Source organism: Balaenoptera ricei, chromosome 15 (genome assembly GCF_028023285.1).
Source record: "Balaenoptera ricei isolate mBalRic1 chromosome 15, mBalRic1.hap2, whole genome shotgun sequence".
In the NCBI taxonomy this organism is placed as follows: Eukaryota; Metazoa; Chordata; class Mammalia; order Artiodactyla; family Balaenopteridae; genus Balaenoptera; species Balaenoptera ricei.
Window position 1 is genome coordinate 73,227,140 of NC_082653.1, and position 139,468 is coordinate 73,366,607.

The window sequence follows — 139,468 nt, forward strand, 5'->3', positions numbered from 1 at the left end:
TTCTGAACACTAATTGTGGGCCAGACTATTCTGAACACTAACTGTGGGCCAGACACTGTTCCAGTGCTGGGATACAGAACATCCTCTGCCATCCTGGAGCTTACATACAAGCAGAAAGGGACAATTATAAAGTAAACTAAGAAAATTTCAAGATAATTACAGATTAGGATAAAAGCTATGAAGCCAATAAATACGGTGATGAGTTGGGAGAGTAGCTGGGTGTTGGCTGAGGTCAGAGAGGGCTTTTATGAAGAGGTTTTATTTGAGCTGAATTAGGACTAAGAGTGAGCCAGCTGCATAGAGGTGAGGTTCCAGACGGAGAACAAAGGATCTTGATTTGTTTGAAGCACCATGGAAAGGCTAATGGGCTAGAGTTTCGTGAGAGAGGTAGGGAGAGTGCCGTGAGATAAAGTGTCACAAGATGAAGCAGGGATTTTGTGGAAAGCTATTTGAGAGCTTTGAGCTCTGAGCAGGAGAAAACCTGATTGAATTTATCTATTTATTATTTATTTGTTGTTGTTGTTAGATTACATTTCGTTTATCTTTCAAGGTTTTATTTTTGGCTGGAGTTGATAACAGCCTCATTCTTTTTTTTTTTTTTTTTTGGCTAATTTTCTATGTAATTATCACTAATTCTATTTACATCTTCTGATAACCTTCCAATACAATTTATCACACAATTAAACATACCAATACTCTATCAGTTCCATTTTCCTTTTCCTGGAAGCCTTCCAGGCTTCTGCTCCAGCATGGGCTGGTTCTTCTCTATGCCTGCTGGACCGCTATTACCTTGAGAGCTCCCTTCACCTTCCACCTGTGCTGGGTTGGGTTTCCTGGACCCCATGTTTTTCTCTTTCTCCGTTTGTTCCCTTGTTTTGCTGGAGCACATCTTCCAGTAGTTTCTTGAGAGAGTGAATGGGATGAAACCACGTTGATACCTTCCATGTCTAAAAAATATCCTTATACTATTTGTTTGAAAAATGTAGCTAAACATAGAATTACAGAGAAGATCATTTACCCTCAAAATTTTGAAAGCATTGCTTTATTGTCTTTTAGCTTCCAATTCACTGTTGAGAAGTCTGATACCAAACCTTTGTTTGCGATCTTCCCCTCCCCCCAGAAGATTCAGGAGAGCACAATGATTAGAAGCATGGACTTTGGAACCAGGCTGTTTAGGAGACTGCCAGGGCAACCTTGGACTAATTTCTCAATCGCCCTGCACCTCAGCTTCCTCATTTGCGAAATGGGGTGGTTGGAAGTTTACAGGAGTTAATACATATAAAAGCACTTAGAACAGTGCCTGGCAAAGAGTATGTACCAGGTAAGAATTTGCTATTGTTATTATTAGGGTCTCTTTATCCCTGGCATTTTAAAATTTAACAATAAAATGAATGTAGGCCTTTTTCCACTCACAGTGCTGGGAATTCAAAAGGCATGTGACAGTCGCAATTTTAAACTTTAGAAAACTTTCTTGTATTATTTTTTGATCGTTTTCTTTCTTCCATCTGCTTCATTACATCTTTCTGGGACTTTTCTCAGGTGTTGAACCGCCTGGCTCATCTCTGATTTTCCTACTTTTTTTTCCGTCTATTGCGCATCTTTTTGTTTGTCTCCTTTCTGATAAATGTCAACTTTACCTTCTAAATCTTCTACTGAATTTTAAGATTTTAGCTATATTTTTATATTCTAAGTGCTTTGCTCTCTTATTATCTTTTAATGGATACTTTATCTTCTTTTATTTCTGCTCTATTTTTTCTTTTGCTCCCTGTATTGTCTCTTTCTTGAGTTTGCTTTGACTTCTTTCAAGTTGGAGGCTTGCCTCAAATATCTGGTGATCCTTGCCTGCTCATATTTGAGAATGAGGCATTAAAAAGAATGTGCTTGAGTGAAGCTTTTCAACTGGGAGGCTTCCCAGTACAGGGATTTTCACCGGGGACTCCCTAAATGTTTGTATTTATAGGTCTTTTTTCTGGACAGGTTTATATTCTCCAGAGGAGTATCTTCCACCTGCGCCAGGCAGGGGCGGTATAAGCTTCCTGGACAGTGTTTCTAATACCTAAGCTGAGGGAGGGGGCTGGGCAATCTCATTTTTGTCTTTATTCTTGTTTTTGGTGAGGCTCCCTGTCCTCTGCTCTGCCTGGTGCCCCTGACTTTACAGTATTTTTTTAATTCACATTTTCCAGAAAACAAACCTCCGTTTACCTACACAGGTGAGAGGCAGTCAGCTGGTTGTATGACACGGGGGAGAGGATTGAGAACTGCAAAGACCTAATTGCCCTGTGCATAAATTTTTAACCAGTATCTCCGTTTTCATCCCCACCCTTTGACCCCACCTTCCTTAGTACATTCGGAGCATATCTCTTTGCTTCCTGTTAGTGTTCCCCAACTCTGAAGGCATTTATGCTTCAGCTTCCTCTGTTCTTCTAAGTCAGTTACCCCTCTTCCACCCACTTTCCATGTTCCAAGATTTGTTGACACCTTTCTTTACCTATTTCCTCTCCCACCCTCTAGTCCTTGGGATTTATGCCTGTTCTTGAGTCCTTTACTGTCAACGCTAAATGTATCAGCTGGTTCATTTTATAAGACTGTAAAAGATTCAGAATTCCAAGGGTACAAACATTAGCCAGAAGAATTTTTCAACAAAATCCTCTTTATTTCACTAGAAATCACTTTATTGATTAAATCACCAGGAATTTTCAGCACAAGAATTTAACATCTTAATGTCCACCAAGGCCTGGGCTCTGGGGCTTGCTCTGCCTCTCCCAGTCCTTAAAGGGGTTTAGAGGGAGAGACGTCATTAACAGAGACCAAGTAAGGTGGTTGGAGGTCCTCCTTTCCCAGTCATTGGACAAGCTGCTCAATTCTTGTCCAGAGTAGGAAAGAGCCAGTATTTCAGAGTAATCTAATAAGAATTTGACATTGCATTTTAATCTCCCTTAACAATTTAGATTTATCAACAGTACTGGTCCAAACTTATTTGCTTCTGATCTAAATGTTTTTCTTTTTGCAACTTATTTTTGGTGTCTATGTAATTTTAAATAATCTCACTCCCTGGGCAGAAATCAATGAACCCTGTGCCCAGAAAAATCTCTCAAACCTGAGTAGCCTCATCTTGCTCTTGGAAAGAGGAAACAGAGGGTTTTCTGCTCTTTTTCCACTCAAGAGATTAATAAACCTACCCCCCGAAAGTCCAAAATGTTACTTCTGGCCTTGGAATGTGCAGCTTTTGATGGGCTGATTCAAATCACCTAGAAAGGACAGCTGGAACTATTATGCAGGCAGCCTTCTTTGGAAATTTCCTAAAATCAACTCTTGAGAATTGTCCATGATTCTGTACAAAGGCTCTACAGTCCAAACAACTTCCCCTATTCCATCTCACAAGCTAGGCTCAGAGGAGGTACTGGAATTCTCAGGAGCAAGAGCAGTAGCAGAGGCTCCACGGGGCAGGACCTCAATAACTCGAGGCTTGTCAATGATCCGGGCTGTCCGGTTTCCCTTTTCCACAATGCCGACGATCCAGGCTTGGTGGCCCTCTCCATACTTTGAAGATTTGATTTCCGAACAAAAGCGAGCTGCCTGTTCTCTTGGCAGACAAATCAGTAACCCCCCAGAAGTTTCTGCTGAGGTTCCTTGAAGGAGCCCGAAGCGCCCGCTGGCCTTGCTGATAGCAGCCATCTTGGCAATGATTGGCAGATTATGAATGACAAAGGACACCTCATTTCTTTGTTGTTTTGCAAGGTTCTGAGAGTGACCCAGAATGCCAAAGCCTGTGATATCTGTGGCTGCATGGGCATTAAACGTGTGCATTAATCCAGCAGCAATTCTGTTTAGGGTAGCCATGTTGAACATGGCTTCCTGATAGGCCAGCTCTACCTCTTCTCTGGAGACCACCATCTTTATTTTATTCCATCTTTCAGGATTATCCAGCCATTGGTGGGCATTGACAGCAACTTGGGTTCCTAAGGGTTTGGTTAACACAAGCACATCCCCAACAACGGCACTGTCAGGCATTATGAATTCATTTGGTTGACACACCACAGTGGCAACTCCGCCGACGATAATCCAAGGGTTTACCACCGTTTGCCCACCAGTCACTGCAGTCCCTCCTTCCTCTGCAGCATCCCGAAAGCCTTTGACCATGAGTGGTGTTATCTTTTCTCGTTCCTCCTCAGTCATACTCTGGCTGACGCTGAGTAGCATCAACATGTTGTCACATTCAGTAATGCCCATGGCGTAGAGATCACTCAGCACGTTGGCACAAGCTATGCGCCCCATCATGTAGGGATCTTCCACCAAGGGGTAAAAGAAGTCGGTGGTCTGCACCAGGGACAGGCCCCCGTGCCTCAGGGGTATGACGCAGGAGTCCATCCCAATGCCGAGGGTTGGTAAGGTTGGGCTGGGTTCCGCCCTAACCGGCAGGCCGGCTTCCTGGGCCGTCTCTTCACGGCCTCCGACCAGGCCCCGGCCCGGCGGAGGCCGCACCTCCGGCCGCGTCAGTCCCGCCAGGAGTTTGAGCAGCGTCTCCTGCGGGACCTTGCAGCCTCAGCCCTTCATGCCGGAGAAGCCGGTCAGCCGCCAGCTCGGGCTGAGGCCCAACGCCTGGGGCTCGAAAGGCCGGTAGCTCGAGAAGCCCCGGCCTAGAGGCAAGCCTGTCGGGCCCGAGGAGCCTTCCCCCGCCGCCACCGCCGCCATCGCCTCTCCGCCGGCGCCCGTCGCCGCGGCTTCCGCCATCACGCCTGCCCGGCAGGGAGGGGAAAAGAGGAGAGAGGAGCAGAGGTCCCTTTTACTTTCCACTCCAGTTATTAAGGAGTAACAGTCAGATATTACCGCAGAGCGCCTCCCCGGCACGACTCGCGCAGCCTGACTGCAGCCACCCCACGCGCTCCTGGCCGTCCGGGAGGAGGAGCCGCCGGCATCCCTTATTTATACCCCTGGTGATTGACAGCCGTACCAGCCAATGATGACTCGAGAGGCGGGCTTCCTTTGGTCTAAAAGATGTATTACTAATCAACCACCAGCTTGGGAAATTGACCTCGGAGAGATTACAGAACAAATACCTTGGTTCATTTCCCTTGATGTAATTTAAACGATCTCTTGGGAGTGGCTGGCGGAGCTCTGTTTCCCTAGAGGCAGTTTATCAAATCCAGCATTTTCGAAGACGGGGGCAGATGGGTCACTTGGCAAACCTCAAGCCGGTCAGAATTGTCCAAGATAGCGCGCATGATCAATCCAGGGTAGGAAAATAGCCCAGGGAAAAAATCGTAAAGAATAGTGAGAAATTAGTTATTAAGTTACTACCATTATATAAGCAAGCCGCAGCATCAAAATAATGAAATGTTAACATGGACTTCAAAGCATTTAAGACTCCAAGTCCAGACATCTGCATGGGTTCTGGTGCTGTTTCCACTACTAACTGCCTGTGCCAGTCATTTTCCCTCTCCCGTGCATCAGCTGACTCATCTGAACAAAAAGTAGCTTACCTAGGTTTATTCTATTCCAAAGTTTCTATCTCTTTAAGTTAATATATATGAGAATCTGTGATGTATTCATGAAGGGCAGTTTGCCAATATCCATTAAAATTAGAACTGTGCTAAATACCTTTGACCCAGCAGTTCCAGTTCCCGAACTTTATCCTTTAGATGTACTCACCTATGTGAGTGGGAAATAATAGTTATTTACTGCTGTGCTATAAACATACAGGAACAACTTAAATGTTTATCAATTATGATTAAAATAGTGATACATTTATGTAATAGACTATCAGGCAACTGTAAAAAAGAATGAGAAAACATCGATGTGATTATCCTGATAGTAGTTGCAGTTCTAATAGGCAGGATTCTAAATACTTTACATATATTAACTAATTTAATTCTCATAAAGACCTTATAATAATAATTATATGAGTAATAAGTAATAAGTAATTTTGATTGCCTCTGGGGAGAGAATGAGGTGGTTAGGGGACAGGAGACTTTTTCATTGTATTGTCTTTTTGTTCTTTTAACATTGGAACTTAAAATAATTTTTTTAAACATTTGAATGTAATGCATACTTGAAAAAAAAGTAATTGCCTATGGGAGTATAAATTGGTGCAAACGTTTTGGAAAAAAGTTTGGCCTTAACTGATAAAGTTGGACACATGCAAACCCATGGAATTCCACCCATAGGACATGTCCTGGAGAAAACTCCTGCACGTGTGCCCCAGGTGATATGTTCAAGAATGGCTGTAAGAGCTCTGGAGATGATTGCACAACAATGTGAATGTGCTTAACACTACTGAACTGTACACTTAAAAGTGGTTAAGATGGTCAATTTTATGTTATGTGTGTTTTACCACAATCACAAATATAAAAAATAGAGTAGATACTTATAGATAGTATAGTTCATCATTACATTTGGTTTTTATTACTGCACAATACGGTATTAAGTCCTGGAGTGAATTGGAAAGAACCGGAACGTTAGAATTAGACCGAGTTGCAATCTTGGCTCTCCTAATGACCTTAGGCTAATTGTCTAACCTCTAGGGACCTCAGTTTCATTGCCTAAAAAAGTAGTCCTTTCACCTGAAGATAATAATACATATCAAATAGGAATGTTAAGAGAATTAAATTTTTTAAATGTGTGTAAATCTCTAACACAGTTCCTGACTGATGGTAAACTCAAAATAAATGATAGAACCTACTATCATACAGTACTGATAATGTGGGTGTAGGGACTGGACTTTAAATTCACAAAACTTATAACATCTACAAAAGTTTTTTATAAAAACAAATTCATTTATCTCCCAAAGGAAAAAGAAGAGCTATAACAGTAAAACACTGGAAATGATCCAAATGTCTGTTAGCAGGGGAGTGCACAAATAAATTGTGGTGTAATCACACAATGGAATATTATTTATTTGTAAAAGTGAGATATAGGCATCATCAACATGAATAATCTCAAAAACAAAACGTTGGGAGTAAGAAGCGAGCTATAGAAAACATAAACTAAGATGCCATTTATAAATAAGCAATAATATATCACTGAGATGCATAAATGATAAAAACTCTTTTAAAAGGTAAGAGAATTAATGATTAACAATATTTAGCATAGGAGTTACTTCTGGGGAAGGGTATATAAGGGGACTTCTGAGCTATGTTAAATTCTGTTCCTTGGGCTGGGTGGTAGTTTCATAGGTATTCCTTAAACCATACACATATATTTCCCCATGCTTTTTGTAAGTAAACTATATTTCAACATTTTAAAAAGAAGAAAGTATGCTGTATTTCAGAATTTTAAAAAAATGATATACTGAAAAAACAATAGATGTGGAAGCAAAGGACTTCTGGGTTTTGTCTGATCTCTGGGTGTGCTATCAATGAGCTGTCTGGCCTTAAGGAAGTTATATAACCTCTCTACACCTTAGTTTCCACTTCTGTAAAACGAGGGTCATCATCTCTGCTTCGGATCATATGAAAATCTCATCTACGAAAAGTTCTTTGCAAAACGTTCAGCATATTGTACATGTGAAGGATTCTCTTATCATTAAGGGAAAAACAAAAACATTCTATTTCGTCTGTAGTCACCTCTTCTGGGTTAAAAAGTGGCTAGATCAGGTGCCCCTGGTTATATGCTCTCTTAGTTCTTTGGACTTTTCCTTCTCAGTATTTAGCGCAATTGTAATTCTTTATTCATGTGATCACACCATGACTATCTGTTCCACTAGTCTGTAAGCTCCACAGAGCAGGGGCTGCTCTGTTTCATCCACCCTAGCACTTTACATGGCAATAGCATTTGTTGAATGAATACATCATTTTATACAATACAGTTTGCTGAGCACATATGATGAGCCATATGATGGTGCTGAGCATTTTTTTTTAAATTAATTAATTAATTAATTATTTTAAATTTTTGACTGTGTTGGGTCTTTGTTTCTGTGCGAGGGCTTTTTTTTCTCTAGTTGTGGCAAGCGGGGGCCACTCTTCATCGCGGTGCGCAGGCCTCTCACCATCGCGGCCTCTCTTGTTGTGGAGCACAGGCTCCAGACGCGCAGGCTCAGTAAATGTGGCTCACGGGCCTAGTTGCTCCGTGGCATGTGGGATCTTCCCAGACCAGGGCTTGAACCTGTGTCCCCTGCATTGGCAGGTGGATTCCCAACCACTGCGCCACCAGGGAAGCCCCCCGGTACTGAGCATTTTGCATTTATTTATCTCCTCATTTCCTCCTCAGAGCAGCCCCGGGAAGTTGGTTTTCTTATCTCCATTTTACAGATGCAGAAACTGACGTCCCTGATAGCTTAGGAGTCTTGCACAGAGTCACCAACTGGGAATCAACCTAGTGGGAATTGCAAACCCAAGTCTGTCTGACCTGAAGGCTGGTGCTCTACCCCTCATTCCAGGGGTCACCTTGATAATACTAACAACCCTTACCACACCCCTCAAGGAAGCAGGACTCTTTTGGGGGAAGATTTGCATCCATATCCCTCCCTGTCACTTCTACCTGGGAGCAATGTTCACCCGGGCCAGTGCAAAAAAAGTCATGAATTTGCCTTGGCCAGTGACCAACCTACTGGGCCAGAACGACAAGTTCACGTGCCTTTGTGCAGGCCATCCACCTGGGTGGATCCTTGTGACCGCATCATGAGCTTTCGAAAGCATCCTTTTTATCTTTTTCTTATTTTTTCACTGAGAGATTCATTGAACTACATTTACCATTTGGGTCAAAGATTGCAAAGGTAAAAACCTGGAGGTGGGGTTGGGAGAGCAGGCAAAGGAGAAGAAAGAGGGGTTTTAAAGAATAAGAGAATCTGAGGTATAGTTGACTTACAATATGATATTAGTTTCAAGTGTACAGCACTGTGATTCAAAACTTTCATAGATTTACTCCATTTAAAGTTATTTTAGGGACTTCCTTAGTGGTGCAGTGGCTAAGACTCAGTGCTCCCAATGCAGGGGGCCCAGGTTCAATCCCTGGTCGAGGAACTAGATCCTTCATGCATGCTGCAACTAAAGATCCTGCACGCCGCTACAAATATCCAGTGTGCCACAACTAAGACCTGGTGCAGCCAAAATAAATAAATAAATAAATATTTTTAAAAATACAGTTATTATAAAATATTGGCTATATTCCCTGTGCTGTACAATACATCCTGTAGCTTACTTATTTTATACATAGTAGTTTGTACCTCTTAATCCCCTACTCCTATCTCACCCTTCACCCACCACCATTTGATTTCCACATACAACAAAAGCCTTGGGGTTTTTTTCCATTATGATAATCATTCAGAATTATAACACTACACTTTAGGGTTCAGTACACTTTTTTGGGGAGGGGGCCTGCCCCGCACCTTGAGGCATGTGGTATCTTAGTTCCCCGGCCAGGGACAGAACCTGCGCCCCCTGCAGTGGAAGCACGGAGTCCTAACAACTGGACCACCAGGGAATTCCTGAAAATATACATTTAGTACATTTTCAGTACACTGAAAATACTTCAGTAGGCTCAGTACACTCTCCATTAAAATTTTTTCTTGTTACAAAATCATTGTCTTGTCATTGTAGAAAAATCACAAAATGCAACTTAGTAAAAAGGAAAAAAGTTAAAATCACTTGAAATCCCTCCTCCCAGAGAGAATTGCTATTGACACCTTAGTGGAGCAGAGCTAAGTTTAGACATTTTTCTTGCCATGCTATATGGAGGGCCACCACCTCACAATGAGCCCCAGGGGGCGCCCAGCCATTCCCTCCAGGCTGTATGGAGCGACATAGTGTGTGCTCTGTGCATTATATACACCTTTTTTTTTTTTTTTTAAACAAAAATGGGATCATCCCATTTATTTCTAGTAAGAAATAAAATAATGGTTGAAAAATATCTGGCATGTAATAGATGCTGGAGACACTCCCTGGGTTCATTCACAAATATGTATAGAAGACCTCCTTTGTGCTAGCCACTGCACTGGATATTGGAGCTATATCAGTGGACGCAACAGACAGCAATCCCTGTCCTCATGGAGCTGACATGTTAATGGAGAGACAGATAGCACTAGATAAGAGCAATCCTTTGTTGGTTAGGGATAGATACTAAGGAGAAAAAATAAAGTCTGGAGAGAGGGAGGTAAGAATTCTTGTATGTGAGTGTATATTGTGTGATTGTGGTCAGGGAAAGCCTCACTGATAAGGTGACTTTGAAATAAAGGCCTGACTGAAGAGAGGAATAAGGATGCAGATATTTGGGAAAGAGTGTTTCAGGGAGAGAGACTGGCAAGTTTAAAGGTCCTGGGGCAGGAAGGAGTGTGCCTGGGGTGGTCTAGGAACAACAAGGAGGTCAGGGTGACTGCTGCACAGTGAGTAGGGAGTGTTAAAGGAAATGAAGTCAGACAGATGTGGCACAGGGTAGGGAGGAGGTAGCACAGGACATAGGGCTTCACAGGTCATTGTAGGATTGACATAATCTAACTTTGTTATGGTTTTTAGTCTGTAGTCAAACCCCAAAGGTCCAAAACTTTTCCCGTCGGCCTGAGCCCCCACCACTCTGGCCTGACACCCAGGTCAGTGTCCCTATTGGTGGTCCCTGCCTTGGACCTGACCCAGGCCAGGTTCAGCCCTAGTTCCCAGCTCCCACCTCTCCTGGACTTGCCTCATGGGGTTTCTAGCAACAGGCTCTGCCTCAGAAAACTTGAGAAATGACACTCATGGCCACAGCTCTCACACTCTTAACCACCTTCCACCATCCCAAATGCCAGGAAGTTTCATCTTTGTATCTGAGGCAAATGTGAGAAACCCTAGTGAGTGAACTCCTGCCATAAGACCCAGAGAGAGAAAGAGACTTGGGGTAAGGGCAGAACTCGGGGAATGGAGGATTCTGAGACAGAGATAGAGATCACCAGAGCGGCTTTGAAGATGAGGAGGGAGGGAGTCATGTGATCATCTGGGGGAACAGCATTCCAAACAGAGAAACACCCAGAGCAAAGGCCCCAAGACACAGCAAGGCTGATGCGATGGCGAAAGAATAAGGAGGCCAGTGGCTGGACGAGAGAAGGGCAGGAAGAGGTGATGTCAGAGGAGCAATGAAGGGCCTGATATGCAGGGCCTGTGGGCCACTATAAGGCCTTTAGCTTTGGCTCTGGGTGAGATAAGAGCCATTGGAGGGTTTAGACTGGAGGACTGACATGATGACTCTGCCTAAGGTGAGGGCAGATGGGCTCGGGAGGTGGAATCAGAGGAACAGTGAGAAGGCTCCTGCAAAACCCCAGGAGAGAGACAATGGTGGTTTGCACCAGTGGCTACAGTGAAGATGGTAAGAGGCAATCAGAGTCAGGGTATTTTTTGAAACCAACAGATTTCCTGATGGCTTGAGTGCAAGATCTGATGGGTCATGCGGAGGATTTTTGGACTTTTTCTCCTAATAGAAAGAGGAAGCCACAAGATTAGTTTTGAGCAGGAGGATGACATGGTTGCCTTTGTGTTTTTGAAAGATCACTCTGGCTGCTAGGTTGAAAATAGACTGGAGGGGAAGAATGCTGCAGAGGATGGTGAGGGATGGTGGTGGCTTGGACTAGAGGGAAGAAGGTGGAGGGGGTGGACGGAGGACAGCACAGCTCTCCCTGCCTCCAGGCCTTTGCCAGGCTGCTCTCAATCACCCAAAAGCCCTTTATGGCCCACAAACACTATTATCTTCAAGACTCCAGGAAGTCCCCCCACTGTGATCCCTCAGCTCTGTGATTTCCTCTGTTCTAGCATTTATCATGCTAGGTTTTCTCTGACATCTGTGAGCTTCTCACAGGTGGAATCACACTTCACTAGCCTCTAAGAGCCCAAGGCCCAGCACCAGGTCTGGCACAGAGAAGGCCTTAGAGAGCGTTGGCTGAATGAATAAATGAAAAGAATGTGAAGGAGGAAATAGATCAACACCCTGATATTCGGAGCTCACCAAAGCATTGCAAATCCTTTATTAGTGTTGTTGTTGTTTTCTGATTATGAAAGTAATATGTGCTCTTTACAAAAAACAAAAACAAAAACATTACAGACATAACAATCACAGCATGAAAGATTCCCCAAACCTTATCCTCTATATTCTAGAAATAACTCAAGACATCTCTAGAATTTAGAAATAACTATGCAAAATTCAGTCATTATCCTCCCCCCAACTGGTTTTATATAGACTAAAAAACAAAATGTTTAAGAAGCAGAGAGATGGGAGAGAGAGAAGCTGAGAAAGACAGACTTCCTGCCTAGCAGACAAATAAGATGTAACACACAGTGCCCTGTAACTTGCTTTTTTTCTACCATGACAATCTTTCTATGCTAGTATATGTAAATCTACCATATTTTGATAAAGGCTGAATAGTATTGTATAAAATCGATTTGTTTAATCGATATAACCAAATTCTTATTATGTTGGAGATTTAATTTATTTTCTTCCTTTTTTTTTTTAATTTAAAGATTTCCTTGAATATCCCTGTTGTATTTATTTTGAGGCACCAGATTTTAGGAGGGTAGTTGAAACGTGGTCCTCCTGGGATGGTCAGAGGACTTGAGACTGTTTTATGGGGAATATTAGACATAACTGAGGATGTTCAGCCTGGAAGAGAGAAGGCTAAGGGTTGACATGAGCCATATCCAAATTTCTGAGGAGTTTCCGGGTGGGAAGGTGGAATGATTAGTCCTAGGCATTTCCACAGGGCAGAACCAAGTCTAAAGCATGGAAGTCACAGGAAGGCAAATTGGTATGTAATACAAGAAAGCATTTTGCTACAGGCAGAGATGCCGGAGACACAATGGATCTCTTTGAGAAGTCGTGAGCATCCCAGCTCTGGAGGTGTGTGAGTGGGACCTGGCTGAAGATTTAGTGGGAGGTAATATATAAGGGACTTGTGTGAGGCGAGGGAGGGTTGAATTAGGTGATATTCAGGAGATCTTTCAAATCTGAAATTTTTCTTACTACACTTCTAGTGGAAACTATCATAAGGATGGCATGGAGAAGTTGGCATGAAGCCTTAGAGAAAGGCTTCCCTGGTGGTGCAGTGGTTAAGAATCTGCCTGCCAATGCAGGGGACATAGGTTTGAGCCCTGATCTGGGAAGATCCCACATGCCGCGGAGCAACTAAGCCCATCATGCGCCACAACTACTGAGCCTGCGCTCTAGAGACTGCGAGCCACAACTACTGAAGCCCACGCTCCTAGAGCCCGTGCTCCGCAACAAAGAGAAGCCACCACAATGAGAAGCCCGCGCACCGCAACGAAGAGTAGCCTCCACTCGCCACAACTAGAGAAAACCTGTGCGCAGCAACAAAGACCCAACGCAGCCAAAAATAAATAAATAAAATAAATAAATTTATATTTTTTTAAAGCCTTAGAGAAGATCTTGGGCAGATTTTGACACGTGGTGATGGGGAACGTACATTTCAGACAAGTGGGATAGGCTGATGAGAGATTGAGGAAGAAAAAGTGGGACGTGAGGCTAAAGAAAGTTTGAGCCAAGTTATGTTGTAAGACTGAAATTTACCCCAAGAAACAAAGAACTTTTGGGATTTCTGCCTCACCCTAGCCCCGCAACCTCTGCTTGAGGACTACTTCCCCACCCAGGGATTGAGGACGAGGTGGCCAGATGCTGGTTTATATTTAGGATGTGACTCTGTTCCCTTGGCCTCAGCTGGTTACTGTGGGGTGGACATTTGACTCTAGCTGGGTCAATCAGATTCTCCCTCCTAAGAGTGTGGAAATTCAGAGATCTTAGCCCCCGTGGTCTTTTTTTTTTTTTTTTTTTTTTTTCCCGTGGTCTTTTTGATTAAGTATATATAAAGTTGGGATGAGGTGGTCAATAAAGTGCAAACTTTTTTGAGCTTTGTTGAAGATGCGGAGAATGCTGGCCTGCAGAGAGGAAGGGAAGAATGGGGGAAGATGGGGTGCCCTCTCCAGCGACCCAGAAGACCCAGTTGTTTTGGGGTTCCCCTAAGAGTTTTGTGATATCCTTTAAACAAATTTATTCTTTTAATTTTAGCCAGTTCAAATGGGCTCCTATTACTTACCACAATGTGAGATTTGGCCGAGACCCTCCAAATTCATAGGGCGTCATCTGAGGCCTTGAAGGGAGTCGCCCATAGTTCCTGAAGGAGCTTCAGGAATATTCAGCTGGAGGAGGGGCAGCAGAAGGGGTTGAGGAGAGTCTGATTGGTCGTGAGACCTAGGAGGAGGCCTTCCTAATGATTTAGATATTCCCCCAAACACTTCAGACAGTGCAAACACATCCTACAATAACCAGTCTTCCAGGTTCTATTTTTCTGTTTTTCTTTTTTCTTTTTTTTTGGCCGTGCGGCAAGGCTTGTGGGATCTTAGTTCCCCAACCAGAGATCAAACCTGGACCCACAGGAGTGAAGGCGCGGAGTCCTAACCACTGTACCACCAGGGAATTCTCTTGACCTATTTTCTAGATGGACTCAAGCCACCCAGTGAGAAGATGGGAAATGTTTTCTTTTTTCCCACTGAGGTAGAGTGATGGCAGGGAGTCATTTTCCTTGTTTTAACAAATTTTTCCTTGTTGGAAAAAATTTTATCAGGCAGGCGTTACTGATATCTTCGTTGTACACAAAGCAGGCCAAACTTGGGTTCTGGCCACTTTGGAAGTTCAAGAATGACTGGGCATGCCCGGAAAACTTCCGAGGTGACCCTATAGAAGACCTTTTCAAGAGGGAGCAGAGGAGCTTCCTGAAGGTGGGGGAGACTCATACAACAATGAGCTTGACCCAGGAATGAAGTCTTAGCTGTCAGAGGAGAGTAGAGATCCTTCTTATACACAGTGGCTATCATCTAGGCTATAGCAGCCAAGGTATGAAGCCTGGAGCAGCTTACATGCCAAGGAATGGTATGTGAGACTTTCTGAAATAGCACAGAATATTTGCAGGAAGCTGGAGATCTTGTACTAGCAGGTGAGGGTCATAAAGCAACAAAATGGGGGTATGAAGACGAATATGATCCTATTTGAGCTCACAGATTGGTGAGTCCTATGGAAGTCTGGGTGATGTACAGAAGAAGGAACCAAGGCCCAGAGAGGTGAAGAGATTCACTGGCACAACATAGCAAGACAATATGGCCCAGAACTGATTCCCAGATTGCTGGCCCTGAACTGTATGCTCTGTTGGCCACAAAAATGAACCCCACACCCAGATGCTGGAAATGGAGCCCTCGAAGTGAGGTCAATCAGGGACAACAGGGGGCCCCATGGACTACAGGTGAATGCCCAAGGGGTGCCATCCTTAGAAGATCCCTACCTGTGGTGTGTTCAGCTCAACCCTCCCTCCAGGTAAAGGGAAAACCCAGGTAGAGTTTCTAGAACCATAGAATGCACGGTCCACCTAGCCATGAGATCATAAGGGCCTTGGAATAGGGTGGTAGCCTTAGTGACCTCCTCTCCCCGGAGGCTCCAACTCCTCTCCTGGGGAGTTTCTCCTTCTAACCTCCTGGCAGGTGGGAAGAAGGGGAAAGAGCCCTGTGGTGACCCAGATACTTGTGTCAGAACCATCCTGACCAAAACAGCTTGTGTTGATACACCCAAGAGGAAGTCGTGGGTGAGGAGCCTGGGCCGGGAGACAGCAGCTGATAGCAGCCAGCAGCATTTGCACCAGCGGATCTTCTGTGTGGATCTGAAAAGAGAACTTTGCCCTGATTTGTCTTGGGTTTCGAGGCAGTTGGGCCTGGTGGATTCGTGTGGGAGGCTGGGAGGTCCCAGCCTGTGTTTCCTGATGCCAACTACATCAGCCAGAGGCCCGCTGGTCCCTGCGCGCCCAGAAGCTTCCTGCTGCCACACCCTTGCCTAGTCAATATTTTATTCGTCCAAGAGCCACAGGAAGAAAAGTTGCAGCGTGAGAGTCCATGTGGACTGGGGCTAGAGAGGCCATTAGGAGTGGACGCCGCCCCCCAAGTTATCGCTGTTCCTCATTCGCGGAGCTCATATTTATATCTCTCATGACACCTATTTCTCTGCATGTCTGAACTGCCCTCCCCTCTCTTATAACTGGCCAATCCTCTCTCTGTTCTCCAGTTCACAGTCTGGAAGGAGCCAACAGATTGCTTACCTGCCCCCAGTGTATTATGTCATTTTATACAGTCATTAAATAAATTCCTGGCTCTGGGAACTCAGCCCTCTTCTTTCTTTTTTTAAAATAGATATTAACATCCTGAAATGAAAACAAATAGATTCTTTTAAACAAATTTATTTATTTTATTTATTTATTTTTGGCTGCGTTGGGTCTCCGTTGTTGTGCACGGGCTTTCTCTAGTTGTGGTGAGCGGGGGCTACTCTTGCTGCAGTGCACGGGCTTCTCATTGCGGTGGCTTCTCTTGTTGCAGAGCATGGGCTCTAGGCGTGTGGGCTCAGTAGTTGTGGCTCTTGGGCTCTAGAGCACAGGCTCAGTAGCTGTGGTGCACGGGCTTAGTTGCTCCGCGGCATGTGGGATCTTCCCGGACCAGGGCTCAAACCCGTGTCCCCTGCATTGGCAGGCAGATTCTTAACCACTGTGCCACCAGGGAAGCCCCCAGCCCTCTTCTTTCAACTCCTTCAACCTCTCCGTTTTGGATGATACAGCTTTTTGCTTCTGAGAGCCTAGACCTTGGAAAGCAAAAGCCTCTTAACTATCCTTAGGGACAAGGGCAGCCCCGAGCATTCATTCATTCAGTAAACATTTACTGATTCAATATTTATCCACTCTGCTCCAAGCACTGTTCTAGGTACTGGGCATACAGCAGTGAACAGCAACAGTCCAAGTGGAGTTTACATTCCAGTAGGGAAGATGGACAATAAACTCGATGAATAAGGAAATTAGATAATAGAAGCAGTTTATAAGTGCTAAGGAACAAAGAGCTCGAGGAGAAGAGGGAAGGAGCCTGCAGGAGAACAAGTGCCCTGAGGCAAAGGAGTGATGGATGATCAAAGGGCCGGGACAGTAGTGAGGCTGGAAAGGAGTAAGCTGGAGGGGGACGAGCTCAAACACATGATGAGATGTCTGATGAGTTAAGCCTTTGTGGGACATGGTGAGAACTTTGGCTGGTATTTTGGGTGACGTGAGGAAACACTGGAATGTTTTGAGCGAGAAAGTGACGTGATCTGACATATTTTTAAAGGACCCCTCTGACTGTAGCAGAGGCAAGGTTGGAAGCAGGACACATTAGTTAGGAAACTGTCACAAAATCTGGGCACAAGGAACTTCTGGGTTGGTGAGCATGTGGAGGTGCCTGGAGAGGGCAGGGAAACTCTCTCCTCACACCCTGCCCTGTGCATTTTTTCCATCTGACTGTTCCTGAACTATAGCTTTTTATAATAAGCCAGTGATCTAAATCTCCCACTTTATCATCTGTTATAACTTTGTAAAAGAAGGGAAATTTTTTTATACATCTTTATTGGAGTATAATTGCTTTACAATGTTGTGTTAGTTTCTGCTGTACAACAAAGTGAATCAGCTATACATATACATATATCCCCATATCCTCTCCTTCTTGAGCCTCCCTCCCACCCTCCCTATCCCACCCCTCTAGGTCGTCACAATGCATCGAGCTGATCTCTCTGTGCTTTGCAGCAGCTTCCCACTAGCTATCTATTTTACATTTGGTAGTGTATATATGTCAATGCCACTCTCTCACTTCGTCCCAGCCTCCCCTTCCCCCCCTTGTCCTCAAGTCCATTCTCTACATCTGCGTCTTTATTCCTGCCCTGCCACTAGGTCTATCAGAGAAGGGAAATTAAGTTAATAAGATATATATATTTACATATATGGCTTAATAGACAAAACTGGACATTACAAGGTAAACAAAGAATGTTGCCCCCCACCATTCCAGTTCTATAAGGATTAAGTTGCAACCCACTGCAGTTGCCCACCGACAGTACACCTGGAAGGGAACTCCGGAAGGAGAAAAGTAAGATGGAGCTTTCTGTGTTTTGGATGTAGATAATTAAGATGCATATCTAAGGGAGAATGTCAATGACCCCAGATTCTTGCATCTTCCCAGACATAGAAAATACTAAGATCATTGACTTGAGATATCTCGGTTTTATGATTAGATTAGTAATCTTTTACCACGATGTATGCTTGACTACATGTCTTTCCCAGCCAAAAAAATCACATATATACTGGCTCCTCCCCTACCTATTCAGAGCAATCTGAGAGGCTATCTCCCGGGCTATAGTTCTCAGTAAGGTCCCCCAATAAAACTGAAACTCACTGCTTTTATGGTGTGCAGTGTTTTTTCAGTCAACAACAACATCAAGGAAAAAAAATGAGATATTGACAAATAAAGAAAAGGAGAATTGGCAGAATTGCCATAACTACTCTGAAAGACAATTTATTATCAGGTATTATTACATATTGTCTTTGAAGATGTGTATGCCTTATGACTTAAAATTTATCCTTGGGGTTATACCATAAGGGAATTTATAAAGAATATACAAAAAGACATATACTAGGATTTTTACTGAAACATTGCAACTCAACATCTATCAGAAAAGGAAGACTGCATATGAGCATATCCAAACAATGGAATATTATACAGCTATCAAAATGAATAAACCAGAATTATATATATTCACTTTGATCTCATAGACATAATATTGAGTTACCAAAGTGCAGAACATTTTATACAGTTTTGAAATCATTTTATGTCAATTAAAAGTCATAAATATCACACATATATAGATATATATATTGTGATACTTATACATACTAAAATATAAAAGCATCATTACCCTCAAATGATTGTAATTATTGCTTCTAGGGCATGAGGAGAAGGGAACATGGATTACAGTATTATTTACATTGATACATTTATCAAAAAATATAAAATAATCTGATGCAAAAAAAAAAATCTGGGCACAAGATGGTGATGGCTTGGACCATGGAATGAGCAGTGATGAAGATACAAAAGAGCGTGATACAAAGTCCTCTTTGCTCTCTTGAGTGGAGCAAGAGAAAATTCTCTCTCATTGTTTTCAGATGAACCTACGGAAAAATAAGACATCATTAAGATCGTTTTACCCCACAGAGGACACACAGACTTGAGGCATCCAGCCCACTGGCTCAGTCTTAGTTGCATGGATTCTGTGTAACCTGGAACTTCCCAATCTGAGATCTCATTTGTCACTCCTCTGTGACGTGATATGTTTGAGTCCATTTTCATGACCTTGTGTGGAACAACCAAGCCATCCTGGAGAGAGCTGCATGTGTTGGGTCCAGTCTATCCGTGGCCATCTTTGCCCCAGGCATCACCTCAGGTCCAGTCAGCCATCACCACGCCAACAGAATCCGTTCCACACTGTTCATCTGATGCAGCCAATATGACATCATACAGAAACCACCTACTGAAGCTGCTTTCCTCAGAAAGGGGTGCGAGTATGGCCAACACTTTTTGTTTCATAAACTTTTTCTAGATGCTTGGTCTGTTTGTCCACTGAGGAGACATTCGGTAGGTTAGATCATGGGGCACAGAGAGGCAACAAGGCCCCTGAAAGCCATACCAAGGAGCTCGGACTCGATCTTGTGTGTGCAAAAGGGGAATCATCAGGGGTTTTAAAGCGTGAGAGACATGCTCAGGTTTCTCAAGGCTACTGTGGTAGTACCTGGGAGGTAGAACCTTCTCTAGGGGGAGGGGACTGAGGGAAAGAAGAGCTGCAGTGGCAATAAATTGTTCAGGTGAAAACTGATGGAGGTTCTAACACAAGGGATGGAATGGAGAGACAGTTCAGAGGATCTGGGCCCTCAGAGAACTGAGTCTCAGTTATGATGAAGGCAGCTGGCGAACATGACTAGGAAGAAGTTGTGTGTGTGTGTGTGTGTGTGTGTGTGTGTGTGTGTGTAAGGTGCATCCTGCCCCTCAGGCCTTCCCCGTGTGGTCCCAGCCTGAGATCTTTGCAGCCCAGCTCTTCAGGGGAATCACCTGCTCTCTCCTGCATTGGGCCCCTGACTTCCTAGAATCTTTGGGGCTTACTTGTACTTTGTAGTTCCTCAGCCTTATAAACCTTGAAAAGAAGTGGGGGGGGAAATATATATATATATATTATATATATGTATAATTCTTTTGTTTTTTTAAACTGAAAACCAGAACATGATAAATATACAAATGAGTATACCCACCTGCTGAAACATACACATAAACTAATACAATCCAAGCAGTGGAGACCCTGAGATTGTTTCCTGAATCCTTTCATCCCAGGTGTTCTATTCGTTGCTACTGATACACTTAAAGTTTCTATAAACTTAAGCCCTAACTCAAGCATCTAAAATTTAAAGCTGGTGTAAAGGAAAACCCTCACACTGGAGATGGCTAATTTGACTATTAATTCTGGATTAGATGTTCCGTGGTGAGAGGAGAATTATAATTTTTCCAAACAGATCAAACCTGTATGGTTAACTACTAGAACTAATAATTTTTTATCATGAAGAACGTATGGCTCCAAACTGGTAACCATGGTTATTCTAGAGTTTTTATCCTTTTACTTTATACACTTCTGTGATGTTTGAATTTTAAAATGTATGTTCTTTTTGTAATTTCAGAACAAAACGAAAGAATTTGGTTAGCTGTAAGTTGAAACTGCTGTACAGAGAATCAAAGAAATCAGTCTGACTTATCTGATTTTAACTGAATTTGAAAAAGACTGTTTAATATCATCTAATTATCAAGAGCCAGCTTGTCAAATTGTAACTGCCTGGCAGTAGATTATGGGTAATCTGACTGCAAAAGCCTTCTCCAGGGCAGTGACACTGGAAGTGGCCTTGCAGGTTGAGCAGGATTTCCTCACAACAGAGAGAATATGAAGTGTAATAGTATCGCTTTCCCATAAACAAATACACTTCCTCTATTCTGTTGTGTTTTTAATATTTTTATTTTTTTTAATTACCCAAGTTATACGCCCTCTTCCAGATAATGCAGAAATGTGTAATCCGTATTTTGCAGAGGTAATCACTGTTTGGAGTTTGGTTGTGTGTCCTTTCAGATTTTTTTTTTTTACAAACACACCCATAATTTCAACTTCCATTTTTCTTTCTTTTTTTTCCAGATATAAATCACATACCATTTAGTGTTTTTTAAAAATATATTCAGAAAGTTGTGCAACCATCACCACTATCTAATTCCAGAACATTTCATCACTCCAAAAAGAGTCTCTATACCCAAGAGCAGTCACTCCACATTCTCCACTCCCCCCGTCCTGACAACCACTCATTTATTTTCTGTCTCTATAGATTTGCCTATTCTGGACATTTCATGTAAATGCAATCATACAATATCTGACCTTTTGTGCCTGACTTGTTTCACTTAGCATGGTTTTCAAGGTTTGTCCATGGACAAACATTGTAGAATGTTTGTAGAATGTACAAACATTCTACATGGACAAACATTGTAGAATGTACCAATACTTCATTCTTTTTTTAATGACTGAATAATATTCCACTGTATGAATAGACCACATTTTGTTTATCCATTCATCAGTTGGTAGACATTTGCATTGTTTCCAGTTGTTGGCTAATATGAATAATTCTGTTATGAGCACTCGTGTATAAGTTTTTTGTGAACATATTTTCAATTCTTTTGGGTCTAGACCTAGGAATTGCTAGGTCACATGAAAACTATGTTTAACTTTTTTGAGGAACTGTCAAACTGTTTTCCACAGTAGCTACACCAGCTTGAATTCCCACTGGCAAAGTACAAGAGTTCCCATTTCTCCATATTCTCACGAACACTTAGTTTCTTTCTTCCTTTTTTATTCTAGCCATCCTCGTGGGTGTGAAGTGGTATCTTTTGGTTTTGATTTGTATTTCTCTAATGACTAATAATGTTGAACATTTTCGTGTACTGAGTGGCCATTTTATATACTGTCTTTGGAGAAATGTCTATTCAAATTCTTTGCTCACTTGAAAACTGGGTTGTCTTTTTACCATTGAGTTACAGGAGTTCTTTATATATTCTGTTTTGTTTTGTCATTGTTGTTTTTTTCCTTTTTTGACCATGCTGCACGGCATGTGGGATCTTAGTTCCCTGACCAGGGATGGAACCCGCGACCCCTATAGCGGATGCGCAAAGTCTTAACCACTGGACCACCAGGGAAGTCCCACAAGAGTTCTTTATATATTCTGGATACAAGTCCCGTATCAGATGACTTGCAAATCATATATCTCCCATTCTGTGGAAATTATTATTTTTTGTTTGTGTTTTAGACTCAAAATGAATTATTAAATATACTGTTCTGTAACTTGTTTTTTTCTTCGATGGTGAGTATTTCATGGGCATCTTTCAACATCAAGAGAAAGCTATATCATTCTTCCCCCCCACCCGATCTTATTTTTTTTCAATCCTCCTTCTTTTTTTGTGGCTACATAGCATTCCATTACGGTTGTACCACAGTTCATCTGACCAATCCTCCACTGAGCTTTAACGAATCTTAAATTTGTGTGCTGGTGAAGGACTGAGACACAGCAGCTCTCGGGCAGCACTACTGTGCTGCCTGCCCCTGGATGATAAGAAAATGCAAGCAGGCACAGGAAGTGTCTTTAACCTGCTTACACTTCCTCTCTGAACCCATGCGGTTTCACAACCCCTCCAGGCACAACCCTCTCTCCCCCAGTGCAGTGTCACCAGCTTGGCGCCTCTGTGAGAAAGTTCCACTGCAAGAGGCCCCGGGGCATTATCATTTCCCTCTTTCACCCTGTCTAGGTTGCCAGTAAATCCCAAGAGCCCTCTGAGACTGCACCTGGGTCGGGTCCCTCCAGCCCCTTGAAAGATGAATTCCTGCATCATGGTGATAAGGCTGCTGCTGTCTGGGCCTTTTCTCTTCGGTAGGCAAGAGGGGTGGGGAGGGGAGGGGACATGTGTCTGTGCCCAGGGAAACTGCAAGGCTTTGTGGAACCAGAGTAAATGAGCAGCTGTTTTAAGTGTGGGATTGGCCATAGGTAACGTGGGGCCCAGGAATCCTGGAGGGAGAAGGGGGAAAAGAAAGAAAGTCAAAGTATAGGCAAGGTCTGAAGGAAAAGACAGAAAAGGGAGACAAAGGTGGCAGCAGTGAGAGACGGGGCAGTGTGCCCTTAAAAAAGGGGGATGGTTAATGGGTATGGACAGCTGGTCTAGGGTCTGGTCCTACCCATGGTTCTACCTCTCTTTGCCATCTTAGGCAAGTCCCTTCCCCCTTTCTGGGCCTCAGTCTCTTCATCTGAACAAATGGCAGGGCCAGCATCTCTGACATCTTAAGGTGCTGTGAAATGAGCCTGAGGCCTGGAAGGAAAGCAAGGGCAAAAAGGACAGTTTGGGGCTTAGGCGGGGTATGTGATGGGGGAATTTGAGATCTAATGGTTATGGCAGAGACTGGTCCACGGTGGGGTGGGGAGGGAGAGAGCATTACATGAGTGAGGAGGCAGCTTCACAGGATCAGGGGATCTTGAACTTTCATGAGGAGGGAGCCTGAGGCTAATTATCTGAGTTTTCAGGGCTACGGGGCCCCAAGCCCAAGGGAGAAGTGGGTGTGTGTGGGGAGATGCACCCTGCCTTGGGGCATCCCCACCGCCTCGGGGGTTGGGGGGGGCCTTCTGACCTCTCTTAGGGGCCTCCGCCTTCTCATCCTTCCTTCTTTGCTGATGGGCCAATCGGGAAGTTGTGTGTCCTCCCCAGGCCATGGCGCTGCCAGAGCTCTCGGTAGTAGGGAATTGCTTCCACATTTCCTGGAGTCCAGGAGATGGGCTGCCAGCCCTGCCCCGGGTGTGGGCAGCCTCGGGAGAAGGAAGCGAGGTCTTTGGGGGTGAGGCCGCCCACTGGGGGCACGTGGGTTGCGGCCAATCAACGACCGCCGTTCCGGGGTGGTCGTGGGGGGGTCCCTGGCCGGAAGTGGCTGACCTGGTCCTGGTATCCCTCAGCCCCAGCCTGGAGCTACAACCTGGATGTGCGACACGTGCAAAACTTCTCCATTCCACACGCCGGGAGGCATTTTGGGTACCGCGTCTTGCAGGTTGGAAACGGGTGAGTTGTCGCCGCAGGTCCTCCCTGCCCTGGCCAGGACCCTCCTCTTTCGAGGAGTCCGTGGTGGGACCCAAGCAACAGATAGGATGAGGACCATCCATCATTAAAGCACCTTATAAGTGCCTAATAGAAGGGGATATGTATCACAACCCCTAAAACACTTTGCCACACTTCCTAGATTCCAGACTCGTTCCCAGACTAGACAGTGAGCTCCTTGATGGCAGAGATTTGGTTTTTCTCTCTAATCCCCACCCCTCCCTAGTACATACCACAGCCTAGCACATAGCAGGTAGGCCATAAATGACTTTTGAATTTTTGGCTGATTGAATGAACTCATAATGTGACATTCTAGCAGATCATTCTCTGGGCCTCTGTTTTTCTGGACTGTAAATGGAAAAGATCCTTAACTTTCTAGAATTCTGTCATATTGGATTATTTATCTGGGATTCAATAGGGACGAGATGGGGGCTGAGGAGTCACCCAGAAGAGGAGTGGCTGAATTGCTTTGAGATATCTTGTGGGGGGTCTGAACCCCCTTAATAGGTAGGAGTGGGTGGTTAAAGGCCTGGGCAACTCCATCTCACAGATGCGATTTCTCATCAGGGTTGTCGTGGGAGCTCCAGGTGAGGGGAACAACATGGGAAACCTCTATCAGTGCCAGCTGGGCACTGGACACTGCCTGCCAGTCAGACTGAGTAGTGAGTAACTGATTTGGGAGCTGGGAGGAACGGTACCAAGAAATCGAGGCTGGCCCCATCACACCTGGATTGCCTAAGTTCCTCCAGACCAATCTTCTGGTGCCTGCAGGTTCCAACTATACCTCCAAGTACTTGGGAATGACCTTGGCGACAGACCCCACAAGTGACAGCCTTTTGGTAAGAGTTCTGTACAGTGTGATATCAGCGCCTGTGAAGCTTGATGCTAGGAAAGGGAGACAAAGGAAAGAAAAAAATGGATTAAAGATCCTATAGAACAGCGGTCCCCAACCTTTTTGGCACCAGTGACTGGTTTCGTGGAAGACAATTTTTCCACTGACCGGGCTGGCGGGGGGATGGGGGATGGTACAGGCGGTATTGCGAGCTATGGGAGGATGGTTCAGGCGGTGAAGGGAAGCCATGGGGAGAGGCAGATGAAGGTTTGCTTGCTTGCTTGCCGCCGCTCGCCTCCGCCTGTGAGGCCCAGTTCCTAACAGGCCCCAGAAGGGTAGCGGTCCGCGGACCGAGGGGGTGGGGACCCGTGCTATAGAAGATTATAGGCATCAGAAAGATTCAGATTCAGTCAGTGTTTATTGAGGACCATCTATCAGTCAGCTATTTTTGAGACCTTAGTTATCTCAGTGTTTTTTCCAAATGTACAATATCTGTGACCGTTAATATACAAGATGATTTGTGGTGGTACACAACTTTTAATGTTTTAATAGTCATATATTTATTTAATGGCTTATTAGAAAAAATATTCAACAGGTACATTAAATTCATGATTTCTTGGCTCGCATTGCACAGGATGAGGCTAAAGTTTAAAAAAGTAAATTTTAAACAACAAGTTCCTCTTGGGTTTTTCTTTTGTTTTTTGTTTTTGTTTTTAATTTTATTGAAGTATAATTGATTTACAACGTTGTGTCAATTTCTGCTATACAGCATAGTGACTCAGTTATACATATGTTCTTTTTCACATTCTTTTCCATTATGATTTATCACAGGATATTGAATATAGTTTCCTGTGCTGTACAGTAGGACCTTGTTGTTTATACACCCTATATATAATAGTTTGCATCTGCTAATCCCAAACTCCCAATCCTTCCCTCCTCCATCCTCCCTCCCCCAATAAGGTCCTATAGTATAGCACAGGGAACTATATTTAATATCCTGTCGTAAACCATAATGGAAAAGAAAATATGAAAAAGAATGTGTATATATATATATCTGAATCACTTTGCTGTACTCCAAAAACTAACACAACATTGTAAATCAACCATACTTCAATTTTTTTAAAAAAGTAAATTTTGGGCTTCCCTGGTGGTGCAGTGGTTGAGAATCTGCCTGCCAATGCAGGGGACACGGGTTCGAGCCCTGGTCTGGGAAGATCCCCCATGTCGCGGAGCAGCTAGGCCCGTGAGCCACAATTACTGAGCCTGCGCGTCTGGAGCCTGTGCTCCATAAATAAATAAATAATTTTTTTTTTAAAAAGGTAAATTTTAGTTAAATAAAATATTAAGTAAATAATAGTGTGGATGATATGCCCATATGACAGAAATTGTGAACTGGTACACAAACGCCTAAAGTTTGGGAAACACTGCCTTATCTCTTTTAATTTTTTTTTTTTTTTAATGCTATTCTTGTCTGCTTACATTCTTTTTATGTATGTATGTATGTATGGCTGTGTTGGGTCTTCGTTTCTGTGCGAGGGCCTTCTCTAGTTGTGGCAAGTGGGGGCCACTCTTCATCGCGGTGCGCGGGCCTCTCACCATCACGGCCTCTCGTTGCCGAGCACAGGCTCCAGACGCGCAGGCTCAGCAATTGTGGCTCACGGGCCGAGTTGCTCCATGGCATGTGGGATCTTCCCAGACCAGGGCTCGAACCCGCGTCCCCTGCATTGGCAGGCAGATTCTCAACCACTGCGCCACCAGGGAAGCCCTGCCTTATCTCTTTTAATCCTCAAGACACTCAGGTAAGATAGGGATCAGTATACAGATTTTACACATGAGGAAACAGGACCAAAGGGGTTAAAAGACCTGGTCAAGATCACATGGTTTTAAAGAGGTAGAGCCAGAATTTGAATATAATTCCTATTTGATTACAAGTCCATTACTCTTTACAGTTCATCCCAACAGCATCCTTCTGACACAGGTATATGAGAAATAGAAAGCTAAACGAGTGAAATATTTATCCAGTATTTAATTGGAGCTTGATTACTTAGCTACTCTTACATGCCAGGCATTGTGCTGGGTTCTGATGGGGGAAGGGGAGTGAGATGCAAAGATGACCATGACATGAGCCCTGACTTTCAAGAAATTACAGTCTGGCAGGAAAGGTAGTCATAAATGAAAGAAACATCATTGTATATTCTGGGAATAGGGAGTCATTTGATTTGGCTTAAACACAGAATGTGTAATTGGAAGTAGAAGAGGATGGGTTTGGAAATGTAGGATAGTGCCCACTGTAAACTATATGAATGCCAAACTAAGGAGTTTAGACTTTGTCCTATAGGCAGCGAGCATCCGTTGGCATATAACATTGGTAGTGGGGATGGGGAGACTGATACCAGATACCTGGAGGCCGAATTACCTTGCCTTGGTAACCAGTTGGATGATGGGAATGAGGTCGGGGGATGATGACCCTGAAGGTTCTTGTTCTTGGTTGATGATGCCCAAAAGACACACAGCAAGAGGAAGCCCCAACCTTTTTAAAAATCTTTGATTCCTTCAGGCCTGTGACCCTGGACTGTCTCGGACATGTGACCAGAACATCTATCTAAGTGGCCTGTGTTACCTCTTCCGCCAGAATCTGAGGGGTCCAGTGCTGCAAGGGCACCCCGGTTATCAGGGTAAGGAACGGGGGATCCAGTGGGTAAAAATACCTCCAAGTGGTTGCCCATACATGGGAACTGGCATGGGCAGGCCAACCTTCAGAGACCCTTTACCAAGTCCCTCTGTGTCTGGCCTCTGTAGAATGTATAAAGGGCAACGTAGACTTGGTATTTCTGTTTGATGGCTCAAGGAGCTTGCAGCAAGATGAATTTCAGAAAATTCTGGACTTCATGAAGGATGTGATGAAGAAACTCAGCAACTCTTCCTACCAGGTAAATATATTAGTTAGGATTCCTGGTTGTAGGCAATAGATGCCTACCTGAGCTAGCTAAGGGCATAAAGGGAAAATTTAGTACAGAGTGTCTCTAGAACCTAAGGGCATGGCTATTACTGGACGTCTGCTTCCAGGATTCTACCTAATTCTCATTTCTGTTTCTTTTTGGCTCTTGCTTCCTTCTCTCTTTCTCTTTCTCTCTGTAGACTGGCTCTCAGCTTCTTTAGATCACATAGGCCTGTGGAAAGCTCCCAAGTTCACATGTTAAAGTTTCAGGAGGAGGTTTTTTTTTTTTCCCAATCTTCCTCTCAAGCAACCCCTCCCTCTGCAAATTCCAGTTTCTCAGAGAAGAGATTCTGACTGGCCTCACCTCAGTCCCAGCCAACTGTATCCTGTTTAGCAGGGTCACTCAGCAGAAATGTGGTTGCTGGGAGCCATCTCTATTGATGAGGTAGGCAGAACCCAGAGAACCGGAGCCCAGCAGACAGCGCTCCATAAGGGGCTCCAGGTTGATTTATTTCTGTGCTTGTTTATATACAGCCTCATTTTCAAAAGAATGATTCGAGGGACTTCCCTGGTGAATCCATGCTTCCACTGCAGGGGGCATGGGTTCCATCCTTGGGGAACCAAGATCCTGCATGCTGAGAGGTGTGGCCAAAAAAACAAAACAAAACAAAACAAAACAAAAGAATGATTCAAGGCAGGAATGTGGAGTTGGGTTGCCCAGGTCCTGGATAAGAAGTAGAGATGGGTGGGACTTCCCTGGTGGTGCAGTGGTTAAGAATCCGCCTGCCAATGCAGGGGCCATGGGTTCAAGCCCTGGTCCGGGAAGATCTCACATGCCACGGAGCAACTAAGCCCGTGCACCACAACTACTGAGTCTGCGCTCTAGAGCCCATGAGCCACAACTACTGAGCCCGCATGCCACAACTACTGAAGCCTGCGCGCCTAGAACCCGTGCTTTGCAACAGGAGAAGCCACCACAATGAGAAGCCCGCGCACCACAACGAAGAGTAGCCCCCGCTTGCCACAAGTAGAGAAAGCCTGAGCGCAGCAATGAAGACCCAACACAGCCAAAAATAAATAAATAAATTTATAAAATAAAACAAACTTATTAAAAAAAAACGTAGAGATTGGCGCAAACAAGTGGGAAGGACTATGTAACGACATTTTATGTCTTCCTTCCTTTTTCTAGTTTGCGGCTGTTCAGTTTTCCTCAGACTACAAAACAGAATTTACTTTCTTGGATTATGTTAAATGGAAGGACCCTGATATTCTGCTTGCCAAAGTCAAACACATGAGCCTGTTGACCAACACCTTTGGTGCCATCAACTATGTCGCGTGAGTTCCCTTTTGTGAGAGAGCCCATCCGTCGGTTGTTCTGTGTGTACTAGCTTCTTCAAGTTGCAAGGTGTAGGAACTCAACACATGGGTTCAGCAAGGGGCAGGTTATTGTAAGCATTCTAGTGGAGCAATTATATTCCAGGTTCTTTATTATTATTATTATTGAAGTATATAGTTGATTTACAATATTGTGTTATAGTCCAGGTTCTTTTGATTTTTTTAAATTTTTATTTATTTATTTATTTTTGGCCACGCCACGTGGCTTGTGGGATCTTAGTTCCCCGACCAGGTATTGAAGCCGGGCCCTGGGCAGTGAAAGCACAGACTCCTAACAACTGGACCGCTAGGGAATTCCAGGGTTCTTTTGATTATAACAGGACTCTACACCAACTAAATCCCAAAGGGGAATTCATGAGAGGATGCAGGGATAGCTCATGAACCTTTGGGACAGAGAATATTTCCAGGCCTCATGAGGGATTAGAACCAGAACTTGAAAAGAGATTGTGAATGATGGCAGCCACGGTAGAGTCACATCTTAGTTGGGGATCAGCTTTTGAAGTCAGTGTATGAATACAAATCTCAAAGAGTCAAATTATTTTTGAATTATTCTTTGAATTGTTCATCAGAGTCAATATATCCAAGTCCCATATTGGAAATTAGCATATCCTGATTTTCTAAACCTACTTACCCAGAGTTGGATCAGATTACTGTGTTTAAATTGAGGCCTAGATGAATGTAGTTGGACTGTGTTAAAGGGCCATATTGTGTATTTTTTAAATACCTGTATTTAAACATTAGAATGGCCATGGAAACCGAGATCACTTTGGGGAATAAGAGAATTACATCTCTTATCTCATGCTCCCCCGGGGCATACGCTCAGATTGAGTGAAATAGCAGAAAGGATCTCCCGTACTATTACACTTATATTTTTCATTTATATTTCTTTGCCAAGCATGTATAGTTGGATTTGCATAAGTTAAACATGCATGTGATGTATCTCAAGACTCTGCATGTGTTTCCAGCTCTTTTCTTCTGGGGCTTACTTGACTTGTCATGTCTACTTCATTCTTCTGTCTGTAGATGGCTCTGGTGGGTACATGATCAAACAATGTCCATTGAAAAAATGGCAGCCTCAGTTCCTCAGTTCAGGTGAACAACCTGAATTCTAGCTTCCAGGGGAGGAAATCTGATTGGCTGAGCCTAGATTGTGTGTCCATGGGTCAACCCAGCTAAGGCCTTGTTCTGCTTCATGGCGTAGAGTCACATGGATTCAGGGGTCCCACCTCCATTGGGAAGGGGACAGTTCTTAGAGAACTGGGTCCCCACAGGATGGGAAGATACCCCAAAAGGTGTCAGCTGTGGGAACAAAAAGAAGTGGTCATGGAAATGTATTTCATAAATAATTCTTGACCATCTGGCTGTGTGCCAGGTAGTGTTCCAGGTCAGAACTTGGCAGATTTTTTTCTATAAAGGGCCAGATAGTACTATTTTAGACTTTTGTGGCCACATAACAGTTATCTGTTGCATATTCTTCTTTGTTTTTGTAACTCTTCAAAAACAAAAATATAAAAACCATTTTTAGCCCAGAGACTGTACAAAAACAAGCTGTGGGCTGGCTCTGGTCTGCAGGTTTTTGTTTGCCATTTTCTAGGTGCTAGGAATTAACAGTGAACGAAACAAAGAAAAGTCTCTGCCCTCCTGGAGCTTAACATTCTAGTAGAGGAGAGAAATTTAAGAAATAGGATAAATAAGTAAATTGGATCATATAGTAGAAGATGTAAGTTTTACAAAGAAAAATAAAGCAATGTTCAATAGGAAGATCAGGGAAGGTTACATCTGAGCAAAGACTTGTTGGAGGTGAGGAAGCAGGCCATGTGGATACCTGAAGGAAGACCATTGCAGGCAGAGGGAACAGCAAAGGCCCTGATCCCATGCTTGGAATGTTCACAGAAAAACCAGGACACCAGTGTGGCTGGAAAGAAGTAAGTGATGAGTTCAAGTAGTAGGAGGTGAAGTCAGAGAGATCATCGAAGTCTGGATGAGGCCCTAGTGAGGACTTTGGCTTTTCCTCTGAGTGAGATGAGAATCATTGGTGGTTTTGATCAGAGGAGTGATAATCTGATTTATGTTTTTAAAAGGATCCCCCTGGCTGCAGGGTTGATATTAGACTGTGGAAGGGACAAGGGTGGAAACAGGATGCCAATTTGCAGACTATTGAAAAATCCAGACGAGAGATGATGGTGGTTTAAACCAGGGTGGAAATCCATGAATAGGATCCATGATAGGCCATGTCCAGGTGGATGGAAGTTGGGGAAACATTTGCATCCGAGATAGAACAAGACGTGGTTTTGACCCCGCCCATCAGGTTCCTCTGTCTTTGGCAGCTTCCAAGTAGCTCTCCCGCCCTCCTCTCTGTATCTCTTCACCTCCCACTGTGGCCTCTCCAGGTGAGTTTCAGCTTCTGTTCCCGGTACAGGTCATGCCATAAGTCAGGGGTTGCGGACTGGCTGCTCTTGGATTAATTGTCCATCTTTGGTTAGCTGTGGGGTGAGGAGGGGAGGATGGTTCAAATAGAGCGGCTGTCCCAGTGGAAGCTGTGGGCAGCCTGTCTTGCTTCAGAAGGAAGCTGTGGGCAGGGCAGGAATTTGGAGCCTCGGCCTGTCCAGAATTCAGTCCTTCCTTCTTTCTCTTCTGTCGCATGCACTGAACACCTACTCTGAGTCAGGAGCCAGAGATACAGCAGCAAATCTGGTTTGGGGGAAAACTGACACAGAAACAAGTCTCTTTGATTGCCTAGGAGATTTGCCGCAGCAGAGTTGTACAGGTAGCCTGGCAATGGTAGGGGAGACAGAGGGGGTGTTACCTGAGCTTTCTCTAGAAGAGTGGCCTTCCCGATTTCCTTCTGCCGTGGAGCCCATCCTTCCACTGGAGTCTCACCTAGATCACCAGCATATCTAACTGATTAAAGGGTAGTTGCCACGTGGTTGAAATGAAGAGTAGGAAGCCCAGAGTTTCCCCTCACTGCCCACAGACTCTGGGACAACCTCGTGGCTGCCCAGAATTCGGTTGAAGACCACTGGTCCAGAAGGAGGGATATGGCAACCAGGGTGAGGAAGGAAGTTCAGAAGAGAGCTTTGAAGGCCGGGAATAGCTGTCTGTGAATTGTGAGAAGGGATTTGGCATAATCAGCAGGACAGTGACTTAATGAGCAGGGTGAGGGGGAGACCTCAGGTGATTTGCGGGGAGTCTCTCACATCCCCCCCCTTCCGGGACACAGGACCAAGGTGTTCCGGCAAGAGCTGGGGGCCCGGCCAGATGCCACCAAAGTGCTTATCATCATCACTGACGGGGAAGCCACTGACAAAGCCAACATTGACGTGGCCAAAGACATCATCCGCTACATCATTGGGGTATGGGCTCCAGGTCCCTGCTTCTTCTTATGACCCATCTTCCCTCTCCTATTCCTGAACCCCTCTCCCTTTCTCCCTGGGGCCAGGGTCTTGTGAAAATAACAGAAAATTGGTCTGCCATTCTGGGGATGCTAGCTCTTCACTCTTCATTTCTTCCAGATTGGAAAGTATTTTAAGACCAAGGAAAGTCAGGAGACACTCCATGAATTTGCCTCAAAACCTGCGGAGGAGTTTGTAAAGATTCTGGACACATTTGAGAAGCTGAAAGATCTATTCACCGAGCTGCAAAAAAAGATCTATGTCATTGAAGGTGAGTGGCAGACCCTGGAAGAGAGGGTTCATGGGGATGTATACAGAACCTCACCTGGGACATTAGATTAAGGACACGCGGAATAATAATCACGGGAGCTTACAGAGCATCTGCCACTGTGTTAAGAGCTCTCCGGTTAAAAGACCTCAGGTAGGAACTTAGGGGAGGGTGGTTTAGGAGCAGCCTCTATTTCCCTCTGAAAGTCTGTCTTCCTCTTGAAGCTCAGCCTGGTCCAGGATGGGTCCCCAAGCTGACCTATATCTTGTAGGCATCAGCTGAGCCCTGTAGAATGACTATAATCCCTTCCTCTCCTCACTCACCTCCCTCATTGTCACTTGTCCTGGGCCTCAAGTTATTTAAGACGGGCAAGCAGGCAGGGGCCAAGTGCAAGGAGCCCACAGGCCCTCTTCTTTGGCCCAGAATAAGAGAAGGTTTGATTGTAGTCGCCAGATGGAGGACTGCCTATGGGAGAGTATTTCCCCAGGTAGCTTAGTCTGCTGAAAGGTACCTGATTCCCCCAGGAAGTCCATTCACTAGGACACAGCCTTGGTGTTCATTCACTTGAAGAGGCAATGTATTATATTTAATGGGACCAGGCAAACCTGCTCAAGAATTCACTCTGCCTGTGCTGTGTGACCTCAGCCAGGTCACTTTCCCTCTCCGAGCCTCATTGTTCTCTGTTAAAGGGGGATAGTGATACCAGTCTCAGAGGGTTGTAAGGTTTAACTGCTGTATTCATTAACTAGGGCTGTTGTAACAAAGTACCAAAAACTAGGTGGCTTAAAGCAAGAGAAATGAAAAAAAAAAAAAAAAAATAGCAAGAGAAATGTGTTGTCTTGCAGTTCTGGAGGCTAGAAGTCAGAAATCAAAGGTTTGACAGGGCCATGCTCCTTGTGATGGTTTCGGAGAGAATCCTTCCCTGCCTCTTCTAACTTCTGGTGTTTGCTAACAGTCTTTGGTGTTCCTTGACTTGTAGCTGCATCACTCTGGTCGCCTGGCCGTCTTCTCCCTGTGTGTTTACCCATCGTCTTGTCTCTGTGTCTGTCCCTCTGTGTCCAAATTGCCCCTTTTAATAAGGACACCAGTCAGATTGGATCAGGGCCCACCCTAATGACTTCATTTTAACTTGATTACCTCTGAAAAGACCCTATTTCCAAATAAGGTCACATTCTGAGGTACTAGGGGTTAGGACTTAGACATCTTTTCTTCAGGGAACACAATTCAAGCCCTAATAACTGCTTAGCAAAGTGCTTGGTACCTTGTAGACTCTTGATAAATCATAGCTCTTATCCTCTATCCTTCCCTGCCCTTACTCATCCTTCAGATTGTAGTTTAGATGTCATTCCCTCTGATAAGTTCTCGCTGATCCCAAGTCTGGGATCCCATGTGCTGCTTTAACCACAGTACATTCCCTGTCACAGCCCGTGACATACATTGTATTAAGAACTCTCTATTAGGGGACTTCCCTGGTGGTCCAGTGGTTAAGAATCCGCCTTCCAATGCAGGGGACGCGGTTTCGATCCCTGGTCAGGGAACTAAGATCCCACATGCCGCAGGGCAACTAAGCCCGAGCACCGCAACAAAAGATCCCACATGCCACAGCTAAAGACCTGACGCAGTCAAAAAAACAAATTAAAAAAAAAAAAAAAAAAAAAAAGAGCTCTCTATTAGATGTCTGTCTCCCACACTAAACTGAGAGGTTTAGTGACAAGTATTGTGCCTGCTTTCCCACCCCTGTATCCCTGGCACCAAATATTTAGTGACTCTAAATGTTTCTTCAGTGAATGAACAAATCTTCATAATAATTGCTACGGTTCTTGAAAGCTTACAGGGAACAGGCACTTTATCTATATCATTGAATCGGTTCTTCTCAGTATCCTTGCAAGGCTGGTGGTATTATTTTCATTTTATTTATTCATGCTGGCAACAACCATGGAGCAGGCACTGTGAATCAGACTCTCAGGGATATTGCCAACATAGAACTCATATTCAGGTTGGATAAAGAAAGACAGTAAACAAGCAGGATGATTCAAGATTGTGGTAAGTGCTATAAAGAAAATGAGTAAAGTGATAAGACAGCTTTAATTGGAAGAAGCCACTTTAAATAAGCTTTTCAAGGAAGGCCTTTCTGAGATGCAATTTTTTTTTGGCCACACCGCGCAGCTTGCGGGATCTCAGTTCCCTGACCAGGGATTGAACCTGAGCCAGCAGTAAAAGCCCAGAATCCTAACCACTAGACCACCAGGGAAATCCCGTGAGGTGTTTTTTTTTAAAGTGAGGTAAAATTCACTGAGATAACTTTTGAGCTGAGGCATGAAAGATGAGAATCAGGCAGCCATGGGAGAAGTGTGGGCAAAGGGCATTATAGTCAGAGAGAAGATCAAGTGCAAAGGCCAGGAGATGGGGCAGGGCTCGGTGTGCTGGAGGAACAGGAAAAAAGGTCAGTGTAATAGCAGTGTGGGGAGTAAGGGAGACAGAAGTTTGGAGAGGAAGGCAGGGGCCTCCCAGCTCCTCATGAGTTTGGATTTTAGTCTTCAGACAAATGAGAAGTTAGGAAGGGTTTTAAGAAAGGGAAAGATGAGGTCTGATGTACATTTTTTAAAAAGAATACACAACTTGCTCTGTGAAAAAAGGCATAGAAAGAGGAAGAATGAAGTCAAAGGGGCTTCCCTGGCGGTCCAGTGGTTAGGACTCTGCACTTCCACTGTAGCGGGCACAGGTTTGATCCCTGGTCAGGGAACTAATAACCCATGTGCTGTGCAGCACAGCCAAAAAAATAATAAATTTAATTTTAAAAGAAAAGAAAAGAATGAAGTCAAAGAGACCAAATTAGCAAGCTCCTGCCTTAGTCAGGTACAAGAGGAGGATGGCTTGGGCCAGTGTGGCGGTGATACAGACGATTCACAGAAGTGGGCAGATGTGTTTTGCAGGTAGAACTATCATGATTTGGTCATGTGTTGGAGATAGAATGGAGGGAAAAGGGAAGAATCAAGGTTGTTTCCGGGGCTTTTAACGTGAGTCACTAGGTGGGTGTGGGGTGCTATTCATTGAAGAGGGGAAGCCTGAGTAGGAGCAGAAATCAAGAGCTGCCTCTTAGACGTGCTGAGTCAGGGAATGGAATAGCCACACCCGGGGCGCGTGGAGAGTCACGGGAGGCTCAGGGCATAAGTCGCTTCCCCGTCTGACGCTAAAGTTCATGCTCTTGGGAATTCCCTGGCAGTCCAGTTGTTAGGACTTGGCACTCTCACTGCCAGGGCCCCGGGTTCGATCCCTGGTCAGGGAACTAAAATCCCATAAGCTGCACAGAGCTGCCAAAAAAAAAAAAAGTTCATGCTCTTTCTACCTTGCCTACGGGTAGATGCTGTGTTTTTTTCCTCAGTCCTTTCTTGAGCATCACAGTTTTCACTGCTCCTTGGGTCTCGGCCCATTCTCCCTACCTCGTCCCTCAGGCACAAGCAAACAGGACCTGACATCCTTCAACATGGAGCTGTCCTCCAGCGGGATCAGTGCGGACCTCAGCAGGGTGAGCGGCGAGCCTGACACTACTGGCTGAGGGATGTGGTGGGAACGCAGCTGACCGCACTCATCTCCCTCCCTGGGCAGGGCCATGGCATTGTAGGGGCCGCTGGAGCCAAAGACTGGGCTGGGGGCTTTCTCGATCTGAAGACAGACCTGCGGGGTGATACATTTGTTGGGAATGAACCATTGACACCAGAAGTGAGGACAGGATATTTGGGTGAGTACTTCTCTTTTCTGCTGGGTTCTTTCAGCTTTGAGGAACCAGGGAGTCACTCAGATTGACTTTCAAAATAATAATGAAAGCAATTAAGCAACAACATGAACAAACTCAGTTTAACTATGGTTATAATAGTCTTCATTTTTCCCTTACTAACCCCTCACCTGTGTATTAATCATGTTTTTATTTTCTGTACCTTATGATGCTTTGACATCTTGTGGCCTTGCTAATCCTGGACAGACTTCTCCTCCCAGGGCCAGCTAATTCCTACAGGTAGGAAACAACTTGCCTGGGAGCAGGCCTTCCATAAGCCAAATGGCCAATCCAGACACTGCATCCCAACCACCCTTTTATCTAACTTTCACACACCAGGCCAGTATCTACCCTGACATAAATCACCCCAGGCCCAGGTACTAGACAACTGAAGACCACCTCTATAGCCCAGAGCCTGCCAACATTATTCAAACCGTCCAGTCCTAAGCTTGCTCAAACTTGTCTTGCCTCCCTCATTCCTTCCCACCGAAACTGCAATAACGGCTCTGGGCCATTCTCCCCTTGCTCCTTCCACCCTGATGCTTCTCCCATGTGGCCCTGCATGGCCTGCTGTGGCGCCTGCTTTGGGGAGCTGTGAGTGATAAACTTTTTTCTATGGCAGTGACTTCTCTGTGTCGTTACTCAGTTATACCTATAAATTAAATCCCGAGTCCATTTTAAAACAACCTGCCTCATCGGTGGGAGGACCAGCCCCTCCTCCGTGAGGCTTTCTCCCCTTGAATTGTCCAGGAACTCCAGGGTTGATTCAGTCTCAAGGGTTCTCAGATGCCAAGCACAGAGGAAACGAGGCTGGTCAATCCACAACTGCTGTTGCTTCTCTCTGCCTCGTGGTGTCTTGTCCTGCACGGTCCTGGGGATGCTGTCCATCCAAGCCGACGCCAGTCTCAGGAGCAGAACGGCCTCACCCTTGTGCTTGGGGTTATAGCTCTTCTAGTTCACATTCAAAGAGTCACCTGTCTCAAGGCACGAACTGACTCCAAGAGCCCTGGGATAGGAGTGCTTCCAGGTTCTACCTCCTCATAGATCTAGAACCACCACCCTCCACCCTGCCTCACCCATGACCCTTGGCTGGGGATGGGCTCAGTACACAAAGATTATTATTAAACTTTCAAAACACAAGATCTTATTAAATACTTTCCTCGGGAAAATTGGTGCTATTCATCGTGCATCTACCCTTACCCTTCTAAGGGGGACTGCCCTCAGTGATTTTTTTCCTTGTTTTCCTTTTCTTTTTCTTTACTGAGCAAGTATTATGTGCCAGGTACTGTTCTAAGTGCATGGCACATATTAACTTATTTTTATCTCATTTTATCCTCCCAACAACCCTGTAAGTAGGTATTTTTATCATCTCTATTTTACAGATGAAGAAACTGAGCCCAGGAGACTTTAAATAACTTCCCCAGCGTCACAGACTAGTAGGTGGAACCCAGGTAGTCCAGCCCCAAAGTCTGTGCTTAGTAGCCACTGCACTTACGCTGCAGCACCTACACTACTGCCTTCAAGGTGGTTTTCTGTTCTTCAGTATCCAGTTGGCCCTCTGCAGCCGTGGTTTCCACGTTTATGATCCATGGTTGGTTGAATCCCCAGATTTGGAAGCCGGGGATACCACGGGCCAATTGTGGGACTTTGAGCGTCTGTGGTGGATTTTGGTGTCGGGGCAGGTCCTGGAACCAATCCCCTGCGGATACGTACAGATGACTGTACTGCAAAATAGCTGGCAAAGTTGCTCACTGAATAAGAAGAAATAACCCAAAGTTGAATCTCTAGTTAGGCACCCATACCACTATATACACACACACAGATGTATGTGTGTGTTGTGTATATGTAGAGGTAAATATAATCTTGATTGCCTACTATGCTACTATCCTTCAGATCTTAGTTTAGATCTCACTAACATGGTGCTAAGCATTTTACATCCACTGTCTTATTTAATCCTCAAAACCCCCCTATAAGGTTGGTATTGTCCCAGTTTTTTTTTTAGACTAGAAGACTGAAGCTCAGACACATGAAGTAATTTACTCAAGATTATACAGCCAAGAAGAAGTAATACTCGGATTAAAACCTTGTCTCTCTGATTTCAAAGGGCAAGTTCTTAACCCTTGTACTTCAGGAATATACATGAAGAAACAGGAGAGTGGTTCAGCCTCTTCACCCTTCCTCTCATGGGCTATAGAGTCTCGGACATCTGTTTTTCTCATTCACTTTCAACTGCTCTGAGCAAAGAAGGTCATGCGGAGGAGGGATAAATTGGGAGATTGGGACTGACATATACACACTACTATACATAAAATAGATAACTAATAAGAACCTATTGTATAACACAGGGAACTCTACTCAGTACTCTGTAATGACCTAGATGGGAAAAGAATCTAAAAAAGTGGATATATGTATATGTATAACTGATTCATTTTGCTATACAGTAGAAACTAACCTAACATTGCAAATCAACTGTACTCCAATAAAAATTAATTCAAAAAAAATAAACAAAGAAGGTCAAATTGGGTCAATGAGTCATCTTCAGAGCATTCCTGTGAGGTGGCTCCTGGCTCCCCCCCAATCCCTGGTCCAATTTCCTGCAGCATTTCCTCCAGCGTTTCATCAGTGTAGGAACAGAAGGCAGGGAACCTCAACCACAGGAGTTGTGAAGTATGTAGATAACCTCAGTGATATCTTGAAGCAGAAATGTTTTCAAGTCTCCTGCTTTTTTTTTTCTTGAGGTATAGTTGATTTACAATAACATATTAGTTTCAGGTGTACAAGATAGTGGTTCAAAAGTTTTATAGATTATGCTCCATTTGTAGTTATTATAAAATATTGGCTATATTCTCTGTGCTGTACAATCACCACTCCTTATGTTTTTTTTTAATTAATTAATTAACTAATTTTTGGCTGCATTGGGTCTTTGTTGCTGTGCACGGGCTTTCCCTAGTTGCGGTGAGTGGGGTCTACTCTTCGTTGTGGTGTGCAGGCTTCTCATTGCGGTGGCTTCCCTTGTTACAGAGCATGGGCTCTAGGTGCACGGGCTCAGTAGTTGTGGCACGCGGGCTCAGTAGTTGTGGTGCATGGGCTTAGTTGCTCCGCAGCATGTGGGATCTTCCTGGACCAGGGCTCGAACCCGTGTTCCCTACATTGGCAGGCGGATTCTTAACCACTGCGCCACCAGGGAAGTCCACCACTCTTTATGTTTAAATTTCAGTATTTTTATTAGGCTATGTCTCCATGCTGATTGAGTTGTACTACCTTACCAAACTTTTTCATTGAAACGCATCTTTAATCTTTTCTACCAAATTTTTCTGCAAAAATTTTCACACTTTGAGAAAAGTTAATAGTACAGTGAATATCCATATACCCTTCACCTAGATTTATCAGTTGTTAACATTTGCCACATTTGCTTTATCTCTCTTTATATATATATACACATATATATGTAAAGAATAACATACATATGTATATATTATTTTATCAGTCAGGATTCTCCAGAGAAACAAAGCCCATAGGATATATCTATAGGTATATCTGTATCTGTATCTCTATATAGATACATAATTCTTTTTCTCTCTTTTCCTATCTATCTATCTATCTATCATCTATAAAGAGATTGGTTTTAAGAAGTTGGGTCATGCAATGTAGGGGCTGCCAAGTCTGAAACAGGGCAGGCTGGCAGTCTTGAGGCATCTGCTGCTTTATTTTTAATCTTCGTGCAAACTTTGCCTTCTTCTTACTAATATATTCCATTTCATTTTACTCTTTAAAAAGAAGGTAGTCTCCTTCATAAACCCTTAGGTGAACTGAGCCTCAGGAAGATGTTTACCCTGCAGTACACGGCTGCTTCGTCCTGCGCATGCGTGTTGTCCACAGTGTGAGACATGCAGCCTTGGACCCTGACGGCAGGATCTGTACTCCTCGGAGCACGTGGCTGCTCTTCTCGGGAGAAGGCCTTCTGGCCGTCTCAGTGCATCTTTGCTGCTAACCCAGCTTCCCAGGGTCTCTGCCACCTTTCCCCCTGGGTTTTACCTTCGTTCAGCAGCCGTTGTGTTCCTAACTCCAAGCCCCGCGCTTGCTCTCTCCTCAGGCTACACGGTGACCTGGCTGCCCTCCCGACGGACCCCGTCGCTGCTGGCAGCTGGAGCCCCCCGATACCAGCACGTGGGGCGGGTGTTGCTGTTCCAAGAGCCAAAGGGCGGAGAACCCTGGAGCCAAATCCAGAAAATAGATGGGATCCAGGTGAGCGTGATTGCAGGGGCGTCCGCCCAAGACGGGGCTGGAGTGACACTAGTTATGCTTCCTGCTGTCTTCCGAACACGCATCCACTTGCTGAGCGCACGCCCTGTGCCGAGCACTGTCACATTTGTTCCCCTGCAAAGCCTCTGAGGTTAGCTTTGTCATCCCCGCTTGCCAACTTAAGATCCCAACTTGTCTGAATTCATACGGGCTCTAAGTGGGATCCAGGACTTGGACCTTCATTTGAGGGCTTAGAGTAGGGTGGATAGGCTGCACTTGATGGGGAGGGAGGTGTCCTGCTCTAGGTTTCTTCCTCAAACGTCTTCCTCTCCCTGCAGATTGGCTCTTATTTTGGTGGCGAGCTGTGTGGCGTTGACATGGACCAAGATGGGGAGACAGAGCTGCTGCTGGTTGGAGCCCCCCTCTTCTATGGCGAGCAGAGAGGAGGCCGGGTGTTTATCTACCAGAGAAAAAAGGTGGGGACCAGGACACTGAGCGGAGAATGTGGGAGAAGGAGACTCCCATGCCTTCTCAGGTCTCAGTTATTCTGAAAGCCTTTCCCTGCCTGATCCTGTGTTAATCAGACCTTTAGAACAACTACAAACAATAGCAAATATGCGGAGGTGGGTAAAATGTGTGCAAGGCCCAGTGCCAAACTTTTTATATATAGGATACCTCGTTTGATTCTCATAATCACCTTCTGGGATACTATGAGCTTTATTTTACAAATGGGAACGTCGCAGCTCAACAAGGCTGGGCAACTTTCCAAAGGCACAAAATCACGCAGATAACAAAGGTGGGGAATTCCCTGGTGGTCCAGTGGTTAGTGCTGAGTGACTGAGGTGGGACCTGTTGCCTTGCTCCTTCCCAGCTGGAGTTCGAAATGGTCTCAGAGCTGCAGGGGGATCCCGGCTACCCCCTTGGGCGATTTGGAGCAGTCATCGCTGCCCTGACGGACATCAATGGGGATGAGCTGACGGACGTGGCCGTGGGAGCCCCTCTGGAAGAGCAGGGGGCTGTGTACATCTTCAATGGGCAGCAAGCGGGGCTGAGCCCCTGGCCCAGTCAGGTGAGGTACCCCGCCTGCCAATCAGAACCCATGCCCAGGCACCTGGCAGCCACCAAGCCCCAACCCCACTCCTCAGACCGACTCTTCCCGCCCTTCCGCCCGTCCTCTCCCCAGCTTAGCATGAATTTCTCTCTTGGTCTCAGCGGATAGAAGGGACCCGGATGCTCCCAGGAATTCGATGGTTTGGACGTTCCATCCACGGTGTGAAGGACCTTGGCGGGGACGGCCTGGTAGATGTGGCTGTAGGGGCTGAGAGCCAGGTGATCGTGCTGAGGTAAGGTGGGACTCCTGAGTCCTACCTGGGGATGACTGCAGTCCTCATCCTTTCAGCAGTTGCGATGTACTGGGCATCGTGCTAAATGCTTATCAACATCGGCGCACTTGGTCCTTGACTCAACCCTGTGAGTTTGGTTCTCCTTTTATACCGGCTTTGTGTCTGGCTCCAGGTTAAACAGCTGCTATTCAGTGACAGACTGGGATTTGAACCCAGGCCTATCTAACACTAAAACCTCCTAGAGAGACGTGGGATGGCTTTAGAACCTGGTGACCTGGATTCAAGTTGAAGCTCTGCCGTTGACTTCTTGGGTGATCTTACCCCAGTCACTTCGCTTCTCAAGACCTCAGTTTCTTCATCTTTGAAATGGTGATGGCATTTCCTGCCTGACCCAGATCTTACAGTCACTGGAAGCCTCATGTAATGTCATCTAGTGACTAGATACTGTCTTCAATACGGAACAAGGCATTGGCTACAGTGTATGGGTGGGGGAACATATAATAAAAAAGTAAAACAAATAAATAGATCATTACAATTGTGATAAGTGCCATTAGGGACATGAACAGGGTTCTGTGAGAGAGAATAGCAGGGGAGACCTACTATAGACTGGGTGGCCAAGAAAGGCCTTTCTGAGGAACTGGGACTTGAAAGATAAGCAAGAGCCAGGCTTGCAGAAATCTGGGGTAAGAGCTTTCTATGTCGAAAGCCCAGGAGGTGCCAAGGCTGTAAGGCAGGCAAAAGTGTGACGTGTTCAAGGCACGGAAATAGGATCAGTGTGGTAGGAGGTGAGACTGGAGAGGAGGGTCTTCCCTGGTGGTCCAGTGGGTAAGACTCCGTGCTCCCAATGCAAAGGGCCCAGGTTCAATCCCAGGCGGGGAACTAGATCCCACATGCCGCAACTAAAGATCCCCCCGCATGCAGCACCGAAGATCCCACGTGCCACAACTAAGAACCAGCGCAGCCAAAAAAAAAAAAAGACTGGAGAGGCAGGTGGTGTGGCACAGACAGTGAAAAGTTTAGATTTTATTCTGAATACCATGGGGCATCCTTGAAAGGTTACTGGCATGGAAGCTCAATATCTTTGTTCCCTGACCAGGGATCGAACCTGGGCCCTCGGCAGTGAAAACTCGGAGTCCTAACCACTAGACCACCAGGGAATTCCCTGATTTTTCTTTTTATAAATTCATTCATTCATTCATTCATTCATTTTTATTTTTAGCTGCGTTGTGTCTTCGTTGCTGCGTGCCGGCTTTCTTTAGTTGTGATGAGTGGGGGCTACTCTTCGTTGAGGCGTGCGGGCTTCTCATTGCGGTGGCTTCTCTTGTTGCGGAGCACGGGCTCTAGGCATGCGGGCTCAGTAGTTGTGGCGCGCGGGGTCAGTAGTTGTGGCGCACGGGCTTAGTTGCTCCACAGCATGTGGGATCTTCCCGGACCAGGGCTCGAACCCGTGTCCGCTGCATTGGCAGGCGGATTCTTAACCACTGCACCACCAGGGAAGTCCCGACTTTTCTTTTTAAAAGCTCATTCTTCTGTGTGAGAAATGGGTCAGAAGGCTGCTAGAAGAATTATCATTATGGGGAGCCCTAAGGAATTATCATTATTATTTTTGTTGCAAAGAGACAGTGACATTGAAGTTTGCTTTAGGGAAGGGGAGTCCTCTGGACTCTGCTAGCTGGAGCCCCAGGTCTGGCTGGGGATGGCAGTTGAGGCCGAGGGAGAGCGTTGGTTGTTGCCTTCCCTGCAGCTCCCGGCCTGTGGTGGATATCATCACAGCCATGTCCTTCTCCCCGGCCGAGATCCCAGTGCATGAAGTCGAGTGCTCGTATTCCACCAGCGACAAGAAGAAGGAGGGCGTTAACATCACAGTCTGTTTCCAGGTCAAGTCTCTCATCTCCCAGTTCAAAGGTCAGTGCTGTCTTCCTGCTTCCCAGCTCAGCTGCCTGCCCCAAATCCAGGCTCACGGCCCCAGGATCCGCCGTCATTCAACTCTTGCCTTTCCACCCTGCCCAGGGCACCTGGTTGCCAACCTCACTTACACTCTGCAGCTGGATGGCCATCGGAGCAGAAGCCGGGGGTTGTTCCCAGATGGGAAACATGAGCTCAGCAGGAACACAGATGTCACCTCAGTCAAGTCCTGCACTGGGTTCTGGTTCCACTTCCCGGTAAGGAGCCAGCAAGGCTGCTCAGGGCAGGGAAGGGGCGGACGAGCTGACCGCAGCAGGAGGCAGCCCCAGTGCCAGGCTCGGCTCCATCGCTGTCCAGCACAGATCACAGGTCACCTTGATCTCCTGGTCCTACCGTTTCCTCTTCTGTACCACAGTAGTAACAATACCTTCAGCATATTTTCTTCTAGTCCTTAATCCACATCCCTAGGCATTTTAAACATGACTACAATTGTAAAGTACTTACCATTTTTTCCCTACTCTTTTCACACATCATATATTAATGCTGCAGCCCAGCTTTCAGATTATTTTTAATGGCCACAGAATATTCGGGCCTATGGAATATTCAGGCGCGGTGGTGTGTCACTATTTGCCAGGTACACGTGGTCATTTATTATTATTATTATTTACATATTTATTTATTTATTTATTTGGCTGTACCAGGTCTTAGTTGCGGCACTCGGGATCTTCGTTTGCCGTGTGGGTCTTTTATTATTAACATCTATCCCAGGGCTTCCCTGGTGGCGCAGTGGTTAAGAATCCGCCTGCCCATGCAGGCGACATGGGTTCGAGCCCTGGTCCAGGAAGATCCCACATGCCGCGGAGCAACTAAGCCCGTGCGCCACAACTACTGAGCCCGAGTGCCTAGAGCCCATGCTCCGGCAACAAGAGAAGCCACCGCAATGAGAAGCCCACGCACCGCACAAAGAGTAGCCCCCCGTTCGCCACAGCTAGAGAAAGCCTGCACGCAGCCATGAGGACCCAACACAGCCAGAAATAAATAAATAAATTTATTTTTTAAAAAAATCCATCCCAGAAAGAATTTTTTTAAGTTCTTGTTAGTTTAGATAACTGCCAAAATACCCAAATTCCGTTTGCTTATACCTGTTCTGTCTGAAATAAGATTGATATTAAATTTTATTCTGGCCTCAAATATTTCATAAGAGACTGAATATGTGATTGGTATATTCAGTATAAGATTTTGAAGTTTGTGTTCAAGTTTTTATTATGGGACATTTCAGACATACAAAAGTAGAAAAATAGTTTAATGAACCGCCAAATAGCCATCACCCATTTTCAACAATTATCAGCTCCTGATCTCATTTCATGCAGAACCCCTCTGCCTCCTCACACTCCTAACCCGCATTACAAGACCTGGAAATTTTAAACATAAATTTGCCAGAGAAGAGGCCCTGTGACATGATGGAAAGACTTTAGACTTGGGAGTTGGACAGGCCTGGGTTCACTTCCTAGTTCTCGTCCTTAGGAAAGTTGTGTTCCCTTTTTACACCTCACTTTCCTCGTCTCCAATGTGGGGATAATAATGCCTACCTCTTCGAGTTGGGGGAAACTTTAGGTGAGGACAAAAAGTCCTCCAAAGTGAGCGTCTCCAAAGTGTCAGGCACTGGTAATAATGTAAAAGACTGACACCCACCCCTGTTCTCAAGGAACTGGGATATTCTGCTTATTCTAGAGTATTCTTTTCCTGTGCAAACTTTGATAATGGTTGCCTAGAGGAGTTTGACAGAGATTCAGGGACTTCTGTTAGGACTCAGTGGGGAAAAGTGCCGTGGTTGATGACTGATGTCTGCCTTGGGATTGGAGCTGAGGGATGAACAATCGTACTGAGAAGCAAGCTGGGCATATTATAAACACCTGATGTATAGTAAACATATTTCCACTCCTGGTAAGGTCTCAGACAGCTAGCTACTGGAATGTCATCATTTATAAAGTATGGACAAGGTGTGCCTTTAACTGGAAGTGTGGTAAAGGTTAAACTCATGACATAGGGTGTATTCTTATTGCCCTCAGGTGTGCACTCAAGACCTCATCTCTCCTATCAATGTCTCCCTAAATTACTCTCTCTGGGAGGAAGAAGGGACACCGAGGGACCAAAGGGCGGTAAGAAGAGATCAGCTGGAGAAACTGATAGGAAATAAGGGAGAATAGAAATTCAATGTAGCAGGACTGTTACATTGGCTTCAAGCAATAGAAACGAAATATGCTTACTTAAGCAGAAAGGAGTCTATGGGAGTTTGTATTTAAGAGAAATTTGGAAAACTGGGATTGGGAAGATGGAGGACCAGGGTGGGTGGAGGCTCTGGGGGCTCTCAAGAGGAAGAAATAATGGATGGACTTCCCAGGGCACGGCCCCTTCCGTGAATCTGCTCCCCGTCCCTCTGTGCATCTGCTTCAGACCTCATTAGGGTTCTAACATGGGGCGAATTCTAACATATGCAAATTACAGGGAGAGAACACCAGAAAGCCTAGGACCATCCCTTATCTGTGGAAGGACAGGGTATCCTAATTAGCCTTCTCGCCCAAGGGTATTCCGTTGAGGGCAGGTAGTTCCCTCAAAGCCTAATTGGGGTGCCCTTGTTATGTAAAAGAGGAGGAAAACACTCTCTATCCTAGTCTCCTGGATCACACGCTCCCTACCCAGTGCCAAAAGCCTAATTTCCTCTTCTGAAATCCTTGACACTCAGCTGGTGGTTTGGCTTCTGTTGGAAGGCAGCAGGGTCTGATGGAAGGAACCTGGGCCTGGAAGCCTGAAGATGTAGATTTTTTTTTTTTTCTGGCCCTGAAGATGTAGATTTTTTTTTTTTCTGGCACAAGCACGTCTGTCTTTCTTCGGGACTGTTTCTGCATCTCTGAAATGAGTCGCAACATTCTGAGGCCCCTTTCAGAGCCGGAGCACAGTGACTGATAAGCACACTCTTTCTTGTGGCTTTTGGCAGCTTGCACTGAGTGCCCCGCCCCCCAACCTGCCACCCACTCAGGATGTATAGGGACAACCAGCAGTTTCTCCCATCGGCACTAATTAAAAAAAAAAAAAAAAAAAGTCAAACTGTGTGGTGCAGCAACTCAGGCTTAAAAAGAGACCTGGGAATTCCCTGATGGTACAGTGGTTAGGACTCCAAGCTTCCACTACAAAGGGCACGAATTCGATCCCTGGTTGGGGAGCTAAGATCCCGCAAGGTGTGTCGCCCGGCCAAAAGAAATAATAATAATAAACAAATTAAAGGGTAATTTTTAAAAAAAGAGAGAGAGACCTGAGGTCACAGTTGTCAAAAAGTCTTCCTGGGGGAAGTGTCATTGGTTCCGGATCTCGCAGAATGAGTAGATTTTGGGTAGGTTGAGAGAGAAGAGGCACGATTTTAAGTTCAGGGGAAATGGGGAGGTGGGCTTAGCTTCTGGCAGCACAACTGAGCAAGACAGAGGCCCTGGATGGCCCTTTGGGGACGGGCTGTGGTCTGGTGGGTGGTGGGAATGTTGGGGTGGCTGCGAGCCGTCAGCAGAAGCTGCCAGGAGCCCCGCCCTTAGGGGAGAGTCTGGAGGCTGCTTGGCAGACGGCCTGGAAGTGGAGGAGGCTGGAGTCTCTCGAGAACATACAGTTGATCACCCATAAAACAATCCTGTGTCGCCATTACCCTCAACTGCCTAATATGGCTTGCAAGGCGGGGGGCCGAATCTGGACCCTGCTTCTCTCTCCTGCCCCTCCTGACACGTGGCGCTCCAGCCAGTCTGAGCATCTTCCTGCTCCTTACACGGGCGCAATCCCTCTTGCCTCAGCCTTCACATAAACTGTTCTTTCCTCGTCTCTTGCCATTCTCTTCACCTGGCTCCCTCCTCCTCACCCTGTGGATTTCAGTTGAGATGCCGTCCCATCAGGAAGCTTCCCTGATCTCCAAGCTTAGGATAGGATCCCCTTCTATATCCTCTAAACATACCCTGTACTTGTCCCATCCTCACACTTGAGGATGCCGGGCCATTTCTCCCACCACCCTGGGAGGACGGGCAGTGTGTCTGTTTTGATCTCTGGTGGGGGGGTCTGGCCCAGAGCAGAAATTCTGGAAACGTTGAAAAAACTGGCCTTGATCTGATAAGAGATGGAGAGCTGGGGTTCACAGAGGAGAACCACAGGAGGAGCTAGTCCCAAACAGGCGAGTCTAGAGGCTGCACGGCCAGGAGTTGCTCCCAGCAGAGGCTGGGAGAACCTGGGGGAGCTGCTCGGTCAAGGCCCAGATCTCGTGGCCAGGACAGGAAGTGGACACCCTGAGCCTCCCTCAAGGAACTGCCACCAGAGGAGTGTGGCACAGACAGCCTTGGGCTGAGTCGGGAGGTTGGGGCCTGACCCGGGAAGGCATTGGCTCCTGAGAGGGCCCCGACCACAGCCAACCCAGCTGAGCACCAAGCTCTGAGCCCCTCCAGCTCTCCTCCATCAGTTCTGCTGCCTCAACTATTCTCTCCTGTCTCCCCCTCCTCCGTGCTCAGCAGGGCAAGGACATCCAGCCCATCCTGAGACCCTCACCACACTCGGAGACCAAGGAGGTAAGAGGGGAAGAGGGGCAGACAGAGAGGCCAGGGTCCAGTCCTCCTGGGTGTGGGGATCTGAGCCTCCTGGTCCTTTCTTCTTGGCCTTTCAGATCCCTTTTGAGAAGAACTGCGGAGAGGACAAGAAATGTGAGGCTGACCTGGGGCTGACCTCCGCTGCAAGGTCTGTAAGGCCTCCTATTTCACTCAATGTTTTCCCGAGGCAGCTCCTGTGTATAGAAAGAACACGGGACTTCAGGTCGGAAGACCCCCACGGTCACTGACTCCGTTTGTCATCTGGGCCTTAGTTTCCCCCTCTGAGAAATGCTGGTGCCTTGCAGCTCTCCTATCAGGAATAGATGAGATCGCCAAACTTAAAGCCTGTGCATAGGAGCTTATTTTTGTGTATTTCTTTTTTCTGGCCTACTGGATCCCTCAGTTCTGAAAGTCCCCACCTCTGATCCTGCTTCCTTTGTTGGCCCCCATAACTTTGCCCTGATCCTCCCCCCAGATCCAGAGTCCTGCGTCTGACCCCCTCCGCCAGCCTCTCTGTGGGGCTGACACTGAGTAACTTGGGAGAAGATGCTTACTGGGTCCACCTCAGCCTGAGCTTCCCTCAGGGACTCTCTTTCCGCAAAGTGGAGACACTCAAGGTGAGCGAGAGGGTGGGGTCTGCCCGCAGACCACGTGCCAGGCTTGTCCTGCCTCTTGGAGCCCCAGGTGGTCAGGACAGCCTGAGGATGTGGGCGGAGGTCTTCGGACCACCTCTGGGTTCTCAGCCTGATGGCCACCCTCGAGCTGTGTGACCTGAGATACAAGGTTCATCCTCTGTGAGCCTCGGATCCGCGACCAAGAAATGAGGCTGGGGACATCACAGGGTTAGAGGGTCGCATGAAATGGAGAGTGTGACAGAGGCTCATGGACCTGATGACCAAGAAGGTGTGCACAGGTTCAGGGAGATCGAGCTACCTTCCTCTTAAAGGTGACCAACTTGTCTTTGAGGGATGGCCTGGGTTGTTTTATTATTTTGTTTTATTTTTTCTTCTAATTTTATTGAGATATAATTGACATACAGCACTGTATAAGTGGAAGGTGTACAGCATAATGATTTGACTTACGTATATCATGAAATGATCATCACAATAAGTTTAACGCATATGCATCATCTCGTATGGATACAAAATTAAAGAAACAGAAAAAACATTTTTGTGTGTGATGAGAACTCCTAGGATTTACTCTCTTGAGCTGGGTTATTTTAAGTACAACTTTTATTTTTTAAATTATTGTTACAAAAGTAATACATGATCACCACAGAAACTTGGAAATTACAGAGAAGTTGAAAGAAGACAAACACCCGTACTTATACAACCCACAATTATGACTTTTAATATTTTGGTGTTTATCCTTCTGTTTATCTATACACATAGGTATAAATTATTGATACATTGTATATTTATTCTGTATTTTAACTAATTGGCATTTTGCTCTCCATATGGTTATTTTTCCTCCATGTTTTTTTAAAAATTTTGAATTTTGAAATTTAAAAAAAAAATGTTGAGCCATACAATATTTGTCTTTTTGTGTCTGTCTTACATCACTTAGCATGACGTTCTTCACCTTAGCATTATGTTTTTGAGGTTCATCCCTGTGATAGCAGGTATGAATTTCATTCCTTTTTTTTTTTTTAATTTATTTATTTATGGCTGTGTTGGGTCTTCATTTCTGTGTGAGGGCTTTCTCTAGTTGCGGCAAGCGGGGGCCACTCTTCATCGCGGTGCGCGGGCCTCTCACTATCGCGGCCTCTCTTGTTGCGGAGGACAGGATCCAGACGCGCAGGCTCAGTAATTGTGGCTCACAGGCCCAGTTGCTCCGCGGCATGTGGGATCTTCCCAGACCAGGGCTCGAACCCGTGTCCCCTGCATTGGCAGGCGGATTCTCAACCACTGCGCCACCAGGGAAGCCCGCATTCCTTTTTAAGGCTAATATTCCATCACATGGATATACCACATTTTGCTTATCCATTCATCTGTTGATGAATCCTTGAATTATTCTTATACAGCAATATTAAATGCTTTCTTAAGGGGCATCTAGTAGAGTGATTGAGAACTTGAGATCAGGGGTCAAACAGACCTGTATTCAAGTTCCTACCAGATCCCTGTTGTGAGACTCGGGGGAAAGTCTCTCGACTGCTCTGAGCCTCTATTTCCTTATCTAATTTTCTTCCCAATCCGAACTGAAATCTGTCGCTCCCAGACAGTGATGAAGATGAAGAGTTTTGTCCTCCTTAGCCCAGGATCAAGTTCATTTTGTAAATGGTTGCTGAATGTGTGGATGTAGCAGCATTTTAACTCTCTCCTGTGATTGTACCATGATTCACTGAACAATTCCCACCTCTTTGGATTGTTGGATCACTTCCAGTTTTTCCCTGTGACAAACAGGATTGCAGTGAACATCTTTGTACTGAACCCCTGGCTGTACCCCTGATTCTTAGGCCCCACCTTTCTGCAAATGTGCCCTGGCGGGGGGCGGGGGCCTGAGGGTTGGTGGCCTCTGGGGAACCTTTAGCCTCGCCCACTAAAAAGCTCCTTCTCTCTCTTCTCACCCCCAGCCCCACAGCCAGATACCTGTGAGCTGCGAGGAGCTTCCCGAGGAGACCAAGCTTCAGAGCAGGGCCCTCTCTTGCAACGTGAGCTCTCCCATCTTCAAAGCGGACAGCTTGGTGAGTGCTTCCAGCCCCCAGGAGTCAAGCAGCCAAGGGGCTGTAAGCTCAGGAGGGGAGGGAGCTCCTGGCTCTGGGAAAGGTGAAGGTGATTGGAAAGGCAGGGCTTATCCCTACCCCCAAGAGAATGTGTGCAGAGGTGTCCTGTGTCGTGTTTGAGAGCCTGGACTTCGGAATCAGAGAAACCCAGGGTTGGGTCATTCATTTTGTGACCTTACACACATGACTTAACCACTCAGAGCCTCGGTATCCTCATCTCTACAATGGGGATAAAACACCCAGCCCAGAGCTTGAGATAAGGTGTCACTGTGACTATGGCAGTGGGGGGCATGGGGGCTGTGAGGGGCTAAGGTGGCCCCCTGAGGGCCAGGCGCCTTCCTTCTTCATTCCCCTCTCCTCCCCTGACAGGTTGATATCCAGGTGATGTTTCATACGCTGCTGAACGGCTCCTGGGGGGACTTTGTCGAGGTGCACGCCAATGTGAGCTGGTGAGCAGGCCCCAGGCAGGCCCCTGCCAGCATCCCCTCCCGCCCTGGCCTCAGACTGTCACACAGTCCTGGCCAAGCCGTCTCCTAACACTGCCCTCTACCTTGCCCCCTGCAGCAACAATGAGGACTCAGGCCTCCTGGAGGACAACTCGGCCACCACCAGCATACCAGTCATGTACCCCATCAACATCCTCACCAAGGAGTGAGTCCTGAGCAGCCGTCCCCCCTCTCCTCCCACCTCAGCCCCCCCACCCAGGGCCCCAGCCTTCCTCCCAGGGCTACCCCTCAAAGCCCCCCTCACCTCTTTCCTAGAGCCCCAGGGTGATTAGAACTGATTCTAGCTACAATCTCAGCAGTTTTCAACACTCAGTAGAGTGAAGGCCCTTGAAGAGCTCTGAGTCAGATCGATACTTACTGACGGAAGAAAAAGTGCACTGAATGCTGACCTGATGTGAGCTTCTGCTCCAACTGCACTGCGCAGCTGAGGGCTTTCCCTGGAGCTTCCGACACCTAGCGAGGCACCTTGCCTCTCTCTGATTTACTGATGAACAATGAGGCTCAGAGAAGGGAGGAATCTGCCCAGAGTAGTACAGCTAGGAAGTACTGACACCAGGGTCTGAACTTAAGTCTGTCTGACTCCAAACCCTAGCCAAGCGCTTGAACATTTCCAGCCATGCTAGATTCCCTCTTCCCCGGGGCCAAGAGTGCTAGAAGAGATAGAAAAGTTTTCACAATGGCCCTTGCCCACAGAGAGTTTACGGTCAGGTTGGAGAACCCAAACACACGGAGTGAGTGAGTCTCAGAATGCTGTGGCAGGAAGGACCCATGGGGATCACTAGTTGGGTTTTCTCATTTACAGAGAAGAGGATGAAGCCGGAAAAGGGAAGTGGCGTTTTTAGGTCGGCTCAGTGACATAAGGGCGGGACCGTGTCTGAGCTGGGGTCCCCGGTGCTTTTGAACATAAATGCCAAACACAATATTGTCTGAGGTGTGATATGAAATTAGAGCCAGGAGAGATGATGTGAGCTGGAGGAGACTTGAAAGGAGTCGTGCAGAACAGGGGCTTGAACTGGGGTCTGGAGGGTGAGGAGGTTCAGATAAGGGCTAGGAAGGAAGGCAGCCGTTCTCATCAGAGAGACTAGCAAAGGGGAAGGCACGGAGGCGGCAAACAGTGGGGCAGATCTGGGGAGCAGGGAGTGGGCGGGCCCAGAAGATGGTAGGTATTTGTGGGGAGCAGTGGGCAGGCAGACTAGGAAGCAGGCAGGTCTGGATATGGGGGAGCTTTGGACCTGACCCTTGTGGGCAGCAGGGAGCCATTGATGGATTCGGAGGAGGTGCGTGGCAGGATCAGAGAGTGATATTAGGAAGGTCATTAGACGGATGGGGTGGGAGAGCGAGCCAGAGGCTGGTGCACTTCTCGAGGAGATGAGCAGTGGGGCCCAAGGACAGTGGAGGCCCCGGCGAGGTGGCGTCTAGTGGGGAGAACACAGCTCCAAAAGCCATCCACTTGTGTTCCAGTCCTTGTCCCCCACTGCAGGACTTTGGGCAAGACTGACCCCTTCAGTGAGCCCTAGCTTCCAAAGGGCAAGAGCAGAGCGATGTCAGGATGACACGAGATCGTGCCTGCGCCGTCTCTAGCACAGTGGCTGGCAACTCCGAGGCTCCCCCTGGCCCAGGGCCCCCTGGGTGACTGGGTTGCCGTCTTCTCCAGCTTCTTCAGCTGCTCCTCTCTCTCCACAGCCAGGAAAACTCCACGCTCTATATCAGTTTCACCCCCAAGGGTCCCAAGATCCACGATGTCAAGCACATCTACCAGGTATGAACCTCAATGTGAAAGGGTCCTTAGAGGTTTCACGTTCAGCCCCATCCTGAGGACCAAGGATGCAGAGACCAACTAGACCCAGTCCCATCCTCAACGAGCCCAGCCCTCCACCTCGTTCTGTGATCCTTTCCCTGAAATGCTGCCAGTGGCGCATACTCACCAGCTCCTTTCCAACTCTGGATAAATTATTTCTGGAATCACAGAACTTGAGAGCCAGAAGGGCTCTGAGAGAGAACCTAGCTTTGGGGTTGTTGTTGTTTGAATTTATTTTATTGAAGTATAGTTGATTTACAGTGTCGTGGGGTGTTTTTGTTTTTTGAAGTAGAAAGTTCCCATTTATTTTAGGATTCAATTATATAGACATTTGATCTCCTAATTGTGTTCTCAGTTAGGTACAGAATCAGATTCATGTTTTCTGGAGAGAACCTAGTTTGGTTTCTTTTGCTGCACTGTGAGGCTTTTGGGATCTTAAGTTCCCCAACCAGGGATTGAACCCGGGCCAGCAGTGAAAGTGCCAAGTCCTAACCACTGGACTGCCAGGGCATTTCCGAGAACCTAGTTTTTATTCAAACATTTAATGAGCTACTATTCTAGTTCAGGTACTTTCCTAGGTGGTGGGGCAGCAATAAATAAAACAGGGTCTGCGACCACTCACCAAACCCAAGTTCTGAGCCTGGACCTCTATACATGCTAGCCCTGTAATTCACACCCAACTGTGAGAGCCTGTAAGACAGGCAGTGTCGTTTCCATTTTACAGATGAGAAATCTGAGGCAGAGACAGGTCAAGTAACTTGCCCTGGTTACCCAGCTAGTAAGGGGAACAGGTCAGATTCAAGCACTTGTATACAAAATCCATGTGTTTAAGTTAGTGGTCCTCATTTCTCCTGCAATGCTTGGTGCTGTAGTAGAGTCTTCATTATGGGAACTCAGAAGAGGGAGGCCGCCCCCTGAATCTAAACCTTGAGGCGTCTAGGGCTTTCTTGAGGTAACCTCAGAGAGGAGCAGGTGCTGAACAAGCCAAGAGCATTTTCATTTTACCGTGGGGGAAACAGAGGCCCCAAAGAGGCGCCATCTTCCCCAAGGCCACACTGAAGTCAGGGCCAACTGGGCAGTAGCCAGAGGGGAAGGACCCCGGGCAGTTCAAGCCCCTTCGGAACAAAGGTGGAAGCCATCTCACCTTGACACCTCAATGAGGGAGAGGGGCCTTTGGGAAGGTCAGATGCCCATTTGCATTGAGATAGAACGTTCTGAGTGACCAGTGGAGTTGGCTTCCAGTGTCTTTCACTGGGATGGCTCTGGGCTCCCTACGGGGGTCGACCAGGCCAGTCCTTTTACCACCAGAATAGTGGGAAAGAGTTCGACAAACCCCAACTCTGTCGCTTGCGCTCTGTATGACCTTGGGCCAAGGATTCACCTGTCCGTGCCTCAGTTCCCCACTGTGACAAGTGAGGTTTGGGATAAGAACTTCACAGGTGGTCATGAGGTTTAAATGGGTCACCTGCTTCCTCTAGAGTGCTTGGCACAGTGCCTGGGGACGTGGAGGTCGTTACAGGGGTGAGGTGGGTGTCGTGCTGCAGCCCTGACCCTCCCAGCTACTTTGGAAACCTTACATTCTTGCCTCACTCAGCCTGGAACCAGCTCAACCCCTTGAGCACGCTCTCTCTCTCTCTCCGCCTCTGAATAGTCACCAGGGCTAGATGCCTGCACCACCTCACCAGCCTCCAGCATCTTCAGCCATGCATTTGCCTCGCTACTGCCTGGCTTGGCAAGCAGCCACTCTTGCTAAAGGCCCTAATGGTCTCCGTTTTAGCTAAACCCAACACGGCATGAGTGATCCTGTCCCTCCTTCCTGAAGCTGTCCCATTAGTCAGGCCCTGTTTGCCTCAAGGAGGTCAGCTCTAATAACTAAGGTTTACTGTGGGCTAAACAGGCATGGAAACCCAGTGAGAGCTGGCCAGCTGGGCCACCGGATCTCCTTCCTCGTGGTCTCCTGCTCTCCTGGCTGGTTAGGAACATAGGCTTCAGCCAGACCCGAGATCTTTTTGAAGCTCTGCCACTTAAAGCTGTGTGACCTTAGGCAGCTTACTTAACCTCTCTGAGCCTCGGTAAAACAGGGATAATAGCACCTACCTTATGGGGTTTTCAGGAGGCACAAATGAGAAAATGCAATTTAATTTTTTTTTTTTTTTGGCCATGCACCCGCGCCCTCGACAGTGAAAGCGCAGAGTCCTAACCACTGGACCACCAGGGAATTCCCAGAAAATGCAGTTTAAGAGCTTAGCACAGTGCTGACACAAACGGTATCAGTCAACGTTGGCTGTTTTTAACATTATTATTTTCCCCATCATCCAAGGAAGGTGATAGAACACAGTGGTTCCAGTCTCTGGAGTCACAGCCTGGGTTAAAATGCCAGCTCTACTACTTGATAGCTTCAGACAAATTAGTGAATCTCTCTGAGCCTCAGTTCTCTCATCTGTAAAATGGGGATGATAGTACTGCCCACCACATAGGAATATTGAAAGAACTAAATGAGATCATGCATTTAGTGAGACTCAGACGAGGCCTAGCATGCTAAGTGTTCATCAGGTGGGGATAGTTACCACCTGCGTGTTCTAATCCTCCGTCCTCTGCTTTGTCACCATTGCCATTGCCTCCTAGCAGATTCGGGGCTCTGGGCTTGCGCTACTGATTGTTCTGTTGTGTCTGTTTCCACTAGGTGTGTCTCACTTCCAGGGTCAGTGTCCCCCTTCCAAATGACAACTCTGAATTGTGTCCCTCTTGTGCCTCCAATGCACCTGTGCCTGCAGCTGGTCACTGATCTCCCCTGGGGTGTCTTCCTAGCATCTTTTTTTGTTGTTGTTGTCTTTTAATGGCTTTATTGAGATAGAATTCACATACCCATTTACCCATTTAAAGTGTACAATTCAATGGCTTTTAGTATATTCACAAAGCTGTGCAACCATCACCATAATCTAATTTTAGAACATTTTTATTACTCCAAAAAGAAATCCGGTACCTAGTTGCAGTCACACCCCCTTCCTCCCTCCCCCAGCACCTGGCAGCCACTACTTTTGTCTCTATAGATTTGCCTATCCCGGACGTTACATATAAAAAGAATCATACAACATGTGGTCTTTTGTTACTGGATTCTTTCACTTAGCATAGTATTTTCAAGGTTCATCCATGTTGTAGCATGGGTCAGTATTTCATTCTTTTTTTTTGGGGGGGGGCAATAATATTCCTTTGTAAGACAGGCCACACTTGATTTATCCATTCTTCAGTCTATGGACATTTGGGTTATTTCCATTTGGGGCTATTATGGATAATGCTGCTAGAACATTCCTGTACAGGTTTTTGTGTGGACATATGTTTTGTTTCTCCTGGATATATAACTAGGAGTACAATTGCTCCTCTTGAAGCTTTGGTCTCAGGATGTTCGAAACCAAATTTATCATCTTCCTGTAAGCCAGCATCTCCTTTGGTTTGCTTAGAATCCTTTAAAAGCACCACCTTTTCCTCAAGCAAAACTTCCAAGTCTGGGTGAACGTCTCCTTCCTCTGTACTTGGTTCCACTGCCTTCTCAGGTGCTGTTGTCTATATCCTCTTCTCTCTTCTGACCTCACTACTGCTCAGACTGAGTTCCTCATCTTCTTGCAGCTGGACTATGGCACAGGCTCCCAACTTCTTTCCATTCCGTGCCTGCAGTGGGTGCAACCCCCTGGAGCCATCTTCCCCTTGGCTGCCTTCCAGGACTGCCCATTGCTTAGTCATTGGTCCCCTGACTTCTGGCCCTCCAGCCTCTGGACACCAGAATCTCATCCCAAGTCTCCTTTCCAGACTTATCTCCTATCTCTCCTTCCCAGGCACCCTACCGTCTGGCCACATCACACTCACCTGGTGCTCTCCTAATTGCCTGCATTTTCTCTTCCCGCTGGCTTCCCCCATCTTTATCTGTTAATCTCCTCTCTACCTTTCACAGCTAAATTCAAATGCTGCCTTTAACATTAGGCCATTTAAATTTAACTTAACTGATGCTTTTAAAGTGTCCACAGATGTTTGTTGAATGAATAAATGGTAGAACCCCACAAACTGGATATGTATTTCCCTGCTTGACCTCCCTGCGATTCATTGGTGCTACTCCTGTGTCACTTTCTTCTACATTTCTGGGTCTTCCAGCCCTAGCACAGACAGATCTTTTTTATAAAAGGCACTTAGGAAATGCTTTTTAAAAAAAAAATCTTGGCTGCGCCGCACAGCTTGTGTGATTTCAGTTCCCCGACCAGGGATTGAACCCAGGCCACAGCAGTGAAAGCCCGGAATCCTAACCAGTAAGCTACCAGGGAACCCCCAGGAAATGTTTCTTAAATAAATTCAGTGCACTTGCCAAAATGTTTTTCCCAAATAATTTTTGCCTCTATCCTTGTTAAATGTCCTTCCTTCTTTCACTCATTCATAAAACTACTTTTTGCGAGGCTGGTTTTGTGCTGGGTAGTGTGTCAAAGCCGTAGGGAATTGCAGGTGAAATGAGCCCCAGCTCCTGCCCTCTCACAGCTCACAGTCTAGGGGGGATAAACACACACAAGCAGATGCTTTGCCATCTTGCTGGTGAACGAGGGTGCTGTGGGAGAGTCAGCCAAACTTTCAGGGATGATGTTTGAGCAGTACCTTGCAGGATGGGCAAGGGTTAGCCACATGGAGGAAGCAGAGAAGCACGTGGAACCCATGCGGTAAGGGTATGGTTGACCACTGCCCGCTGCCTAATGAAGAGTGGGCCCTTGGGTCCCAGCCAAGGAGGATTGGATCTGGGGTGGCCGTTGGGGTGGCATTCAGGGCTCTGCAGCCCCTTGTCCTCTGTACCAGGTGAGGATCCAGCCTTCTGTCTATGACCACAATGTGCCCACCCTGGAGGCCTTGGTTAGGGTACCACAGCCTCACAGCGAGGGGCCCATCATGCACAAGTGGAGCGTGCAGATGGTGAGTGTGGCCCACGGAGGGAAGGGCGCCCAGGTCTCTGGGGGTGAGCTCATGACGTGGGGTTTGGGGGGAGATGTGTGGGGACAGGAGTGAGGATGATTGAATCTGCCAGGGGCCAGTGGGGGAGAACTGGGATGCACGGTGGTATCTGAGAGTGGGGAAGAATGCCAGGTCTGGCCGCAAGGGGCTGGCGTCCCCTCTCAGCTCTGGACTAACTGAAGACCTCGCCTCATCCTTCCCAGGAGCCTCCTGTCACCTGCCACCGTGAGGATCTGGAGAGTCCATCTGATGTGGCTGAGGTGTGGGCCCGTGACCTCAGAAACTGGGGTGGGGGCTGGCCAGAGGGCAGGTGGGAAGAGACCTCCCTGACCCCCTGCTTTCCTTCTTCCCGCAGCCTTGCTCACTTGGAGCCGAGTTCCGCTGCCCAGTGGTCTTCAAGCAGGAGATCCTCGTCCAAGTGATCGGGACAGTGGAGCTGGTTGGGGAAATCAAGGTAGCTGGCAACAGACTCCAAGTGGTTCTGGGGGGCCCTCGAGGGGTGGAGGGTGGGCTTCCCCCCCAGAGAGCCTCCCTGCATTGTCTTGTTCTGTCTTGAGGAAATAGCCCCAGCGTTTACACAGTTGCAGATGAAAGAGGACCATGATTTGTTTAAAATTTGCAGGACTGTTTTCAGGGGCCTACAGATAATTCCTAGGTGTTCTTTATAGGAAAAATGTCCTCCCAATAATGGCAAACGGCACGTTAGAACGCTCCAGGAGAGAATGGGGTAGAGATGGCGCACCCACTAGGACCCATTTTCCTCTGCCTCTGCCCCTTGAGTTGCACTGGGGGGCAGAAGTCAGTGGGTTCTGGGTCCTTGTTCCCTCTGGCCTGATGCCCCACCCCCACCCCTCCCTCCCACAGGCCTCCTCCATGTTCAGCCTCTGCAGCTCCCTCTCCATCTCCTTCAACAGCAGCAAGCACTTTCACCTCTATGGCAGCAATGCCTCCCTGGCCCAGGTATCTCTCTACCTCCTCAGAAGACCCGGGAACAGAGGGCAGCAGAGGAACGGGAGGAACCCAGGACAGAGCTAGGAGAGCTGGAGCTGGGAGTGTGGGCAGCCACAGAGGAGAAGGTTTGGGCTTTAGTGCAGTAAGAACCTCCCCACAGGGCTTCCCTGGTGGCTCAGTGGTTAAGAATCCGCCTGCCAATGCAGGGGACACGGGTTCGAGCCCTGGTCCGGGAAGATCCCACATGCTGCAGAGCAACTAAGCCCGTGCGCCACAACTACTGAGCCTGCGCTCTAGAGCCCGCGAGCCACAACTACTGAGCCCGCGTGCCACAACTACTGAAGCCCGCGTACCTAGAGCCCATGCTCCGCAACAAGAGAAGCCACAGCAATGAGAAGCCCGCACACCACAATGAAGAGTAGCCCCCGCTCGCCGCAACTAGAGAAAGCCCGCACGCAGCCACGAAGACACAGTGCAGCCAAAAATAAATAAATTAAAAAAAAAAAAAAAAAAAAAAAGAACCTCCCCACAGCCAGAGCCATCAGCCTTGGCACAAGCAGACCACAAGGTCAAGATGGGTTTGATGGCAACTCAGCCAAGGGGTCCCCACCCCACACGCAGGGCATGACAGGAGGGGCCCAGCACATGCAGAGCCCGGCGTTGAGAGAGTGGGCGAGATGGGTTTAAGAGCAGGAAGCTCAGAGCAGGAGAAGGGAAGGGGCAGCTGAAAAAGTAAGCAGAAGCCAGATTCTGGAAGGCATTGCGTGCTGAGCTGCGGTTCTGGCATTTCATCCTGGGGCTAAGGGAAGCCTCTTAAGGGTTTAAGGGGGCCGTGGTGCATATTTGCCTGTTCATTCTGGTGGCTGCAGTGCAAGGTGTACTGGAGAGGGGGTCTGGGCCCAAGCCCCATGTCGTGCGTGACACAGTCCAGGTGGGAAATGCGGAGACCTAGGGACTGAGGCCAGATTCACAAGAAATGTCAGGGGTGGGAATGGCTTCTTCCCTGCACTCCCCACCTCTCCTCTCCCCCAGGTCATCATGAAGGTCGACGTGGTATATGAGAAGGAAATGGTCTATCTCTACGTGCTGAGCAGTATCGGGGGACTCTTGTTGCTGCTACTGATTTTCTTAGCTCTGTACAAGGTAGGAGCTTCTGCGAGGAACGGGCACCCAGCCAGGCTGGGGAAAGTGGAATTGGCAGGAGTCAGGGAGCAGAATACCAAGATGAGGGGGCTTTAAAGCCAGAAGGGGCCTCAGCCTACTCCTCCTTCTACAGATAAGGCTACTGAGGCCCAAAGGGCAGGCAAGACTTTACCCCCATCCCTCAACAAGCACTGGCAGAGCCAGACCTGGGTACCCAGGGAGAGGAAGGAGAAGGAATGTCCCACATATCGAGGGCCAGGCACTGGGATACGGAGGCACAGAACACACACATGGTCCGTGCCTTTGAGATGCTCACAGTCTATGGGGGAGACAGACACGAACATGATGGGGGCTATACTATGTGCTCTGGGCCTATAACACAGGGACCTAACTGAGGTTGGGGGGAGTCCAGGAAGGCCTCTCAAGAGAGGTGGCCTTTAAGTTGGGATTTGAAGGATGAGTAGAAGTTAGCCAGATGAAGAGTGCTGGAGGGCAGCTGTTCCACGTGAAAAACTCAAATATTCCAGAAAAGAAAACATAGAAAATCAAAGTTTCTCCCTATTGCAACCCCAGAGGTTTGTCATTAACAACCATTTTGTTTATATTCCTCCATGTTCTAATTTTATTGTTAACGTATATGTGAATGTGTGAGCATGAGAGAGAGAAAGAGAAAAGCCAGTGGATGTGCGGATGTGTACAAAACGTTACTGTATATACTGCTTGGGAGCTTGTATTTCCCCCTGGATATTATATCTTGATGTCTTTCTGTCTGAGCACAATCAGATTTGCCTCTTGCTCTTTAGTTTTGTTTTTTTAATTTTTAAAAAAACATTTATTTTTTTGGCTGTGTTGGGTCTTCATTGCTGCGTGTGGGCTTTCTCTAGTTGCGGCGAGCTGGGGTTACTCTTTGTTGTGGTGTGCGTGCTTCTCATTGCAGTGGCTTCTCTTGTTGCGGAGCACAGGCTCTAGGCGCGCAGGCTCAGTAGTTGTGGCGCACGGGCTTAGTTGCTCCTCAGCATGTGGGATCTTCCTGGACCAGGGCTCAAACCCGTGTCCCCTGCATTGGCAGACAGATTCTTAACCACTGTGCCACCAAGGAAGTCCCTGCCTCTTGCTTTTTAACCCGTGTGGTTTTCTACTGTCTGGATGCCTCACCTTTTATTTAACAAGATCCTTATTGACGAACGTTTAGATTGTTTGGAATTGACCTTTTTTTCAAACTGTGTGCCAAAAGGCTTTTATTATTATTACTTTTTTTTTTTTGGCTGCGTTGTGTCTTCGTTGCTGCGCGCAGGCTTTCTCTAGTTGCAGCGAGCGGGGGCTACTCTTCATTGCGGTGCACAGGCTTCTCATTGCGGTGGCTTCTCTTGTTGTGGAGCACGGGCTCTAGGCGCACGGGCTTCAGTAGTTGTGGCACATGGGCTCAGTAGTTGTGGCGCATGGGCTTAGTTGTCCTGCGGCATGTGGGATCTTCCCGGACCAGGGCTCGAACCTGTGTCCTCTGCATTGACAGGCGGATTCTTAACCACTGTGCCACCAGGGAAGTCCCAAAACGCTCTTGTTACCAACATCTTTGCACACTTGTCCAGATATTTTTTAGAATCAATTCCTAGAGCTGGTATTACTGAGCCAAAGAATATATATGTTTTGAGCTTTCACCAGAGAGTGCATGGCTCCTACTAATAAGCCCTATATAAGTGCAGGCTCTTGCTGTTAGTATTACTGGATATTGTCAAATCACCCACCCGCAATAATGGTACGTGACATTTTGATGAGCCTCAGGAATGAACTATTAAACGTACAGCTTTTTAACATATTGCCAAGAAGCAGGTGTGGCAGATCCCCTCGCCCCATCCCCAGAGCAGATGCCACCTGTCTGTGGCATACGTGACTTATCCCTATAAACGGTACTTTCATGTTTTGCCGGGGCCAAATTGTCCAAAGGGCTCTGTGGACTCTTTGTTTACTCAAGTCTTGTCTTCTTACAGGTTGGTTTCTTCAAACGGAACCTGAAGGAGAGGATGGAGGCGACCGTAGATGCTTCAAATGAAATCACTGGAGAAGACGCTGGGCAGCCGGCGTCTGGGGAAGAAGCCAAGGACCCGGGCTGCCTGGAGCCCCTCCACGAGGAGGAGGCCCGGGACGGAGGTGGCAGGGACTGAGGTGCAGGCTGGATGCAGAAGGCCCAGGACTGGACTCGGGATGCCTGGTGTCAGCCTGCCTCTACCTGAATTTCACCATGTGTCCTTGGGCAAGTCACTGCCCCTCCGTGAGCCTCAGTTTCCCTATCTTGAACATGGGCCCATTCCTGCCTGCCTCCTTTGCAGGCTTGTGGTGAGGATCCTTTGAGGGATGGGCCAGGAAGGCCACAGAGGTGAGGCCTTGTAATTATCATGTGGTTCTGGCTCCCACCGGCCCCTGTTAGTTTCCTTCCCTGGAAGAAAACATCTGATCTAAATTTGGAGAAACGGCAATCTCAGAACCTAGAGACACTCCAGGCCCTCATACCCACCTGCCCTTGGATGTCTGCAGAGGCCTCAAGCTCCCAGAACCTTGCCTTGCATCCTCTCCTGCCTGGAATCCAGTCAGCTTTCAATTCTCCTACCAGAGAGCAAATCTCATCTGTGTCACTACATTGCTCCTCCAAACCCCTTGCCCTTTGGCTAACAGATTCCTTAATAGGCCTTCCAAAATCTGCAAAACTGAGCTGTTTCCTTCCCAGCCTTTTCTAGAGACATCCCGCCTCCCTTTCTAAGCGCCAGTTAACCAGCCTTTTCACTTGCCCAGCTCCTTCCTGGCTTACTGCCTTCACCCAGACTCTTCTCACTTCCTGGAACATTCCTCCTGCCTCGTTTTCCTGCCTAACCCTCTCTCAGCCTTCAGATCTCAGTTCACACATAACTTCCACAGGGCAACGCCCCAACCCCAACTCAGTTTGGTTCCCATATTATACATGCTTACACTAGCCCGCACTTGTCCTGCATAGCACTGATCATATTCGTTAATTGTTAAGTGATTTACTTAAATTAAACAGTGGACTCCAGGGGGGGTAAGGATCATACCTTTCTTGTTCACCTTGGGACCCCTGGTGATATCACAGAGCCAGACACATAGTAGGTGCTTGAGACAATTTCACTGAATTGTGAGGGTGCCTGTGGGAAGATAGAGAAAAAAGTTTGGATGGGCCCCATGGCAACCCCATCCGACAAGGCTCAGTCTGCCCCAGGCGCCTGCCCCCTCCCTCCACAGCCCCACCCCAGGACTCCATCACTTCCCACTGTGGCCCCCACCATGAGATTGTGAGCTCAAGGATGGCAACTGTGTCCGTTTACCTGGCTCCCAGTGCCAAGCACAGCACCTGTACATAGTTACCAAATAAATGTGAAATTCTGGCCAATTTTGTGTTGTTTTTGTGCTGGTGCAACATTCCAGCCTGGCTCAATTAAATGAAAATTTCCTGGAATTAAATGGGAATTCCAGTGGTTAGAACTTGGAGCTTTCACTGCCAAGGAGCCAGGTTCAATCCCTGATCGGGGAACTAAGATCCCACAAGCCACGTGGCGTGGCCAAAATAAAAAAGAATATTTCCTTCTTAACCCTCCCACTAAGCGGGACCAAAACAGTCAAATCTTTTTTTCTTCCCTTTCTCCCTTCTCCTTCTCCTTTTTTTATTTGCCATGATGACCCTCAGAAACTGACATGTGCTGGACGTTGTCAGTTCATTCAAAAGAAGCAGCAAGAGAGGCACAGAAATTGAGGAAAGGTTAGGGAGGCATTGACAATTTATCAAGCTGTGAGAATAGACCTTCTCTGATACCCCCACTTAAAAATTTTTTTTTTAATTGAGGTATAGTCGATTTATGCCCTCCCCCTTTTTTTAAAGAAATGGTTGTTGGGCCTTGACCCTGAAACCGCCTCCCCCCGCCCCTGCCTTAGAAGGAACAGAGGGGACTAGTCACTGCTGCCCTCTTGTGGTCAGTAGGACACCGGGGGAATATTGAGTAACTCTAAGGTCAGCTCCTGTCCAGCAGTGGGAGGTGAGAAGCAACATTTGGTCCCCCAAGCAGTGACCTTTGATGGCTCCCTTCTGCCTACAGCAGAGTAAGTGGACATTCCTGAGCCGGGCACACAGGCTTTCAAAGCCTGCCGGCCTCTCCAACCTCATCACCCCCTTCTGGTCCAGCCTCCAAGGAACCATGGGGCTGGCTCCAAAGCAAGACATCAGGAAGGAAGAAGTGAGGCTCATTTTCCTAGAAAGGGGAAAAAAATGTTTTGACCATCGGGAGTATCACTGAACCGCTAAAAGTACATGAAATGATCTGTAAGCCTCATGAAGCGTAAGTTGGGTTCTATTCATTCCTGCAGGATTTCTTGAGCACTCTGTGTCAGGCCCTGTGCTGAGTCTAAGGACCTGCTTGTGAACATGACAGACAAGTCCCTGGCCTCGGGAAGCTTCACTTCAGTGGGAAAACAGCGAAAAAGTAGAAATGTGATTCCAGGTAGTGATAGGGCCGTAAAGAAAGTGAAGCGGGACAAGGGGTAGGGGGTGATGGAGAGGGCCCTTTTACACAGGTGGTCGGGAAAGTCTCTCTGAGGAAGCGAGATTCTGTGACATGAGGAAAAAGTGAATATTTTCATCAGGCTGGCAACAAAACACAGAAAATCTGGAAGGTTCATTTCAGGAACAGACCTGCTGTCATCACGCCAAGGAATCTCTCTTCCAACTTGCTCAAGAGTACTGTCTTTGTGGTAGTTCCCCGGCGGTCCAGTGGTTAGGACTCCACGCTTCCACCGCAGGGGGCACGGGTTCAATCCTGGTCGGGGAACTAAGATCCTGCAGGCTGCGCGGTGCAGCCAAAAAAAGAAAAAAAAGAGCACTGTCTTCAAACACCTCGGCATCCTTCCTGCCTCTGTGCCTTCACACGCACTGTTCCCCTTGCCAGCCTGTCCAACTCCACCTGTGTTCTTTTCTTTTGAACTCTTCTCCATTATGGTTTATTACAGGATATCAAATATAGTTCCCTATGCTATACAGTAGGTCCTTGTTGTTTCCACCTGTTTTCTATCCTTTAAAATCTTTCTACTTCAAAGTATTGATACTTCAAAGCTTTTCTCATCCCCTTGGTTCCTGGACAAAGGACCCAATTCATCACCACTTCGTTTATGGCTCATCGGGGCACGTGACGCTGATTCTGTGGGCCCCTCTCTCAAGACTAGGAGATTCTGGAAGGCGGGAATCAGCCCTCACGTGCATTACCAACACCGACCCCTCACCAGGGCTGGCACAAAGGTATTGTTCAATAAATGTTTGATTCAGTGGCCCTAAATGTATATGGGTTAAATCTATTGGTTTTATCCAATTAGAAATTAAACCGGAGAAAATCTCAAAACATAAGAACATCCATGCCTACATTCCACACAAGCCATCAGAGTGATGACATACGTCATCACATGGCATGCAGCTTCTAGAAAACAGTTCTTTATGGGAGAAACAGAGTGAAAAAAAGTAAATAACATCTTGAGTATCGTTAGGAAAATGGTCAAAACCCAGTCAGCCCTAGGATGGAATCCAGGCTCTGCTGCTTCCTAGCTGTGTCATGTGGGGCAATTTCCTTATCCTCCCTGGGATTCATTTCTTCATCTGTTAAACAGGAATAATAGTAGTCTGTACCTCAGAGCCGCTCTGAGCGTTAAATAACACGTGTAAACTGCTTAGCATTGTTCCTAGCGTTTAAGCGCTAATGGTGGTGGACAGAAATGGTTGGTCTATTGTGCAGGAGGAGGGTGTAGTAAAAGCAGCAGGCTGACCACAAGTCAAGAGACTTGGTGCTGGAGCTCTTCCATTAGCCCTTCCACCTTGACCTTGGGGAACACACATGTCCTTTCTGGGTTTGGTCTGCTCCACCTGGCATCTGAAGGTACCTCAGGAGCTGTCATGAAGAGAGGGGTAGAGGCTGAGCAGCTGAGTCCCACCCTCATTTGAACCGATATTAAATACCAAGGCTACTGGGAATTCCCTGGCAGTCCAGTGGTTAGGACTCTGTGCTTTCGCTGCTGAGAACATGGGTTCAATCCCTGGTCAGGGAAATAAGATCCTGTAAGCCACATGGTGTGGCCAAAAAAAACCCCAAATACCAAAGCTACTTTATCAGTTAAGCACCAGAGGCACTGTACCCAGGTCCTTCTAGCTTTCAAGTGCCTACAGTTGGGAGCCAAAGAAAACTTCAACTCCAAAATAAGGAGATTAGGGCTTCCCTGGTGGCCCAGTGGTTAAGAATCCGCCTGCTAATGCAGGGGACACGGGTTCGAGCCCTGGTCTGGGAAGATCCCACATGCCTCGGAGCAACTAAGCCCATGCACCACAACTACTGAGTCTGTGATCTAGAGCCCAAGAGCCACAACTACTGAGCCCGCATGCTGCAACTACTGAAGCCCACGTGCCTAGAGCCTGTGCTCCGCAACAAGAGAAGCCACCACAATGAGAAGCCCACGCACTGCAAGGAAGACTAGCCCCTGCTCGCTGCAACTAAAAAAGCCCACACACAGCAGTGAAGACCCAACGCAGCCAAAAATAAATAAATAAAATAAATTTTAAAAAACAAAAAAACAAAATGAGATTAAATTGTATAATTGAAATAAATGTTGTAGTAAATGTCTACAAATGGAATATGTCAGGTAGTCAAATGCAGTTCTGTTCGACATATATAGTTACATATATGAACTATATTAAATGTGGGAGTTGGAGTATTTTAATATTTGAAATTATGTGTGGTAGGGTGGCTGTACAAAAATGTGCATAAAGTTTACAAAGGTCTTTAAAAGACTGTGAGATTTCCCTTGAAAAGTAGTGTTCTACATCCAAAATAATTTAATCTTTGAAAACCACTAAACACACCAAACCGTACTGAACTACATGATCTCTAGGGCCCCTTTCCGGAGTTGGTAGATCATGAGAGGCTGGATTGAAATGTGCTTAGAGAGGTCATTTGCCCTTGACAAGTTATAAGGCCTGAGGATGGGCGCGGGGCCGAGGGTGATGTCAGGATCCTGAGGCCCAGGAGGCCGTATGGAGCGATGACTCCCCACCCGCCTGTGAGGCTGAGCTGCTGGGGGCAGGTGGAGCCGGGCAGACATGGTCTGAACGTCTCCTTCACAGGGAACTTAGCAGGTGTTCCTCTCAAGATGTGCCCTGCAGCTGAGTAGTTCCCTGAGGTGTGGCCTGTCCTCCTTAGCTAAGCTCACGACAGGCCATACTCCAGAATTCCCGCAGACTCACTGATGGCACCAACTCCCCATCATTTCCTGAGGAGCCAAGTGTTAGGAGGCTGAGGCTCAGATGTGAAAGGAAAGTAGGATAAAGATGGGGTGGTAACAACACGGTCCTAAAAAGGACCAGCCTAGTGGGTCTTAAAGGCTGAAGTTGTCCAACCTTCATACTGGGTCCAGTAAGCTCCCCCTATGGGTGGGGTTGGAACTGCAGACAATCCCTGTAATTCCGGTCAGTCAGAGTGTGCACAGAGGGGTGGCTAGAGGTTCCAGCTGGGAGCGGGGAGGGGACAGCCCAGCTGGCTGCTGGGAGCCTGGGAGAGCTGGAACGCAGGCACTAGGCCTGGATATGAGAATCAGGGTCTGTTTTCTGGCCCAAGGACAGACCCTCCGTGTTTGGGAATAGGGACCTCCACAAGGTTGAGGGTTTTCTCACACCTGCACTGGACCCCCTTTGTGTTTGTGCAGCATTCAAAGCACAGGACGTGAACTTGCACAGATATGGGCAAGTCATGTCTCCTGAGCCTCAGTTTATAAGATTCCAGTGAAACACTGACTATAAAAGCACTTCCCAGACAAGGGCTTACAGCTTCACTGGCTGTAGTTATGACCTAGTATCTCCCACTGCCCAGGGCACTATCCATGCACACATTTTAAGGACAAGTCTCTTTTACCACATAAAGGTTTTTATTGAACTCAAATTCGGGGGCTCCAAAGCCTGAGGAAGACAAGGGAGGCTGGGGTTTGCACTCAGAAGCCAGGCCAAGCTTCGGGGCCCCACTCCCCGCCCCGCCTACCCTTACCCCTTCCTGACTCAACGAGGGTCTCAGTAGCTACCAATCTAAGCTACCCACTCTAATTAAGTAACCCAACCCCCCCTCCCCCCACCCCCACCTAGCACTTTGCCAAGCCAGGCTTCCACCAAGGGGCATGCTGCTGCTGAGGCCAGCTCTCTGCTGACCTCTTTCTGGATCTCTCCCAGAGCCTCCGGCTGCCAGCTTGGCCTCCCTCCAACCCCTCTTCATAGCCCATTTCCCATAAGTCTCCGTGTCATGTCGCTTCCTCCATCCAGGCCCCCTCTCCTCCTAGAACCCTCGACTCCTCCCTCCTCCAGCGTTTCCCCTATTCTCTCTCATGGTTGCTCTAGCTCCCTGTCCCCTTCTCTTCTGCCCACCACCTCCCCACCCCGACGGGGTCCCAGGTCAGCGCCGGCCGGCTGCATGGGTCCGCTGGTGGCGGATGAGGTCGGAGCTCTGAGAGAAGGCCTTTCCACAGTCATCGCACTTGTAGGGCCGCTCCCCGCTGTGGACCCGGTGATGCTGCAGCAGCGTGGAGGAGCGGCAGAAGCCCTTGCCACACACGGCACACCTGTAGGGCCGCTCGCCCGTGTGGGAGCGCTGGTGCTGAATCAGCGTGGAGGAGCGATTGAAGGTCTTGCCGCAGTCGGGGCAGCTGTAGGTGCGACCCGGCAGGTGGGTACGGGCGTGGATGGCCAGCACCGAGCTCTGGCCAAAGCGCTTGCCGCACTCAGGGCACTTGAAGGGCTTCTCGCGGGCATGGCTGCGGGCGTGGGGGATAAGTGCCGAGCGCTGGGAGAAGCTCTTGCCACAGATGCCACAGCTGAAGGGCCTCTGCCCGGTGTGCACCCTCTGGTGACTACGCAGGGATGAGTTCTGGCTGTAGCACTTGCCACACTCGGGGCAGCTGTAGGGCCGCTCATGGCTGTGGGTGCGCTGGTGCCGCAGGAGGTAGGAGCTGTCGCCGAAGGCCTTGCCGCAGTGCGGGCACTTGTAGGGCTTCTGACCAGAGTGCGTGCGCTGGTGGCGAAGCAGGTAAGAGCTGTCAGCGAAGGCCTTGCCGCAACGGGGACACTTGTAGGGCCGCTCGCCCGTGTGCGTGCGCTGGTGTTTGATGAGGTCAGAGCTCTGGGAGAAGGCCTTGCTACAGACCTCACATTTATAGGGTTTTTCACCTGTGTGGATGCGCTGGTGCTGGATCAGGGTGGAGCCCCGCCCAAAACTCTTCCCACAGATGCCGCAGATGTTAGGCCTCGGGCCCTGCCCACCCCTGGCCCGGCCACCCCGTCGGCCTGGACCACGAAGGGTCCCCGTCAGGCCCAGGGGATTCTGGAGCATCTCAAACTGGGGTGTAGCCAGCAGGGCCCCTGTGGGCATCTCAAAAGGGGGCCCTAGGGGCAGGCCCCCAGTGGGCTGCTCCCCAAACCCCTGGGTGAAAGAGTCCAAGGGGTGGACTCCCAAGGGGATGCTCAAGGGATTCTTTTCCTCAGGATTCAGAAGAATCTCTGCACCTTCCTGGAATTTGGAACTTTGAGCTTCAAATTCAGGGCTCTGGGTTTTGAACTCAGGATTCTGGGGTTCAAATCCAGGGTTCTGCGGTTCATACCCCGGGCTCTGGGATTCATACCTGGAGCTCTGAGATTCATATCCAGGGCTCCGGGGTTCATACCCAGGGCTCCGGGGTTCATATCCAGGGCTCTTGGGTTCATACCCAGGGCTTTGGGGCTCATACCTAGGGCTTTGGGGTTCAAACTCAGGGCTCTGAGAATCTGATTCAGGGCTTCTGGGTGCAAACTCAGGGCTTGGGGGCACAAAACCAGGGCTTCGGGACTCAAAACCTGGACTCTCAGGCTCAAACCTGGGGCTTTGGGGTTCAAACTCTGGGCTTTGTGGCCCAAACCCAGGGCTCTGGGGTTCAAGCCCAAAAGGTATCTCTTCCACCTCATAGTCCCCAGTGCCTTCTTGCTGAGAAATTTCCTCTTCCTCATTCTCACTCATGTTGCCTGCAGGATCAGAGAATTACAGAAAACCCAGATTGTGTGGGGCCTGGAAGGTCACTGGGTCCCACCATTAGTTGCCACAAACCTTTCCCTCCTCCTCAAGCAGGGTCGCTGGCCCTCGGGCAAGTGCTGAAATTCCCACCTCCCCCTCAGCAAACCCAGGACACCCGGTCCCCGCCCCCGCCTCCTCCAAGTCCCAGGTGTCCAAGCCCCCGGCTCTCTTCCCCTCCCACCCACTACAGCCCCCTCTCCCGCTCCCAGTCACGCCCCTCGGAGGGGCGCTCCCTCCCTCACCTTTGAGGGACCCTTCGGGGCTCCCCATTTCGTCAGGACTTTGCACATCCCGGGGCTCGAGGCCCCACGGCGACGCCTCCCGTTCCATCCCCGCCGGCTCCCAGTGCGGCGGCAGCGGCGATGGCGGACGATCCTGCGACCCGGTCTGAGTGCCCCGAGACCCGGGCCCTCGCCGCCCGCCCGCTCAGCGCCACCCAGGGGACCCGGCTGTCCAGCCCCGGCCCCTGAGGCCGGACGTCTTGACCCTGGGCCTCTCCGGCCCGCCGGGCCCCTCCCCTACCCGCGGCCCCGCCCCCACCCACAAGGTCTCGGCTTGCCCTGGGGTCCTCGCAGGCCCCCACACGTCGTGGCCTCGGAAATGAGGGGCTTCACGACTCGCCTTGCCGCCCCCGGATACCGCTCCCCGCCCGAGACCCCGACGTCTGGCCTCCCAGCCCCGGGGTGGGCTGCGGCTGGCCGTCCCCCTCCCCTCTGCACAGGAAGTGTCCGTCCGCGGCCAGTTTCCCCCGCTGGCTAGCGCCGCGGCCTCTCTAGGAGCGGCTGGAGGTGGAAACTCGTTGGCATTAACCCTGGGCTGGATGGCCCCGGCGTCGAGGTAGGCGAGGACGGGGCGCCCTGGAGCCGGCGGGAGAAGCTGGGGCAGTTTGTGTGCCTATGTCCTAGGTCCTGTCCGCCCGGGGGCCTATATGTCCTTCTCCCGGCCCTGCGTCCGTCAGTGCCTGTGGCCAAGGGCGAGGCAACAAGCGAGACCAAGGTCAGCGAGAAGGAGCGACGCTTCCCGGTGCCAGCGGGGGCGGTGTCTACCTCCCCTCCCCTCCCGGGCCTTGGGGTCAGCTCTGGCCGCGCCTCGGGACCCCACCCCGCCACTTAGGCTCATCGAGGCTCCTGAGTCTGGAACCCCCCTCCTCGAACTCCACTCCCCCACACCGGCGTGCCCACCCGCACTCCTCCTGGCCCCCTCCGCTCGCGGCTTCTCCTAATCTCCACCCTTCCCCCTTCAGGGAGGGCTAGGATCGTTGCCAAGGAAACAGGCCTGCCTCCAGTTTCCGGAGGCACCGCCCCTCCCTCCCAGGGAGTTCACCGATTGGTCGGTGCAGCGCGTGCTTTCACCGTCCCGCCTCCTCCCACTACACCAACTGCTAGGCGTTAATGGTCGCCAGGGAACGCGAGGCCCCTTTCTGATTGGTTGCATGGTGCGCAGGCCGGTTCCACCTTTTCTGTGCTTCAGAAGTGCTAGCGGGAGGAGTGGGAGGGAGGTCCCTGGCGTCTCCCTTCTTGTTGAACCTGTGCTTTCAGACATTTTCCCGCCCCCATTTACCCTTCATTAGGTTTTATCTTTCTGAAGAATGAAAGACAAGGCATCTGAGGACAGACACCCTTGACTCCCCGGTCTCTTCTCACACTCTCTTTCCCAGCACTTTCCTTCTTCCCACAGGTTCCAGGTGCTGAAGGGGCCAGTGGGGGGGATCCTGCCGCAGAAAGAAGGTTGTTTCCTTTTCTGTTACCCTGACTCTCCCCTTCACCTTCCCCAAAGACTGAGTTTAACTCAGTCCCTTGGAGCCTTTGTCCCTGGTTCCTGGATTTTCTCAGGAGTGGAAGTGGATAGGAGAGAACCACTCTCCAGTCCTGTCTGACTTGGATAGAGGCTTGTAGAGGAAGGGAACCTGAGAAACACTGCCCTAGGTGCAGCTTTGAATCAAAGGAAAAGTGACCCTGGAAAGACAATTTAATAGGATCCAGTTCTTGTCCTTCTTCTACCCTTGCTGCTAAAACTAGTTGGTAGTGTTCTTGACAATTAATGAACCAAATTCTCTCTGTGGGAGTGATGCAGGAGCCATAGATTGTGTTTTCTTATTGCCTTACCAGACAAAGGAAAGAAGGAAACTGCTGAGGAGGAAAGATGGCATCTTCCATTCTCCTGAAAGGAGATGAGAACAAGAATTTGGAGAATTCCAAATGGGAAAAGGCTGGAGAGATGCGATCTCAGTTCTCAGTAGAGGCTTACAGACAGAATCACAGATAGAGACCTTCCTACAAATAAAGCAGGAGTCCTTTTCTGCCCTCCAGAGGATCAGCTTCCAGCTCCATGCGTCTCTCCCATCCCACTGTCTGTCCTAAAACCTTCATGAAGAATGGCTCACAGGGTCCAGCACTAGAGGGCCCACACAGGCCTACAAGTGCAGTGATTATGGGAAGATCTGGACCTGGGCCACCTCCTGGTCATCCCCAAAGCACACAAATGAGAGACAAAAGTCTCCTTCATGAGACACTTTCCTCTGACGTCCAACCTGCTTACCCACCAGAAAATTCCCACAGGAGAGCAGCCGTCCCCTGCAAAGTATGTGGTGAGTCCTCCAGCCCCAGCTCTGACATGGTCCCTGCCTGCACTCTTCATAGCGTGGGCCACAAGCCCCACGAATAGCAGAAGTTGGGCCAGGGCTTCAGTCTGCTCTGGCACCAGTATTTCCATGTGGAAATTCAGTCTCACTAGTACCTGGCCGACTTCCAGGCAGCCTCCTCCAGCACCTGTCCTCTCCATGCAATGGACCTTCGAGAGGCAGCCAGCCTCTGCCGGCCACATGCCCATAGCAGGGATAGGCTCTAAGCGCAGGGAAGACTCTGATGAGGGTTCCAACTTGACCAAGTGCATGTCCTGAGTTGGGCAGCCACTTCGTCCACAGCATCATCCCTCGGCGTGCAGCAGCACTGGGGCAGAGCTGTTCAGTGTGCCGCCACAGTTCATGGTCCAACCAACTTGGCCCACACCCAAGAGAGTCCTGACAAAGGTTCTATGTGAGAGGGGCTTCTGTGTGACCCGCTTCCTCCCTGCATGCAAAGGACAAGCCCTCTAAGAGGCCTTCTGTCAGACGCTACAAGAGATGCCCAGGTATATTCAAGAAGCTTTGAGGTACCCAGAAAGAGACCAATCATGACACAGGCCCCTTTGGGAAGAACAAAGGAAATGGGAGTCTTTGTGTATGGCGAAGTCATCAGCTGGCCTGACACATTTAGAACGGGCCCTGACACCAACCCCTACTCTTGCAACGCTAAGAGCAGCTAGAAAATAACATTTTTATGTTCAGAGCAGTGGTTCTCTCAAACTTTAGCAGCCATAAGATTCCACCCCTGGAGATACAATAGACTAGGGACAGGGCCCAGGGAGCTAGCTGCATTTTGAAGAGATAACTGCATGTGATTCTGTGGCAGAAAGGCCTTACTTTGAAAAATATTGGCCTAGAGCAGGTTTTAGCTTCTGAGTCATAAACGTCTTTGCACGTACTGTTCCTAGAAAGATACACATAAACAAATATTCCCCCCAAATTTAGGGGTCTTTGGAGCTCATATCAATACTTATCCTTTACATGGCTTGGACAAACTAGGAAGGGGCCATGTGGTCATGGCCTTGACCTCTCACTCTGGCCATGTGAATGGGGCTCATGTTTTCACTGGTGCAGACAAGCATTTCTCCTGATGCACCAATGAAGCCCTAGGAAAACCCTCTTCCTGGCTTAAATTGCTTCAGGGGCTGAGCCTCAAAAACCTGTGGTAGCGGAGAGAAAAGGGAGCCTTACCTTTAGGGCAAGTATCCGTGCCAAGGAGTGAGGAGCTAAGAAGGGGGTGAGGCTGAGGCTTAAGCGTTCCATGATACTCAAATATTAAGTGGGGGGAAAATTGGGTCACGAGGGCAGGAAGCAGAGGAGTTGGTTCTGGTTTGGGGGCCCTAAGCAAGTCTTGAAAACTTCAGAGCACTCAGAGAAAGTAGTAATTATACCTTTAATTGGCAAGCTCAGACAGGGTCCAGATCTGGCTTTGAGGCTGACCTGAGAAGTGGTATTGCAGGCTGCGCTTTCCCCAGGCAGTGCTGAGGGGCAGGGGGAAGGATGGGTTGGACACTGGCTTCTCTAGGGGAATAAAAGCTGGTACAAAGGTAGCTACTACTGCCAAGGTGCCTCTCCTCACTCCCAAGGTGCCTCTCCTTACTCCCACATTCCCCCTGTGACAGGTGGCATATGAGCCAATCCTCCTGGTGAAGTTTAGTCTAAGAGAGATCTTGGTGGGGTCAGATTGGAAGATTAGGTTGGAATCAAGTCAGTTCATCACTTTACCTGAACAGTGTCTTTTCCCCAAGTTTTGTACCTCTTCCTTTAGAAGTTTCTTTAGGTTGACAAATCTGGTTTCTTCCTAAGGCCAGACACAGGGCTGAGTTCTCAGAAGGGAAGTGCACACAGGCCACCAAGGACATAAGTCCTTGCTACTCCTACTTGAGGGGAAGGGTCATCCTGACCAGAGGCAAGAAAGGGTCTACACATGGCTGGCTGCTTCCATCACCTGGACAAGGCTGGACTCTGACCAAAGGAATGAGTGGTAGATGGATGATGGAGTCACAGGGTGATGGGGGAGGGATTCTCTGCAGAGCTTGGGAATACAGAATAGTACAGTTCCCTCTGGCTACTAACCCCAAATGTTCCTGGTCTTGTCGCCCTTTGTTGGTGATGGAAGTCCTAAAGAGAATGAAGATGCAAGCTTTGATTTTGTTGGCCCTGGAACTCTCATCTAAGGCTGGTTTCTCCCTTGCCCTGTTGGCTATGTGGCTGTTTTGTCACTCATCTTGTACCTGGGCTTCACTAACACTGTGCTGCTCTGTCCCTAGTCTAGGTCAGTGCTGGGTGTCATCTCAGGGAGTGGGAAGATGCTTCCAGAACCCTGGCTGAGACACTGGCAAGGAACTCAAGAGTGGTATGGTAAAGACAGCAGGAAACAAAGAATCCTAGCATCTCACTCCGTGTGTGACCTTGGACAGGTTGCTCAGCTTTCCCCAGTCTCAGTGTCCCCAAATGCAAAAGGATGGAAAAGCTAAGATCTCTTCCAGTTCAGAAATGTGATGAGGCCCTCCTGGCTGGGCCTAGAATAGCAAAGCCTGAGCCATAGGGCTCTCCCAGGGAGGCCCAAGGAGTACTAGAGGGGTCTCTCAGGCCCCTCCCCTTCAAAAACAGGAAGTGCAGGTCAGCTGCGTGGTGCTGAGGTGGAGACACCACTCCATTTGGGGCAAAAAATTCAGTCCTGACTGCCTCTTCCTGATAGGCTGTCCTCTCCAAGCAAGATGCTTCCTTCCATAGGCAATTATGAGGGTGAAATGAGTTGATGGACAAGACAGTACTTTGTAAACCATAAAATGCAGTATGAGCCAAGATCTAACATAAAGCCTCCTTTTACTTCTCTCCTGCCACCCTTTCACAAATATGCTCTCTACCTGAATCCCTGATTCAAGAACAATTGAATGCTGTAGACTACAGTTTGCAAACTCAAATGACTACAGGAACCCAACAGGTCATGTAAATGAGTAGAAAAATGCCAGATGGAGAGGGCCTGCTTTGCCGGAGATGTTGGCGAGCCATGATGAGTGCCAGCTGACACTGGTCAGGAGGTGATAAGGAGTGGCGGGCATGCTGAACTGGAGAGCCTGGTCTCCATCCAAAGGGGCAACTGCCCCTCAGCTCCCACCAATTGTGGTTTTGTGGGAGCTCAGGTGGAGTTGCCAAATCTTCGGATTTTTCAAGAGAGGCCAGAAACCTGGTTTTTTGTGTGAAATATCCTCGTTTTTAAATCTTAACCAATAATTCATAACATTTAAAAATGCTGGCTGGGCTAAAAACTATATATATTTTAAAAGGCTGCTACAGACCACATTCAGTCCTGAATGTGACCACATTCAGTACCCGGCCATCAGTTTTTAACTTTTGCAGTAGTCACTGGGTAAAACAAAGTTCTCCACCTCAATCCTCTTAGAAACAGCCTTTTCTTCCCCACAGTGGAAGTCTAGTGGGGGTTCTAACCTCAGCCCTAACTCAGCAAAGGGGGCTTCTAGAGTCTGGGACATTAGGGAACAAGGTATCAGCAGATGAAGCTCGTGAGGGCCTAAGATGAAACAGTCCTCCTCCCCCAGGGGCCTAAGATGAAACAGTCCTCCTCCCCCAGGGGCCTAAGATGAAACAGTCCTCCTCCCCCAGGGGCCTAAGATGAAACAGTCCTCCTCCCCCAGGGGCCTAAGATGAAACAGTCCTCCTCCCCCAGGGGCCTAAGATGAAACAGTCCTCCTCCCCCAGGTCCAGCTCTGGCTGGGACTTCTGTGGCCTCCCCGGAGCTGCCGGAGTTTCAGGCCCCTGAGGCCACCCTGGGCCTCAGACAATGTCTAGATCTTCACCCTTTGCCTTGTCACCGTTGAGGCCATCACCCACACTCCTGGAATATCTCTGGGTAGTGCTGGAAGCCCACGGGTGGGTCCAGGTCCCCTCGGCCAGAGGCCAGGGTCACAGGCAACCCACTGGCACCCCGGCCCCTGCGCCGCCCCGCCCCGGGCCGATGGACCCACTGGTGCTTGGCCATGGCTGACTTCTGGCCAAAGCACCTGCCGCATTGCGGACAGGCGTAAGGGCGCTCGCCGCTGTGGGTGCGCCGGTGGGCCGCCATCTCGGAGCTCTGCCGGAAGCAGCGCCCGCAATCTGGGCACGGATAGGGCTTCTCGCCCGTGTGGGTGCGCACGTGGCGCCGGAGGTCTGAGGCGTGGGCGAAGGCGCGGCCACAGTCTGGGCACGGGAATGGGGTCTCGCCGCTGTGGACCCGCTGGTGCTGGTAGAGGGCGGAGCTCTGGCTGAAGCAGCGGCCGCAGTCAGCACAGCTGTAGGGCTTCTCGCCCGTGTGGACCCGGAGGTGGGTGGTGAGGGCGGAACGCTGGGTGAAGGCCCGGCCACAGTCCGGGCAGCGGTGGGGCCGCTCCCCTCGGTGGATGGCCCGGTGCTTGCTCAGAGAGGAGGCCTGGCTGAAGCCCTTGCCACAGTCAGGGCAACTGAAGGGCTTCTCGCCCGTGTGGGTGTACAGATGCTCCACCAGGGTGGAGCGCCAAGCGAAACTCTTCCCGCACATGTAGCAACCGTGCCTCTGGTCTGCCCTGGGGACCGGGGGATGGGCACAGAGTGGTGGGCGACCCCGGCGAGGCACCTTCGATGGCTGCTCCCAACCATAAGAAAACCCAGCAGAAAAGGGTTTGAGAGCCATCAGCCCGGGAGGCTGAGCGTCCACAGAAAGGATCTTCCCCAGTGCCTCGGTCCCTTCTCTTTGTCCTTTCTCTTCCTTGTCTCTGGAACCTGCTGGGAGATAAGGGGAGAGCTCAGACCCTGGCTTATCCTGGTCCTTGATTCCCACAGCCCATATGGGGACAGAGAAGCCTCTTAGATACAGGCACCTTCTGGACCCACAGCTGCCTCTGGGACTCAGCTTGGTACAGGCAGGGAAGCTAGGAGTGACACCTTTTCCTCAGCTGCACAGGATGGTAAGAAAAGCTGAAGAGACAGAGAAGGAAGGAACAGGGGCACAGTACATTCTACTTCAGGGCTGGGGAAATGGGGGTCAGAGGGATGACAATTTAACTGGATCACGGAGGATGAGTGGATGGTAAGGATGCAGCACAAAGAGAGGCATGAAGGTGACTGGCATTGACAAGTTCAGAGGGGCTGGGCACGGTGCAACAGGTGGACAGGACGAAGTGGAGGAAGAAAACCGTGCAAGCCAAGAGAAAGGAGGCTGCTACAAAAATACAACAAAAAGAAAGTAAACGAAAACAGAGGAGGTGGCAGAGGAGCTAGAGAGCAGGCAAACAGCAGACGGGGTGATGCGGAGCTCCAAGGAGCTTAGAGACCGACTAGATGTGAGGGGCTCAGATACCGCGGAGCTGTAGTGGAGTGGAGAGGCAGGTATGCCTGGGTCACACTCACAGCCCCTTTCTAGGCTGAATCCAGAGCTAGGCAGGGACCAGGCATAATAACCTTAGCTGGGAAAGCAATTCAGGGAGGAAACTGATGAGCAGGTAAGGAGTTGGCAGAGGGTAGCAGGATGGGTCGGACCCAGAGGAAGTCCCCACGGGACAAAGTACCCACTACTTCACCTGTGTCTGCTTCTCTAAGACACTCTCCCGTCTCAGGATCCCGGGCATCTGGACCCCACAGTTCGGCCTCTTCCTCCACCCAGGAGATGAGGGCTGGCTTGGTGCCTCGGAAGCCTGGGAGAGAAGAATGCAAAGCCCACGCTGCTGGGGAGGCCGCCGCCCAGGGTCGCGACTTTCTGGGGCCTCCCACTCCACGTGCAGGACCCAGAGGTTGGGCGGGGTGGACGGGGTTGTGGGCGCAGGCGAGCAGGTGGAACCTCACCGAGCGCGCCCAGGTGGCCGTAGGTCTCTCGCATCACGTCCCGGTACAGGGCCCTCTGCGCGGGCCGCAGACACCCCCACTCCTCCGGGGAGAAGTACACGGCCACGTCCGCGAAGCTCAGGGGCTCGGGTTTTCCCCCCTGGCGCCCGGCCCCGTTAGCTTCCCGCGCGGGGAGCGGGGCCGGGGGCGGCGCCATCGTAAGTGCCACCCCGGCGGCGGGCCAGCGCCACCCCTACCCGCCGGGGTCCGCGGAGCCTCCGCGATCAAGAACGCTCCCTGGCCGGGCCCGAGGGTCGGGGCGCCGTCGTGAGGCCGGGAGACCAGGAACGGCCCCTCGAGGGCCCACGGGGGTGGCTGAACACTAAGAGCGGGTGGCTGAAGGTGCACCGAGAACCAGAACTGGAAGATGCCTTCCTAAGAGATGGCGGCAACGCGGCCCCACGAACTTCCCTCCCGCGCCATCGTGCCCAGATGACGCCGCCCCGGTGTCTCCAGGTGGCTTTGTCTTCGAGCCCTCAGCCAACATGGCCGCGGCGGCTACAGGCGCCCGAGGAGGCGCTGCCACCATCCCGGAGGCGGCGTTCCCCAGAGCTTGGCGCCCGGCCCCAGAGGCGCGGCGGCCCGGCTTCCCCGCCGGGTCCCCGCGCCCGCCGCGCTGGAGGCGCAGCCGCGGCCCCGCCCAGGTTTGGAACAGCGACCTCCAGCCCAGACCCCAGGCCGCTCCGCGCTGTTAATTCAGACGTTCAGTTTCGTCGCTGGCCCATCACTGGGTGACAGCAGGCTTCCCCCAGTGTTAAGGGTAAAAAAAATGGAGCGGGTAAAAGAACCTTCTCTACTGGAAGCTTGATAGAGCCTGAAATTATGGGAGCTTCTGTTTCAGGAGGTCGTGGGGGCAACTGGGGAAGAGTAGGGTGAGGTCTGAGAAAGGTCGGAAGGACCCTCCTTCTGTAAGCTTACGCTCCCCCGACATGCCCTACAGGACGTCTCCCGAACATCTATTTACCTCTAGCTCAAGCTTGGCTCCTGAGCTCCTGATCACAGAGCCACCTGCCACCTTGCCCCGGCATGGATGGCCCACAAGCACCTCGGACTCTGCGTGGCTCAAACTGAATTCATCCCTTTCTTCCCATAACCTGCCCCTCCTGGAGTCTTTGTCTTAGCAAATGGCACTAACTCTCTCCATCATTTCTACCTCCAAACCCTCTCTCTCACCGGACGCATTTATTGACTGTCTAGTCTGTGCTTCCCACAAGCCTTCATAAATACCCTGCCCTAAGAAGCCTTGATATTTTTCCTTTGGCCACTTACATCAGTCACAGCATTTCACACACTTCATGAACATGCACTTCACATCTTCAGCAGCTCTGGGGTCTACTCTGGAGCTCTTGTCTGTTTGCCTCCTTCCAAAGGCCCCCCTGAGGCTTCCACCTGACACCCTGTATCCAGTGGCTGCTTCTCCCTAGGGGAGCTGGGCAAGTAAAGAGTTGATCTCAGCAGGAGGGAAGGGGGAGACATAAACTTGGGAGGGGTCAGCCTGGCCAAGGAGAGAGGCTTGTTGTAGGGTGGTCCGTGGAGGGTAAGGACTAACGGTGCAGAGTTGCCCAGGGGCTCAACCCCAGCAAGTTGTCTTAGCCTCTCAGGCCCCCTGAAGGACACAAAAGAAATTAGAAAATTTCCACTAAGAGTGATGGCTTTTTGTCACCTGTCAGTGCCCATCCCTATCACACACTGGAAGAGCCCTGGGTAGTGCTGAAAGCTCACAGGGGGGGTCTGGACTCTCCTGGAGAAGAACCTTGGGCAGAGTCTGCACCCCTGGGTCAGACCCTGAGGGCCATGGTACCAAGCTGGTGGGTCTACTAGTGGCCTCTGGCTGAAGCACCTCCCACTGTGGGGACAGTTGTAGGCCTGCTTGCCTGTGTGAGTCAGCAAGTAGCATGAGAGTTACTGCACTAGCTGCAAGTAAAGGGTCCCTCTCCAGAGTGCACTGGGCCGGGACTTCCCTGGAGGTCCAGTGGTTGGGACTCTGTGCTTCCACTGCAGGGGGTACGGGTTCGATCCCTGGTTGGGGAACTAGGATCCTGCACGCTGCGTGGTGTGGTCAAAAAAGAAAAAAACACAAAACAGAGCACACTGGGCCAAGTTGAAGGTAAAGGTAAAGCATGACTGCACTTGGGGTGGGGATGAGGGTGTGGTGTGAGTGCCAGGTGTTGAAGCTGGGCACAGACTGAGGGCCTGGGAAAGTCCTGACTACAGGGAGCCTTGGCCACAGGCTCCAAGACCACATCAGTGTCTCTGACTGCAGAGCCTCATGACAACTCCCAAATGGACTCCTTCTGCTGACCCCTTCCAAATGTATCATTTTTCTGAGTGAGTGTTGGGAAACATAGCAGATTCAAAACTTACCTTTTTTCCTGTTAACTCTCCAAGGCCTACTTATGTTCAGGTGATGGAATCAACCTTCACAATGACAGAAGCATTCAGATGGGTACCCAGCCCTGGAAGCCCCCTTCTAGACTGTATTGGCCAGTTGAGGGCTCCCAAGTCAGGGACATTCCCACCCACTCCAGGGCCAACCAGAAGAGATACTCTCAACCAGAAGGGCAGCTGTTATAGGAACCAGGGACCTGGAAGACTGATGAACTGCCTCCATCCTAAACTTGAATTCACACACTGCCACTGACCTACGGTCTGGATGATTCATACAGTGTGACCTAATCATGTGACCACTTGGATGCCTCAAAGCCAATTAAGTGAGAAAGAGAAGGTCAAGATTGCAGTCTCCAGTGGGTGTCATAAATTCAGGTCAGCGAAAATTAGTAACACCAGCAGTAAAGAACATATAGATGGTGTTTCTTGCTCAAACGTTTTCCCTTATACCTGACACTGGGACATCACCTCCACTTCCCATCTTTCTGGCTTTCTCTCAGGCTTCCTCCTCCAGGGGATCCTGAGCACCTGTACCCCACAGCTGGGTCTCCTGCTCCACCCATTTGATGAGGGCTGGTTTGGGGTCTGGCAAAACTGGGGAAGAACCCTAATCATCCAATAAACATTTCTTAAGACTACCTACGCGTTCATTTAATGAAAATGTATTGGGCACCGCATGTGTGCCAGGCATTGTTCTAGATGTTCCAGGTATTGGAGACATTGGTGAACCAAGATAAAGTACCTGCTCTAAGAGAGATACCAGGTAGGGGCTTTGCTGGCACAGGTGCAGAGAAGACCTCTGGGCAGATTGTGCTCAGGGCTATAGAGATGGACACAGAGCTGCAGTTTAGAGGAGACTTCCAGCACAGGGCAGAAGAGCTCCAGGAGGAATTTCATTTCTTTTCTTTCTTTCTTTCTTCCTTTCTTTCTTCCTTTCTTCCTTCCTTCCTCCCTCTCTCTCTTTCTTTTCTTTCTTTCTAATTTTTATTAGAGTATAGTTGATTTACAATGTTGTGTTAATTTCAGGTGTACAGTGAATCAGTTACACATATACATATATCCACTCTTTTTTAGATTCTTCTCCCATATAGGCCATTACAGAGTATTGAGTAGAGTTCCCTGTGCTATATACTAGGTCCTTATTAGTTATCTATTTTATATATAGTAGTGTATACATGTCAATCTCAATTTCCCAATTTATCCCCCCCCAAGGAATTTCTTGAAGATGGCATTTGAGAAGGGCATTGAAGGGTGTTAGAGTTGGAGGTCAGTGAATAACACAGCAGAATAGCAAGAACAAAGGCTTATTAAGCTAGAAGCATGTCCAAAGAACAAAGATTCTACTTAGCTGGAGTCAAGGAGATGGCTTGCCTGTAGGGAAAGATCTGGTTTGAGTCCGTGGAGGTTAGTGTGCCATGCGCCTTGAAGGCCGGTACAGGTTTTAGAAGTTTTTGCAGTGTTGAAATCTGACCGGAGAGGGTCACTTATGAATTTAGGCTGATCTGGCGAGGATGCCGGGAAACAGGGTCACCCTGACTCTGTTGGAGTCAGGCTCAGTGGATTCAGGCACCTGTCCCTGTTCGTCCCACCCACCCCCTTCCCTTTTCAGAGATCCGGGACGCTGGATCTCACCGAGCACGGCCAGGTTAAGGTATGCCACCGCAGACATCCCCACTCCTCGGGGAAGAAATACAGGGCCACCTTCACGAAGCCCGTGGCCCTCGGCCTTCTCCCAGGTCCTTCCCGCCCGGCCTTCACCGGCACCTGCGCAGGGAGCCCAGAGCAGAGCCGGGGACGGAGTCTTGGGCTCACCACCATATATATCCCCGGGTTGGGACGCTGGGTATTCGGCCTGCGGTGCTGGGTGGGGGTGGGTCCCTCCGGGCCCAGACGACCGGAAGTAGCTTTGGGTGGGGCCACTCTAGGACGGCGGGAAACGGCCCGTTACGCGAACTCGTTGGTCCCAGGGCCGGGAAATGAAGAAGCCCTCAGAAGAGATGGTGGCACCCTACCGTCCTTCTACTTTAGCGAAAGGCATGTAACAGCTTCAGTGTCGGCCTGGCGTTGATGATCTGGTATACTCCCCCCTCTACTTGTCTTCTCTTGCTGTTCCGCTAGTGGCCTTGCAAGGGCCCCTTGCCCGTAGTTAAGATGGCCGCAACCGCTTCGGCGCCCGCGCTCAGGTCGGGTGGGTGAAAGGTGAGGCGCGGGTGAGGGAGGGCTGGCGGCGGCGAGAGGTTTGGGAGATGGGGACGCCGGGCTAGGAGTGAGGGCCTGTCCGGCCAAATGTCCTCTTCCCAATCCCCGCAAGAAGGCCCAGTCAGTGACCCGGTCATTAAAATATTTTTTTTATTACTGGCAAACTAATTCATTTCTCAGGTTTTTGTTTTTTGTTTTTTTATTTACAAGGTACATAAGAATATTCAGTGAATGTCCTCTCCCCCAGCCCCCCACCATTCCTCTAACAGTTTCTTAAATGTCCCTACAGTGATTGTGCCTTATAGAGATAGTCAGTTTGTCTATAGTACTTCCACACATTTACTAGCTCTTACTGAGGACACTGGGCCGAATGCCTCTCAGTCCCTTAGAGTTCAGTCATTTTACAGAAAGGAACTGAAACCCAGTTATGACCCAAGGTCAGGCAGCCCATTAGTGACTCGGGGTTTTCAGACTCCTAATGTGAGCCTTTCCACCGCCTCCTGGCGCTGCCTCCTCCAGGCTCCCAGAAAAGTAACATGAACGCTTCAAATGTACTGGCCCCTGCTGACATTGTGAAACAAACTGGATTCTCGTTATTAAGTCATTATTGTAGTATAAAAAGTTAGACGAGGGACTTCCCTGGTGGCGCAGTGGTTAAGAATCCGCCTGCCAATGCAGGGGACACGGGTTCGAGCCCTGGTCCGGGAAGATACCACATGCCGCGGAGCAACTAAGCCTGTGCGCCACAACTACTGAGCCTGCGCTCTAGAGCCCACGAGCCACAACTTCTGAGCCCACGTGCCACAACTACTGAAGCCCGGGTGCCTGGAGCCCGTGCTCTGCAGCAAGAGAAGCCACCACAATGAGAAGCCCACGTACCTCAACGAAGCGTAGCCACAGCTCGCTGCAACGCAGCCAAAACTAAATAAATAAAAATTTTTAAATAAACTTATTTTTTTAAAAAAAGGTTAGGGACTTCCCTCGTGGTCCAGTAGTTAAGACTTCACCTTCCAATTCAGGGGGCACAGGTTCGATCCCTGGTTGGGGAAGTTCCACATGCCGTTGGGTGTGGCCAAAAAAAAAATGTTAAAAAAAAGAAAAAAGTTAGATGGGTTACTGGATGACAGGACCCGTTTGCTTTCATGCTCCATCTAAATGTGCTTCCAATTCCAAGCTCCCCTAGCAAAACAGTGGCCGACTATGCAAGAGCTGCAGTTGGTTCTGTGATGTGACTAAGACAATAATAATGTTAGCTTATCTTGATCGATCACTTACTGCATGCCAGACTCTGTTCCAAGTGCTTTTGCCTGTTAACTCAATTAACCCTCACAACACTTCAGAGATAGGTACCCTTCTGGATCAGGAAGCTGAGGCGCAGAGGAATGACCTTGCCCCAGGCCACACAGCTAGTGAGGGTTTTGACTCCAGAACCCATGCCATGATGTCTCCAATTATTGAAGGCACAATGTCAGCAACCAGAGACAGGTGGGATTTTAGGCCAGGTATGCAGTTGTAATGTGGGGTAGGGCAAGAAGCAGAGACCTAGGAAGTCAGAAGAACTGCTTCTGGTCACCTATGCAATTCCATACTGTTGTATTAAATGTAAAGAGAAAAAATTAAAATGATGCGCTCTAAGCACTAAAAGGATTGTGTTTAGGGGTCAAGTCACGGGGAAAAAAATATATCATTCGAGTGCTTGGGAGGTATGTGAAATTGCCCTGCAGGAGGGTGACAGGCTTCACAAAAGGCACCCTGTAGCAGCTCTTGCTCAGGCCGTTGCTGATTTAGGGCTGGGGTCTCCTACCTGGTCTCTGGGCATCCAGCCCTTTGCCTTTCCCATCCATCTGGCACTGCAGCCTGGTGTAGTGAAAAGATCAAGAGCATCAGCTGAGAAATCGGGAGCTTTAGGTTCCAGGCCTGCCTCTGCCACTAACTCAACTGTGTGGTCTAAGCCAGGTCCTTCCCCTCTCCGGGCCTCAGCCTTTCTCAGGGTGTATTCTGTGGAACAGTATTCCCATGAGATGGGAACCAGTGTTCTTCCCCGTGCCCCAGAGAGTCTCCTCCCACCCTCGGCTTCCCAAACCCTGCTTCAAACATTGGACCAGACAGCTCCAAGAGCTCCCCGCCAGCTCCAAGATGCCGCAGTCCACCCTGTCATCATGCCCAGGTCCACCCCAGGAACTGCCCCTCCATCCTCCTCACTCAGCCAGAAACCTTATCACCGTCCTGGTGCCCCTCCAATGACCCAGCCCCCACGTGCAGCCCTGGACAGGCCCTGTCCCTTCATCTTCCAGTGTTTACCTCCAGCCCTTCAGCTACTCTCCGTTTCCGAGTTCTATCGCACCACTGCCGTCCACTCTCAGAGCAGCCAGAGTGGGTTTTTAAAATGCAAATCGGATTGCCTTGACCCTTGACACTCTGCTTAAACCCCCCCCACCCCAGTGGTTTATATGAGGTCCCTAAAGTAGTCAAATTCACAAAGACAGAAAGTAGAATGGTGGTTGCCAGGGGCTGGGGGAAGGGGGAATAGAGCATTATTGTTTAAGGGGTACAGAGTTTCAGTTGGGGAAGATGAAAAAGTTCTGGAGTGGGATAGTGGTGATGGTTGCCCAACATCGTGAATGTACTTAATGCCACTAAACTCTACACTTAAAAATATTTAAAATGGTAAATTTTGTTATATATATTTTACCACAAAACAAAAACAGAAATGATCCAGTGGCTTCCCAGTATATTTAGAATCAGATCCAAACTTCGCAACATGGCAAGCAAGAGCTCTGTGACCTGCCCCTTTCCCACTCTCCACCCCCCTTCCCCTGCCTCCAAACTCATTTTCGGCACCTCACCCAAACTCATCCCTACCTCAGAACTTGGCACTTGCCGGTCCCTGTTTAGAAACCCCTCTCTCCCACTCCCTGCCCCCAGCCCCCTGCCCTCTGAAACCCTGCCCTCCCCCACTCCCACATCCTGTGACCCTACGTGGTTCCCCTCGGCTCCTTTTTTTTTTTTTTTTTTTCTGGCCACGCTGAGCAGCCCTTTGGCTCCTTCTCATCCTTTGGATCTCAGCTCAAACGTCTCCTCCTCACCAAGGCCCGGCCTAGGTATCCCCCCACAGCAGGCACTTCCAGCATGTCCTCTGTTTTAGTTCCTTTGTAGTGCTTGTTATTTGCAATTACAGTACTTTGTCTTATGTATGTACTGGCTTATCACTTGTCTCTCCCCACCCTACCCGAATGTAAAGTCCAAGAGGATGCCTATGTCTGTTTTCCTTGCTATACCTTGGCACTTAGAATAGTACCTAGTACATGGTAAATGCTTAGTAGATATTTTGTTGTTGTTGTTTTTTGTTTGGTTGGTTGGTTTTTCTTTTCTTTTTTTTCAGCTGCGTTGGGTCTTCGTTGCTGGGTGCAGACTTTCTCTAGTTGCGGTGAGCAGGGGCTACTCTTCGTTGTGGAGCATGGGCTCTACGCACGCGGGCTTCAGTAGTTGCAGCATGTGGGTTCAGTAGCTGTGGTGCGCGGGCTCTAGGGCACACGGGCTTCAGTAGTTGTGGTGCACGGGCTTAGTTGCCCCGCAACATGCGGGATCTTAGTTCCCTGGCCAGGGATCAAACCGGCGTCCCCTGCATTGCAAGATGGATTCTTAACCACTGGACCACCAGGGAAGTCCCGGCAAAGACATCCGATGGGACCTGTCAAACAGCCTTGCTACTGTTCAGGGATTTTCTATGGCTCCTCAGTGCCTACAGGGTGAACTTCAAGGTCCCCGCTGGGATCTGTGGTCCTCCCAGATTGGTCCCACTTCTCCGGCTGCATCTGTCATCCATTATTCTTGACTTTCAGTCTTTATGTTTCAATCAAGTGGAACTGCCAACCATTCCCTATACATGCCCATCCTGGTTGAAATCTTTCTCATCCTTCAAGGCCAGTTTGAACCACCTCCTCCAGAAAACCTTCCTCGGTCTCCTCTTGGTCCTCCTCACATATTATTTTGTGTTGTATTTGAATAATAACAATAACCAATGTTTATCAAACACTAATATGCAAGGCACTGTTCTATGTTATCTCATTTAATCGTTATGTCAGTCTTATCAGGTAGGTGCTATTATTATCTAGGTTTTATAGATGAAGAAACTAAGGCAGAGAGAGGTAACTTGGAGCAAGAAGTGATTTGCCCACGACTGCAGAGCTGTAAAGCAATTCAGTCAGGATCTGAACCCAGACAGTCTGACTCCAGAACCCATGCCCTTAACCTTTACTCCATGCTGTGTCCCTCTTTTATCCTTTTTAGGAAATAAGCCTCCTTCGCTGCTTCCTCTGCCTGAAAATCTCACTACATACCAATTCCTCTTAATGCTATGGGAAGCACAACCACTTCCTTCTCCAAGCTACACTTCCTGGCATATCACCAACCAGGATGGGTTAAATGGTGCCTCTGGACTTCCTCCATCACAGCCCAAATCACTGTCTTGAACACTGGACTTGAGTCAGTGTGTCCCTGGCGCCCTACACAGAACCCCAGAGTCTTCAGATGGTGTTTGCTGAATAAAGGAAATTAGCCTTCCTCATCTTGGGATTCCCTTATCACCTGGCAGTCTCTCCAACAGAAGCCACTCAATATATGGTCACTGAATGTTGACTGCAAAGGTCTCTGGCCTTGGCGGGGCTCTCATTTTCCTGCTGAGACTCCCCCAGACAGGTGAGACTGGCTCCCTCACTTCACCCTCACCTGAGCCCCTGACCCCTGTTCTGCCCAGATCTGACTGCTCATAGGAAGTGGTAGATATGTGTGGGCACAGTGCCAGTTTCCAGCTTTGCTGCTTTGTAGCGATGAAACTTTGATCCTCAGTTTACTCATCTGTGAAACACAGCTGTTGCTATCCATCCCTGCCTCCTTAGCAGACTTCTTTTCAAGGTCTGAAGTGTAAAATATCAACAATCATTTTCAATTGTGTTTCAACAAATGTTTATTGCACATTTACTGTGTTATACATATTATCTTGTTACAATTTCAGTCTTCACAGTAACCCTTTGAGGTAGATATTATTGATCCTCATTTTACAGATGAAGGAGCTGAGGCTCAGGGAAAGCATGTGACTTACCAGCTATGCCCTGGGGGCAAGTTGCAGAGACTAGGTCTGCACCCGGTGCTTCTGTATTCTTTCCACCCACTTCACTGCCTGAGCCTCCTGTTGGTGTCAGTTACCCGGAGCTAGACCATGCCCTACATCTGAGGCCTCCTCCTTGGCCTTAGTCCCCCATAGCATTTACCTCTGCTGCAGATAAGCAGCGGGGATTTTTTTTGGAGACAGTGTTTGCACATGATCTTGGTTGCACCTGCTACTGAGATAACACTTTGAGAGAAGTCCAGCATCTCACTCTCTTCATTTTTTTAGAAAGACTAGGGAGAGAAGGCGTCAAGTTTAATCTCTTTGAATCTTTAGAGGCACTTTTGTTTTTACAAGTTTGGAAACTAGAGGGATCCTTGAGGGAAAACCAAAGGATGAATTTTGGGTCCCAAATCCCTGAGTCAGGAGCTTCCCTCAGGGCCCAGTTAGTCCTTAGCGCTGAGGTCAGGTTCAAGCCCAGCCAGCGGGAGCCACTCACCCGCACTCTTCAAAGATGTCCGGGTAGTGCCGGAACAGCACCGGCGGGTCCCGGTCACCTCGGACCGGGGCCCGAGGCACAGCCCGGATTCCGGGCCTCCGGCCCCGCCGGCCCCCAGAGCAGGAGCGGTGGATCCACTGGTGCGCTTCCACGGCAAACTTCCTCTTGAAGCGCATGCCACACTCGGGGCAGGGGAAGGGCCGCTCACCCGAGTGCATGCGCCGGTGGCTGACCAGCAACGAGGGATAGGTGAAGCGGCGGCCGCAGTCTGCACACACGTGGCGCCGCTGGCTGGCCTGAGCATCTACGCTGGGCACCAGGACCGGGGGCTGCGCACCTGCGCTCTGGTCACAGGCAGCTTTCCTGGGTGGCTGTGCTCTTGACGAGGTTTCGCTGATGGTTGAGTCAAGATTGTTTTTAACCAGCTCTTCAGGCCTCTCCTTCCCAGGAGTCTTTTTGGATTCTTTGGCTCCTGACCCTGTCTCAGGTTCCTCTTCCTTTTTGTTTGGGACATCTCCTAGGAAACAGGAATCAAGTTACATTTTAAAACACATTCGCTTATATCGTCTTAGGTTATAGGATGCTTTTACTTAAGGAAGTGCCAGAAAAGTACTGCCCAGTAATTAACACACAGGCTCTGAAGGATGGTAAACAGGGTTCAAATCTCTTAAGAATGACTTATCTGGGCCTTGCTTCCTCATGTGTCAAATGGGAATCATAATGGTTTCTTTAGTTCACAAGTTTGTTGGGAGGATTAAATGAGTAAAAGTATCTTAAGTACTTAGTAAATGCTCAATAAGCAATAGCAGGACTTCCCTGGTGGCGCAGTGGTTAAGAATCCGCCTGCCAATGCAGGGGACACGGGTTCCATCCCTGGTCCGGGAAGATCCCACATGCCGGAACAACTAAGCCCGTGAGCTACAACTACCAAGCCTGCGCTCTAGAGCCCGCGCGCTGCAACTACTGAGCCCGCGTGCTGCAACTACTGAGCCCACATGCCCCAGCTACTGAAGCCTGCACGCCTAGAGCCTCTGCTCCACAACAAGAGAAGCCACAGCAATGAGAAGCCCACGCACCGCAAGGAAAAGTAGCCCCCGCTCGCTGCAACTAGAGAAAGCCCACGCGCAGCAATTAAAACCCAATGCAGGGCTTCCCTGGTGGCACAGTGGTTGAAAAATCTGCCTGCTAATGCAGGGGACACGGGTTCGAGCCCTGGTCTGGGAAGATCCCACATGCCGCGGAGCAACTAGGCCCGTGAGCCACAACTACTGGACCTGCGCGTCTGGAGCCTGTGCTCCGCAACACGAGAGGCCGCGACAGTGAGAGGCCCGCGCACCGCGATGAAGAGTGGCCCCCGCTTGCCGCAACTAAAGAAAGCCCTCGCACAGAAACGAAGACCCAACACAGCCATAAATAATAAATAAATAAATAAATAAATAAATAAAGGGAAAAAGATGGTTCAATTAAAAAAAAATGCTTAAAAAAAAAAACCCAATGCAGCCAAAATAAATAAATAAGCAGTAGCTATTATTATTTGTGATTTCTCAATTTTTTGTAGGGTTAAGACATTTACAGAGGAGTAAAGATATTTGCTCAAGATCACTCTGCTGAGGGATGGTGAAAGGAGAAGAGCAAAGTTGTCAATTACTGGCCAATTACTGCTTTGCCTTGTTTGAGAATGTGAAAAGCAGACCTGAAGCTGCTTTCATTCTTAGGGGATTTTAGTTGTTCCTGAAAAGGGGAGAATGAGCAGCGCTTCTACCAGAGGGAGTCTCAGACTTGGGCTCCTGATTATCTTACTCTGGTCTCGACTACTGTACCAAATTCTGAAAAATTTGTTATCAGGTCTGCCTCTTTTCCTTCTCCCGTATCCAACATCTGTTGACTCTTTCATTCCTTTAGGGATGCTGGAGGTGGCGATCTGAAAGAAAACACTGCTAGACAGGAAGCCCTGGAATACTGGGGTTGGGGGAAACTTGGGACCATCCCTCACCTCTCAGAGCTCCTCCCAGGCTTTCCCCCTCCTCAGGATCCTGGGCGGCGGGGCTCCAAGCCTCACTCTCCTGTTCCATCCAAGAGATGAGGGCTGGTTTGGGGCCTGGGAATCCTGGGAGAGAACAGGGATCACAGTGCTGGCCTGAGAGGCTGCCCTGGGAAGATGGCATCCCCCTGTCAGGGTGAGGTCACCTCCTCAGAATTTAGGCTCAACCTGGACAGGGTCTGCAGTGCTCCTGCCTGAAGGAAGCGGATGCGGGATGGAAGGACTCCCGAGAGGGTACCTGAAGCGCTGGGGATGGGAAGTGGCTGGTGGTGTTGGTGGAATAGTGCGGGATTAGGCCTCACAATCCTCTGGGTCCTTATATCATCTCCCCTGTGAACCCCAGTGAAGGAGCAGGCGGACTCTAACCCGGGGCCTCACCGAGCGCGCCCAGGTGGCCGTAGGTCTCCCGCATCACGTCCCGGTACAGGGCCCTCTGCGCGGGCCGCAGACACCCCCATTCCTCCACGGAGAAGTACACGGCCACGTCCGCGAAGCTCACGGCCGCAGGCTTCTTGCAGTCAGGCCCGGTCTCCCCCGGTCTCAGCACCAGGAGCGAGGCCGGGGGCGGCGCCATGAGGCCTCCAGCCCCGAGCAGCTGCCGCCTGCTCCCCGCGCCCGGCCTCAGCTCTCGTCGTCCACAGGAAAGGCTCCCGAGCCCGGGGCCCCGCCCAGCCTTGGCCTCCGAACTCAGCCGAGGGAACCGAAGTAGCAGGGTTGGCTGTTTGGGATTCGGGGTTCTGATGGGGACAAATAAACACCCTCGGTCTTTAGTCACTTCATGGCAGCTTGGACACAGACACCCGGGTTAAGGGACCCGTAAGGTGCCTTCAGAAAATATGGCGACATCCTGGCTTCAGTTGTCACTGGCTGCCCTTAAGGGCGCCGTCCCTTGACCGTATCAAACATGGCGCCGGTCTGGCTTCTCATTGTCCACTTGCCCTTAAATACAATGGCCGTGCAGGTGAGTTTTAACGGAGGGGGAGCCGAGGGGAGCTTTCCTGCCATCAAGAAAGATGGACGTGCCTGCGGCTTCCAGAACTCCCGCTGGCCGCGTTGCACAGCGGCCGGTGATTGGCCGCGACAGCAGGAAGCGGCTGTGCCGCGAGGCGGGACTGGCGGGGCGTTTCCGCCCGGAAGTCTCTGTAGGCGGGATCTGGAACCCACCAACGATCTCGGCGTTTGTGGAGCTCGGGACTTAGAACTCGATGGTCTCCCTCTGCGCCTCCCGGCAGCGGGATCCGCCCCTGCGGGAAGACGCACACACCTGGCCAAACCCTGGGGGCAGCCGAGGTAGAGACCAGGTACACGTTTACACTTGGGTGCACAGCTGCGGAGCCGACCCGACTCCTTGCACCGGCAATTCCGCTCGCTCATTTTCTGGACTGGAGCCGCCGGCGAAGGAAGGTGCTTGGTGAGGCTGGAATTGGAATGGGGAAGTTTTAAATTACTTTTTAAGTTTTTCCAAAATAATTAACGTACGCGGTTTTTAAAAAGTAATACAAAAGGCTTGTAATGAAAAAGGCAGCCTCCCTACCCATTCCCCCTGTTCTCTAGAGGCAACTACTTTAAACTTTTTATTAACTTTAATTATATTGTATATACAGTAAAATGCACGGATCTTCAGTGTGAAATCCGTCGAGCTTTGACAAATGTATGCCATCACCCAAAACAAGATGTAGGACATTGGTATCACCCCTGAATGGTTCCTTTCCAATCAATACATACTTTTTTATTGTGATATATGGCAGAAAATTTTAACCATTTTTAAGTTTTCAATTCAGTAGCATTAATTACATTCACAATGTTGGGCGACCATCACCAGTGTCATTTTCCAAAACATGATTTTCATCCTCACAAAAGAAAACCTGGAACCCGTTAAACAGTCCTTCCCCATTCCTTTCCTCCCACCCCCCCCAAGCCCCCTCCCCACCCCTGGTAACTTCCAATGTACTTTTTCTCTTGGAATTTACTATTCTTGGTACCTCATAAAAGTGGAATCATAGTTTTTCATCTTTTTGTGCTTGGCTTATTTCACTTAATATCATGTTTCCAAGGTTCATACATGTTGTAACGTGTATCTGAACATCATTCCTTTTTTTAAAAATTGTGATAAAATATACATAACAAAAGTTATCATTTTAACCTCTTTTAAAAAATCATTTTAACCATTTTTAAGTTAAGTGGTATTAAGTACATTCACAGTTATGCAACCATCACCACCATCCATTCCGGAAATTTTTCATCTTCCTAAACTGATTCAATACACTTCACTCTTAGCCATTTATTCTGGAGCTTTCATTTAAAAATACACTTTTTTAAAAAATTGCTTTTTCTTGGTATACTCATTTTAGACACTATGGGCACCCTGCTATGATACTTGATACTTAATTTCTAGCCCCATACCCTTGACCTCTTTTCCCAACATACTTAATGCAATAAATTATTATTTTTTAATTAATTAATTAATTAATTTATGGCTGTGTTGGGTCTTTGTTGCTGCATGCGGGCTTTCTCTAGTTGTGGCGAGCAGGGGCTACTCTTCATTGCGGTGCGTAGGCTTCTCATTGCGGTGGCTTCTCTTGTTGCGGAGCACGGGCTCTAGGCGCGCGGGCTTCAGTAGTTGTGGCACGTGGGCTTAGTAGTTGTGGCTTGCAGGCTCTAGAGCACAGGTTCAGTAGTTGTGGCACACGGGCTTAGTTGCTCTGTGGCATGTGGGAATCTTCCCAGACCAGGGCTCGAACCCGTGTTCCCTGCATTGGCAGGCGGATTCTTAACCACTGCACCACCAGGGAAGCCCATTGCAATAAATTATTGTAAATAACATTTCCTATATATGCTATTATTATACTTCCTTTCTTGTCAACTGTTTGCTTTTCTTCAGTTTTATAATTGTCCTTTCTCCTTGTGTTATCTGCTCTGCTTCTTTAAGTTGTTGCGAATTACCAAGGAGAGCATCAAATCTCAAATCCCCATTTTTTTTCCCGTGGGAAATCTCCCTCCTTGGGCCCTCAGTCCTCTCTCCAAAACAGACTGGGCCTCAACTGTCATCCAGGGTCTTCCCTCCCTGCCCTTGGGTTGTATCCTCTGCTTCCTAGACTCAGTGTCTTCCTATTTTTGAGTTGAGACGGGTCATCTTGATGGCTTGCACTGGACTGACTACAGGTGCTAGATGTTTTCACTCCCACCTTTGGAATATTTCTGCAGTCAGGCAGGATGCAGACTCTAGTTGCTAAGCGTGGGGCCGGTCACTGGAGATAACAGATGGATGAGATCTACCAGGTCTCTGTTGGCAGCAGCCCACAGTCTGGTCTTGGAACAATTCCTTGCTTGCCCTCCTGCCTGCCCTACATGCTGAATCTCCCCTTTGTGTTCAGAAATGTTCTTTGCTGATCATGCTAGTGCCTTTTTGGTCTTTATATTTTCTGGCCTTGTCCTTGCTGATTTTCACCTGAAATACTTTCTGGCTTTAAGTGTGACTTCTGCTGATTTTGCCTCAACAATTATGTGCTTATTTTAAAACTTTTTGAGTTCTAGAGGTACTTCACTGTGTGAACAGTGTAGAAATGGAGTAAGGAAAAAAACAGATCCTCAGAAATAAGTCTCCTTTTAAACAGGGAATCAGGGGCTTCCCTGGTGGCGCAGTGGTTAAGAATCCGCCTGCCAATGCAGGGCACACGGGTTCGAGCCCTGGTCCAGGAAGATCCCACATGTCGCGGAGCAACTAAGCCCGTGCGCCACAACTACTGAGCCGCGTGCCACAACTACTGAAGCCCGCGTGCCTAGAGCCCGTGCTCTGCAACAAGAGAAGCCACCGCAACGAGAAGCCCGCACACTGCAATGAAGAGTAGCCCCTGCTCGCCGCAACTAGAGAAAGCCCGTGCGCAGCAACGAAGACCCAATGCAGCCAAAAATAAATAAATAAATTTATTTAAAAACAAAACAAAACAGGGAATCAACTTTATGTAAAGAGAAGCTGTAAAGCATTTCACTTGGACCAAAAAATACTTCTGTTTATTCAGGTACTATGTTGTAAATCATTTCTCTTTGCACTAGGGATGGAGAAAACTTAAGAAGATGGAGCTAAGTACAGTAAACTTGGCTGTTAACCATCAGATTGCAACGTTCAAGACTAAAACTGTTTGCTCATAAGTGGTTGGTGTCATGTATTTCCTGCCAATCATTATAAAAATACAAAAACGATGCTTTCAGATTGTTTTATTGCCCACCAAACTGTAAATGTTTGTTGAAGAATCTTGATCAGATAATTATGAGAAGTTAGGAAACATGCAGGAGGTCATTATAGTTCTTAAATTTTACTTGTCAGTTTACATCTGAATAATGTAATAATATAATATGCTTAAGGCCACACAGCTAGTGGGGACTGAGCTGAACCTGGAATCCAGGTCTACCAATTCAGGAGAGGCTATGTGGTGAAGTAAAAATAACCGTCAGTTCCCATTAATAATCATCTTTGGAACCCAGGTATTTGGAGAAGCAGTCTTTTGGTCAAAAGATAATTTGAGCCACCCAGCACCACTCCTGACATGCAGACATGCTTAGTCCCCCCCACCTCCTTGCTTTTATTCCTTCAAGAGTTTCCTGTTCTAAAGTAGGGCTAGCAAATCTAAATAGGTCAGAAAGACCTCTCAACTGTTGACACATACAAACATTACAGTAAAAACTAAGGCGGAAAATAACTATGCCTTGATTTCAACTCTAATCACAAGTAATATATTCCTTCTTTAAAAAAAAAAAATTCCCCAGCATCATATTTCCAGTTGCTGTGGCCCAAGAATACATCTTTATTCAAAAGATGCAAAATCCAGGAAACATGCAAATATCTGGGAAAAAAAAAACACATTGCAATTACTAGTTCATAAAAGTTTGGAGAAAAAACCCTTTAAGCTCACTAAGTTTGATACCTTTGTGCACCATGTGCAGAGCAAGTGTGGAGCAGGAGAGTTCCTCACCTGAAGCCACTGTCCTCTTTACGGCCACCTCTAAGTCTTCAAGACCAAACAATGCCAACAGAGGCTTGACACCACATGTGTGTCTTTGCTAGCTACTTGACCTGCTCTGGCTAAAAGACAGAATCCTTGGATGAGCTTCCCCAGTGCGGACAGGCCCAAAGCGTGCCCTCTATTCCAGGGAGCACCAGCTCCTTTAATAGGCTCTTGAATCTAGGGTACTCCGTCTCTGAGGAGCGGGAGAGATACAGTCCAGAAAGCAAAATGCACTAAGGGAGAAAATAATCCAGAAAGAAAAGCCAGTTAGGTGAATGGTTTTCAGTGAAGTAACCTCAAGTGGGACTTGGAAGAGGGACCAGGAGCCTCAGCCCGAGAACTGAACACTAGTCGCGGGTGGCTGAAGGTGCACCAGAACCAGAACTGGAACGTGCCTTCCTAAGAGATGGTGGCAACGCGGCCCCAAGAGTGCTACCAGCTTCAATTTAGCTGTTCTGTTGAGCCCTTTCTGCAGATCAGGTGCAGGGAGACACGGAGGGGCTCTAGAGTGGGCAGTGTGTGCTGAGGCTCCGAGTGGGGGAGGAGGTTCTCAAAGGTCACGACCTGGGGTTTGAAGTGAAGGACCTTTCCCTCGTCTCTGCTGACAGCTGCAGGGATCTGGATCCTGGGCCTCTGGGCTCCACGCCTCCACCTCTCTTTCCACCTAAAAGATAAAAGCGGGTTTGGGGCCTGAAAATCCTCACAAAGAAAAACACTGGGCTTGGCTGAGAACCCGGGAGGAGAACTGAGGGCGCTTGCTCAGTGCTCCACACTTCCAGCCCATCGCCTCTGGGCGCATCAGTCCCAGCTTCCAACAGATTACTGGGTCCTGGCCGGGCCTCACCGAGCGCGCCCAGGAAGCCATAGGTCTCCCGCGTCACGTCCCGGTTCAGGGCACTCTGCGCAGGCCGCAGACGCCCCCACTCCTCCGGGGAGAAGTACACGGCCACACGCGACGAACCTCACGGCCCCTGGGCTGCCTTCCCTCGTCCGCCCGGTCCTGGCCTCCCCGGGCACATCCGCCACCGGGAACCGGACCGGGGGCGGCACCATGGGAAACCCTTCTGTGCTTCGCAGAGAGGCTTCCGGAAAATGTGGAAACGCAATTACCTGTTTCCGCCCTTCCTCGGAAAAAGTCCTGAAGGGCCCACAGTCCTGCCCTTAACTAAGATGGTGCCCCTCCGGCCTCAACATCCCTCGCCTTTCTTATCTGCCCTTCCATGCCAAGGGGCAAACCGGAAGGGAGGTTGGACTCCACGGCGTAACCGTGGAGAGATAGCGTGCGTTGATTGGACAGCGCCGGTCGCTAGGGGAAGAAGGAAGGCTCTGATTGGTCTTTCCGGAGCGGTCTGTTTGAAAGGCCGAGAGTGAAGTAGCTGCAGATCCGAAGGAGGCCGGCGGTGCAGGATTTCTCTTGATCTGGGTTTTCTGGGTCTGGCATCTAAGAGAGAGGTTCTAACGGAGTAAAGGTACTCATTTCTGCTACTCTCATGAGACCTCTTATGGGCAGGTCCGGGGTTTGGAGGTGAGTAAAAGCCCAAAGGCAAGACTGAGGCGGGTTCTGGAGGTAAGGGAGTGAGCTCTGGTACTCGGGCAGGGCTAGCCCTGTGAGCTGTGGAAATGGGTTCCTACCCAGTATTTGATCTGGCCCGTGCTCCAAGGTCACAGATGTCTCCCCTTTTACAGACGCTGAAACTGAGTGACGGGGCAGGTGACTGCTCACGGGGCAGCAGAGCCGGATTCAGAGTCATCTTCTGGCTCCCGTTTCGGTTGAACTTAGGTTCAGCTAAGTGCTTAGGGTAGCGCCTTGCACAAAGTACTCAATAAATAGGAGCTTATAGTTGTAATTGTAATTATAACACTATCTGGACCCTGCCTCAATCAGAAAACCTGTGTTCAAATTACAGCTCATAAATGAATAATAACACTGAGGAATGAGTCAGATCATATCTTAAGATTCTTTTCAATTCTGGGTCAAGGTGGTGGAGTAGGAAGATCCTGAGCTCACCTCCTTCCAGGACACACCAAAACTACAGCTACACATAGAACAACTACCTCTAAGAACTGACCTGAAGACTAGCACAACAGATTTTCTACAACTAAGGATATAAGGAAAAGGCCACGTCGCGAAAGGTAGGAAGGGCAGAGTCCTGGTCTAGTGAGAACCTCCCCCACTCCCGTGGGGCAACCCACAAGCAGGAGGGATATCACAACCGCAAAGGTCCCCCCTGAGGAGCAAGGGGTCCAAGTCCCACATCAGGCTCCCCAGCCTGGGAGACCTGCACCGGGAAGCCAAGCCCCCATAACATCTGGCTTTGAAAACCAGCAGGGCTTACATCTGGGAGAGCCCGAGGGCCGTGGGAAAGGGAAGAGACTCAATTATTAAAGGACTCTCGCAGAAACTCACTCGCTCCAAGTCCTAGCACAGAGGCAGCAGCTTGAAAAGCGCCTGGGTCATACAAGAAGGAGATTCATTGACTAATTTCAGGGCATGCACCGGAGGGGCAGGGATCTGGTGGAATTTTCTCTGGGGGTGGAAGCACTGGCAGACGTCATTTGTTTTCACTTTCTTTCCACGTAGCTGGCCTGGTGCTGGTGAGCACTATTTCTATCACTCTCCATCAGCCTAGCTAACACCACGCGCCCTGCCCCTGCTTTCCCCTGAGGACCCAGGGGACCAACCTCACCCACCAGCACACCTGCAACATTTGCTGCCCAACCGCAACAGGAGGGCACATGCAGCCCACACAGGGGATACCCCTGGAGCACCTGACTCTGTTGATCAGGGGAGATTGCACCACTGAGCCCCACAGGACACCTCCTACGTAAGGCCACTCTTTCAAGACTGGGAGATGAAGGTGATTTACGTAGAAATGAACACAGAGGGTTAGGCAAAATGAAGAAACTACAGAATATCTTCAGAAGAGAAGAACAAGAGAAAACCTCAGAAAAAGAACTAAACAAAGTGGAGACAAGCAGTTTATCAGATAAAGAATTCAAAGTAACAGTCATAAAAATGCTCATCGAACTCAGGAGAAAAGTGGATGAATCCAGAGAGGTAATCTGTGAGGAAATCACCAAAGGGCTAGAAGATATGAAAGGCAAAGATTTAGAACTTTTGAATTTATTAACTGAAATGAAAAATACACTAGTGGAAAGCAGCAGGAAATCAGAGAATGCAAAAAAAAACAAAACAGACCAGTGATCTGGAAGACAAATGGAATTTGCCCAATCAGAACAGCAAAAAGGGGGACTTCCCTGGTTAAGACTCTGCACTCCCAATGTAGGGGGCCCAGGTTCGATCCCTGGTCAGGGAACTAGATCCTGCATGCTGCAACTAAGACCTGGAGCAGCCAAATAAATAAATAAATATTTAAAATAAAAAAAAAAGGAATCCCCAAAAAACAAGAATAGGGTCCCCACCACGGGTCCCAGCAGCTCCAACGCAGGGGAGAGTGGCAGCAGCTAGGCAGCCCAGCTTCGAGAAGCCTCTTGGCAGTCTGGCTGGCACACCAGGGAAGTCCCTATTCACTCTTTTTTAGATCCTTTTCCTATATAGGCCATTACGGAGTATTGAGTAGAGTTCCCTGTGCTATACAGTAGATCCTTATTAGTTACCTATTTTATATATAATAGTGTGTATATGTCCATCCCAATCTCCCAATTTATCCCTCCCCCCCATACCCCCTGGTAACCATAAGTTTGTTTTCTACATCTGTGACTCTATTTCTGTTTTGTAAATAAGTTCATTTGTACCATTTTTTTAGATTCCATATACAAGCGCTATCATATGATATTTGTGTTTCTCTGTCTGATTTACTTCACTCAGTATGATAGTCTGTAGGTCCATCCATGTTGCTGCTGTAAATGCTTTTTTTTAAGAGGTGAAGTCATTTGCTGGTTGTTTATTTTTTGGTACAACCAGAAAATAGTGGGATATTGAATATGGGAAGTTCTGATTGTCTTGGGTGTCAGCTTAACATTCCATAGATGGGGTAGCTTTTCTATCCTATAATACAAAGCATACTAAATGGCAATTTGGAGTCAGTCGTACATTTAATGTATTGAACACTTTATTTTTTTTTAATATTTATTTTATTTTATTTATTTTCCTTTTTTTTTTATTGGCTGCGTTGGGTCTTAGTTGCGGCACACGGGATCTTTGTTGAGGCATGCAGGATCTTTCTCGTTACAGCGCGCGGTCTACTTGGGCTTCTCTCTAGTTGTGGCATGTGGGTTTTCTCTCTCTAGTTGTGGAGGGTGGGCTCCAGGGCACGTGGGCCCTGTAGTTTGCGGCACGCAGGCTCTCTAGTTGAGGTGCAAGAGCTCAGTAGTTGTGGCATGCGGGCTTATTTGCCCCATGGCATGTGGGATCTTAGTTCCCCAACCAGGGATTGAACCCGCATCCCCTGCGTTGGAAGGCGGATTATTTACCACTGGACCACCAGAGAGGTCCCTTGAACACTTTACTTCCCTTCCCTTGTTGTTTTTGGTAGAATTGTTTCCTAAAGCAAACCACTCCTTGATCTTGGCTCTCTTGGTCAGAATTTTGTGCACTCTGTAACATCTTTGGTCCTGGTAGTCCAGTTTTCCTAATAACTTTGTTAATGTGCTGTGAATGATTGAAAACTTGAGTATGTAGTGTATATGATATTAAATTGTGAATTAGTGGGACTTAGGATGTAACAGCATATCAACATTTGAAGATATGGGCACTTGATATCCTGTTAAGGAAAATTTGCCTCCAAATTTTAAGCTGGAAAGGCACTGGAATAACTGTTCAGAAAAGAATCATGGGGGACTTCCCTGGTGGTCCAGTGGGTAAGACTGTGCTCCCAGTGCAGGAGGCCTGGGTTCGATTCCTGGTGGGGGAACTAGATCCTGCATACATGCCGCAACTAAGAAGTCCTCATGCCACAACTAAGAGCCCACATGCCGCAACTAAGAAGCCCGCATGCCGCAACTAAAGATCCCACATGTCACAACTAAGCCCTGGCGCAGCCTAAGTAAATTAATTAATAAATTTTAAAAAAGAAAAGAAAAGAATCATGGGAACTTCCTGGCTGTCCAGTCAGTTAGGACTCTGTCCTTCCACTGTAGGGGGCACAGGTTCGATCCCTGGCTGGGGAACTAAGATCCCACAAGCTGCGCAGCGCAGCCAAAAAAAAAAAAAGAATCACAACTACATAATTTTTTAGGTTTTTGGTATGTATGTTAAGAACTGTGTACAGGGCTTCCCTGGTGGCGCAGTGGTTGAGAATCCACCTGCCAATGCAGGGGACACGGGTTCGATCCGTGGTCTGGGAAGATCCCACATGCCGTGGAGTAACTAAGCCCGTGCACCACAACTACTGAGCCTGTGCTCTAGAGCCCATGAGCCACAACTACTGAGCCCATGTGCCTCAACTACTGAAGCCTGCGCGCCTGGAGCCTGTGCTTTTGAAAGTTTGAAAACCGTCTTTAACTTTTGACATTTTAATTATGTGTCTTTGGTGTGGGTCTCTTTGGGTACATCTTTTTTGGGACTCAGTGCTTCCTGGACTTGGTTGTCTGGTTCCTTTGCCAGGTTAAGGAACTTTTCAGCCATTATTTCTTCAAATAGGTTTTCTGTTCCTTTCTCTCTCTCCTCCTTCTGGGACCCTACAATGCAAATGTTAGTCTGCTTCATGTCCTCTCAGTGGTCCCTTAAACTATCTTCATTTTTGTTTTGTTTTCTTTCATAATTGAGATTTTGTTGGTTGTTTTGAGGATCAGTACACAGGCATCTCAATTTGTACACAACTCTTATTTTTAAATAAATTTATTTTATTTATTTTTTGGCTGCGTTGGGTCTTCACTGCTGCGCGCGGCCTTTCTCTAGTTGCGGCGAGCAGGGGCTACTCTTCCTTGCAGTGCACGGGCTTCTCATTGCGGTGGCTTCTCTTGTTGCGGAGCATGGGCTCTAGGAGCGCGGGCTTCAGTAGTTGCGGCATGTGGGCTCAGTAGTTGTGGCTCGCGGGCTCTAGAGCGTAAGCTCAGTAGTTGTGGCGCACGGGCTTAGTTGCTCCACAGCATGTGGGATCTTCCTGGACCAGGGCTCGAACCCATGTCCCCTGCACTGGCAGGTGGATTCTTAACCACTGCGCCACCAGGGAAGTCCCTGCATTTTATTTCATAATATAACCAAGTGCAAAAGAATAAATAGTCAAAAGTAAGTTTCACAAGTGTTGAACTCTTATACTACTGGTGGAGTGTCAGTTGGTACAGTCACTCTGGAAAGCTGGCAGTATATAATAAAGCTGAAAATATGCCATACCCTATAACCTAGTAATTTCATTCCTAGGTGTATACCCAACAGAAATGAATACATATGTTTACTGAAAGACATGTGCTCACAGCAACACGAGTTGCAATAGCTCAAAACTGGAAACTATCCACAACAATAGAATGAATAAACAAAGTGGGATAGTCACTAAATGGAATACCATTCAGGAATGAGAATGAATCATCTACAACCACATGCATAATACGGATGAATCTTATAGACAAATGTTGAGCAAAAGAAGCCAGACACAAAATAGTATAGATTCTATTCATATAAAGTATAAAAACAGGCAAAACTAATGCACGCTATTAAGAATCGGGATAGAGGGTTACCTTTTTTGCTTCTAGGGTGCTGATGAGATTCTGATTCCTGTTCTAGGTGCTGGTTACTCAGATGTGTTCAGTTTGTGAAAATTGAGCTGTACACTTGTGATATGTGAACTTATTTGTGTATTATGCTTCAATTTTTTACAAAAAGTCTCTCCTCTAGTCCCTTTCCCCTCCCTAGAGGCAATTTCTGTTACCAGTTTCTTATGTCCTTCCTGAGTTATTTTACTTTTTTTACTTTTTTTTTTTTTTTTTTTTGGCTGCGTGGCATGTGAGATCTTAGTTCCCCAACCAGGGATTGAACCCACGCCCCCTGCATTGGAAGGCAGATTCTTAAGGCAGGTTCAGACTGGACCACCAGGGAAGTCCCCCAACTTCATTCTTTTTCATGTCCCAGCACCACTTGTTGAAAAGACTTTTTCCTTGCAGTGTCTTGGCACCTTTGTTGCAAATCAGTTGATCATAAATACAAGGGTTTATTTCTGGAAGAACATTTTATTTTGTCTTATTTAATACATTTCTCTCATTTGGATCTCTAAGAATTAGAATCCCTGAAAACTCTAGTTACTTCCCTTCTCCCATGCCCAGCCACCCTGGTAGGTGGCTGCAGGTACATTTGGAAAAGGGTAGGAAGAAGTTTTACAGTGTCTTTGCCAATGTAACATGGTCCTTCATCAAGGGGACCCAGCCTTCCCTTATTCAAGGGGCTCTAGGTCTGGAATTGGCTCAAGTCTGAGAATTTTGCTGAGGGCAGAGCCTTGTGTTTTTTGGCATACTCAGCAAGATGTGTAGCAACATGAAAGACCCATGGAGGAGCATCTCCTAACACTGACTTTACGGGGTTCTCGTACCAACTATAGATTGGCATGTATATAAAATGCTTAATGCCACGGTACATGGCACATCATAAATGCTCAACAAAATAGCTAGAATACTATTGCAGTAGGCCAAAGAATAAACGGAGTGGATGTAGTGAATGTAGGCTACTGTTGTTTTAAAAAACTTAGCTGAAAATAGGAGATGGGGACTGAGGCCAAAGGGAAATTTCTTTGTTTTCAAAGACAGATTTTACCATGTTTATAGGTTGGCATGTATATATTCCAGGCAAGAGAGGGACTCTGAAACCATAAAAAACTAAGAGAGAATAATAGATGGAGCAAAGTCCCTGACAGGGCATAAGTAGATAAAATCCAGGCACACCTATACTGACAAGCTCTGCATATGAGGGACTTCCCATGAGGTGGGTCAGAAGCAAGTACGAGTGGTCACACTGGTAAATATGGAGTCACAGCAGGGAGTGGAATGTTAAGGGAGTTCCTATTTGACCTCCTGTGTTTTCTTAGTGAAGGGGAAGGCAGTCACTGGTTTGGGGCTATAAAAGACATAAACAATGTTGAAAGTTCAGCTGAGGATGGAGTGGAAAGGCTGGCCCCTCTCAGCAGCACTGTGATTTTTCTTCATAGCTCACATATAGGCATGAAGGCAGATGGGAGATATACCCAGATTGGGGCTGTGGATTAGTTAATTCTTTTGGTTGCAAGTAACAGAAACTCAACTTAAACTACCTGAAGCAGAAGGGAGAATTACTTGGAAGAATACTGGGATCTCCCACTGACTACAGTTAATTGTCAAAGGGATCCTGGGACTGAAGTGCATTAGGAAACCTAAGAACTTGTCTGTCATCTCGGCCCTCCGCAGACCACATACTGGGACTTGCCTACCAACGGCTCCCAAGTTTATGAGTTACAATCCAGGCCCAAAGAAATTTCTAAAATTCCTAGGTAAGGAAGTAGTTGGGTCAGCCTGGTGATAGAGGTAGGGAAAAGAGGCAGTTCTAAAACAGGAAGCTAGGCAGAATTCTAATACGTTTCTGCTAGGGAAGGGCAGGTTTCCATCAGAACTGTAAAAATGTCTACTTAGTCAGGGAACTAGATTTACATTTTATAAACAGTAATTCCACACAGAACATAATCATTCATCAGACATTTTAATGAAACCCAATCTGGTATGACCCCTGCTTTTGGGGTAGCCCATCAATCCAAGGAGAAACAAACAGTTACAATGCAACTTGCTAAATACCAGAACAGGTAATTACAAATACTGTGTGCCCCAGCTACACCCCCCTGGGGCTGATATCAGGTGGACTGAGGGAAGAAGCAACAGGGTAGGAGGATGACCCACACCAGCTGTTGGAATATGAGATACGTCATGTTTGGAAATTCAGTTTGGTACAGCTACCCAAGGCAAAGTGGTAGGCCTTGTTTACTTAATTCAGTAAAGCTTTACTGCACACCTACTTAGGAATGGGTGCCATGGAGGCATATCAAAATTAAAACACATTGCTGCTGCTGCTGCTGTCTGGAGCTTATATGAGGGAGGCAGGGCATGAACACAACTTGATGACTACGGACTCTTCCTGCTTTGTATTCAGTTACCTAACTCTTTAACCCCCTTGAATGGCCTCACTTCATTTCATGGAAAATGTTCACAGAGGACTCATGGAAGGTTCTGTGCTAGTGTCTCCTGATTCTGATGAGACTCAGGGAGGAGTGAGACCCAGTTCTCAAGAATTTTCCAGCTACTGGCTGCCTGGAACTAATCCAAATCCACCAGATAAAGTACAACAAGCTGGTCCTGGTTCTACTTCTTGCTGCCTAGACCACAGCTCCCCTGTTTTTCCTTAAAATTAATCTTCTCCCAAAACTCACTGCGCTTATGTCCCAGACCCATCTTGAACCAACTTTCCAAACACAGGGTGCAGACGACTTACTTCACAGCATGTGGTTTTAGAACAAAAGAAAGAGCTTAGGTATCTAGGTGTCTGAAACCCAATAAATTCCTGGTACACTGTTACCACCCCCAAATCCAATGCAATCTAGAGCTGTTAAAACAAGTACAGACCAAGGAGGTATAGTGTATACTGTGATGCTGGCTTACTTTGTATGATCCTTTAAAAAGAACATTGAAAAACCAGCACCTGTCTGGGGAGAGATCATGTGTGGGACTTGAAAACCTATCTTTAAGGAATGACTGACCAAATTAATGCTAATTAACCTGAAAACATGGGGGCAGAGTATTTGTGGTTAAGTTTTCTGAAGGGCTGCCATGTAGATCAAGCTTTAAACATATACTGGGCAACGCTTCCATGGAAGGAGAATGTTGTTCTTAAGGGCCTTCTAATTGTCAAGAGCTGTCCCACAGTGAAATGACCTGCCTTGTGAGGTAGTGAGCTCCCTGTCAAGGGAGGTTTTAAAGGGTAGAAGACCACTTGGCAGGAATATCGTCAAAAGGGGGCTAAACCAGGTTTGTTTAAACCTGGCATGGAGGAAGAGGCAGAGGAGGAGGAGATCTTGCTCCGCATAAATGGGATCCTCCTGACTGCATGCAAGGGGACAGGTAATCCCTGCATGCACAAACTAGAAAACACAAAGCCTGTAAATCAGATGGGGAGAACTTTTAGCCCGATATCCACACACAGAAATTCTTTTAGGATAGGGTAGGTTGGAAAACTTTAACCAACTAATGTCACTTCTCCTACTGGGACTGTCTGTTCTAGACACACGTATTAAGGCAGCCAGCGTGGTAGAATAAAGTTCAGCTCTGTGTAGCAAGAGGCCTGGGTGTTAGTTCTGACTCTGCCCTGTATGACCGGGGGCCCCTTCCCTTTTCTGGGCCCCTCCACGAAAAAAAATGAACTTACACAGTCCTTCCCATTCTAAAGGGCGTTGCCTTTCTGGCTAGGCGCCCCTATAGCAGATCTAGGGCTACAGTTCTGGACCCCGGGGCTACACTTGTGGACGGCCAGAGACCACCTCTGGCGGAAGCAACGGCCACACTCGAGGCAGGGGAAGGGCTTCTCCCCAGTGTGCAGGAGCTGGTGCTGAGCCAGGTGGCTCCACTGGGCGAACCGCTTGGAGCACAGGTCGCAGGCATAGGGCCGCTCGCCCGAGTGGACGCGCCGGTGACTGGCCAGCAGTGAGGGGTAGGCGAAGCGGCGGCCACAGTCGTCACACGCGTGCAGTTTCTCCTCGGTGTGCGTGCTGCGGTGTATGGCGAGGGAACCGCTCCGCCGGAAGGCACGTCCGCAGTCCGGGCAGGGGTAGGGCTTCTCTCCCGTGTGCAAGAGCTGGTGCTGAAGCAGCGTGCTGCGCTGGGAGAAGCGGGCCTCGCAGTGCTCGCAGGCATAGGGACGCTCTCCGGAGTGCACCCGCCGGTGACTGACCAGGCGAGAAGAGGAGGAGAAGCGCCGCTCGCAGTCCGGGCACGGGTAGGGCTTCTCGCCCGTGTGGATGCGCTGGTGGATGACCAGGGCGGTGCGCTGGCGGAAGCGCCGGTTGCATTCCAGGCAGGTGTAGGGCTTCTCTCCGGTGTGTGTGCGCTGGTGGATGGCGAGCAGGGAGGGGTAGGCGAAGCGACGCCCACAGCTGGGGCACTGGTGGGGTTTTTCACCAGTGTGTGTGGTCCGGTGATTGGCCAAGGACCTGCTCCTCCGGAAGCAGCGGCCACAGTCAGGACAATGGTAGGGCTTCTCGCCTGTGTGGATAACCTGGTGCTGGGAGAGGTTCTTGCGCTGGGAGAACCGCTTGCCACACTGGTCACAAACGTAGGGACACTCCCCAGAGTGTGCCCGCCGGTGACTGACCAGCAGGGACGGGTAGGAAAAGCGGCGCCCACAGTCTGGGCAAGGGTAAGGCTTCTTCAGATTCTGGGCACACTTGTGGCTCTGCAGGGCCGGGTGATCGGGAAAGGTACAACCACAGTCAGGGCAGATGGGACCTCCGGATGTCTGCCTGGGGATCAGGCGGGGTTTGCTGGGCCGGCGGCCTCGCTTCCCCTTGCGGGGTGCCTCCTTAGGCGGGAATACTTCCTTCTCTTCATTCTTCTTTCTGGTTCTGGTTTCTATAGGTACACAAAGAAGAAATTAATTTAACAAACACTGGGCTCCTACTCTTTCCTATTACAGTGTTACAGGTTATAAAACAGACTCGGCCCGTCTTCAAGGAATGTTAGTGACAAAGACAACCAACTAAGTGTGACATACGGCTATGGAAATATGGAGGGTATTACAGGAACCCCTTATCCAGCTTGGAGAAATCAGGGAAGGTTTCTTGGAAGAGATTAAGCTGATTTTAAAAAGGGTTTGGGGGCTTCCTTGGTGGCGCAGTGGTTAAGAATCCTCCGCCAATGCAGGGGACACGGGTTTGAGTCCTGGACCGGGAAGATCCCACATGCCGTGGAGCAACTAAGCCTGTGCGCCACAACTACTGAGCCTGTGCTCTAGAGCCCACGAGCCTCAACTACTGAAGCCCGCACATCTAGAGCCCCAGCTCTGCAACAAGAGAAGCCACTGCAATGAGAAGCCCATGCACTGCAAGGAAGAGTAGCCCCGCTCGCCACAACTAGAGAAAGCCTGCGCGCAGCAAAAGACCCAACTCAGCCAAAAATTAATTAATTAATTATTTTTAAAAAGTTTTGGGGGGCTTCCCTGGTGGCGCAGTGGTTGAGAATCTGCCTGCTAATACAGGGGACACGGGTTCGAGCCCTGGTCTGGGAAGATCCCACATGCCACGGAGCAGCTGGGCCCGTGAGCCACAACTACTGAGCCTGCGCGTCTGGAGCCTGTGCCCCGCAACGGAAGGGGCCGTGATAGTGAAAGGCCCACGCACCGCGATGAAGAGCGGTCCCCGCACCGCGATGAAGAGTGGCCCCCGCTTGCCGCAACTAGAGAAAGCCCTCGCACAAACCGAAGACCCAACACAGCCAAAAATTAATAAATAAATAAATAAATAAATAAAGTAGCTATAAAAGTTTTGGGGACTTCCCTGGAGGTCAGCACTTCCACTGCAGGGGGTAGGGGTTCGATCCCTGGTCCAGGAACTAAGATCCCGCATGCCGCATAACATGGCCAAAAATAAACAAATGAATAAAATAAAAAAATTAAAATTAAAAAAAATTTTTTTAAAGTTTTTGAAGAGGTAAGTGTAAGGCAGAAAGTGGAAACAAATGAGGTATGATTTGGCATTGACTAGGTCATAAGGCCCTTTAAGCCAATGCTTCTCAAATTTTATTGTGATCCGAATCATTTGGAGGGTTTAATGAAACAGACTGCTAGGCCCTACCCCCAGTTTTAGATTCAACATGTCTAGGATGGGGCCCAGGAATTTGCATTTTCTAATACATTCCCGAGTGATGCTGCTGCTGCTGCTGCTGGTCTGAGGACCACACTGTGAGAACCAAACCTAAACGTACATCCGAATCAACTGAGGCTATTAAAATATGTATATGTTCCTAGACATCCATAAGAGTAAATGAGTAGTTCTGGGATGGGGTCCAGGAATCTGTATTTTCACCAAGTTCCCCAAGTGTCTTAGATATAACTGACAGCCATTTGACAACCTGCCTTGGCAAAAACTGAAAGGTTTTAAGCAAGAAAATATCATGTCAGATCTGAATCTTAGAAAGATAGCCCTACTCTTAGAGAATCTGGCACAGAAACTCCAGCCCAGACAGTTGCATCTGCCCCTGTAGGTGGATCTGGGGGGCCCTTCTACCTGAATGGCCTTAATCAGAGCCTTGCTTGATCCTGAGGAGACTTGCAGATTCCTGCACTGATGGGGGTCATTCTGCCAGAAGGGCAAAAAGAGGCCCCTGCACCCCAGGCCACTGTTCCCCATAAGATCCCTTCACCCAAAACCTGGAAAACTCAGAGGTATAGGCTCTATCAGTCAGAGCCCAATTCAAAGCATGCTGGAGACAGAGTCCTGGGAAGGAGGCAGGAGGGCTGCAGCTCTTTTGAAAAGCTCACTGATCCATTTACACAACAGACAACTGCAGGTGGTCAGTTTACAAACTGACAAGTGAATCTTTGGTAGAGGGACTCGACACCATGAAAGAGACAAGAACCTTTAAGTTGTAAAAACGAACACGGTAAATGGAGCGTGGGTCATAGGTACCCCTAGCCACGGAAACTCTGGACTGAGTCATTAGGGGCTGCAAGCCCTCCAGAGGCATTTTTCACTTACTTCTTTGGACTGTTACCCGCCTTGGGCACTCCTGTGGATCCAGAGCAGCCGGTTCCCAACCATCGGTATTTCGTTCCAACCAGGAGATGAGGGCTGGTTTGGGACCTGCGCACCCTGGGGAAGGAGAATCAGTCAGAGGCCCAGCTCGTACATAACGCTGGGTAGACTTATCTACCCGGTGGCATCTCCTGCCAAGCCCCCGTCCTCCCGCCCGACACAACCTCTTCGCAGGCCAGGACCCTGGACACTCTGGACTCCGATCCCCAGTTCCTCCATCCCTTCGGGTCCCGCGGAAGCGGACTGGGGTGGGCCTCACCGAGCGCGCCCAGGTGGCCGTAGGTCTCCTGCATCACGTCCCGGTACAGGGCCCTCTGCGCGGGCCGCAGACACTCCCACTCCTCCGGGGAGAAGTACAAGGCCACGTCCCCGAACTTCACCGCCCTCGGCCTCCTTCCCCTTCTCCGGCCGGGTCCGGCCTCTCCTGGTCCCCGCGCGGGGAGCGGAGCCGAAGGCCGTGCCATTGGACCCGACAAGCCGGCGCCACGGCTTTCCCGGTCCCGGCCTTGGCCGCTGGGCGCTGGCGGGCCCCGGGATTTGGGAGCCCAAGCCGGACCCGGGCGGAGCGTGCCTGGGGAGACCAGGAGGGAACAGGAATCGGCCGCCGGCGGGGCTAACGGAAACCTTTCGCTGTTATTCAGGAAACTCCTGCCCGAACTTGGGTGAAAGGCACCGGAAGATGCCTTCGGGGAAAATGGCGGCGCCGCTACTGCACCGCCTTTGCCTGAAACACAGACAGCTTCTAGCTATCGATTTTATTGACCGGAGCGCCATGCCGGCTGCCTAACCTCTTTGCCCTCAAGTGTGATGGCGCTGCGATTGGGCTTCACGCCCTTTCCCCCCCCCCCAATTCCACGCGGTCATTGGGCGGCGGCCTAAGATCGAGTATTCTGATTGGGTGTTGCCAAAAGCGGCCTGTTTGAACGAAGCCAACGGAAGCGTAAGGGCAGAAAGCCGGATCCTCGGTGTCGGGTGACTGCCCGGGAGTCTGGAGGCGGGAAGGGGCGACCCCGCCTGGGATCAGTAATGAGCCTCTGTTTCTTGGAGGCGCAGCCTAGCCGAGGGAGGGAAGGATTTGAGCGACGGAGCCACTCTGGCCAACCCGGGGCTGGAATATCCCTGGGTCTCCTTTCCTGGCTTTCTCAGAGGAGCCTTCGCTTGCGATAGTGGGTAACTCCCTCCTTGCCTTTTGGGGAAGGGAATTAACGTTAGCGTTTCCTGTGCGCAGGTACCATGCCCAACATATTACACGTTCAACGTATTTATTTTTTGCTACCATGTGTGAAATGATGATTATCATCCTGGTTCTACTGACGAGGAAAATCTCAGAGGGTACTTGCTAGTAAGGAGAACAAAGATTTTGTCCAACTGAAGAAAACGTACAACCTAAAAGTTGCGAGTTGAGTTTTTTTCCAGGACCTTACTGAGGACTATCCTCTCAGCTCTGAGGAACTGCTCCAAAGAGGTAAGGGGGGAGCCAGGATATATAGCAGTTTTTGCTGGAAAAAATATATATATATTTGAACATCAAAACATTATTGCTAATCACAAAAAAACAGACATTTCAAGTTAATGATTTTAGGGCTTTTCTATATATGGGAAGATGCAAGAGTCTGGGCTTGTTGAAATTGTTCTTTAGCTAGGCAGCTTAACTATCTAGCCAGTATCCAGAGCGCAGAATGTTTCCTGTATTTTTCCATCTTGAATTTCCCTCAAGGCACACCTTGGTAGGGAGTAGGAGGGCCTGGTGGCTGCAGTGGCTGATAACTTGATGGCCGGCAGCATTTGTTGTTTACCAAATGGCAGGCAAGGTTCCCTTTCCACAGGGCCCCTTCTATTTTTTTTTTTTTTTTTTGGCCACGCCCAGCGGCTTGTGTGATCTCAGTTCCCTGACTAAGGATTGAACCCAAGCCATGGCAGTGAAAGCCCGGAATCCTAACCACTAGGCCACCAGGGAGCTCCCACACAGGGCCCCCTCTTGGTCATAAATTCGACCAAGGTTTGGGAGGCATTTCATGGTCAATTTGTCATGGAATTCTCATTCCTAGGTCAGAGGAAGATTTTGTTGATCAGCCACCCAATGTGCTGTTTCTGTTTTTTTTTTTTTAATTTTTAAAATTTTTATTTGGTTGTGCCAGTTGTGGCAGATGTGCTTCTTAGTTGCGGCTCACCGGCTCCTTAGTTGTGGCATGCGAACTCTTAGTTGCGGTATGCGTGTGGGATCTTAGTTCCCTGACCAGGGGTCGAACCCAGGCTCCCTGCATTGGGAACACGGAGTCTTAACCACTGTGCCACCAGGGAAGTCCCCCAATGTGCTATTTTTGGATTAGGCCCTGTTTATAACCTAAAATTCTCTGGATCGTGTGTTTTACTAGTCTGTTCCTATAATGCAGGAAATGTTTTCCCTTGCTGCTTCTCCATATCTAGAGTCTCACTGTTACAATTATTTTACATAGAGTTATGTATATGATCAATTGCCTCAAGACATTTAGCCATCATTAGTTTTGTTGGAGGCCTCGTGATACATTAGGTAATGCAAGAGGTAACAATCTTATAAAATAGACAGGATATAAGTAATATAGCTAGTAACATTAATAAGGTCATAGTACAGCAGAGAGAGACACAAAGCATAAGCAATTTGAGAACAACAAAAAGAGAACAGATTTCAATGATTAGTATAACTAGTTGTAACCTGGTCGCAAGAAGCCATCAAGTCCAGAGGGGAGCTAGCTAGAGAAGCCAAATTCTGGAGGGATCAGGCAGAGAGAAAAAGATCAATGTTTATCTTCATTTACAATACAGAGGTATACTTTATCAACTTGTTGTAGGTCATAGCATAAGAGGAAAGGTTTTCTGGAAAACAGAGATTAAAAGCGAGCCAGTAATATTTTAGACAAAAAGTCATAAAATTATAAATCATATTTATCAGTTCATTCAGTCCCATGTAATTAATTCCTGTTAATCTGGAAGAAGCCATCAGGTTTCCTGTTAGAGTTTTGTAATTTTTTATCCAGTTCAGTGGTAAGATCTAAAAGTCATCAAAAGTCTTATTTGTCAAAAAGTCCTTTATGAATCTCCTTGAAGATCTTCATTTTATAAAAGCATCAGAGTAAAACAATGTCTATAAGTGACAGAAGACTTAAAATGGCATGGTTGAGGGACTTCCCTGGTGGCGCAGTGGTTAAGAATCCAGCTGCCAATGCAGGGGACACGGGTTCGAGCCCTGGTCCGGGAAGATCCCACATGCTGCAGAGCAACTACGCCCGTGCACCACAACTACTGAGCCTGCGCTCTAGAGCCCGCGAGCCACAACTACTGGGCCCGCGTGCCACAACTACTGAAGCCTGTGCACCTAGAGCCCATGCTCCACAACAGGAGAAGCCACCGCAATGAGAAGCCCACGCACCGCAACGAAGAGTAGCCCCCGCTCGCCACAACTAGACAAAGCCCGCACACAGCAACGAAGACCCAATGCAGCCAAAAATAAAAATATAAATAAATAAATTTATTTTTAAAAATGGCATGGTTGAAATTGATATAAATGATCTCAGTTGAAACTCATCTTCAGAGTCCCTATGAGGATGATTATCCTTCCAGAGTCATTATGAGGACATTTCAGAAGGTTGAACAGCTTGCCCAGAACCTGTTAGTAAAGGCAGGGATGAGATTTGAACCTGGAATGTCCCCTGTGTTGCACTGGCAGCTCCAAATTGGGTTTTGAAAGTCTTCGAGATTAATTTCTCCTTGTTTCATGCTCAGTGAGGGGCAGTGCCTGAAAGTACAACTTCTGATTATAGTTAGTACATGTGGACTTCGCCTTATAGACTGACAAACCTCACCTTTGCCTAAGATGTCATTGCACCATAAACCCAGACTTGAGCAAGCAGTGTACTTAATCCTGGGAGAGAGTAATGAGTCCTGAAGGACTTACCTTAACAGATTCATGTAGGCTAGTTCCAACCTGTCCCTTTCTTTTTTTTTTTTTTTCTTAATAAATTTATTTATTTTATTTTTGGCTGCGTTGGGTCTTCGTTGCTGCACGGGCTTTCTCTAGTTGCAGCGAGCGGGGGCTACTCTTCGTTGTGGTGCGCAGGCTTCTCACTGTGGTGGCTTCTCTTGTTGCGGAGCACGGGCTCTAGGCACGCGGGCTTCAGTAGTTGCAGCACGCAGGCTCAGTAGTTGTGGCTCGTGGGCTCTAGAGCACAGGCTCAGTAGTTGTGGCGCACAGGCTTAGTTGCTCTGTAGCATGTGGGATCTTCCCGGACCAGGGCTCGAATCCCTGTCCCCTGCCTTGGCAGGCGGATTCTTAACCAGTGCGCCACCAGGGAAGTCCCCAACCTGTCCCTTTCTAAGTAAAATAATTCACAGGCACCTTTCTGATTACTTCTATATCCTGCTCTCTGAAGGGGGACTTCAAGGCAGGCACATACCTTATCACTTAGTACATCTCCCCCTTTTTTTCCTCTCTCTCCTGCCTCTGCTCACCCTGCATGGCCAACACTCGGATGAAAAGAGATATCTTCCATCATAAGCCTTCACAGCGTGTGACCCAGGTCCCCCATACTCCTGGAATCTGTCTTAGAAATAGTGGATTTGAACTGGGGGGCCTGATCCCCAGGGATGGAGCCTGGCACAGGGACTACCCAGCTCTCCCACACCTTTGCCTCTCCCTGTTTGTCTGATGGATCCACTGGTTGGCTTTCAGAGCATACTCTCTCTTGACTCTTTCCCCACTCTCAGTGCAGGGAGAAGGCGTCTCATCAGAGTGGATGCGCCCTTGGCTGAGCAGGAGGGAGGAGTAGAAGCAGATGCCAACTGCAGGGAGAACGTTTCTCGCCTGTGTGTGCGCGGCTGTAAATGGCCAAGGAAGCCTCTGGCGGAAGCACCGCCCCCAGTCACAACACCAGCAGGACTTCTTTCCCGTGTGGGTGAGCTGGTGCCAGAGCACGTTTTCCTGGCAAGCACTTTGTAGGCAGTAGCGGCGGTGCTTACCCAATGCGCGAGCCCATGTTGGCTGGGGTGGGTGGGGGGGTGGGCGTATGCAAAGTGGCACCCACAGTCTGTGCACATACGTCTGCACTTGTGGATATAGAGGACCTGCTCGGGTGGAGGTGGAGGTCATAGGGCACAGGTGTGTCCTGCGTGGAGCAGCTGGTGCTAGCCCAGGTGAGCCCTCTGGGAAAAGTGGATGCCACATGACCATAAACATGGGGACGGTAACCAGAGTGGACCTACCACTCTGCGTCTAACAGTGCAGGGAAGGCAAAGAGCTGCCCACAGTCCAGACATGAATAGGACTTCTCCCTTCTGTGGGTGGCCAGTGCCCTACTCATTCAAAAGCAACAGCCACACTGGAGCCAGGGGAAGATTGCAGGGTGCTGTGAACCACATAGCTCGCTCTCTCTCTCTGGGAAGCAGGCAGTTGTGTGTGGAGATGGAGCAGCACGTGAGACTGAGTACCCATTCATCCGAGGCACAGGGGTCTGAGTGTGACCCCCTCGTCCAGAGATACCCCACCTGCCTCAGGCAGAAGTTTCCCCTTTTCAGGAAAAGTACCATCCCTTCTTCCTCACTCAGGGCCTCCAAAACTGTATAGTGTTCTCATAAGAAAGTGCTGAATTCTTTTCATAGGGAAGCTAACACCTCTCCCTGGTTAAAGACCTTAGATGTGGGCATTTCAGTGAAAACATTTCTCAAACTGAGATCTCAGTGCCTTTTAAGCACACAAAAACACCTGTTGCCATCTTAATTGGAAGGTGGCAAGTCATTAAATTCCTTATATTGAGGGGTCTAGGCAGCTTCAAATGGCAGGGTACTTCCTTAGAGGCAAGGGCGGGCCAAGAAACCTGACCAAGTGAACTGGCCCCTCTGCAAGGCCAATCAGAAATATGGTGGCATCTAGGCTTAAATTAGCTAAAAGTTAAAATTCCCTTCCTCAGGCACACTAGCCACATTTTAAGTTCTAAATAGCCACATGTGGATAGTGGCTTCTATGTTGGACAGCATAGATACAGCACATTCTCATAACTGAAGAAAGCTCTGTTGGACAGCAATGCTCTAAGTACTCTAAGCAGAAAGAAGGCAAAAGATCTCAATCCCCAACAGAGCTGCCTCACCCCAAACCCGCAGTGCGGACCAGTGGGACCAGCTTCCCTTGAAGGCAAGGAGGACGCCAGGTGTGGTAAAGAGAACTTGGGAAGAGAGGGTTCACTGGATTCGTACGAACTGGGGTTTTTAAAGAGAAGGGCTGGGGAAGGTAGGGGGAGGGGCTCCTGGGAGAAAGGGCCGCCCGGCTCACTCCCAAGAGAGGCTGACTTCCAGCTCAGCTCCGCTTTCCTCACCTGTCCCAGATCCTGGGCGCCTCGCCCCCTCCCCAGGATCCTCCGCCTCCCGGCTCCATACCTCCTTCTTTCTCTCCATCCAGGAGATGAAGGCAGGGTTGGGGGCTACAGAAACTAGGGGAGGAGAGGCCAACAGCGGACAGGGTGACAGGATGGAGCCTAGAGAAGATGCTTCCTCTGCAGGGGTGGGGTACGGCCCCTGAACCCTATGAACCCTCAAAGAGAAGACCCTCCCCAACAATAGACACACACTCAGGCGTGTCCGGACCGAAGCCGAATGGTCCCCGTGTCGTAACAAGGGAGAAAAGGGGAGGGCCGGACCTCTGATCGCGCCCAAGTAGCCGGGGGTCAACCGCATCACGTCTGTACCGCGAGCCCTCTGCAAAGCACCAGGTCCATAAACTCTTCGCCCTGAAGTGTCATGGCGCTGCTGAGCTTCACGCCCTTTTCCCTCCCGCGCACTGTGATTGGGTGACGTGCGGCAGAGGGCAAAGAGCCAGCGTCCTGATTGGGTCTGAGAGAATCGTTCCGGTTGGAAGGAAGCTGATAGTAGCATGAGGGCAGGCCTTCTTCCCAGAGCTCCAGCCAGCTACTGTTCAGCACCTGCTGCGAGCCAGGCGCCGTGCTGCTGACACTTGCCAAGGGACAACGGCGCAGCCCTGCTGCCCAAGAGCTCACAGCACAGGCCTCCTCCTGACCCCGCACTTGGCCCCGCTCTCCCCAGAGCCTCGTCTGCGTTGCTCTCGGGCTCCCTGCCTCCCCTACACCCAGACTTGGACGACGGTCAAACATTTATTGAGCGCCTACTGGGTTGAACAGAGTTATAGGCGCTGGATAGAGGGCAGGGAGCTACTCAACGTGTCCTCAGCCGTGGAGGTTACATTCCTCTCCACAGCCTTCCTCATGCTCAGGTCTCCACTGGACTTGACTCAAGGTTTAGTCCTGGAGCACCTGAGGCTCTCCACGTCTGAAGCGATTTAACATGACATCTCCAAACATAATGCTTGGGACCAGAAAGAGGTGGCTCTAAGGGTGCCTGCTCCCAGTGGTGCTTACAGCCTACTGAGGGAGACACACAAATACCCAAAGGTCTGGCTGCCTAAGCCACAGTGGTAGCACTGACAGACTCCAGGGAATTATGAGACAGTCTCCCAACTCCGAGTTGAGCACAGAAATAAGCATTGTGAGTCACTTAAGGGGGAAAAAAAGGTAATAATAGCTTCCAACTCACTGAAACATGTAAAAGTAATAGAAAATTACATTAAAAGCCATTGTTTCCAGCAATGATTATTAAGTAAGGCTGTCCTCAATATTCCAAAATCTCTACTGTGTGTGCAAAACTTGGAGGATATACAATGTGGAAAATGTTGTACTAAACAACTAATGTTGTACAGGGGTTTTTTGGTTTGTTTGTTTTGGGCTGTGCAGCAGGGCATGTGGGACCTTAGCTCAGCCCCCACCATCTCCTGGACCCAGGGAAGGCCCTGTTGTACAGTTTTGACTAAATATAATTTAATCCTCACAATCACCTTGGGGGCAGTATTATCATACCTTTTTTTTTTTTTTTTTTTTTTTGGCCATGCCACGAGGCATGTGGGATCTTAGTTCCCCCACCAGAGATCGAACCCGGGCCCCCTGCAGTGGAAGGGCAGAGCCTTAACCACTGGACCGCCAGGGAAGTCCCTGTCATACTCATTTTATAGTCAGAGAGATGTTGATGAGGCAAGGGAAGAGTTAAGATTGAATATGGGATAAACTGTTTCAAAGCCTATAATCCTCTGCTTCCATTTGGCTCCAAGTTGGGTGAGTGGGTCTGAGATTTGTTTCCCTGAGATCTAGAGTTAGGGGAAAACTGGGAGCTGAAACTGTCAGGAGGCAGCAGTCAGTGCCAGGAGAGGACTGGAAGGGTCTCAAGCTTTCCCTGGCAGATTATTCAATCTGGATGTGCTCCCTCTAAGCTCTGGTCTCTGCTCCCAGGTCTCTCATAGACTCCAGATGTGGCTCAGCCCCCACCGTCTTCTTTTTGATTGATTCCCTTTCTCTCTCTCCCCTCTCTTGTCCCTTGCCCTCTCTACACCTCCTTCCCAATACTTGATGAGGGAGAATCTTAAGACATTATCTCCTCCACACTGCTTAACTGGGAGACAGTGGCACTACTGGAACATATCTGGAAAACGCCAGAAGTGTACTGAGGGTTCCTGGGCCTCATGGACAGAAGTCTGAGCTGGGGGTTGTGACAGAGGTCTGTCACCCCTCCGACTTGTCCTGCCTGTACAGTGGATCCATTGGTGGGCTTTCAGAGCACTCTTTCGCCTAAAGGTTTTCCCACACTGGGGACAAAGGAAGGGCCTCTCAACAGAATGGGTGCACCTGTGGACGCAGGAAGAGGTAAATCTGTGCCCGCATTCAGGGCAGGAGTAGGGCTTCTCCCCTGTATGGTGTGCCTGTGGACGGCCAGAGAGCCACTTTGCCGGAAGCAGCGGCCACAATCAGGGCACTTGTAGGGCTTCTCTCCCATATGGATGAGCTGATGCTGGAGCAGGTTATTTTTCTGGGCGAAGTAGGCACTGGAGTGGGCACAAGGTTAGGGACACTCACCAGAGTGGACCTGTTGGTGGTTGGTCAGGAGGGAGGGGTAGGCAAAGCCCCGACCACAGTCAGAACAGATATGGGGCTTCTGCCTAGTGCAGATGCACTGGTGGATGGCCAAGAGGGAAGGGTGGGTAAAGTGGTACCCACACTGGGTACACAGGTACAGCTTCTCCCCACCATGTCTGTGTCTGTGGATGACCAATGCTGCAGTCTGGCGGAAGCTGCGGCCACAATCTGGACATGAATAGGGCTTGTCCCCTGTGTGGAGCACGCGGTGATGGACCAGATGAGCCCTCTGGGAGGAACTGAGCCCCACAAGGCCCACAGACATAAGGACGGTCTCTAGAGTGGATTCGCCAATGTCTGACCAGCATGGAGGGGTAGGCAAAGAGCCTTCCACAGTCTGAGCAGGAGAAAGGCTTCTCCCCTGTGTGTGTGCGCATATGCACGGCCAGGTTGCCTCTTTGGGGGAAGCAACGTCCACACTGGTCACAGGGGAAGGGCTGCTCCCCAGAGTGGACCTGCTGGTGGCTGGCCAGGAGGGAGGGGTAGCTGAAAGATCAGCTACATTCCAGGCAGGGGTAGGGCCTCTTGGGAGTCTGAGTGCACCGGTGTCCCGTGTCTGTGGGGACCTGAAGCAAAGAATGGCCGCAGTCCTTAAAGGCCAATCTGGCTTTCGTTGGTGGTCCATTCCTCACAGGGGCATCCTCAAGTTCCCTGGACCCCGTTTTGTTGCTCCATTCATTCTTCTTTTTCTTGCTTTCAAAGAAACAAGAGAATTGATACTGAAGACTCAAGTGCTTGCATCACACCTGTTTTCTCTCCACATGGGTAGAGAGCAGGCCCTGTTTCAGAACCCCCAGTTTCAACCATGGCAGCGGTTCCCCATTCCATGGGTGGATGCCATGTTTTTCGCCATTCAGGGCTTGGAAGCTTGTAGTATTGTCAGAAGGTGATGGATAGTACTGCTTGACAGAAATAAGCAATTACCTGCCATGTTAAAGCCCTTAAATGTGGGCATTTCAGTAGGGACTGAGATTTCTCAAGGCACTGGAACCCACAGCAGGTCAGTGAATAAAAACAGCAGTCGCCGCCTGGGCCGACAGTCCCGGCTGCACAAGTGAACTTCTGGCCCCTTTCTGAAGGATGCAGACTCTCTGGGCACAGAGAAGGAGGCTCAGTAAGTTCTATCCCGAGCTACTCTTTCCCCTACCTCCCTATTCTTGACCCAAGGAAGGCACCAGGTCTAATAAAGGAACTTTGGAAGAAAAGGTTCAGAGGATTCTTACCAGCTGGGGCCTGTAAGAGAGGCTGTGTGTGTGGAGGGCCTCCTGGGAGAAAGGGTCGCCCGGCTCACTCCCAAGAGAGGCTGACTTCCAGCTCAGCTCGGTTTTCCTCACCTATCCCAGATCCTGGGCGCCTCGGCCCCTCCTCGGGACCCTTGGCCTCCGAGCTCCATGCCTCCTTCCTTCCCTCCATCCAGGAGATGAGGGCCGGTTTGGGGCCTGCAAAATCCTAGGGGAGAAGGGCCAACAGCGGACAGGGTGAGAGGATGGAGCCTAGAGAAGGTGCTTCCTCTGCAGGGGTGGGGTGCAGCCTCCCGATCACTCGGGGAGAAGACCCTTCCCAACAACAGACACACTCTCAGGCGCGCCCGGACCGAAGTCTAAGGGTCCCCCGGTCACAAGAAAAAGGTTAAAGGGGAGGGCCGGGCCTCAGCGAGCGCGCCCAGGTGGCCGTAGGTCTCCCGCATCACGTCCCGATACAGGGCCCTCTGCGCTGGCCGCAGACACCCCCACTCCTCCGGGAAGAAGTACACGGCCACGTCCGCGAAGCTCACGGCGCCCGGCCTCCCTCGCCCGGGCCGGGCCTCCCCCTGCCCGCCGGCAAGGAGCGGGTCCGGGGGCGGCGCCGTGGGTCCAGCGATTTTCCCCGCGTTTGCCGCTGGGCGCCGGGTTCTGGACGCAGTGGGGCCGAAGCCGGACTCTGCTCGGACGCAAAGCGCCGCCGAGGAGGCCCGAAAGGCTCCGCGACCAGCCTCTCCTGGAGCCAGTGAAAACCCCTCCGATGTTATTCTCACGGGTCCTGCAAGGACCAGTGTTGGAGCTTGGGAAGATGCCTTCGGGCGCAGTGGAAGCGCCGTTGAATCTCACCCACCGCTAGGCGGCGCCGGGGCCCTAAACTCTTCGCCCTGAAGTGTCATGGCGCTGCTGAGCTTCACGCCCTTCTCCCTCCCGCGCACTGTGATTGGGTGGTGTCCGGCAGAAGGCAAAGAGCCAGCGTCCTGATTGGGTCTGAGAGAATCGTTCCGGTTGGAAGGAAGCCGGCAATAGCGTTGAGGGCAGGCCATCTTCCTGGAGCCCCAGCCAGCCACTGTTCAGCACCTGATCGGTGCTAGGCGCTGTATTGGGTGTACGTGCCAAGGGACAGCGGCGCAGCCCTGCTGCCCAAGAGCTCACAGCACCGGCCTCCTCCCTGGCCCGGCACTCGGCCCCGCTCTCGGCCCCGCTCTCGCCAGAGCCTCGTCTGCGTTGCTCTAGGATTCCCTGCCTCCTTTACACCGAGACTTGGATGATGGTCAAACATTTATTGAGCACCCACTGGGTTGAGCACAGTTGTAGGCGCTGGGGAGAGAGCAGGGAGCTACTCAAAGTGGCCTCGGCCGTGGAGGTTACATTCCTCTCCACAGCCTTCCAGATGCTCAGGTCTCCACTGGACTTGACTCAAGGTTTAGTCCTGGAGCACCTGCGGCTCTCCATGTCTGAAGTGATTTAACATGGCAAATATAATGCTTGGGACCAGAAAGAGGTGGCTCTAAGGGTGCCTTCTCCCAGTGGTGCTTACAACCTACTGAGGGAGACACAAATACACAGAGGTCTAGTTGCCTAGGGCACTGGAAAAGCCCCGAGTGGAGCCAGCAGCCCCCAGGTAGTAAAGGCATCATAATGCAGTGCAGACTTCACTTCTAGCTTAGTAGTGTCTTCTATAAGCATCTGAGAGTACGACAGTAGGCCTCTTGCATATTTCACCTCGGATGATGCCCGTATTTCCAATGTATTTACCTGTTAAGATGTATATGGAATCTACCAAGAGAAGGGCACAGTGACACACCCCAGGGAATAAGATAGTCTCTCACCTCCGAGTTGAGCACAGAAAAAGATAACCATTGTGAAACAATTAAGAAGAAAGAGAGGACTTCCCTGGTGCCGCAGTGGTTAAGAATCTGCCTGCCAATGCAGGGGACACGGGTACCAGCCCTGGTCCGGGAAGATTCCACATGCCGCAGAGCAACTAAGCCCATGTGCCACAGCTACTGAGCCTGCGCTCTAGAGCCTGTGAGCTACAACTACTGAGCCCCCGTGCCACAACTACTGAAGCCTGTGCACCTAGAGCCCATGCTCCACAACAAGAGAAGCCACCACAATGAGAAGCCCGCACACCACAATGAAGAGTAGCCCCAGCTCGCCACAACTAGAGAAAGCCTGCAATGAAGACCCAACACAGTCAAAAGTAAATTAATAAATAAAATAATTAAAAAAAGAAGAAAGGGAAAAAAGCTGGCTGAAACATAAAAGAGCTAGAGAAATTGCACTAAAAGCAGTTGTTTAAAACATGATTAGATAAGCCTGTCTTCAATATTCAAAAAACTCTACTGTCCTCACACACATTAAGATGGCTACTATTATAAAAAAAAAAAAAGAACAAGTGCAGGTGAGGATGTGGAGTAACTGGAATTCTTGTGCACTGTTGGTGGGAATGTAAAATGGTGCAGTTGCTCTGGAAAACATTATAGTGGTGCATCAAAAAGTTAAAAATAGAATTACTTTATGATACAAAAATTCCACTTTGGGTATATACCCCAAAGAATTCAAAGCAGTGTCTTGAGGAGCTATTGATGCACACACGTTTATGGCAGCATTATTCACAATAGTCAAGAGGTGGAAGCAACCCAGGTGTCCATGGACCAATGAATGGATAAAGAAAATGTGGTGTTTACATACAATTGAATATTATCCAGCCATGAAAAGTTAGGAAACATGACACGTGCTACAACTTGGAGGAAACTTGAGGACATTAAGTGAAATAAGCCAGTCACAAAATGATAAATACGTATGATTCCACTTATATGAGGTATCTAAAGTAGCCAATTTCATAGAAACAGAAAGTAGAATGGTGGTTGGGTGATTACCATGGGCTGAGGAGAGGGGAATATGGGGAGTTTTTTAATGAGTATATGTTACTGAGTCTAAGCTCGTACTGCTCGCCACAGGACAGGCCAATAATCGAGAGAGGAGTTGCTGGGGCAAGGAATAACGACTTTATTCAGAAAGCCAGCTGACCGAGAAGATGGTGGGTTTGTGCCCAAAGAACCATCTTGCCTGAGTTAGAACTCAGGCTCCTTTTATACAAAAATGGGAGGGAGTAAAGCAAAACACTTCCTGATTCCCATCTGCCTCCAGAGGGGATGTGTTAATTTTTTCCTCCGGCAGTCATTCACAGGTGGGCCTGGTCAGGATGTTTCCTGTGAGCTAAACAAAGGTATTTAGCTTAATGCTCATTACCTGGGAAGCAGGGTTCCCAGAGATGGGCCATTATGTATAATTTAAGCTTACAGGCAACATCTCTTTAGTGATTAACTTGTGATAGAATACAAAAGGTTCTTCCCTATTACATACAGAGTTCCAGTTTTGCAGGATGAGAAAGGTCTGGAGGTTGGTTGCACAACAATGTGAGTATTCTTAACATTACTGAACTGTACACTTAAAAATGGTTAAGATGATAAATTTTATGTTGTGTGAATTTTACCACAAATAAAAATAAAAACAAATACCTAACAAAATACAAGAGAAGACCAAATCCAGCAACACATAGAAAGGATTATATAGCATGATTGGATGGGAGTTAGCCCAGGAGTGCAAGGTTGGTTTAACATTTGAAAATCAATTCATGTAATACATAATATGTCAATAAAATAAGGACAAAAGCCACAGGATCATCTTAACAGATGTGCAAAAAGAACTTGACGAAGTCCAACACCCCTTCATAATAAAAACACTCAGCAACTAGAAGTAAAAGGGAAAGTCCTCAACTTGATGAAAGACTGAATGCTTTTCGCATAAGATCAGGAACAAGATAAGGAGGCCCACTCTTTTCATTTCTATTCTATTCACCAGTATTATTCTCATTATTACATACTATAATATATATATATTTTTCTCATCACTTCCATTTTATTCTGTTACATTATACTGTTCTAGGCAAAAAAATTAGGCAAGAATACGAAATAAAAGCCATCCAGATTGGAGAGATGTAAAACTCTTGCTATATGTAGGTGACATGATATACAAACTCCTAAGGAATTCATTGAAAAAAATTAGTACAGCCATTTTGTAAGACTGTCAATTTCTTAGAAAAATAAACATACTCTTATTATATGATCCAGCAATTATGCTTCTTGGTATTTACCCAAAGGAGTTGATAAATTATGTCCACACAAAAACCTGCACACAGATGTTTACAGCAACTGTATTCATAATTGCCAAAGCTTGGAAGCAACCAAGATGTCCTTCAGTAAGTGAATGGATAAATAAACTGTGGTACATCCATACAGTGAAATATTAGAGCTAAAAAGAAATGACCAGGGACTTCCCTGGTGGCGCAGTGGTTAAGAATCCGCCTGCCAATGCAGGGCACACGGGTTCGATCCCTGGTCCGGGAAGATACCACATGCCGCGGAGCAGCTAATCCCGTGCACCACAACTACTGAGCCTGTGCTCTAGCTAGCTCCTGAGAACCACAACTACTGAGCCCATGTGCCACAACTACTGAAGCCCGCGCACCTAGAGCCTGTGCTCTGCAACAAGAGAAGCCACCGCAGTGAGAAGCCCACGCACCACAACAAAGAGTAGCCCCCGCTCGTCGCAACTAGAGAAAGCCCATGCACAGCAACGAAGACCCAACGCAGCCAAAAATAAATAAATTAAATTAAATAAAAAAAGAAAAATGTTCTTCAAAAAAAAAAAAAAAGAAATGACCTATCAGGCCATGAAAAGATATGTAGAGACCTCAAATGCATATTACTAAGTGATTACTGTATGATTCCAACTATACGACATTCTGGAAAAGGCAAAACCATGGAGACAATAAAAAGATCAGTGGTTTCCAGGGTTTGGGAAAAGGAGGAATGAATAGTTGGAGTACAGAGGATTTTTAGGGTAATGAAACTATTGCACATGATACTATAATAATGGTGGATACACGTCATTATGCATTTGTCAAAAGTCATAGAAGTACAACACCAAAAGTGAATCTTAATGTAAACTATGGACTTTGAGTGATAATGATGAGTCAATGTAGGTTCATAGATTGTAACAAATGAGCCACTCTGGTATGGGCTGTTGATAGTGGGGGAGGCTGGGGGGAGGGCAGAGGAATATGGGAACTCCCTGTACATTCAGCTCAATTCTACTGTGAACTCTAAACTACTCTAAAAATAAAATCTATTAAAAAAAATTTAAATAATGATTCATGTTATAATACGGATGAACTTTAAAAACATGCCAAGTGAAATAAGCCGGATAAAAAGAGACCACATGTCTTATGATTCCATTTACATGAAATGTCCAGAAAAGGCAAATCTACAGAGAGATAAAGTAGATCAGTGGTTGCCAGGGGCTGGAGGAGAGGAGAATGGGGAGTGATGGCTGGGGAGTTTCTTTCTGGAGTGATGACAATGTGTTTAGTTGATTGTGGTGACGGTTTCATAACTCTAAATATACTAAAAAACATTGAATTTTACACTTTAAATGGGTGAATTACATGATATGTGAATAACATTTCAATAAAGCCGTTTAAAAAAAAACTATGTTGTAGTCATAGACACAGCAAGATGGTCATAGTAAATTATTAAAAAAAAAAAAAAAAAAAAAAAGGCTTTCAAGAGACACTCTAGGACAGTCCCTCCCCAAGCCTCAGCCCACTATCCCCTCTGTTCCCCTCTGCTCCAGGCATTTTGCCCTGTCTGAGTAGTCCGCATCTGCAGTTCTAGCCCAAGAACTGGCTTGGGTACATCGTGAATAGATGAATAAAGAGTGAGCAAAAATGGGCAAAGGGAGGAGACCACTAAAGGGCCTCACGGAGCGCCCCCAGGTGGCCATAGGTCTCTAGTATCACTTTTGGTAAAGGACCTTCTGCGCCTCGGATTTCACCACTTCTCCAAGAAGAAATACTCCGCCACGCGGCAAAGCTACACAGCTTACAGCCTCCGCGGCTCGGATCCAGGCTCTGGGCTGCAGATGGGGAACGGGACTAGGGCGGCCCTTGAATTCTTCCAGTCCCCAGGTCCTAGATGCCCCAATCCAAAGGCCACTCTCTTTTCCGGACCAAGGAGACACTGCCCTGCTAGACCCGGTGTCTGAGTCAGCCCGGATTTGGCTTTGCGTGGGGCCAAGCTGCGGCCCAAACAGAGGAACCACAACGTCATGGGTCACTCTGGTACTCAGAGTGGACAACGGTACCGGAAAACGCCCTAAGAGAATATGGCGGCGATCTGCCTTCACAACCATCATTCAGATGCAGTCGGAGGCTGGTCATTCTTTCCCCCCAGTTGGTCTTATCAAATAAGAGCCAGCTCCGAATACTCAGCTCCGGCTCTTAAAATTCTTAACCCCTCATTGGTGCTTGCGGAGATTAGCTTGAGGAGGTGGCTTTTGACAGCGCCCGGTGACTGGACTGTTCCCATCACTGAAATAACTAAGTACGCACTGATTGGCCTCTTGGGCCAGACTCTAGGACGCTGTTGCTAGGTAACGCCTGACAGGAGGCCGGGTTCCCAAGAACAGGATCAGGAGTCCCCGGAGGTTACCATGTAGCGAGCCCGCATTGGTCAGCGTCCTCTGGGCTATTCCACCTCAGCTCCTTCTGTTCTGCTGACCCACAAGGCCTCGGAGAGTGCGTCCTGGCCGCAAAATTAACTGGGGTCCTGTCCTGAGAGAAGCCAGTAGGGAGCTGAGCACCTTTGTGGAATTTCTACATTGCCCCAGGTGCACAACAACCTTCTTACAATCATCTAACCCTGATCAACGCTCCATGTGAGGGTAGGGAGTGTGGTCCCTACTTAAGAATAAGAACATTGCGGGGTTGCGGGGGGAGAATAAGAACACTGAGACTGGGTGACTGGTACCCAGGTCTCTCTGGCTCCAAGTCCAGTGGTCTTTCTGACCTAATCACTAGGGCTTTTCCTTCTGAGCCATCTTGGCACTTAAGCAGCTCAGACACACTCCTGGCATAGAGTCCCTGACCACCAGCTGGACTTCAGTGACTTACAGAAGCACCCTCTTCCCTTTTCTCCATCGCTCTGAGGGCTGAGTGGGCAAAGTCATAATCTTATTCTCTGTTGCTCCTAAGCATCTAATAACTGTAGTGTAACAAGAAAAACAACCCACACCATGTGCCAGGAACAGTGTGAAACACTTCAAATACATTCTCTCATTTAATCCTTTAAACAACCCCATGAGGCTGATCATCTCACTTTCCGAATCGGGGTGCTCAAGCTCAATCCAGTAAGAAACTCTCCACTGTAACATGAACACCACTAAATTAAGGAGCCAGCAATAGAATCCAATGTATCTGACTTTGAAGCCCATGTATCCTAACCGTTGTGCTATACAGCTACTGCTGGCAGAGCAATTTTTCAAAAATATTGAAGTAACGAAAAAAAGTTTTCTTTGCTTTCCTGTTGTTACTGGCTACTGGACTGCATCTACATTTTCATCACCTGTCCCACCTAGGACACGTACGTGTGCACACAAACACACACATAAACCCATGCCAACCAGGCTCTTGTCCTGCTGTTCCGCTAAAACAATTCTCTCCAAGACCTGCTAACCTCCTTGTTAAATCTCTCTGCTACTTTCTTCCAGTGGCTTCTGAATCCCTTTTTGTTTTGTTTTTTGGCTCATCTTTGTCTTCTTTGTTACATTCCCCATTTTTAAAGTACATTTTCCCGGGGACTTCCCTGGTGGTGCAGTGGTTAAGAATCCGACTGCCAGTGCCGAAGATCCCACGTGCCACAGAGCAACTAAGCCCGTGCGCCACAACTCCTGAGCCTGCGCGCCTACAGCCCGTGCTCCGCAACAAGAGAAGCCACCGCAAGAAGCCCGTGCACTGCAACGAAGAGTAGCTCCCGCTCGCCGCAACTAAAGAAAGCCCGCGCGCACCAACGAAAACCCAACGCAGCCAAAAATAAATAAAATAAGTTTTTTTTTAATTAAAAAAAAAAAAGTACATTTTCCCAAGGTTCAGGCATCCAACCTCTTTCCCTTGGTTCCAACTGTCATTATATCCTCTAGGCCAGTGATTCCCCACTTTGGGGAGGTGACTCCCCACTACCGCATCCCTCAGGGGGTGTTTGGCAATGTATAGAGACATTTTTGGGTTGTCCAGCATGGGGGTGGAGGGTGGGGGAAGGGAGGGTCCAGGGAGGGGTATGTGTGCGCTACTGACATCTAGTGGGTAGAGGCTAGGGATGCTTCCACTAAGCATCCTCCCATGCACAGGACAGCCCCTCACAACGAAGAATTCTCTGGCTCAAAATATTACTAGTGCTGCGATTGAGAAATCCTCCTCCAGGCCTGCACATCTAACTGGCTGCTAAACATTTTCACATGGTTGTTGAGCCAAGAGCTTCTTATTTGTTTCTAGATATTTTAGTTGACTATTCAACTACACTTTACTCCTGTTGCTAGCATATGACCTAAAATCCTGTTACCCGAGTCCTTCCTTCTCATGGTTTTCCCATGTCAGTCCCGAGTCTATTATGTACCAATAGTTTAGGACAAATCCATGGGGGAAAAACAGGCAAAGGTTCTCTCCTCAAGGAGCTTGCCTTCCAAAGCGGGAGAATGGACAATTTCTAATCGACATAGATAAGGGATCCCTCCGTTTAATGGGTGGGCCCAGGGGTATCAGCTGTCTTGCTCAAAACCAGAAAGCCCTGCTCAGTGAAAAAGTGTCCCTTGTCCTCTACCATGCTCAGAATGCCCCGTGGACATTCGTGTAGGTGAAAACAGGTTTGTAATTATCTGAGTACAGAACCTAAATTTATTTTATATAGAAGCACAAACTTACAAGTACAGTTTTAATCCTGACTTTTCCAGAAAGGCCTGTATAAATGGAGGAAAGACTGTATTTTGTTTCGTTTGGAACTTTGCCAAGAGTGATTTGCCGTTTTGGAAAATCACTGCACAGATGGCCACACTTGAATTTGAATCAGCAATACAACCCATCTGTGACAGCCTGAGTTTGCACCTGCTGTGTTCATAGAAATCCTATATGTAGTGCAAGCATACTTCCAGATGATCGCTTCACTAAATCCTTTGGCAAAGCCCTGCCCAAGCATTTACATATTGAGATATACATTACTTTTTTTAAAGAATAATATAATACACGAAAGTGCACAAATCTTAAGTATCAGCTCAATGAATTTTCATCAAGTGAACACACCCACATAACCAGTACCCAGATGCAGAAACCAAAACATTTCCAGCACCCTAACCCTAGATACCCCTCACGCACCTTCCAGTCACCACCCTTCCCAAAGATAACCACTAGTCCAAGTTCTAACATTACGGATTAGTTTTGCCTCTTTTTGAACATAATACAAATGGAATCACTGTATATATATACACACATTTTTTGGTGCCTGTCTTCTTTTGCGTCTAAAATTCACTCATATTGTTGCCTATAGTTGTAATTTTTATTCTAAGTTACTTATAGGTTACCACTGGATACACATTTTTTAAAAAATGACTTTATTTGTCCTTTAAATTATAGTAAGGGTTATAGTGATTTTCAAAAAGTAGGACTGTAGATGGCTTATTTCTCTATTTATTTATTTCACTGTAATAAAAGGAGCATTCAACATATTTATTCTATTAATTAATTTATTTATTTATTTTTGGCTGCATTGGGTCTTCGTTGCTGCGCTTGGGCTTTCTTTTTAGTTGCGGTGAGCGGGGGCCACTCTTCATTGCGGTGCGCCGGCTTCTCATGGCAGTGGTTTCTGTTGTTGTGGAGCACAGGCTCTAGGTGCACGGAGGCTGTGGCTCGCAGGCCCTAGAGCGCAGGCTCAGTAGCTGTGGCGCATGGGCCCAGCTGCTCTGCAGCATGTGGGATCTTCCCGGACCAGGGCTCGAACCCGTGTCCCCAGCATCGGCAGGCAGATTCTTAACCACTGCGCCACCAGGGAAGCCCCAACGTATGTATTCTAAAAGGCATGCATTAGTTCTGAGAGGCTGACACCCAGTTATTTGCAGCCTCCTGAGTTTTGTCCTCTGGTCCTTTGCACAGTTGTGATGACCCATGCACAGTCTCCCCACCGACCCCCTTTCCCTCAGTTCTTAGATGATTCATCACCTTCTCTGAGGTTTCTCTAGTTCTGCTTATGTGCTCTTTTGGGAACCTGCATATAAGCTGAGTTTAGCATCTATCTCACTATGCCCTGGTCTGTTTACTTGTCTCTCTGCGGACAAGGACTCTCACTGTCTTGCTCACCATAGTATTTTTTGTGTCTGGCACGTGGTTTGAGTTTTAAAAATGTGTTGAACAAATAAATGGACATGTCATCCCATATTTATAGCCTTCTTTTTTTTTATTGATTTATTTATTTTTGGCTGCGTTGGGTCTTCGTTGCTGCGCACAGGTTTTCTCTAGTTGCGGTGAGCGGGGGCTACTCTTCGTTGCGGTGCGCGGGCTTCTCATTGCGGTGGCTTCTCTTGTTGTGGAGCACGGGCTCTAGGAGTGTGGGCTTCAGTAGTTGTGGCTCGCGGGCTCCAGAGCGCAGGCTTAGCAGTTGTGGCGCATGGGCCCAGTTGCTCCGCAGCACGTGGGATCCTCCCGGGCCAGGGCTCGAACCCGTGTCCCCTGCCTTGGCAGGCGGATTCTTAACCACTGTGCCACCAGGGAAGCCCTAGAGCCTTCTTGACCAGCCAGGGCCCTTGCCTCCCATGTCTAGGCCTCTTTCTCTGGAGAAAAGGTCATAGCCAGGTGAATGTGTTTTGTGTGTGTCATGGACCTCCCTGCCCCAGCATTGCCACTGATACCACTGTCCCTCTGCCTTCTCAGCCTATAGTATCAGGTACAGTCATTTCTAGAAACCTCTACCTGGACTTGTTTTCTGAGTGTTGTCTAGAGCTGGCCTCCACCTGAAACCACAGGATGTCAGGAATGGCCTTTAGATAACATGGCAGCTGTCTAGCCCAACTTTCTCCGCTTCGGTTGAGCCAGCTGTCCTCACAGGCACCATCTGCTCTCAATTTTTATTTTTTTCTCAGGTGCAATAGGAGCATTCAAAATGTATTTAAGGAATATGTCTGCAATGCAGATTTTAAACCTCTCTCAATAATGGCCTACTCTCTGAAATATCTGCATAGTAATTGCAGTAGGAACTTTCAAGATTCGGATATTCCATTTTCTTTAGTGCTAAAACACTAGTATTTTTGTTGGTGATGGTATAAGTGTGGGTGCAATTGGGAGAATCCACATAGCAATTTCAACAAGCAGAAGTTTATTAAACAGAATTATTGGGAGTTCCCAATAATTGGGGTGGCCTAGTGGTTAGGATTCTTAGCTTTCACTGCTGTGGCCCAGGTTCAATCCCTGGTCAGGGAACTGAGATCCCGCAAGCCATGCAGCGCAGCCAAAAAAAAAAAAAAGAATTATCGGGACTTTTCGGGTGGTCCAGTGGTTAAGAATCTGCCTCCCAATGCAGGGGACACGGGTTCAGCCTCTGGTTGGGGAACTGGGATCCCACATGCCACGGGGCAACTAAGCCCCCGCGCTCTGGAGCAACCAAGCCTCTACGCTCTGGAGCCCGCGCACCACAACTAGAGAAAAGCCCACGCGCTGCAACGAAGATCCCGTGTGCTGTAACTAGGACCTGATTCAGCCAAATAAATTAAAAAATAATTTTAAAAAATACTTTAAAAAAATAGACTGATCAACTATAAAAGGGAATTAGAGAAATGAGAGATTGGATTATGTATTAGTTTCCTAGAGCTGCCATGACAAATTACCACAAATTGCAGGCCTTAAGACAACATAAATCTATTCTCTCGTAGTTCTGGAGACTAGAATCCTGAAATCAAGGCATCAGCAGGGTCATACTCCCTTTGAGACCCTAGGGGGGATCTTTCCTTGCCTCTTCCTAGCTTCTGGTGGTTTGCTGGTGATCTCTGGCATTCCTTAGATTTGTAGATGCATCACTCTAATCTCTGCCTCTGTTACCACATGGCATTCTTCCTGCGTCTCTTTGTGTGTCTTCACATGGCCTTCTCCTTTCCATGAGTTTGTGTCCAAATTTCCTTCTTCTTACAAGGACACCAGTCATTGGATTGAGGCCCAACCAAATACAGTACGATTTCAATGATTATGTCTGCAAAGACTCTATTTCCAAATAAGGTCACAGTCACAGGAACTGGGACACAATTCTGAGGGACACAATTCTGCCTGCTATAGATAGTAAGAAGTAAAGAGAATTCTAAAGAATGCAGGAATAGCAGCTATAAGAGCAGCCACTACCCCTCAGCTGGAGATACTGCACCTAAGAAAGAGCCTCTACCTGGGCCTCCCTGGGGCTGAGATCCAGAATTTTGGGGGGAGAACACAGAAGTCACTGGAGTGCCACTCTGGTGGAACATGATGGAAATCTTCCCTCTAGGGTGCCAGGGAAAACTGTTCATGGGAAGGTGTCTCACCAGAGGCACTCTACCACTTAACTGTCCGAGGGGTGTACCAGGGGTAGCTGCTGGCCTTTGGGTGCCGCTGGCCACTACGTACTTCAGGAGCCTGCCAATAGGGCTCATGGGAACCAGGAAGCAAGGCCCTTCCTTCCTGCAATGTCTCCCCAGCTCTCTACTGACAAAACGTTAATTGTGCCAGCTGGCAAAGAAAAAGTAGTTAAAGGGCCCAGATCCATTTTCACAGAGCAGGCAAAAAGAATGAATTTTTTTCGAAGAGGTAATAAATGAATAACTGGCACAGTGACATACATCTGTTTCAGATACTAATAGGTAGCTCCCTTTACACTTCTTGACTCTCTCTCTAATCCTCCCAACCTTCTTCCTTCCCCTGACATCCTCACCATAAGCCCTATCACTTTTTTTCTGGCCGCACTGTGGGGTAAGTGGCATCTTAGTTCCCTGATCAGGCATTGAACCCGTGCCCCCTGCCGGGGAAGTGCGAAGTCTTAACCACTGGACCACCGGGGAAGTCCAGGTCCTATCACTTTACCATTCAGTTCCTCCAAACTTGACACCTGCCTATCATATCCACCTAAAAAAAAAGGAGGTGAGGATGGTAGTGGTGGCAGATGGTTCTAGACTGGGGAAGATAAGTTAGACCATGGGCAGGACCAGTTTCCCCAGATAAATAAAAATTCTAGCAAGTAGCTGACCAGAGTGGAAGAGCCCCCAGAGGTGGTCTTGAAAGCTCCTCTCCAGGGGAACTAAATTGGACAGGAGTGTGCTGGCACCTGGTGGACTAAATACTTCAGGGTGGAGGGGACTGAGGCTGAGGGAAGCAGCGGAGGCAACGGCAATCTTGTACACAGGCATATAAACTCCAAACTCCTAGGGACAGGCACCTGTCTGTTCCCACAGCATGGCACACAAGTAATGAAATTTTGTTGAATGGTTGATGCGAACCAGAGTAGCAACCCAAACCCAAGACTTTCTGTCATTTCTCAGGGGTGGTTCTTGGCAAAGGGCTATAACTGAACATCCCTCCCATCTCAACACCCTGCAGCCACAACCCAACCCAAACCTCCCTGGCTGATCTAGAGCTCAGGCTAGAGGCTTCTACAGAGAAACATACTGAGCAGAGTAGCTGGCTTGAGGACCAGAAGGGACAGAGCACTCTGAGAGAAAGAGGCAGTTTTTATCATCCTCTTTTTACCTGCAGCCTGAGACTTAACTTACTTATCAGGCGCTTTCAGATGTGCCTTCTCACTTGATCTTCTAAGTCCATTTTGAGGCAGGCACGGCAGGGTTTATTGTTCCCATTTTACAAATGAGACCACTAAGGTCAGGAATACTTAGGCAGATGTGAGCCCAGAGCCTAAAGGGGTCCGGAGTTTCTGAAGAATAGATACACGGATGTGCCAATCTCCAGCCACATCACCTGTCCCGTAGGAGGCTGGGTGAGGCCTCTTGCCACTGGATCAGCACACATTGGCCATGCCTGGGGTGTGTACACAGGTGTTGGATAAGGTAAGAGTTTTTGATATGGTAGTCACAAAGAGGTGACTGGAAATCTTCCCTCTGGGGTTATTTCCAGAGGCAAGGCCGTGAGGGTATGAAGGCTCGTCACTGCTGGCCTGGGCTGAGGGCCAAGAAACCACAGTCTACCTTATTCAATTTGATGAACTCCAGCGCCCCAAGTTAAGGTCGTAGGGCTGGGCCCTCCCCGCCAGATTCTCAGGCCCTTTCTTTAGGCTACTTCCTTTGCCCTCAAAACTCAGATCAGGTTTGCTCGGCCCTTGAAAGGTTTTCATTGCCCTGGAGTCTGGGAAACATCTGTGTATTTAAGCAGGAAAGTGAAAGCCTACAGGGGCCCTCTCAACTCACCAAAGTTGAGAGGGATCTCTACTCACAGCTGGAAGCATCACCATACCATCAGGGAACATCCTCAGGCACCTCTGTAGCCGGCCCTGCTCCAGGGCAGAGAGAGAACACTTCTAGTTGGAAGAGCTGCTGCTTATTCGCACCAGAAGTCTCACCATGCATTTCCAGAGGACCCAGCAGGCCTTGTGCTACAGAGAGTCACTGTAGTCCCAGAGACCTACCTGGATGAGTCCTTAGTTAGAGTTGGGGAGTCTTCATTTTCCACACCAGCTCTTACCGATGCTGTTCTTTCCATATCTTCCTTTCTGGATCATTACTCTTATCACTCAGTCCCATAAAAGAGAATTATGCTGGGCTGAGTAGGTCACTCTGCACCTTCATCTCAGACCCAGGATTCTAGGCTTCAGGCTTTTTTGTTCTATCAAGAAAATAAATACTAGGGAATCCCCTGGCGGTCTAGTGGTTAGGACTCCCAGCTTCCACTGTAGGGAGCAGGGGTTCGATTCCTGGTCGGGGAATTAAGATCCCGCATGCCCTGGGGGCGCGGCCAAAAATAAATAAATTTTTCTTTTTTTTTAAATAAAGAAAAAAAAGAAGAGTACTAGTTTGGACCAGGGAATCCTGGGGAAGGAGAACTAGTTGAGGCATGGGCTTTGGTTAGGTAGTGAGGGCGCCTTCACAGTACAAGAAGCCAGTACATGCCCACTACCTCCCCACCAACAGCAGTCTCCTGGTATAAAAGTTCCGTGACGCAGCCTCTCTAAGCAGCAGGATTCCATCCCCGATCCCCTACTACTAAAGACTATTTACACACCCCATCAGCCAGGCCCCTCTTGAAAGAGGGCTCGTGGGAGCCCCAGAGAAAAGCGGGCCCATCAAGCACGCCAAGGTGGTTACTGGTCTCCCGCAATGACGCCTCTGTACTGAGCCCTCTATAGAAACCCCTGCTCCTCCAGGAAGAGGTACACAACACTCGGGTAAAGTGAACCTCAATGCCCCACCCTCTTCCCCACTTTGACTGAGCCCAGTCTCTCCAGAACACCGTGCGAGCAAAGGAGCCTGAGGCGGCACCAGCCCTAGCCAAACTCTTCCCTGCAACGTGGGAACCCGGTTCAGGAGCCTACGATGGTACTGGAAACGGGCTCAATGGGGCCTCTCTAGGAAATTGGGAATTTCACATATCGTTAGCACTCAGTTCACGTTTATTGGCCTAAAAACGAAAGAACCGGAAGATGCCCTTAAAAAACGTGGCGGTAACCTAGCTTCACGACAGTTGCCTCAATAGCTCAAGAAACTTGCCATAGTCTTCGGCCACTCACTGACCGGAGAAGATGACGCCGTCCGGTCTACTTCGGTTCATCGAGTTCAGCGCAATCTGCCCTCAATTATAATGGCGGCGCTGCCGAATTTGGCTTCTTGCCCCTAGGGATGATGGCCGCCAGGAGGCTTCACTTAGTTTCTCACCACCCCGGAAGACGGGGACCGGCGATTGGGCGGTGCCCCAAGGCTTCGAGAAGAAGGCCCTCGGCGGTTGGGCAGTGCTGGGTAAGGCTAGTTTTAAAGGAGCCGGAGGTGGGAGCCGTCGAAGACCCGGGATCCGCGGGAGGCGGCGGTGAGCGGCGCGCGGGGGAGGGCACCGAGCGGCTGGAGAGAGGGCGGGAGGAGGGAGGGAAAGAAACTTTTGAACCATCTGGTCCCGGGTTGGGGAGAGCGCTGGGCGGGGATCAGGGGAGGGCGGAGGGAGGGGGTCTGTGGGCGGGACCTCCCGGGATTGGAGTGAAGGGGGTATCTGCTTGACAGTGGATCCCCAGGGATCCGGACTGAGTTCGTGATGCTCAAGCTCGGGCCGCCCCTGTCTGAGTGGAGCTTTGCGGAGCCGAAGCTCACAGGGAGAGGAGGATCCTCGCGCGGCGTCTGTTTGGAGGAACCGCGCTGTAGGATTCTTTCCGCGGGGATCCAGTCTAGGGGATCTGGTGGGAGGGGGGGACCGTCGGCGTGTGGGAGTATTGCTTCGGAGTCCTCGGCCACTCGCTGGGGGTGGATGAGAATTGAAGAGGGATCCGGTGGAAACTGAGCCTCCGAGGACCGGGATCCCAGCTGATCCCGGGGGAATCTCAGGGCGGAATCTGCAGGGACAAAGGCCCCAGGAGGCTCGGGCCGTGGGAGAACGGGGGCCGCAGCAATCCAGGTTCTCGCGGCCTAGGCAGGGCGCGAGTGATCCGCTGGTCGCTGCGGCGGCAGCGGGAAGACACCCGTTCCCGGCAGCCAGGCGGGGGCGCCCTTACGCGCTCCAGGGCTCCGGCCCGTGGGCTACCGGGAGCCGCGGGCGGACCATGAAGGGCGGAGCCCCACGGGAGGGGCTGGCCTTCACTCCCGGCTCCCCCGCTCCCCCCCAACCCCAGGCTGGAGCCTGGGATCCCCCAGGGACTCCCCGGAGCCGCCGCTTCCCCCATGGACTTGCCCGGGGACTCCAGGTGAGAGCGCACCCCGCCCGCCTGTCTTGAGCCCGGGAAACGGGGAGCCTGGTGGCCGTACCGGGGAAACCACAGAGCCAACAACAGGCTCAGGCGACCGTCCTCTGCTTCTCTCATCCTCCAGCCCGCCTGGCCGGCAGGGTCTGTGCCGCCAGCCCCTGGCTCGAGCGTTATGGGGAGCCAGGAGCCCCAAACGGCCGAAGCTGCAGCCCCTCGGGGCCCCTTCGCCCTTGGAAAAAGCCTCTCGGCGGGTCCTGGCCGTGGTCCTGGAAGATGTCATGGCTGCCCACATGGTGAGCCCCTTGAACTGAGAGGCCCCCTTCTCCCTCAGGTCCCCTCAGTACCAAAGTCAAACTAGATCACTAGTGAGGATAACTGAGGTCCAAACATCTCACACTCACACTCGTCCATCAGGCAGCCTCCCTAATGCTAGAGTTTTTTTCGTTTTTTGTTTTTCCTTGGCTCTCAGTCCAGCCTGGAATTGGGCAGGGTCTCCAGTGCCCATTCCCCACTACCAACTCTGTTGGGCTGAAACCACATCCCTACAACTCTTAAGTATGAGAAACCCTTCTGCTTTCTTCCCAGCCCAACTTCTAGGCAATCCTTGGGAAGCAGGCTGAGGACTTTGACTCCATTGCACAGATTAGAAAAACTGAGGCCCCAAATAGGGCAGTGACGCACTCCAGGTCACCCTCTCCTTTTCATTTCTTCAAATAGCCTAGGTGACATTATCCAGCTCCCACACCAGCAGCTCAGGACACTGTCATATCTGGCCCTTAATTGAGGGCCATCACTGACCTCTTCTTTGGGGATCTTGAATGAATTCTAGCCACGATTTCTGTCATTTTTGTGGCATAGGGCACTGTTAGGCACAGGGAGGCCCTGTCCAGCCTCATTCCGTCACCTTGCTTTTGACACTTCCTCCTCCCCTAGGTCCCCCTGGTGCCCCAAGAGGAGATCTCCACCCCACGGCACCGCAGCAACCGTCGGGATTCTGTCCACAGCCATCCATCTGCCTCACCACCCCAACAGGCCACGTGGTCCCCACAAGCCAGGTGAGCATGGCAGGATTGGGGGTAAGCTGGGGACACAGCTGAGCCCCACTGACATTCTTGGTCCCTCTCTAGGCCTCCCGACCCACTGCACTTATGCCGAGAGCCCTTGAGCCGTGTGCATCGGCCCCCTTCCACACTGAGGTGGCGATCAAGGACAACACCTGGCCTAGAGGAGGGCCCTTCACAAAAGGTGGACCAGGCCCCCCAGCCCACTCTGGTGGTGATGCTAGAGGACATTGCCAGCTCCAGACCCCCAGCGGAGGTATGGAAACTTCAGGGAAAGATGTCAGGAGTTCAGCTGGGGGCAGGCATGCCAGTGGGCATAGAAGACAGGGGTAGGAGGGCTGAGTCTGGGGTGGATTTTGCTCAGAGCGAGGAGGACAGCGTTTTAGGGTGGAAGACACTGTCTGAGCAAAGACCTATATGAAAAAGTCTTTAGTGTAAACCCAGGCAGGAATCTGGCGACCGAGAGAGTCGGGATGTGGGAAGCTACGGAGACCACAGGGGGCTTCCCTGCCTCCTCACAACCATCCCCTGTTTATATCCAGGGCTTTGCCGATGAGACTCCCAACTTCACCGTCCCAGCGAGAAGGTGAGATGGCTGGGGAAGGGATTATCAAGATGTGCAGGCAACAGCCATTATCCAGGCAGCCAGAGCTAGGGGCATCAGAATTTACATGTCCAATCCTTCCTTGTAGCACTTTCAGAAGCCTTAAGGGACAGGGGAGGTGCTGGCTCAGGTGGGATCTGAATCTGGAAGCTTCCTCAGCCTTTAACTTGCCCCTTCACCCCAGAGCTGAGCCAAGGATGATGGTTCACCAGCCAAAGCCTCCACCCAGGGATGTGGAACCCCCATTCCAGCCATCTGCCCTGTCTGCAAACCCTCTGGAGAGCCCACCACCAGGTAAGGACTCAGATGGATGAGACTTGGGGTTCTGGAACATTCTAGCTGAGCTTAGAAATGTGAGGTGACGAGTTGGGGATGGGGCTTAACCCCCTCCCAGGGCAGAGCTTGGTGTATGAAGATGGGGTTTAGACTTCAGAGACCTGAAGCTTAAC

General features: G+C 48.8%; 6 protein-coding genes and 3 long non-coding RNA genes across 20 annotated transcripts in view; 3 read left to right on the forward strand and 6 right to left on the reverse strand.

Annotated features, from left to right (window-relative positions):
• Window positions 1-2,632: 2,632 nt before the first annotated feature.
• On the reverse strand, window positions 2,633-4,885 carry SEPHS2 (selenophosphate synthetase 2). The gene has a single exon (XM_059896028.1). It carries the CDS (start codon window positions 4,729-4,731, stop codon window positions 3,376-3,378), a length of 1,356 nt encoding a protein of 451 aa, XP_059752011.1. The 5' UTR covers window positions 4,732-4,885; the 3' UTR covers window positions 2,633-3,375.
• Window positions 4,886-22,706: 17,821 nt separating this feature from the next.
• Window positions 22,707-64,171, forward strand: ITGAL (integrin subunit alpha L). Of its 2 annotated transcripts, none has more exons than XM_059898804.1 (31): window positions 22,707-22,783; window positions 23,852-23,954; window positions 24,558-24,652; window positions 24,762-24,829; window positions 27,380-27,497; window positions 27,622-27,752; window positions 28,950-29,095; window positions 32,376-32,508; window positions 32,668-32,818; window positions 36,268-36,341; window positions 36,422-36,554; window positions 40,681-40,832; window positions 41,168-41,305; window positions 41,701-41,898; window positions 42,042-42,172; window positions 43,917-44,077; window positions 44,183-44,334; window positions 46,147-46,236; window positions 48,610-48,666; window positions 48,762-48,832; window positions 49,160-49,301; window positions 51,257-51,367; window positions 51,776-51,855; window positions 51,971-52,057; window positions 53,596-53,671; window positions 58,538-58,651; window positions 58,894-58,950; window positions 59,046-59,144; window positions 59,555-59,650; window positions 60,674-60,784; window positions 62,773-64,171. In XM_059898804.1, the coding sequence occupies exons 1-31, from the start codon at window positions 22,729-22,731 to the stop codon at window positions 62,944-62,946; spliced, it is 3,504 nt and encodes a 1,167-aa protein (XP_059754787.1). In that variant the 5' UTR covers window positions 22,707-22,728; the 3' UTR covers window positions 62,947-64,171. The 2 variants fall into 2 exon arrangements, with proteins under 2 accessions (XP_059754787.1, XP_059754786.1); XM_059898803.1 differs by having other exon boundaries at window positions 24,558-24,649; window positions 48,613-48,666.
• LOC132349948 (uncharacterized) lies at window positions 63,032-65,615 on the reverse strand. The gene is made up of 3 exons (XR_009497773.1): window positions 65,475-65,615; window positions 63,847-63,936; window positions 63,032-63,218 (listed from the first exon to the last, which is right to left on the reverse strand). It is a non-coding gene; the product is annotated as an uncharacterized LOC132349948 (long non-coding RNA).
• Window positions 65,616-68,942: 3,327 nt separating this feature from the next.
• ZNF768 (zinc finger protein 768) lies at window positions 68,943-71,932 on the reverse strand. The gene is made up of 2 exons (XM_059898865.1): window positions 71,142-71,932; window positions 68,943-70,850 (listed from the first exon to the last, which is right to left on the reverse strand). The coding sequence occupies exons 1-2, from the start codon at window positions 71,227-71,229 to the stop codon at window positions 69,253-69,255; spliced, it is 1,686 nt and encodes a 561-aa protein (XP_059754848.1). The 5' UTR covers window positions 71,230-71,932; the 3' UTR covers window positions 68,943-69,252.
• A 2,969-nt stretch (window positions 71,933-74,901) lies between these two features.
• LOC132349966 (zinc finger protein 764-like) lies at window positions 74,902-83,566 on the reverse strand. Of its 8 annotated transcripts, XM_059898870.1 has the most exons (5): window positions 83,402-83,566; window positions 81,746-81,799; window positions 79,343-80,987; window positions 79,081-79,194; window positions 74,902-78,286 (listed from the first exon to the last, which is right to left on the reverse strand). In XM_059898870.1, the coding sequence occupies exons 3-5, from the start codon at window positions 79,536-79,538 to the stop codon at window positions 77,370-77,372; spliced, it is 1,227 nt and encodes a 408-aa protein (XP_059754853.1). In that variant the 5' UTR covers window positions 79,539-80,987; window positions 81,746-81,799; window positions 83,402-83,566; the 3' UTR covers window positions 74,902-77,369. The 8 variants fall into 8 exon arrangements, with proteins under 8 accessions (XP_059754853.1, XP_059754854.1, XP_059754851.1 ...); XM_059898871.1 differs by lacking the exon at window positions 81,746-81,799 and having other exon boundaries at window positions 79,343-80,810; XM_059898868.1 differs by having other exon boundaries at window positions 79,343-81,799.
• A 5,350-nt stretch (window positions 83,567-88,916) lies between these two features.
• On the reverse strand, window positions 88,917-111,115 carry LOC132349897 (zinc finger protein 689). Its single transcript, XM_059898712.1, has 8 exons — window positions 110,587-111,115; window positions 110,271-110,384; window positions 106,973-108,147; window positions 97,392-97,517; window positions 92,639-92,859; window positions 91,994-92,418; window positions 91,568-91,681; window positions 88,917-90,091 (listed from the first exon to the last, which is right to left on the reverse strand). Exons 1-8 carry the CDS (start codon window positions 110,789-110,791, stop codon window positions 89,571-89,573), a joined length of 2,901 nt encoding a protein of 966 aa, XP_059754695.1. The 5' UTR covers window positions 110,792-111,115; the 3' UTR covers window positions 88,917-89,570.
• LOC132349969 (uncharacterized) lies at window positions 92,775-95,764 on the forward strand. The gene is made up of 2 exons (XR_009497778.1): window positions 92,775-93,026; window positions 95,669-95,764. It is a non-coding gene; the product is annotated as an uncharacterized LOC132349969 (long non-coding RNA).
• LOC132349968 (uncharacterized) lies at window positions 95,605-97,699 on the reverse strand. The gene is made up of 2 exons (XR_009497777.1): window positions 97,463-97,699; window positions 95,605-97,282 (listed from the first exon to the last, which is right to left on the reverse strand). It is a non-coding gene; the product is annotated as an uncharacterized LOC132349968 (long non-coding RNA).
• Window positions 111,116-136,328: 25,213 nt separating the features above from the next.
• The window catches only part of PRR14 (proline rich 14), a 5,071-nt gene continuing 1,931 nt past the window's right edge, over window positions 136,329-139,468 (forward strand). For 2 of the 4 annotated variants that reach the window (XM_059898861.1, XM_059898862.1), the window contains exons 1-6: window positions 136,960-137,354; window positions 137,479-137,647; window positions 138,288-138,409; window positions 138,482-138,671; window positions 138,958-139,001; window positions 139,204-139,313. In XM_059898861.1, the coding sequence (XP_059754844.1) occupies window positions 137,332-137,354; window positions 137,479-137,647; window positions 138,288-138,409; window positions 138,482-138,671; window positions 138,958-139,001; window positions 139,204-139,313 (658 nt within the window). In that variant the 5' untranslated portion in view covers window positions 136,960-137,331. Of the gene's footprint in view, window positions 136,493-136,959; window positions 137,355-137,478; window positions 137,648-138,287; window positions 138,410-138,481; window positions 138,672-138,957; window positions 139,002-139,203; window positions 139,314-139,468 lie in introns of those variants that run through there. The other 2 variants (XM_059898863.1, XM_059898864.1) reach the window with 2 other exon arrangements.

Excerpts from the sequence above, each read along its gene's own strand:
- ITGAL (XM_059898804.1), top strand. The coding sequence starts at position 22,729 with ATGAATTCCTGCATCATGGTGATAAGGCTGCTGCTGTCTGGGCCTTTT. Across the intron at positions 51,856-51,970 it reads GTGCACGCCAATGTGAGCTG|CAACAATGAGGACTCAGGCC; the intron begins GTGAGCAGGCCC and ends TGCCCCCTGCAG. Across the intron at positions 53,672-58,537 it reads ATGTCAAGCACATCTACCAG|GTGAGGATCCAGCCTTCTGT; the intron begins GTATGAACCTCA and ends CCTCTGTACCAG.
- ZNF768 (XM_059898865.1), bottom strand. The coding sequence starts at position 71,229 with ATGGAACGGGAGGCGTCGCCGTGGGGCCTCGAGCCCCGGGATGTGCAA. Across the intron at positions 70,851-71,141 it reads CCCCGAAGGGTCCCTCAAAG|GCAACATGAGTGAGAATGAG; the intron begins GTGAGGGAGGGA and ends CTGATCCTGCAG.
- LOC132349966 (XM_059898871.1), bottom strand. The coding sequence starts at position 79,538 with ATGGCGCCGCCCCCGGCCCCGCTCCCCGCGCGGGAAGCTAACGGGGCC. Across the intron at positions 79,195-79,342 it reads CGGCCACCTGGGCGCGCTCG|GCTTCCGAGGCACCAAGCCA; the intron begins GTGAGGTTCCAC and ends CTTCTCTCCCAG. Across the intron at positions 78,287-79,080 it reads TCTTAGAGAAGCAGACACAG|CAGGTTCCAGAGACAAGGAA; the intron begins GTGAAGTAGTGG and ends CTTATCTCCCAG.
- LOC132349897 (XM_059898712.1), bottom strand. The coding sequence starts at position 110,791 with ATGGCACGGCCTTCGGCTCCGCTCCCCGCGCGGGGACCAGGAGAGGCC. Across the intron at positions 108,148-110,270 it reads GCGGGTAACAGTCCAAAGAA|AAACCAGAACCAGAAAGAAG; the intron begins GTAAGTGAAAAA and ends GTGTACCTATAG. Across the intron at positions 97,518-106,972 it reads CGCCTAGCCAGAAAGGCAAC|AGTGCCCTGAACCGGGACGT; the intron begins GCCCTTTAGAAT and ends CGGCCTGCGCAG.